Genomic DNA, 144,179 nt, shown 5'->3' on the forward strand with positions numbered 1-144,179 from the left:
AGAGGGATGTCTCTTGTTGGAATTGGTAAGCAATATTAAGGCCCCTAATTTTAAGTACATGAGAAGCAGAAATAAATTGTGAAACTTGCGGCTATGACAGATATGTTGACTTTACAGTGAAATTGAAGGTTACAAACGGGAGGTTATATAACATGAAATGTAGGTGGATAGGATATTATATGCCTATTTAGTATTTACTGGGTATGAGGACAATAGCAAGTTTATTGTCCCCCAAGACAGCAAATATTTAATGAGGCAAAGCCAAGGGAAATAGTAGCTGTTGAATGGGACAATAAACTTGCTATTGTCCGAATAGTCAGTTAATTGGTATTTCATTATACAGAAGAAAACTTTATTTGTCAGCGATGCAGAATTTCTTGATGATAAACAAATTAGAGTTAAATCAAACTTTGTATTTAATGCGGCGATCTTATTAGGTCAGAGGTGTTCCGAGTTTAAGGTGATATGGGACACTTCCATGTTGTGACGTATTGTTTATCGAAATAAACAATAAAATAAAGTGTAATTATATAAGTACATGTAGTTTCTTCTCAAAAATGGTCACCTAACTCCTTAGCACAGTGGGTTAGAGGGTTTACTAGGAACCTATAAGTCATGAGTTCGAATCCCGCTGGGGTTTTTACAATTTTTACCTTTTCAAATATTTTTAAAAGCTAATTTTTGGTTAAATATTGTAAAATTTGAAAATTCTAAACCGGTGAAAAGTTTTCAATTATATAGTACTTTAATCCACATTAATATCGACTGATGTCCCATACCACCTTAAAAAGGAGGGAAATCAAATTCTGCTAATGAATGGTTTTGATGACTATTCACCATGGGCAAATAGCATGGATACTATTTTAGATAAAAAGGCATGTTTATGCGGACGCCTTCTAGTGATCAATTTGTCGGTCTGTCCATCCGAGATGGCTTGACAGGAGCATAGCTTCTCTCCCCTTGGCCCAATCTGGCTCATACCTCATCCACAGGGTTCCTTTGGTTCAAGGATGTGCAGTGACCTTGAACCATGTTTTTAGGTATAAGGTTAAGGTCATAGCAGAATTATATATTTAAAATCCTTGTCTGGGGCATATCTTTTTTCCCTTTGGTCCAATCTGGCTAATACTCACAGAGTGTCTCTATGGTTAAACGATGTGCAGTGACCTTGCATGAAATTTCTAGGTAACGGGTGAAGATCATATCGGATCATGCAAAAATCCTTTTTTGAGAGCATATATAATTTCTACTAACCCCTATTTGGCTCAGACTTCACATAAGCAGAGCTTTTGAGTAAAGGGTGAAAGGGTGTGTAGTGACCTTGAACCTTTTTTCAGTGAAAAGAAAACGTGAAGGTCATATCAGAATTATATTTTTAAAAATCCTTGTCCGGAGTATATCTTCTCTCCCTTTGCTCCATTCAGCCTCATACTTTACCCACATGATGCCTTTGTTCAAAATATATGCAATGACCTCGAATGATATTTGTAGATGAAGAGTCAAGGTCATATCAGATCACACAAAAATCCATATTTTAAGAGCATAGATATACTCTCCTTTTAGCCCCTATTTGGCTAATATTTTACCTTTACAGAGTTTATTGGTTAATGGCGTGCAGTGACCTTGAACCAAGTTTGTCAATGTGAAGGTCATAGCAGATCTTTTTAAAATTAGTTTTAAATACTAGATTATTTTCCAAATATGCTTAATCTTGGTCAGATTGAACAAAAATGCATGTATGTTAAGGGGAATGAAATTGAATTAAAAGTTCTATGCCAGCTGGAAAAATTTCAAGTTATAGGTCAAGGTCAAAGCAGAATTCTCTGAAATAACATAAGCGGGGCCCTTTGAAATGTTCACCATTTCAATGTTGTCTGGTTCATAGTAATTTTACATAGAAAATATTCACAGAAGTACAGTAAAGTAAACTTAACATCGATAAGTTTCTGACAATTAATGACGCAACGAGCACACAGTATGAAAGGTCAACCTTTTGAAAAGCAGTGAAGAGGAAAAGTTGCTCAGAATTATGTTTTAAACAAAATTGATTTTTTACATAAATTTTAATTTTGCATTCTGGGTTAAGAAAAAAGATGTTAGTTCAAGGTAAAGTAAACTTGTACCTAAAATGAAGTCAAATTTGTTAATCGTACTTAAACACATTGGTTTTTTTGTTAAGTCGTTCTTGAAATGGTTAAGGGTTTTTGGTTAAGTCGTACTTAAAACATTCGGATCATGTTAAGTTGTACCAAGAATCATTCGATTTTTTTTTTATCTTTTTGTACTTAGGTTTCTTTGTTACTAGATTAAGAACTCTGCTTCTTAGACGTACTTCTAGCGTTGCTTTCGACATTAGCGGAAAACCCACTCGTTGCTTTGCAACGAGCTTTGCTCTAGTTTTTTTTCTTTTTCTTTTCTTTACAATTTTTGTGCAGAAGATTTCTCGGAGAAGGGTGGTCCAATTTTGGTCAAATTTTCAGCATCGATCTATTATTATATAAACTTGATACGCTTTTTTTTATTTTGTAAAAATCACTTCCGGTTCGGACTTATCCGCCATTTTGTCATTTTTTAAAAAGTTCTTGTCCAGGTATTTCCTCAAAAACGAGCAATGATGGAAAGCTGAAATTTTCAGGAATGATAGAGGACATGAACGTCTAGCCGCACGAGGAAAATCATTGTCCGGAAATTCCGAGTACGGAAGCTAGCTTGGGTCAAAATATAGGACACGTTTTTGACGAAAACGTCTTGTCCACGCATCTCCTCAAAAACGAGCAAAGATAGAAAGCTGAAATTTTCAGGAATAATAGAGGACATGAACGTCTAGCCGCACGAGGAAAATCATTGTCCGGAAATTCTGAGTACGGAAGCTAGCTGGGGTCAAAATATAGGACAAATTTTTGACGAAAACGTCTTGTCCACGCATCTCCTCAAAAACGTCCAAAGATAAATAGCTGACATTTTCAGGAATAATAGAAGACATGATCGTCTAGCCTCCCGAGGAAACTCATTGTCCGGAAATTCCGAGTATGGAAGCTAGCCGGGGTCAAGATATAGAACACACTTTCGATGAGTTTTCATTGTCCACACATCTATTTTAAAGCGAGAAAAGATAGATAGCTGAAAATTTCAGGAATGATAGAGGACATGATAGTCTAGCATCACGAGAAAAATCAATGTCTGGAAATTCCGAGTAGGGAAGCTAAATTTTAAAACTCATATTAAATGTGTTATACTGACCTCCGACTAATTTTAAAGCATAATATCTAAGTTGCACTTACAGTTCTGCGTCTGATGACATCTTTTTCGAATTGATTGGATAAATTATAAATTTTTTTAAAATTTTAAATTTAATTAAATCGTAATAAAATGACCTCAGACTAATCTTAAAACATAATATTTAAGTTGCGCTTACAATTTTGTGTCCAATGAAATTTTTCTCGAATTAATTGGATGAAATTTAATTTTTTTAAAAATTTAAAATTTAATTAAATCGTGTTAAAATGATCTCAGACTAATTTTAAAACATAATATCCAAGTTGCACTTACAGTTCTGCGTCTGATGACATCTTTTTCGAATTGATTGGATAAATTATAAATTTTTTAAAAATTTTAAATTTAATTAAATCTTAATAAATTGACGTGAGACTAATTTTAAAACAAAATATTTAAGTTGCGCTTACAATTTTGTGTCCAATGAAATTTTTCTCCAAGTAATTGGATGAAATTTAATTTTTTTAAAAATTTAAAATTTAATTAAATCGTGTTAAAATGATCTCAGACTAATTTTAAAACATAATATCCAAGTTGCACTTACAATTCTGCGTCTGATGACATCTTTTTCGAATTGATCGAATGAATTTTAAATTTTTTAAAAATTTTAAACTCATTTAAATCGCGTTAAAATGACCTCAGACTAATTTAAAAACATTTTATCTAAGTTGTGCTAAGAATTCTGCGTCTAATGACATCCTTCTAGAATTGATTGGAAGAATTTAAAAATTTTCAAAAATTTTAATTTTATTTAAATCGCGTTAAAATGACCTCAGACTAGTTTTGAAACATGATATCCAAGTTGCGCTTACAATTCTGCGTCTAATGACATCTTTGTTGAATTGATTGGATGGTTTTTAAATTTTTTGAAAATTTTAAATTTAATTAAATCGTATTTAAATTACCTCAGACTAATTTTTAAACATAATATCTAAGTTGCGCTTAGAATTCTGCGTCTAATGACATCTTTCTCAAATTAATTGAATGAATTTTTAATTTTATGAAAATTTAAAATTTAATTAAATCATGTTAAAATGATCTCAGACTAATTTCAAAACATAATATCCAAGTTGCACTTACAATTCTGCATCTGATGACATCTTTTTCGAATTGATCGAATGAATTTTAAATTTTTTTAAAATTTTAAGCTCTTTTAAATCGCGTTAAAATGACCTCAGACTAATTTTAAAACATGATATCTAAGTTGTGCTTAGAATTCTGCGTCTAATGACATCCTTCTCGAATTGATTGGATGAATTTAAAAATTTTCAAATATTTTAATTTTATTTAAATCGCGTTAAAATGACCTCAGACTAGTTTTGAAACATGATTACTAAGTTGCGCTTACAATTCTGCGTCTAATGACATCTTTGTTGAATTGATTGGATGGTTTTTAAATTTTTTGAAAATTTTAAATTTAATGAAATCGTGTTTAAATTACCTCAGAATAATCTTTAAACATAATATCTAAGTTGCGCTAAGAATTTTGCGTCAAATGACATCTTTCTCGAATTAATTGAATGAATTTTTAATTTTTTGAAAATTTAAAATTTAATTAAATCATGTTAAAATGAGCTGAGACTAATTTAAAAACATAATATTTAAGTTACGCTTACAATTCTGCGTCTGATGACATCTTTTTCGAATTGATCAAATGAATTTTAAATTTTTCAAAAAATTTACACTCATTTAAATCGCGTTAAAATGACCTAAGACTTATTTCAATACATGATATCTAAGTTGTGCTTACAATTCTGCGTCTGATGACATCTTTGTTGAATTGATTGGATGATTTTTAAATTTTTTTTAAAATTTTAAATTTAAGTAATTCGTGTTAAAATGACCTTAGACTGATTTCAAAATATAATATTCAGGTTACGCTTACAATTCTGCGTCCAATTACATCATTCTCGAATTGATTGGGTGAATTTTTTATTTTTTTTAAAATTTTAAACTCATTTAAATCGGGTTAAAATGACCTCACACTAATTTTAAAACATAATATCTAAGTTGGGCTTTAAATTCTGCGTCTAATAACAACTTTCTCGAAATGACCTGCGTATCTTTGATCTTTGACCTTTAGCCTTGAATTACAACCTAGTACCTTTTTTAAACACCGTACAACACACCAGACCAATTTATTCATTTTTATAGTTGTGAATGTGTTGGCATTTGAGTTACGATTGGCGTGCTTGACTTGCATGTAGAAAGAAAATATACTTCTCGAGCCGTTAACTCAATCCAAATGAAAATGTATGTAAATGTTCCTCGGACACTATTCTTATTGTTTGGTAAATATGGAGCCGATCGGACATTGTGAGAGAAAGTCCTCAAATCATAAGGCACGTATCACCTGTAATGGGATTTAAATTTCCCACAGTATACACGGGATGTAAGCAGCCATGTAATATTTCTGGTACATGTATATTTCTTGTTTTACGTTTAGTCTGTTTCTGAATTACTTCTAAGAAAATTTTTGTCATCGATTTACATGTTATATTCTGATTTTGGCATTTTTACATTAATCTGGATTTATTAATCGTGCAGAAATAAAACGTTATTTAAACAAATACAAATCATCACTGCAAAAAATTTTCAACGCTGGAATACATGTGTTAAACGAAATCGCTTTTCATCTAATTTTATAACATATTTAAATCTTGTTTAAATAACCCAAACTTCATTTTAAAATATGATATCCAAGTTGCACTTGATATTTTGCGTCTGCGATGTAAGAACATAATATTGTTAATTGGGATCGTTACAATGCCTTTGTAATATTACTTCGTCATCTTTTTGTGTAATATGAGTATAAAAAGTTTACTTTTTAACATGCACCTGTTTTTATTTAGGATGCTAACGAACAGTCATTGTGTGTACAACTGTCATAAATTCACCACATAAAGTTTATTGTTGTATACGAGATGTTTTAATGCATTTGGATAAGTTTCATAACAGTATGCATGCTTTTCTGAAAGTCTTTACGCGTTGACGATGTGATATTTCTGTTCAGTTCTGCAAGCAGTAACTGCGTTTCTGAACTCTGTGTATTTGCTATTAGCCTATTACGTAAGCGATCCCTCGTTCGCGGCCGTGGAAATCGATTCCCACGGTCGGTGTTGGACAAGGTTATCTGATAAACAATATTCGTGTAAACTTTGATTATTAATTAAATGTTTATATTCCCAATCTTAAGGATCGTCAGACAAAAGATTAATGGTGTATTAGTAATTCTAAATACTTATAAATGGAATTTAAAATAATGTTTGAGATCAAAACAGAAATTGATTAAATTTTTAAATTATGAACATGTCACGGTTTGAAATTCAATCATTCGGACTATTTTTAAAAACGTTCTAAATTTCACGCAGCCTTTATCCCACCTGAGGCACAGTCAGAGATGGACAGTTAATCTTTTAAATGACTTGTACGTTTATTGAAATTCTGTTATTAATCCTGTTGGTATTTCTGATGAAATGTCATGATTTATACGCATTTGATGTTTCATAAGTGATTTCATTACATTTCTGCATAATATGTTATTTAAACCTTGATTGTGTTATTATTAATTGCTTTATATATAATTCCGAATTGTAAATTATGGCCATTTGGAATTAGACTTTTGGTGCTGATGCATACCAAAGTCATGCAAAGTGTATAAGAAATCTGAAAGTTAAAGTGCATGTTGTCTTGTTGGAAGTTTTTTGAGGCTGGGTCCAACAATAACGGAATAATTTCAGGCTTGGATCAGTATTAGTCATATACGGAAGAGAGTGATCCGTAATATTTGGTTGGAGATTCCTACTCAAATCCTGAACGACTACAACAATTTAAATAGCGAGTTTCCATAGATTCAGAATTTACAGATGATGAAGACGATTTAATGTAGATTCTTTTGAATCGCAGTGAAGGCCAAGGAAGGTCAGCTTCACTTCATGTCAGCGTCCAGTGTGCGGAAGGTGCGGATCGGAAACGTGCATTCCAACGATTTGTTGGAAAATAAATCATTCGCGATTCTACAGCGAGTGCAAGGTGGGGTGGGGGGTCGGCTTCTTCTCCGTGGAAAATGAAAATTTATTAAAATTACATAGTAATATATCCGCACTTATGCCTCGATCCCTTTTTCCTGGTAAAAACATATATATTCTTTGGAACCACCCCCCCCCCTGGAAAAATGTTCTGGATCCGCGCATGTATATAAGTTATTACGCTATGGTTTTCATTGTAGGACTTCGAGGACCGTGAGAAAATATAATTATGTAAGGTGGTTGCAAATTATTAATTTTTGACATTTAGAAAAAAACGTCATAATCGTACGATTTCAATTAGTGAGGAGTTTCCCGAAAGTAAAGGAGTTAGGATAGTGACGGAGTTAGGGGGCTATACAAGATATATGCTATTACGTAAGCAATCCTCGAGTTCACACAAACGTTGTGTGAGGAAACGTGCATTCCAAACGTTTTGGAAAATTCATACGTGAATCTACAGCTTGGTCGCCTTCTTTTTTTGATCATTTCATTGTTTTATTAAATTTTTATATGATTCCCCTACCGTTCCCCTCCACCTTTTTCAAAAACGATGCTACATGCTGCAGTAAACATAATTTGTAAACAAAATTTAATATAATGCACCTGATTGATATACAATATAAAAATGTAAAAATACACCTAATTTACTATTAACAGATTCTTACTCTAAGAAATATTTGCAATAAGGTTCATCGGATTGCTTTTCGGATTTTAATCTTACCCTTAACAATTCACGTGGGTTACATGTGCAACTGGTTTCTCTTTTGATTTAATCATAATGGTATTAATTACCAACTGTGTTATTCGTATTTTTTGTTGTGATCGGCTACTGGAATTTATAATGACAACAATCGGATTATGATTTTAATGTGACAGAAATAACCTATAGGTACGTATATTATATTTATAGTAAATTAATTAATCATACAAAAATATACTTTCATTCCCTATCAGGCGTTTGAGTTGTTTCGAATAATTCAGAATTGGGCCTAAATAGCAAAGAAATAACGAAATAAAAATAAGTTAGAAAATCATTATGTTTAATATAAACAAATAGATTCATTTTGTGTTGTCATTTATGTATTTGATGTCGCTCTCAAATGTGTTGACCTACTTTCGCTTTGTAAGAACAACGATATATGGGTACAAGTAATAGCTTTCCAAAATGCTTGGCTTAATAAACAAAATTATACAATGGAAGGACGCATGTATCATATAGGTTATCTTATAAAAAATCATTTTTAATTTCCGCTGCTGATTATGAATTCATCATAACGAATTGTTCAGATTAAAGTACAAATGTTCTAGTGCATGTTGTGTACATAAAAAATAATTATATTTTATAAATCACATTGTGTTCAGAATTACACATGTAATAACTGCAGTTACACTTAAAAGCAATTGATAAAACAATTTTAAGATGCAAAATAAACTGAAAGGTATTTTTTATAAGTTCCATCCATAGAAAGTAAAGATATTCAAGCATGCATATACTGTTTTTTGAAAATGTATGGGGACAGTTTTATCCAAATCATCTTTACAAGCAATTAGAAAGGGCAAATTCTCCAAATCATAGAAAAATCCTATTTATATCCTTAATTCATTTCAATTAAAGTTTCATTTTCAATTTAAATTATTACATGATCCGACAAAAGTTAGATGATTGACTATAATGGCTATATGCAATTCATTATATTTCCATTTATTATATATGTAAAGTTAAAATAAGTGTCTGCTACTAAAGAAGTGGGGGCAGGCAGCCCATGCACTCCCACCCCAATGCTACGTGTCTGTGATGTGTTAACTCACATGCTGACATGCATAGTTTGATCTGGATTGAGTCGGTGCAAAAAACTATGGATGAGATATATTATGGTGCAGAATCGCGATCTTTCTTTATCATTCATGCAACAACTGATATGTTGATTCGATGGTTTGAATGAACTTATCCACTGGTATAAATTAAATGGGAATTTAATGGGTAAATCAATTTTTTTTTACATTAATTTTCTTTTTGAAAGTACTACACATCTTATACTTTGGATTGAATGATTTTGAAATAAATTAACACACACACTTGACAGGTAATTGTTTATAATCAGTAATGTACATTACTAAGAGAAACACGCAAGTTCTGTATCCTTTCCATGTTGAATGAAATAGTTTAATCAATCAAAAATTTGGGTCACACTTCGCTTCAACACGATTTATAGTTCTTCCAGTAAACATTGCACCTATATAAATATATGTATTCGATCCTCTAATCCAAACTGATACTTTTTTAGCAATAATAATAATCCTACACCAATAAGTATACCTACATTGCACCGTATTAGACAACATTTGAGAACTGGTTGTGATGCCCATCCCATTTCCCTCCAGCTAAAATATAGCTTATCTATTTTAAATCAGGAAAACTAACGTGCATCAGTTGTACATCCCATTTACTTGAAAATATCTGCTCACTGTGTTTTTATATTCCATATAACATTTTCATCAGTTGTGAATGTAATTAAACATGCATCCACATTATTTTAACTTTTCTTAAAAATCTTTATTTTGATTGCTCCTATTGATTGCACTGTTGAAGATGACATCTATAGAATGTTAGATATGTCTGACGTCCATGAATTGTTAGGCACTAAAATCGTGTTGGAAATTTCAACTGCAACAAATTTTTATTTCTGCAACCATATTGTATCAATTTCAAAAATTTTATCAACAACTTTCCAAAAGATTTGTACAGTTTTTTCCTCATATTTATATTGTAGATTATTTTTTCTCCTTTGCCTATAATTTATAATTGAGTTACACCATATTAAGCATTTGACATTTTTTATTTCACAGCATTGTTTAGAAATCAGAACAATTTCTGTATAAATAATACAATATTCCATTTACATCAGATATAGAAAACAATTTCACAAATGTATTTTTAGCATCTAGTACATATGATATGTACATGAAGTTAATTATCTTGAAATTTAATTTTTAATTTATGATGAAGCAATGACTCATATTTATAATGTAGAGACATCGTATAGTATAGCTCTCATAATGACTGTTTGCACATTTTATGGGAGGAGACTTACTGCACAGATAGATATAGAGCAGTATATAATTTTATTTACATTTATTAGAAATATAGATTCACAAGACCTACAGTTCTACAACACCTTCTGTTTTATTGTTTTTTTGTCTTTATACAGAGATAATCAATTTGATTGGGGAGGGAGAGGGGGAGGGGGAAGGGGGAGCAAGAAACAGGCATAACTATATGCAACTGCAGCAATCTTGTTTTGACACTTTAAATAATATGCTTGTGAAGATCAGCCTCTTAAAAAGTTGATTTTCAAAAAAACATGCTATTATTTTTGCTAGAAATAACCCATAAAAATATGAAAAAATATTCATGACTGAATTAGAAAAAAACATGAATTAATAGTTGTTGATGTTCATGTAGATTTAATGAGAATGCATTCCTGAATTTTGTGCAGGCGATTTCTCAGAGATGGCACACTCGATTTCTTTCAAATTTTCAGGACTTAAGCCTCGTTATCTGAAATTTATACCGCTGCAACAGATTTTGAAAATTCACTTCCGGTCGGAAGTTATCGTCGTTTTACGATTTTTAAAAGTCAATTTTGTCTGTCACGTTTCTCAAAAACGAGCAAAGATAGAGATCTGAAATTTTTAGAGATGATAGATCTAGCAATATCATCGTGTACCTCGGTCACGAGAATGTTGGCCGTCACTTCCGCTTGTCACCGGGAGCAAAATTAAAAAATGAAAATTTTCAACTTTTTATTTTTATATATTTTTTCCAATAAGAAGATAGTGACCCTTTTACTGATTCAGAATATGTAATTTGTTTCAAAATCGATCAAGGCGTTCTCGAGAAATTAAGCGTCAAAGTCCTGAAGCGAGAGTCCGAGTAGCTCAGTCGATAGAGTCGTGGACATGGCCCGGGCGACCCGGGTTCAAGCCCCGAGTGCCGCAAAAAATTTTTCTCTTTTTTTCGCTTAGATCTTCGGTTTCTTTTTCAATTCTATTATTATTATTATTCTTTTTTTCCTTACACATTTTGTGCAGGCGATTTCTCGGAAATGGCTGATTCGATTTCCTTCAAATTTTCACTGATGATGCCTCGCCATCTGAAGTTTGTACCACCGTGACATTTTTTCAAAATTCACTTCCGGTCGGAAGTTATCGCCGTTTTACAATTTTTGAAAGTCAATTTTGTCTCTTTGTTATTAGGGTCTTCCGTCTTCAGCGGAAGACCCTTCTATTATTGTAATGTTTCTTTTTCACTTTTCTTATTATTAGGGTCTTCCGTCTTCAGCGGAAGACCCTTCTATTATTCTATTGTTTCTTTTTCACTTTTCTTATTAGGGTCTTCCGTCTTCAGCGGAAGACCCTTCTATTATTGTAATGTTTCTTTTTCACTTTTCTTATTATTATTATTATTCTTTTTTTGTCTTACAAATTTTGTGCAGGCGATTTCTCGGAGATGACTCGTTCGATTTCCTTCAAATTTGCAGGGCTGATGACCAGTCATATGAATTTTATACCCCCGGAACGATTTTGAAAAATTCACTTCCGGTCGGAAGTTATGGTCGTTTTACAATTTTTAAAAGTCAATTTTGTCGGCGATGTTTCTCAAAAACGAGTAAAGATAGAGAACTGAAATTTTCAGAGATAATAGATCTAGCAATATCCTCGTGTACCTCGGTCACGAGAATGTTGGCCGTCACTTCCGGTCGTCACCGGAAGCAAAATTAAAAAATGAAAATTTTCAACTTTTTATTTTTATATATTTTTTCCAATAAGATGATAGTGACCCTTTTACTGATTCAGAATATGTAATTTGTTTCAAAATCAATCAAGGCGTTCTCGAGAAATTAAACATCAAAGTCCTGAAGCGAGAGTCCGAGTAGCTCAGTCGATATAGCCGTGGACATGGCCCAGGCGACCCGGGTTCAAGCCTGGAGTGCCGCAAATTTTTTTTTCATTTTTTTCGCTTAGATTTACGATTTTATCTTTGAATTGATAAGTTTAATCTTATCTATTCAAAAATTGGACGGAAGACCCACTCGTTGCTCGCAACGAGATCGAATCTAGTTGTTATTAGGGTCTTCCGTCTTCAGCGGAAGACCCTTCTATTATTCTATTGTTTCTTTTTCACTTTTCTTCTTATTATTCTTTTTTTTTCTTACCGATTTTGTGCAGACGATTTCTCGGAGATGGCTGGGTCGATTTCGCTCAAATTTTCAATATAAACGTGTTTTTATCTAAAGCTGATACATTTTTTTTCATTTTTGAAAAAACACTTCCGGTCAGAAGTTATCGTCCGTTTACGATTTTAAAAAGTCAATTTTGTCTGTCGGGTTTCTCAAAAACGAGTAAAGATAAAAGGCTGAAATTTTCAGAGATGATAGATCTACCGTTTTTCTAATGTACCTCGGTATAGAGAATGTTCGCCGTCACTTCCGGTCGTCATCGGAAGGAAATTTCAAAAATTGAATTTTTCGACTTTTTTATTTTTTAATATTTTTCTTTGAAATTTTTAAACCTTATAGTGACCCTTTTACTGATTAAGAATATGTAAATAGTTTTAAATTCGATCAAGGCATTCTCGAGAAATTAAGCGTCAAAGTTCTGAAGCTGAGTCCGAGTAGCTCAGTCGTTATAGTCGTGGACATGGCCCAGGCGACCCGGGTTCAAGCCTCGAGTGCCGCAAATTTTTTTTCTCTTTTTTTCGCTTAGATCTACGATTTTATCTTTGAATTGATAAGTTTAATCTTATCTTTTCAAAAATTGGACGGAAGACCCACTCGTTGCTCGCAACGAGATCGAATCTAGTTATTATTATTCTTCTTTTTTTTTCTTACCGATTTTGTGCAGACGATTTCTCGGAGATGGCTGGGTCGATTTCGCTCAAATTTGCAGTATAAAGGTGTTTTTATCTGAAGCTGATACATTTTTTTTCATTTTTGAAAAAACACTTCCGGTCAGAAGTTATCGTCCGTTTACGATTTTAAAAAGTCAATTTTGTCTGTCGGGTTTCTCAAAAACGAGTAAAGATAGAGAACTGAAATTTTTAGAGATGATACATCTACCGTTTTTCTGGTGCACCTCGGTCAAGAGAATGTCCGCCGTCACTTCCGGTCGTCACCGGAAGGAAATTTGAAAAATTGAATTTTTCGACTTTTTTATTTTTTAATATTTTTCTTTGAAATTTTTACACCTGATAGTGACCCTTTCACTGATTAAGAATATGTAATTAGTTTTAAAATCGATCAAGGCATTCTCGAGAAATTAAGCGTCAAAGTTCTGAAGCGGAGTCCGAGTAGCTCGGTCGATATAGTCGTGGACATGGCCCAGGCGACCCGGGTTCAAGCCTCGAGTGCCGCAAAATTTTTTTCTCTTTTTTTCGCTTAGATCTACGATTTTATCTTTGAATTGATAAGTTTAATCTTATCTATTCAAAAATCGGACGGAAGACCCACTCGTTGCTCGCAACGAGATCGAATCTAGTTATTAGGGTTTTCCGTTTTCAACGGAAAACCCTTTTGTTATTCTACGGTTTCTTTTTCTTTATTATTATACTTTTTTTTCTTTTTCTGACTTTTTTGGAGCGTTATTTCTCAGAAACTATTCAACCGATTTACACCAAATTTTTAGGAGTTATAAAGCATCACTGTCGCTACTGATTATTAAAATTTCAAATGATTACGTCACTTCCGGTTTCAGATATGGACGATATTGTAAATTTTTAAGGGTCATTTTGTCCACGCATCTCCTCTGAAACTAATCATGATAAAAGCTTGAAATTTGCAGGGATTGTAGATGAATGTCTGTAGATTTCCCTCCATGCTTCCAATTGCGAAAAATGCGCAAGGCCTAGAAGCTCGCCTGAACCTGAAAATTAGCACCATATTTTTTCACAAAGTTTTCGCACATTTTCCGTAATATCTTTTGACGTATAAATATTTTGTTAAAACATGTAATGTAAAAGCTGTTTCAATTTGCACGGGCTTTTATTTGATATCAAGAAAAAGGGGCTGGCCCCTCAAATTAGGGGCCAAGAGGGCTCTAAAGTCTATTTGCAATAACTTTTTAGTGAACAATAATTTGTTATCAATTATAGAAGCAAAAATGTTCATTGTACAGCTGTTTATCTATACAGTGCCATACCTAAGTCATATATTACGTAATAAGGGGTTTCAAGGGGCCAGAAGTTCAAAACTTTGATCGTTAATATCTGAAAAAGGAGAAATATTTTGAAAAGCAATGTAGAACAAAAGTTATTCAAAATAATGTTTTGTACAATATGCTACCTTAAATGTTTTTGTTTATGACCCCATTTAGGAGTTAAAGGGTCGGCCCCTAAAACCCATTTGTACAGATATCTCAAGAACGGTAAACATTTTGTGAACACTTGTAAAACAAAATATGTTTATATTTACAAGACCTTTCATTTGATGTCAAGAAAAAGGGGCTGGCTCCTCAAATTAGGGGTCAAGAGGGCTCTAATGTCTTCTTACAATAACTCATTACTGAACAATATTTTGTTATTAATTATAGAAGCAAAAATGTTCATTGTACAGCTTTTAATCTATACATTACCATACCTAAGTCATATATTACGTCATTAGGGGTTTCAAGGGGCCAGAACTCAAAACTCTGATCATTAATATCTGAAAAAGGAGAACTATTTTTAAAAGCAATGTAGAACAAAAGTTCTTCAAAATAATGTTCTTAACAATATGATACCAAAAATTTTGTTCTAAGTGGCCCCGGTAAGGGGTTAAAGGGTCGGCCCCTAAAATGCATTTGTACAGATATCTCGAGAACGGTTTACAATTCATGAACACTTGTAGAACAAAATATGTTTATATTAGCGAGACCTTTTATTTGATATCAAGAAAAAGGGGCTGACCCCTCAAATTAGGGGCCAGAAGGGCTACTAAGTCTTTTCATAATAACTCTTTTCTGACCAATAATTTGATAATAATCATCAAGCAGCAAAGAAGCTTTTAATAAGCTTAATTTAAAACCGAAACCCGTTTTAAAATCGGACGATGCATTACAGAGATATCGGGGTTTAAAAATTATTTTTTTCCGGAAATTTTGATTCCGCGTCCTTGGTTTAAAAAATAGCGTTATGTTTAAAGTAAAATTAACTCGTACCAAAAATAATTGTTAAGTCGTACTTCAACACATTCAGATTTTTTTTGTTAAATCGTTCTTGAAATCGGAAAGGTGTTTGTTAAGTCGTACTAAAAATCATTCGTATTTTGTTAAGTCGTACCAGGAATAATTCGATTTTTTTTCATCTTTTATATTTAAGTTACTCTTGTTATTGGTTTAAGAGCTCTGCTTCTTACAGGAACTTCCAGCTTTACTTCCGACATTAACGGAAGACCCTACTCGTTGCTTTGCAACGAGCTTTGCTCTAGTTATTATTATTCTTTTTCTTTATTTTTCTGACTTTTTTAAAGCTTAATATCTCAAAAAGTTTTCAACGGATTTACATGAAACTTTCAGGGATTATGAAACATCATCGTCCCTTAAAGATGTTAAATTTTTAACTACCACATCAATTCCGTTTTTACGTTACATCAATTTTTAAATTTAAAAAAAGTGATTTTGTCCAGGGCGTTTTTCAAAAACGCTTTAAGATAGACACTTGGAATTTTCTGTGTTGAAGCATTGATCGTTTTTATTTGGACATAAGGCTGGAATTTAGTTTCCGTCACTTCCGGTCTAAACCGGAAGTATTTTAAAATTTTCGAGTTTTCGAATTTTTCGTTTCAATTTCAAATGTTTATGAGTTTGTAGAGTTGGTCATGCTGAATACAAAACTGAAATCCGTTTGAAAATCGGACGATGCATTACAGAGATATCGGGGTTTAAAAATTGATTTTTCCGGAAATTTTGATTCCGCGTCCTTGGTTTGAAAAATAGCGTAATGTTCAAAGTAAAATTAACTCGTACCAAAAATAATTGTTAAGTCGTACCTGAACACATTCGGATTTTTTTTTGTTCAGTCGTTCTTAAAATCGGAAAGGTTTTTGTTAAGTCGTACTCAAAATCATTCGTATTTTGTCAAGTCGTACCAGGAATATTCGATTTTTTTCATCTTTTTTATTTTAGTTACTTTTGTTATTGTTTTAAGAGCTCTGCTTCTTACAGGAACTTCAAGCTTTACTTTCGACATTAACGGAAGACCCACTCGTTGCTTTGCAACGAGCTTTGCTCTAGTTATTATTATTATTCTTTTTCTTTATTTTTCTGACTTTTTTAAAGCTTAATATCTCAAAAAGTTTTCAACGGATTAACATGAAACTTTCAGGGATTATGTAACATCATCGTCCCTAAAAGATGTTAAATTTTCAACTACAACGTCACTTCCGTTTCAACGTTACGTCAATTTTTAAATTTTAAAAAAGTGATTTTGTCCAGGGCGTTTTTCAAAAATGCTTCAAGATAGAGACTTGGAATTTTCTGTGTTGAAGCATTGATCGTTTTTTTTTTTGGACATAAGGCTGGAATTTAGTTTCCGTCACTTCCGGTCTAAACCGGAAGTGTTTTAAAATTTTCGAATTTTCGAATTTTTCGTTTTAATTTTAAATGTTTACGAGGTTTGTAGAGTTGGTCATGCTGAATACGAAACTGAAATCCGTTTGAAAATCGGACGATGCATTACAGAGATATCGGGGTTTAAAAATTGATTTTTCCGGAAATTTTGTTTCCGCGTCCTTGGTTTAAAAAATAGCGTAATGTTAATAGTAAAATTAACTCGTACCAAAAATAATTGTTAAGTCTTACTTAGACACATTCGGATATTTTTTGTTAAGTTGTTCTTAAAATCAAGAAGGTTTTTGTTAAGTCGTACTTAAAATCATTCGGATTTTGTTAAGTCGTACCAGGAATTATTCGATTTTTTCATCTTTTTATTTTACTTTCTCTTGTTACTGGTTTAAGAGCTCTGCTTCTTACAGGAACTTTCAGCTTTACTTCCGACATTAACGGAAGACCCACTCGTTGCTTTGCAACGAGCTTTGCTCTAGTTTAAAATTATTGTTATTTTTTCATGACATAGATAAAAAAAAATTAAAAAAATAATTATTACGTGAGGGACCCTATCCGCTCCGTCGTCTAGGCGTTTGCCGTGATGGCATCGCTCTTGGTCTGTGGGTCACGGATCACAAGTCTGCTCAATAATGCTGGGTACTGCTCGACATTAATCTCTCCCATCCCCCTTTCCAGGGTGACGAAGTTGGCCATCGGATAATTACACGCTCGAATTCCCTCCAGTCCTGGCACTGCACCACTCCCTCAGACACCACCAGAATCACCAAGATTAACATATACATGGAACTCTTCAGCATTGGAGGTGTGAATAAGTGTGGAAATGAATTGAAAAATAAACAAGTTCATATTTTGTTGGATATAAATATTTTAACGGTAGGAAGCTAACATTTTATATTGATAGGGATTTAAAAGGATGTTAAAGGTAAAATGTTGAAGCGGGCAGTTGATTTAATTCAGCGTATTTCTATCGTAACAGTCGGCCGAAGTTGGGGCAAATTTTCCCGAATCACTTTGTGTGGCACTGGTCTGAGATTCGGAAGAGACGTTCGTCAAAACATTTTCAGTCTCGACGAATCTCGCAGAGATTACCCATGATATTCCCGACAAATAGAGTGGTGATGGATGTATAATGGTAAGGGTTTATATAAAAGATCTGTTTTTAATTTGTTATTACTCCAATGAACTCAAAACCTACCACAACTCATATAATACACGGGTGGTCATTTTGAGAAGATGTAAAACAAACTTCATTTTTAAAAAGACAACAATGCTATTGTTGTTTTTACAATTAAGCTGATAGTTTATTATAATCACATCTATAAAACTGTTTGTCAGATTTTATAGATTTATCTGAGAAAACTAAAGCTCAAAATGTATGCTGACCAGCTTGTGTTGTTTGTTCAAATCACTCAAACTACGTGTATTATCTACTGTAAATTAAGACAACAATAGACGGACTCTGCATTTACATGAGAATTAGGGGGCAATTGTTGGTAATCGTCCTGAACAACTATGTTTCACGTTCTGATTGATTTTAATTCGTCAAAACGATTAACCACGTTTGTTTTCATTAGTTCATGAATAATGAACATCTCGTTAGAATCTACACTCTAACTTTACTTGTACATTGAGATTCGGAAGAAATTGAAATAAACACACACAAATAGCATTTAAAAATATTTTATCTAAGCGCGGCATTAATAAAATCAGACAGCAGACAATCAGTTGCATGTGTATTAAAAACATTAAAGTCAACCATTGAGCGTCTTTGTAATATGAAATATATACAGTAATGTCCACACAGAGTAGAGGGCTCTGACTGGATTCTTGTATCGACATATTTATATCTCGGTCCGTTGAACATCAACATGTTCTGGAATCTCTTATGATCATATTCCGGGAAATTTTCGAGGGAATCAAAGAACTCTATAGGTCCTTTTGGAGGAAAACAAAATGCGACCCAATGCAGACCTCTTTCCCCCGCATGTGTCTGTATTCACGATCAACAATTGGCGCTTTTTTCAAAATGATGGATAGATCGTCGGCGCATACGACCTGAACGTCGTAAGATGATAAATAAAGTTTCGACTCGTAATTGTTCATTTGAAAATAATGATCAATGTGGAGCACTTGTGGAAATTTTCCGTATAATATTAAGGTTACACTCTCGGGGACAGGTTAAACAAATTTTAGTTCTAATCGACAATGTCCTTTCCGCTTCGTATTAGAGTCGATGTAGGGATTGATGTTCAATACGGCGCGTCAATCTCATCCCGGTATGACAATAGTATTTTCCCCTGCAGTAAAACATTCAAATGACATCGATTCTTTTTTAATATTAGCATTATCGCTTATATTCAAGTTGACAGCCAGAGCCCTATGATATATCCTTCTGGTATCAGGAAAGTATAACAACGCATAGTGCTAAATAGTTTTCAATGCTATTTTACTGCATAGATATGGAAGAGTGTATGAAATTTACAGATAAATGAATCTAATGTTAATTCTTTTTTTTTTACAAATGTATGTTTCTGTTGAATAAAAGATAAATTTTAATTTACCGGTGGAATGGGTGTCCAGACGGTAGCAGGAAGATTAAGCCCCACGATGTTTAGGGCTTTAATTGATAGGATTTTTAGACCCAAAGATGTTTAAGCACCCATTTAAGATGTTTGACCAACATACACTCTTCCTTAATTTTAACTTTACATTGTTTTCTATTATGAATAAATACAATCTGCAAATTATTAAAATGTCTATAATAATATGTAAATTATTCTATTGTCAAATTATTTTCTGATTTTGAACATATTTTTCAATAGAACCTAATTTAAAGCACCGTGTATTTATACATGTTTTATATTTTGTACATCTTGGGGCCTAAACATCTAATTAGCTTGGGCCTAAATGTCTGTAATTCGTCATGACGCAGTCTGTCTTGGAATCAGTCTGGCCATTCTACATGAAATCATCAGTGAATGAGACACTCTACTATTTCTTTGCTTTACCATGTCAGTGTCACAACCTAGAAGGCAAGTTTGTTTGAACATTACAGAAGTCGAACCTTATTCCTCCCGAGCTCTATTTTCACACAGTTAATAGGATTTTGACTTCACTTGTGTGTTGTTTTTAACAACTGGGTAGAAGACAATACAGATTTAGAGATAAGAATTGGTCAGAAAGTAATTGCTATCAGTGATAACAATCTTGACATCGTCGAGCAGCAAGCAGCAGGTGGTGATCCTTGACATGGAGGCGATGATGCAATGCCAGAGATCAATGACCAGGAATGTAGATATTTATTTTGCTATCCATGCGTGAAGTGGCTCGGTAATGGTGCACCACCACCACATACAAGGAATTCTGCTATTAAGAAAACAAAGTACAAATGGACTGTGATGTCTCGTAGATATGCATGTAACTATCCCAGATATCAAACGAAAAAAGCTGAACATTATAATCGTGATAAAGAAGTAGAAAGCACATATGGACACAGAGAAATAATGCAAGAATGTGTTTTATCTCTAGTGAGGGATTTATACATGTACTCTAACCCCCCTGGTAGACCTTACATGGGACACTAATGGGCTTGATTCCAGGATAAATTAAATGTGCAATAATTACAATTAAATATTTTTCACTTAACTTTCCATCATATATATATATATACAACTGTTAAGTGAAAAATTTTGTTTATGAACATATTGACCTATGATGCTTCCATTGCCCCTATGTTAAAGGCACTTGTGGATAAATCAGTAAAACCTTTACACATTGCAGTTATCCTATATGGGATTACTGCATATCATGAAAATAAAAACACACAGAAAAGGAACAAACCTTTATTTTGTTTTGAAAGAAGATTCATCTACAACTAGAACACATACAAAAAAAAAACAAAAACAAAAACATCTTTTGGAGTAAATAAACTCATTTGCCATCAGTGATGCAAGAGTTGAGGGCCTTACAGGGTAAGGTTGCAATTTGAGTAAGATTTGTTGCATGAACTTGATGAAGGAAGAGAAACATTTTCTTTGTTGAGAGAAGGAATGGGCACACTGTCGAATGAATGAGTAAATGTTGCAAAGTTAAATAAATTGCTATCGGTTTCAGTTTCAGTTTTCATTTTTTTCGATGGAGGATTTAAAATGTTGCTCACATCCTTCAGTTGCTCTTTGGACTCTCTCTTGTATTTACGGACTTAACTTATGCTTCGGTGACCCGTTCTGTGCATAATCATCTGCTCATCTTCTCCACTTTGATATAAACTAGTGGCACACGTGCGTTTTCCTGATTGGTTGGTAAAACTTCCTTCCAAAACTTATAATTATATTGAAAGATCAAATTTAACTATTGATTAAGGGAATAAATTTTGTTGAATTTTGAATTATTATCAAAAGTAATATTGTGTGAAAAAAACCCGGAGATGTAACAGATAATCAACTTGACAGCCATTTTTAATATGGCGGCCATATTAATATTCTTTTCATTTTGAATGTTAGAACGTCTATTAAAGCATCCACAACCTATCAATTGTGTACAATTTGAACTCATAGGATCAAAAAAGTTATTCTTTTGAACAAAGTTATTAAACGATAAGCTATATGGCGACCATCCTAAAAATGGCGGCCACATTGATTTTTGAGAGATGGTCCATTGTTAATAGTACACTGAAATATAAAAACCATGCAAAAGTTGGTGCTTTCTTTATTTAGTGAGCAATTTTGCACCAATCAGCCGGACTACTGTGGTTTCATTAATATTCAAGGGTATCAATTTTCGTGGATAAAGTGAGAATCACAGTTTCAAGGATGCGTAAATTCGTGGCCAATGGCCATTTCAATACAAAATGTTAATAGAAATTGCGTTTCAATGAACATTTTATTTCATGGATCAATTCAACATAAAATCCACGAAAATTGGTATTCAACGAATATTAATGAAACCACAGTATATATATGAATGAAATATCACTTGCGACTATGACACCTTTTAAGAAAGTGTCTTTGAAATAGACCTCATAGCTTTGAATCATGTAATAATGTGTATTAGCTTGATATTGTTAAGTTTTAATGCACATTGACTATTTTCCTAGGTTTGAACTCAGATTTTATAATAACAATAGAGTAGCCTCAACCTTTGCTATTTTACAAAATTCTTTATATAACCAACTGAAATCAGTTGATGCAACATTGTTTTAAATATATAATTGATTTTGTAATTGAGTTGGGTTTAAGACTCTTAAACAGTCTGATATTCACACATATCCAATATTTAGTTATTTTCGCGTGTAACAATATTTGCGAACATAGGTGAAATGTGTACTTTTTATTTGCATCAGTTTTTTAGTTCTTTTTTATGCTGATTTATTCTTTATACAATTTAAATTATCATGTTCAAAAGTGAATGAGATATAAGAAAAGGGGATTTTAACGGCATATCTGAGAATTGAATCAAGGTAATTATGATTCTTCCATACGGAAATGAAGTAAAATAATACATTCCTTATTCTTCAAAGAATAATGGATTAATGTTTCCAATTAAATGATAGAGTATGATGCTATGATATCGTCCGATAGTTCTATCTAGTATGGATATTTGCAAAGTCAAAAAGAAAATATATTGCAAAGTCAGTGTGACATTTTTTTCACACAGATTTACTTTAAAACTGAATGCCGCTCATAAATAGGCACCGGCACACAATGCCAAGTACCTTGTATATAAACCCTTCGATTTCGGAACACCCGATTGCACACCTGAAACTCGTGGCCGACGAGTGGTATTCTTTTCGTGGTCTTTGGATTTAATGCATTTATTTCTTATTAATGTGCATATTCTATTTGTAAATAATAAATTGACCGATTAATTTGATGTTAGTATTCTCCTGTGTGTAAAATTTGATAATTTCATTGCGACCGAGTAGCACAGCGAGGATGTACGTCCACACAGGTGAGACCTCTACAGCGAAGTACTTAGAACTGTTTAGCGGTCTGTGCCTAATATAGGGGTTGTAGGGACAGCAGTGATGAAAAAGAAATAAGGCGGACAGTGCCTGTTTACGAGCGATGTTCAGCTTTAAAAAGCTTCGGGTTAGCGACGGGTTGTACTGAATTCTAATTTGTTTATATTTTAGTTTACACAATTTTAAATGTTATATTTTCTGCACAGAGCAATCAAAATAAGTGTTGGTTTCAAATTGTCTTCAATTGTTTCAAATCTAAAAGACTCCATTAGAAAAAAGTTATATAATATATTTTGTTGTGTAAATAATTACCATTCCCTAATTAATGTTCTATTAAAAGAAAACAAAATATACCTTAAATGTAATTTATTGACACCACAGTAATTAAACAGAAATAAAACCAAAACGTACTGATCAAAATAATTCAAAATACGTTGAATTAAGTATAAAGGTAAATTAAAAAGCTTTACAGTTATATCCAATGTAAGAAGCATTATAAATAAAAGTCAGACATGTAACATTAAAAGCAAAAACATATTTAGGGATAAATAGGGCAACAGATATAGAATTTTAACTTGAAGCGATTTGTAAAGTCACATTAAATAAGACCAGATAATTATTTCCTCAAGATGCCAAAAAAAATATACATGTATCTGAAGTCGGGAAAATTTCAGCCTAGTCATCGGCTTTAATGAATATCAGACAGGGACGCCAAACACATCAACTTCACAAAGAATGAGTATCTTAGTTGTCTTTGAGATCTTAACGAATCTCCCCTGAGGTAATGTCGGACAGTCGATGACGACCAGCTGTGACGCAGTACCGGGACCAGCAAAGAAACCACAGGTAGTGTTGACGTCTGTTTCTTTCAGTCCTACAGTGACGGTAACATCATGCAGCCGGTCTGACAAACCTAAATAAAAGTCAAAGTACAGGTGTAAACTAGATGCTGTTATCTTTTGTCTTGTAGGCCTAATGATCATAGAAATATGCACAATATAATTATATATTAATATATCACAGAAAAAGCCTTGCCGAGGTGTTTCCCCTAATTACACTTCCCTGTACTTGTTTTAATTTTTATTGTTTTGCCTGATTAACCCATACAAAAAGGCTCATATTAAGCAAAATATGATTATTTTGTTTTTAACGTAAAAAGAAAAGGTTGAAATTTTCTGTGATAATTTTTCAAGAAAAATGTGATCAATAAGAATGATTTAAGTTGACGAGATCTTGCTTTGGCGATTCTAATATTGTTACGGGTCATAATTACAATGAATGTACCTAATATTGACAAATACATTTGTTGAAAGTTAATATATGTTAAGCAGCTTAATTGTAGGATGTGGCAGGAATAAGTATGCTAATTCATATTCTTTAGCGGGTTAAGTTTTTTTCTGCAATGATGGCTACCTTAAGAACCTGCATGAATCTCAAAAAAGATTTTATATTATGACACATACATATTTACATCTATCTTTTAACAAATTAATAAATTGATTGTAAAAAGTTGGTAAAATCCACTTAAGTGCTGTTAATGTACATTATGTACATCAGTACGTTATCTAAAAGTAACAGCCAGATCGTATCCCATTGGAATTTGAGTCGGACATCATCTTGATTGTTTTGTGCAGTCCGTGGTATTACGTAGGTTGCTGTACATGTAGGTTTCGACCAATCGATGAACATGTGCATGTAAATTTCAGTATTGTTGTTTCTATAGAGTTATGAATTTACTATTAGTTTTAATATAGGGAAAAATACTTGGTGGATGTAAATATATTATTATCGTTGTAAATCCTTGATATTACGTGCTACTTTCAACTATCTTGATGACTACGGAAAACTTTATAATGTCGTAGACTTTTGTTACTCTAAGCAGTCTAATTGAGGCCCCACTATGCATTTGCCCTATAGTAATCACTCTATCATATTCTATGCGGTGACTTTACGTCAAGTTTCTAGGTGAAAGCTCACTGCATAATCGTCGTCTTGACTTATTTTCTCCTCTTTAACTTAATTCCTGTATACTACACAAATAAATAATCCATGTTTATTACAAAGAAACGAAATGCATGAACTGGATTGCTTAAGTCAAGGGTTAAGGTCAAGGAGAAGTTCTCTTAAATGATTATTGATATTTTAGATATTATATGTAATGTTTTCTATGACAATTGTAGGAAACAACTTAGACGTAACGCTTTTATATTTCAATAATTTACAAAACCAAAGATCTGAATAGCTCACATTATTATAACTACTTTGTAATAACAGCCTTATAACCTATAACTAATAGCATATAATTGCACTGGATTTTATAAATTAAGATATCGTGCTAAACCTGATACTATTTCCACTTTATGTATCTAACTGTATGTTTGCTACAAACACCGCCATTTTAAAGTTCTTATATATTATGACAATGTGTTGAAATTCTACTGAGAAATTTTTACTTTTTTTACTTGCATTGCGTAGTAGCCAATAAATTTATCATCAGTAACTTTACACTAAGCAATCGCGCAAGAGTAATTTCTGTATACAAATGTGTAAACTGTCTGCAGAACAAACAGTTATGGATAACTCCCCTCCAAATATTGCCAAATAAAAAGGCTGTGGAACTGACTTGAATTTGATTTATGTTTATAACATTTATCAAAGCTCAGGGGCTTTATCCACCCCCTCTTTATCAATTATTTACAAATTATTGAAATGTCTTGTATATGGTTTAATCCTTATCCCTTAACCATAACATTTTTTGATATCCCTTACCCATATATATTCCCGTTGATCATGTCAAGACGCAATTCAGACATAGCCCCTACACCTGGGGTCATCACCTCACCCTTCACCCCACCCTCCAACAAACTCAAAAAGACTAAGTATCTTGAAAACATGCATTCTTCATCAATTATATTTTTTTCTGTTTTTATGTTTTATGTCATATCAAATACTATGTATATCATGATCCTGTGGATGGTGTTGACCCTCATGAAACGGAAAAAAGGCTGACTATCTTAAAAACTATTGAGATTCATCTTACCGCCTACACTGTAGCCATATATATTCATGTGTTTTTATGTCGGGGGCATCAAATGGTGTAATCCCGAGGAGTTGCCAAATAGAAAATGATAAAATATTTTAATGATTATGAAGATCCACATTTCTATTAATCCATTTTTACTCATATTTCAATATTGATTCTTCAGATTGACAATGATAAAAATGAATCCCACGACATGACATACCTAATCAAAGACTTAAAATTTCAAGCATTAAATTACGGGAAAAATGGAACATAAATGTGTTATAGACAGACAAACACAAATACATTCAAACACACAGACAGACGAGTATATGACGTATATTCCCAATCTCATTTGAAGCGGGGGTATGACAATACCAATCCTATTCCAAGAGATGGTTTTGCAACTGAAATATATTTTGTTTTTGAAGAAAAAAACCCTACAGTATTGATTATACCCAACCTAACACCAGAGTAAACACCATCTGAACCATGGGCTTACATTTGAGGTTTTTCTTGGATTTACTATAGGTTTACTTCTTAAGAATTTGTGTCCACTGTGGGTTTACTCGGGATTTGCGATTGGGGTCAACTAAACGGGGTGTTGCTAAAACGCGGAACGGAAAACGGAACGGAGAGCGGAACGGAACAGAAAACGGAAAATCTTATCTAATGTTATTTACTTTATAGATTTGTTTATCATGCTAAAACCGATATCCTTTGTCTAATATTTAATTTTTTTTAAAGATTATCAATCCGAGATTATTTATTCAAGACTAAATATTTCCCCAAAATCAACAGTACATGCATTGACCACCATACCCTGTCCTAAAATATCCTCGATTCACGTTTTGCTGAATAGCTCGATATTTTTATGTACCTCAGGGTTCAAGCGATGTTCTTTCAGAAGCATGAACATTTTTCATGATTTCTTCTTTAAAACGTCCTCTCTAGCTCATTAGGTTCAATACACAGCTAAAAATAAAGAAGTCTACAGGGTTTTGCATTTCAACTGACCCGGATGATAACGTTGAAAAATTGTGCGAGGTATTCTGAGTGACCTACGAATGGAGAAAAGATGTCAACATTTCCCATTATAAATCTCCGTAAGAAATCTGTTTTCGATCCTCTGAATTTTTCCGATTAAAAAAAATGATAATGTGTCAATGAAGTTTTCTTGGATATTTCCCGTTTCATCTGAATTAATTGCATCTTTCACAGGTATGTATATTTTGTTTTTAAAAATCGTCCAAATGTGTTGTATAACTATTTATTTTTTGGGATCAGCACACCATAGTCCCAATTTATAAACGGAAAATCAAACCAGGCAACGTCTAGATATCTATATTCAGATCTTATGTATATAGCTGCAGGAATGAACAACTGTCAAGTAATGCAAGCGTATTAAAAAATTGCACTGCTTAAAATACTAATTTCACTAAGTACCGGGTAATATTAACGGTACAAAATGTAGAAAACGAACGCCGATATTAGAGGAAAAATAAAACATAACATAAAATCCACAACGTTATTGGTCCAATTAAAAGATGCTACTTTTTGGTAAAATGATATTTACAATAGCGGGACATGTTTGCAAATAGAAGATGCAACAAGACTTCGTAAAGATGATCATGGATTTCGTCAGTGGTACTTGTATAAATAGGAAGATTTTATATAATACGAACAATTTAGATATCCATGTACTCTCTTGTAGTCCTACGCCAGAGTTTAATAGTCTCGTTCAACCAAAAGCTCGGCTGTCTCCGTAAATCTTCGACAAACAGAGAGGCTCTCTTGCTTGTCGGAGATTAACGGAGACAGCTAAGCGTATGGTTGAACGAGACTGGAGTTCAATATCAATATTGCTTTGATCCATACACTTTTTAGAATTGTTTCGATTGTTAATACATAGTTTGAAAATTACACAACATGATTCATATGGGGTTTCTCTTAATTCTTGTCTGAAAAGTCTAATTATAAAAAAAAGTGCGTAATTTAATTAAAAACTAGAAACTAATTGCCACGCAAGATAAGTTAATTTTAAAATAAATAATAATCGATAAAATCAACTCCTGTCAGTACTTTGATTTATCTTACTATCCTACTGCCTGTAATTCCGGCCCCTTGTACATGTATATTTTGAATACACATGTACCGTCTGCTTTCTGATCGGGGTTTACTTTTTGTGTCCACTATGGGTTTACTTTTGGTTTACTCTAGTAAACCCGGAGTAATCCCAGAAAGTAAACCCAGGGTTTAGTTGGGGTTTACCTTCTGTTTGGTTTGGTCTGATCGATACTGTAGGATGGGAATAAAGGTGTATTATTCTAACCGTATATAGTCAATAAATATAACTTGAGTATATGTTATTGATCCCCCCTTAAAAAAATTCTGGAACTCTAACAGACACCAACGATCCTATCTGGATAAATCGTTTATAAATTCTTTAAAGTTAGAAAATTTGATATTGTTTATATTTTTTTTAAAAGAAAAATTGTCATTTTTACCAGTTAATATTAAAACCACCATTTATATTTCATTAGAATTTTGACCATTATGTTAAATATGAATGTTCGGATTTTTTGTTGTTGTTTTTTTTTTTTGGTTTTTAGCTCACCTTAGCTGAAAGCTCAAGTGAGCTTTTCTAATCACCTTTTGTCCGTCGTCCGTCTGTCCGTCCGTCCGTCTTTTCACATTTTAAACTTCTTCTCTAAAACCACTTCGTCAATTATATCCAAAGTTGGCACAAAGCATCCCTTTAGAAAGGTGATTATAAATTGCAGAAATGAAAGACCGATCTTTATTTAAAACGGAGAAAACCTCGAAACTGTAGAAAAAGGGGGTGCATTTTAAAAAATCTTCTTCTCAAGAACTATTGAAGCAAATTCAACGTAATTTTGCAAAAATAATCCTTATGGAAAGGAAATCATAAATTGCAAAAAATTATTGGCGAACTCTGTTTCAATTTTGAGTAATTAACGAAAATAAAAATAAAGAGATAATCGCTGTCAATCAGTTTATAACTTCGGGTTCGGTATTCCATATCGAAAACGAAAGTTCATTGTGTAAGGCAGCCAAGTTTGAATGTTGACGCATGGTAAACGGGTCAAACTGACAAAGATGTATTTGCTTGTTGTGCAACAGTTTACATGCGAAGGAATACTTGAAACATGCTAAATATATTTGTGCCAATTTAGTGAAGTCAATTGAGATTCAATCTTTCGATGCGTTGACCATTTCATTCCTGACCGTGGTTTTACGTTGTTTTGAATTTCGTTTATGCTTTTTTAACTTGAGAGGAAATATTACCTGTATTTTGGGAGTTTATGTATTAAATCAAACATATTCACCTGCGCAAAATTAGCATAATTTGATGCACTAACAGCATATTATATTATAAATACTATACATTTTATTGGTAATTCGGTACGATCTCTACGTTATGGTTGATTATAATACAACGTGTTTTGTTAAGATGCTCTGCATTTTCAGTCTAAACGGAGATTGTTTTTGCTGCTAGAAATATATAGGTATATATATATTATGAAAAATAAATTGTGCTCTTTCTTTGTTTTAGTGCATGTTTCTTCTGTTTTAATTGTTTATTTACAATTTTCTCTTTACTAATCATTTTCAGCTGAGTCAAAGTTCGAATTATAAGCAAGACAGAGCTTTGCTCCCAGAACTGAGGTCATGCTTTTGTTCATTCTGAATAGGAAATACCAAGTTTAAAAATCTTAAGTTGAATGTAATTAACTCATGTGAACAAAAAATTGACTCAAACCAAGCAGAATTGTGAGTTCTGTATCTTGCTTATAATTCTACGATTGACGCTGAAATTTTGATTTATCACTAGAAATGTCTCACTAAACGTTAAATACTTGTACAGAAAAAATTAAAAGGATAATATGCTATAACAACTTTTTGGGGCCACCTTCTTATGCGATGAATCTACACCAACTTTGGTGGTTATTCAGACACAATTAAATTAAAACGATCTCTTTAAAACAGTTTAAAACATTTCTGTTACGGGGATAAATTTGATTGTGGTTATGTCTAACTTTGCAAAAAAAAGTGTGTGTGTGGGGGGGGGGGGGGGGGGGGGAGAGAACCCCTTACCCCTCCACCCAGTTCCGACGCCTATGCATTGATTATACATGTAATAGCTCTTTAACATATTACATGACAACATTTTTCATTGGAGTGTATTCATCGATCAAGTGAGTAAGGTTATAAAACATAGCACGAGTTCACGCCTTGTAAACAACAATCGTTTATAATGTGGAAGACCAATTAAATATTTGAATGTTTTTAATTGAGCACCTTGAGGTACACTTTTCATCTTTCACATATAGGAATCTTTTTTAATAAAATACAATAACTAGCAAGTACAATGTAGTTGAAGATGAATATGTACCTATGTGCCTATTCTCATATATAATTTGATCGTTTTATAAAGTGAGGGGGCAGAACTGAAATAAAGAGAATTGGAAGTTAAGAGTGTACCACTACCAAAATGTTGTTTTCTATCTTGCATAGGATCTTATTTTTGGTAAAAAAAAAGGGGGGTTTAATGTCGTAGAATAAGTGTAGGAAAACTAGACACGATCTCGTTGCGAGCAACGAGGAGGTCTTCCGTCCGATTTTCAGAAGGTGATATGACGTCAGCGACTTTAACTTTCGACAACAAAACATGATTTCGAAATAGGAGTTGAGTACTTATGCTTTTCTGTAATGTTTTTATAAGTTCTCTTACGTTGCTTTTTTAAATACTTGCATTTCTTCCAATAAAGATAGAAAAGATTAAACTTTTTTACCTCTGGCCCCTAAAACCCTTGTTAGGTAATGCATGAGAAAATCAGGATATATAAACGTATTATACTTAATTTTGCTTTTATATCCTATTACAAAACATCTCTCAGTAAACGACTATATAGATAAAAGACTTTAGGATCATCTTGATCCTTAATTTGAAGAGTCATTCCCTTTTTCTTGATATCAAATAAAAGGTCTTTAAATTTTAAACATATTTGGTTCAACAAGTCTTTGGAAATTCCTTACTGCTCATGAAATTTATGTGAAAAAATGTTTTAGGGGCTGATCCATTATCCCCTTATAGGGGCTGTTTAACGAAATGTTTCTTCTATACTGCATTTCAAAAGATTTTTACTTTCTGATACATGGGTGATTAATTTTACAGACATTTGACCTCTAAAAACACCTAATTAGTAACACACGATAAACTGACCCCTTACGTCGTAGCTAGTATGGTTGTATTACGACTTTGACATCTGTCATTTTCATATGATCTGTTATAACAAATAAATATGTAAAGTTCAAAACTATTTGTGTACAAATGTACACAGCTCTATTTTTGTTCTTTTAAATAGTCATGCAGCCGCGGGCAAGAGATCGGTTACGTAATTGTTCACATACACAGCTCGGTACCCAGCTAGATTTTAAATGCGACTCAAATGCATTGCACGGAAACAGTTCTTTTGTCCATAATGTCTATAACTTAATAACTAAATGTTTAAACACTTTCTGTATGTAATCTGGTACCCTCTATATCAGTTATATGCACAAATACCCCGTTTATTTGCCAAATAAAACACAAATACATGGTAACAAGTCTAGCTTTTTACACTAATATTACGCCATACCCGAACAAAATATTATTGTTACGACATTGATAAGATCATAATGAACAACTTTTGCAGCGACAGCCATATCGAAATCTTAACCGCTTTTGAGTTATAAAGTGAAAACTTTCAAGGGTTCTAGGTCCCTAGTTTGAGGGGCCAGCCTCTTTTTCTTGATTTCAAACAAAAGATCTTGTAACTTAAAATATTTTTTATTCTACATGTCTTCACAAAACATTTGCGAGAAAAGAGATAAACTAAGAAAACCAAGCAAAATTACAACGCTTTTTTATCTCAATTTTCGAGCCCTATCGAGCTCCGGCGTTTTTTGTGGTAGGCTAACATGAATGCTTTTGTGCATACAAACAATTTTTTGTCTATCATCCCTGAAATTTTGAAATCGATATCGTTTGTAGTTTATGAGAACACTCTTGGACAAACCAACACCCTAAAAATCATTAAAATAACAATATCTCAAGAACGGAAATGACGTCATCAACCAAAAACATTTCCGATAAGGTTCAGGACATAGGTAGTAAGATCTGAAAAATTCGTGCAAATCGGTCGAACCATTTCTGAGATATCGCGTGCACAAAAAGTGTTTAGAAACAAAAGAAGAAGAAAAAGAATCCGAAGAATAACAATAAGGTCTTCCGTTTGAAACGGAAGACCTTTATAAGTGTAAAATTTGGATACAGTTTATTTATGGTATTCTTTTTTTGTTTTTCTACCGAGGGGCCATATGGCACAATATCCTTTGAACACCTATATAAAGCCATTGTTACTCAGGTGAGCGATGTGGCCCCCATGGGCCTCTTGTTTTTATTTGTGTGTTGAAAAAGAAAATTTATCTTGGGGGAACTAATGTCATTTTAACTATTATTTATTTATCAATATGACAATTTTTCAAAAGGTTTTTGTGCATTTAACCGATATCCCATTTCATAATTCCAAAGAAAACTCAGTTCTAGGAGTTTTTGGAACCATTTCTTTTGTAAAAAAAAAAAAAGACCCACTTTTTTTACCCCAAGGTTTAAAATAAAATTTCAATGACCTTATACATCAACAGGACGCCTCCAATTATATGCCAGGAGTTGGTTTGGCCTATGCATAAACTAGTTAATTTATTTAAACTACATTTTTTTGAAAACAAAATAAACGTCACTTTTCAGCATTTAATTAACCCCTTGGCCGAAAATTAAATTTCCGAAACCTTATTGCACATCTATAGGACACCCTAATCATGATTAAGATAGATACTGTGTAAAATAAAAGAGGAATTTAAAGAGTTTTGGATATAACAAAATAATAAATCAATATTTTGGGGGCTTTATTCGGTCGAAGCTATGAACCAATTAACTAGAATTTAAACAACATTTTCCTCTACATTTTCTATACTTTGATTCTGTAATGTTGATGTTAGATACTCTTACCTGTGTTTACCTATCTATTTCTTTGTTAAGTATTCTGACAGTTGTGATGTTATACATATATAAAGTTTGGATATAAAAAGCAAAATCAAAACTTGCAATGTTGTTACTTTTTACAATTACCTCCATCATCTATGTTGAGTATTCTGACAGATGTGATGTTGTACACAGCCTGCAGATCCACCCTCCACCAGGGATTTCTGTCGCCAATACCTGTCTCTGCACACTTGTCTACAAAAATATCTGTTCCTCTGTTGCCATCCACTGCATACAAGGCGATATAGTCATTAAATGTTGTTGACTGTGTGGTAGGTTTACCTAATGCGATGTTCGGCAGAACTGTCAACGATATTACAATAAATAATCATATTTGCGTGATAAAGATATGAGGATATAATTAACTACAATAGAGAAATAGCTGTGATAGTTGTTATTAAGATATAAAACTAAACTGTAAATGTAATATTACTGCCGCAATGGGCCCATATATTAAATAGTAAGATGACGACTGTTCGGCAGGTTTAACTAATGCGAAGGTCGGCAGAACTATCGACAATAATAGATGTCTAATGATAACGTAACGAAAATACAATACAATTTAAATATGGAATGAAATAACAGCATTGACTTCAATGGTTGTTAATAAAAACTGAAGCTGATCTGCAAAATTTTCTTTCATTTCATTTCTTTGGAAATATTAAGCTATAGACTATAGAGTCTTTCTTAAATGACTTCATATTACTATTGACTTTAGACTTTATTAAAATACACATACAAAATTATTCTGCATCTGCATCCAAACTTTGTCAACATCTATTCCAAAATGTACAGGCATTAGAGTGAAACATTTATGAATCGGTCTTTTTTAATGGAGTGTAGTCGTGTTCTAATATCCAGACATGTAAACTTGTGAATCCAAATATCATGTTGGCGTGTGAGCCTGAGTATGAATGAGTGTAATTTTGATCGTGACACCTATTAAACAAAGGAATAAACACTTCAGAGTTGACCCCGCAGGCCTTCAATCGAATTTTTTCTACAGATGCTTAATTGCAGCTGTAAAATGCTGTCTGTTATTTACATGTAACCTGCCACTATAATACACACTTTCTATCTGTAGTCTCTGCATTTGTATATCAGTTTTTCGAAATAGCACGACTGACATGTTACAAATCAGCAAATGTAAAGTCTACAAGTTTGTCGAATATTGACATGACCATATTTGGAAAAAGTGACGTCAACGATAGAAAAGCTATCTGCAGGTAAAGGCATGCCGTAACCGCCGGAATGGGGACGGAATAAATAAAAAACATATATATTAGGTAGGCCTATAATGGTATTTTCTCGGGATAACAACCTTTCTTGGGAAGTATAATTTTTCGGAAAAATATCTTATGAGCTTGGTGTACATTTTAACAAGAGAATGTTTAAAAGATAGGAGTGAAGAATTCGATCGGCTTCAGATATCTTCTAAAAACAGGAAAAACAACTACATATAATGACTTTGTTTGAATATACATGTATATAGATATAAAAACATGCAACAAATTGTTAAAGTCTAGAGCTAGGTTGAATTAAGAATATATCTCCAAAAGCTTCTAATCGCTACCACAAAGTTGGGACAAGACCCCTACCCCGCGAAAAATTACACAGAGTCGGCCAGCACGTCAATTAAATAACTTAGTTGGAAAGTAATCGATAAGAAAAACAAAATATTTAAAGACATTGGTTTTGAGATTTTGATTAATATGAGAAATAAAAAGCAACCCCCCCCCCCCCCCTTTAAAAAAAGAAATAAAAATTCCAAAGTTAGGGTTAACTGTCGTGAATTTAAAATGTGTATGAATTATTTTTAAAAATGTTTCATTTTGCATTGTCGGCAATACATAAGGAAAAAAATTTCATGCTGGTGAAAATTGGCATTTTTTTTTATTTCAAGCAATTATTACGGGATAAGAGTACGACGTCCTGAATGTCGGTTCAATATAGACTCACCTAATGAAGTTGTTTAATAAAAATTTTCCGGAGAGCTATTATAATACAACTTTACAGCCACTTGTGAACGTGTACTGTTTACCATAAAGCAGCTACTTAATGTTGTAAAATATTGTCAATACAGTATATATCTTAACATATTTTATAATTAAAACACTCCCAGTTCATATACGATCAATTCATCTGACCCACCTCGTTCCATACTTTTAAAAAACCAATTTCCAAAGAAAAAAATCATTATTACAAAAAACCTAAATATGCTACTTTTCTTCAAAACCTTTCAATTTTTAACAAAACTTTGTGCTTTAATTAAATTGTGTGAACAGTATCCATAATCCATTTGACCATCCTGAATTGATACAAACTACCTATCCAGAAAAATGGGGTTCTCTATATGCAATGTTTTTGCCAAAAATGACCAAGTTCAACAGCTGATATTTTTTCATAATCCTAGCAATTTGCATTCCTCTGATATATGTTCAATTGATCTGCAAAAGAACAACTTCCTATCTTAAAAAACAACTGTACGAGGAGTTATCCTGTACGAGGAGTTATCCTGTACGAGGAGTTATCCTGTACGAGGAGTTATCCTGTACGAGGAGTTATACTGTACGAGGAGTTATCCTGTACTAGGGGTTATCCTGTACGACGGGTTATCCTGTACGAGGAGTTATCCTGTACTAGGGGTTGTCCTGTACGAGGAGTTATCCTGTACTAGGGGTTATCCTGTACGAGGGGTTATCCTGTACTAGGAGTTATCCTGTACTAGGGGTTATCCTGTACGAGGAGTTATCCTGTACGAGGAGTTATCCTGTACGAGGAGTTATCCTGTACTAGGGGTTATCCTGTACGAGGGGTTATCCTGTACTAGGAGTTATCCTGTACGAGGGGTTATCCTGTACGAGGAGTTATTCTGTACTAGGGGTTATCCTGTACGAGGAGTTATCCTGTACTAGGGGTTATCCTGTACGAGGGTTATCCTGTACGAGGAGTTATCCTGTACTAGGGGTTATCCTGTACGAGGGTTATCCTGTACGAGGAGCAGGTATCCTGTACTAGGGGTTATCGATACAATAAGGATACCTTTATGGCAGCCTCTCCCCCGCCCGCCGTTTTCACTTTTTTAATAACCGGAAAACCGAGTTAAAAATTTTCTCTCAAAATTCTTAGAACACAACAGAAGCAATCGAGGTACGATGGACCTCACGGCGGTCTCCGAACCCCATGCCGATAAAAATAATTCCCCCCCCCCCCTTATGAAACCTCTTGATCCGTCTCATTTCTAGAAAAGAGTACGCATTAACTTTTGTTATGAAATTGATTAAATTCCTAGCTTTCTGATTGGCTCATATCCAACTATGTCGAAAAAAAAACAGAACGTTAATTCATGTGCACGTAATCTAGGAGGCCAATATAACATTTGATTTTCTGTACATTGGACTAAATAAAGATAGTCCAATGAAACATCGCGTTTCTCAATTTGTTCGGCTATGGCTTTAAACTTAAACTTTGCTTGATAACAATCCATTATTATAAGTCTGTATCAATTCATCGATGAATTATATAAAAAATAATTATTGATGGTTTTTTTTCGATAAATACGATGATTTAGCTACCCGAGAAGTTTATAGAATATTACAGAAATCAGCGCAGTCGTTACATCAGAAACGAATGAACCTCTTCTTGTTTGGTTCAGTTTTGATTATACCTCAAATATTTTCTACAAATAATGCCGGTATTTTGAATAGAAAAAGTGTTTTTCATCAATAACTTAGTGCAACAGTTTAGCTGAATATCATATATATTTTTCGTCCATTCTGGCGATTACGGCATGCCTTTTCCCAGCAGCAAGGCAAATGCCATGTAAGGTCATGTCAAAATTCGACAAACTTGTAGACTTTACATTTGTCAACTTGTATCACGTCTGATGTGCTATTGCCAAGCATGAAGTTTCAAATGAAGAAACTACGGATTAAATGTGTGCAGAGTTGAAGGTTAAATTAACTAAAGAAAAAAATAAAGCTGCGAAATGTGCATCATACGAAGGAACCGAGTCATATCTTACATGTGTTTATGTCCGAGTTTTATAGGTTACACGATCAGAATTGCACACATTCATACTCAGGTTCACACAGCAACACGATTGCATATTCGGATTTACAAGTGTACATGTCTTAATTTTAAACACGATTACCCTCCATATTTTTTTAGCGAAGCCCTGGTTATAATAAAATGTGTTCAGTTTAAATACATGTGTACTTTTAATAAAAACCATGCCTGACTGTTAATTAAGGAAACAATTGAACATTATTGATATATAGTTTGAAGTTTAATATCAAATAATTTAAGAGCGAATAATCTCCGTTGAGGTCAAAGTGAGAGTCAAATTAGTCTCAAGTAATTCCAAGTAAATAAATTCAAGTGTTGACAAGATTTGTGTTAAAAACAATTAAAATGCCTTCTGTGTTGTTGATTACAGTGTGTTGTTGATTACGTTCCACTTTCCCAATTTTTTGTGCGTTTAGTGTGCGCTCACCATGCGTTCACTAGCGCTTCGCTCCGTTCGCGCTCATCGGTCACAAAACGCTCACCTTGCGCTTACTGTGCGTTCAATTATCGTTCAGTCCGTCTTCATTTATTCTCAATCGGAACTCCAAAATGATAGGATCGGTCTTTGCTAGTCACAGCAAATGAGACAAGAGGCCCATGGGCTACATCGCTCACCTGAGGAACAATAGGTATGATAAAATCAGCTTAATGGAGTCATAATACAAACTATCTGGACAATGTACAGATGTAGATCCTGTATAATAAAATCCATTTTTCCCCTGGATATTCTTTTGTTTATAATCATTAGTCCATAAAGTTCTAACAGGATGATTTTATAGTCATATCATATGTTGAGTATTGCAGTTCTCAAAAAATTCCTTAACAATAGTTTATATATGGGATATAAACCTACATCAAACTCTGAACCTTCTTGTGAGAATTGTCCTGGGGCCAAAGTCTTAACAATTATAAAGAATCATCTGGCTGATTAGTTTCTGAGAAGAAGATTTTTTAAGATTTACCCTATTTATTCCTTTGTTAAACTTCGACCCCCCATTGTGGCCCATCCCTACCCTCGGGGGTCATGATTTTCACAACTTTGAATCTACACTACCAGAGGATGCTTCCACACAAGTTTCAGCTTTCCTGGCTGATTAGTTTCTGAGATGTAGATTTTTAAAGATTTACTCTATATATTCCTATGTAAAACTTAAATCCCCCATTGTGGACCCACCCTACCCCCAGGGGTCATGATTTTAACAACTTTGAATTTACACTACCTGAGGATGCTTCCACACAAGTCACAGCTTTGCTGGCTGATTAGTTTCTGAGAAGAAGATTTTTAAAGATTTACTCTATATATTCCTATGTTAAACTTCGACCCCTTATTGTGGCCCCATCCTACCCGCGGGGGTCATAATTTTCACAACTTTGAATCTACACTACCTGATGATGCTTTCATACAAGTTTCAGTTTTGCTGGCTGATTAGTTTCTGAGAAGATTTTTAAAAATTTACTAAATATATTCCTATGTTAAACTTTGACCCCCTTTGTGGCCCCACCCTACCCCCGGGGTTCATGATTTTCACAACTTTGAATCAACACTACCTGAGGATGCTTTCACACAACTTTCAGCTTTCCTGGTCTTATGGTTCACGAGAAGAAGATTTCTGAAAATATCTGGAAAATTTTCATAAATTCCTAATTATCTCCCTTTGCCAAAGGGTGTGGTCTTTAATTTTCACAACTTTGACTCTCCTTAGGCTAAGAATGCTTTGTGCCAAGTTTGGTTGAAATTGGCCCAGTGGTTCTTGAGAAGATGTTGAAAATGTGAAAAGTTTACAGACAGACGGACGGACGGATGACAGACAAAATGTGATCAGAATAGCTCACTTGAGCTTTCAGCTCAGGTGAGCGAAAAAGAACCCGAGCGAAAAGGTGGAAACTTACAATAAACATAAAACATCATTTTAAGAAGAATTTAAAGTACAAATTTCTGAGCTGGCAACGTCCGTTTTTAGTTGTTATTTTTTATGACTTCAAGAATTAATACCGTTTTATGTTTTTATTATTCCTATGAAGAAGTCATTTAATATATGTTTGAAGAAATATGATGCGAATAAATGATAAAACAAGGCAGGAACGTTTTCTTGAATTAATACATTCCTTGATAAAGGTTTTCTCGGGGTGTCACCCTCCCTAACGGGCATTATTTTCATGATTTTTGTCGATTTGAAAATGGCGTAATTATGTAAGTAGGCAGTTACTGTGAAAATTTTAAGTTACACGATACATCGATAAATTACTACACAAATATATTTAATTATTTATTTAGAGACTTTAGTCGTTTAAAACAGAAGAATTTAATCAACGAACGATTCCATACATATATAGATAGACAAAATTATAAATAAGAAACGAGCGTTTGTGTACTTTTCACGATTCATATAATTCCTCCGATGTCCGAACACAAACGTATCCATTCTCGATAATAAACTGAACAGATCAACTTAACAAATGTAGCTTACCAAAGATGCGTGTAATTTTTACGGCGTCGAGCAAATGCTCGGCAGCCTTCTAGCGATCGTCTGGATTGGCAATCGTCCAAAAATTCATGCTCTGCACCGCCTTTTAAATGCGCATAAGAAATAAGATCATTAAAGTATTAAACATTTTTTTGCATTTATTCAACTTGATTGTGTACAAAAAAAACCCAACTTTGCCTCTCTGGTTATTGACAACTCATTGCATAAGTATAAATTTGCTTAATCAAGAAATGGCGGATGAATACAATAAGATGTAAACCATTAAATATTATTTTAGTTTCTTGCTTACATTTTAAGTGTAGACCGTGCCCGATAGAAATAAAATTTAATATGTAAATTTATTTGTTATCGGGCACGGTCTCCAAAATAAATATAAGCGATAAACGTATCTAATGAAATAAAAATAATGCAGTTGGTTTGGTCGAGTATTTTAGATAGCACGTGTTGTGGATTTGTTTGTAAACAACCATACTATAGGTAATCTTGTTTCAAAAGGGAACTGAAAAAAATAAAAGTATGTTTTATTTTTATATTTAGGGACACACTGTTAATGTATTCAAATTATGAACCTGTGAAAAATATTCAAAGACTGTTTTAAGCAGGAAGAAAATATATATTTTTTTAATTTCTTCAATTTTTGTAACCATGGTGAGTTATTGTATTACAAACAAATCACTACCTATTTTGTAAGGGAATATACTATTTTTTGTTTTTAAAGCAGCACAAAATATAATTCATTTACTTTTTTATTTGATATACGACTTTTAGTACAAAAATTTAAATTATTGATATCATTTTATAGAAAAGAAAATGTCAGCTCGACGCCTTTGTGGCCGTTCCGGCTATTGAATTAGAATAGTAAAAAATCCAAACAATTTATCTGTTAATGCAATGCGTTTACAAGGATTTATAAAGTAGTTATAATTTCCTCGAATCGTGTTTACATATTTCCCCGAACAACTCAGCCGATTACCGTTAAACTCATTTAATTACTATAAATTAGGGGAAAATGATGGAAATGTTTGTTTAAAAAATAAAGAAAAGTTCTTTAACTGCTTTATTTGTTATGATACATATATCTAATGTAATCGCTTATCTGTTCATTTACGTAATGGTTTACACTCCGCGTACGATTTAATATTCCCGATGCACAGATATTTAAGTTACCTCGTTCAAAAGAGTATTAAACATTTTTATTATTACATTACTCGATTATTTTTTGATAAAATTATTATTGTCTTAAATTTGGTTTCATTTAACTATTTCATTTCTAAACATAAATGGTTTCATGGTATAAGATATAGTAGGATAGACATTATTGTCTGACGTCAGGCATATCTAAGGTATGAGAGTTGCATTCTCCGAAACAGTGCAGACAATGGGAGCAAGCAAATATATCAAGATTTTTCATTAAAAAAAATAACCAATGCATGTTTAATGTGTCAACATTTACATTAGCAATCGATGAAAATGTTATATAAGATGTAATTGTCAACAGTGAGCAAGAATGTTCAAGTAAAAGGGCTGTACACCATGAACTTGTGTATATGGTGTTATCCTGATTTTAAAATAGATTGCCATATGGCAGGGGTGTCAACGGAACAAGTTGTTACACATTACCGTACATGTACAAAGCAAGTATAATTGATGTTGGATTAACATCACTAACAACGAATCATCAGTTTGAATTCAACAAATATGTATTCATGTAGCTGGAGTATTTACTGGAGGAACGAATTTGCCGAAGTGTGGTGTGACTCGATTTTCGATCAATCTCGCGAGTTCATTCATCTTTAAAAGGTGTACTAAATGCGCATTAAGCAATTACAACTCAAGTGTGTATAAATGTATGTATTAATTCAAAACATTTCTTCTGAACATTTGATGCAAAGTATGCTTAAATAATATAGTTGTAAAAAAAAAACTAGAGCAGCGCTCGTGGCAAAGACACGAGTAGGTCTTCCGTTGTTGCTGCGAGTTGAAAATATATGTGATATGGTGTCAAACGATTATAATGACTAAACTTTCAGTTCTTTTTTGTTATAAAAACGTGTTGTGATTGAATGCCTGTATATAAAACGTGTTTTGAAAAAGAAAGGAAGATCATTTTTTAGGAAAACTATTTGTCGAACACAGTTTATGTAATCGTAACAAACACTCTTTAAAAAATTAGATGTTTATTGGCGAGTTAAATTTTCAGAGGGTAGCAAGCGTTGTTAAAAACAGTATGTACAGTGTACTCATGATTCATTTCAGGAATTGTGATTTTTAAAAACCGAACCCGCCTACAAAACACGTAACCTTTTCTCTTAAATAACTTCTTTATCTAAATATTTCTAAATTTTTGAAGACTAAGTGCAATTTAGAATTGTTGCATGCTGACAAAATTTACAGACCCTGAAACGTACTACTACTGAGGTGTTTTACATTACTTAAAACTGTTTGTGATTGGTAAAACTCTTTTTGTAGGTATTTTCATGAAAAAAAAATGTAGAAGAAATGATATACAATGTACTTTTTACGATTGAATTAATTTTTAACAATCAGAAGAAAGGTATATGTATTACATAAAAAAGACGACTAGTTACAAAATACATGTATATATAACGTTTTTATACGATGTTTCAGTACTGGTACAATATTAAAATTCGCCATTTATATAAAATATTAAATGCAGTTAGCAAAACATGATGTCTATTGGAAAAAACCTTAATCAACTTTAACTTGCACGATCATGTTTTGATAAGCATGTAATTGCATGGACCCTCAGGTCCACGCAGAAAATATATAAGCGAGGTCAAGCCGGATGCTATGGGGAAAATTCAACCTGCGCATGAGCTTTCCTGGTTCCTGTGCGTAATATTTAGCTAAGGGAACCAGGCTAGCACACCTTTATCTGAATCTGGATGCACATATAAGTTCAAAGGCGCTATAATTGTAAAGTTGTCGGTAAACAGTACACATACAAAGTATTCCTTTAAAAGAAATGATCAGCATTTGATATAAACTGTCAGTATTATGAGATAAGGTAATGTTATGCCGAAACTACAACATGCATCAAATAGCATAATTTGCAATGTTTTGTTGTTTTCCGAATACACATGCAGCTTAATTTAACTTTTATAATAGGCCAGGCTAGAGTACTTCCCGATTAAAATTTTATTAAGCATTTAAGTATGATTGAATGATTACGGGACTGTATATAATAGATGATTGAATAATTATGTCACTGTAAAAAGTTAAAATCTCAAGAAAAATGCATCAAAATATGATATTAATTTACACAAAGCTTTAAACTGTAAACTTTAAAATCAGGAAAATAATTGTTGATCAAAATCGTGACCATGCCCCTTTAATATGCAGTCAGTTTCTACTTGGTGTCAGCAGAAGAAGAAAAAACATTAAATACGTGTGTGTATAAATTCATACTATATCAGCATTTTACCCTGACTTGGATTATTAACCCTAAACCCAGAGGTCATAAAATGTTAAAAATTATGTAAAAAAGTTTTGTTGTCTTTCTTAATACAGAGTCAGTTTCTACTCAGTGTCAGCACGTGAAAAGAAGATTTTTTAACATTATATGCAACGATACTAAACTAGCATTTTTGCATGGACCTAGAGGTGAAACCCATAAATTTGAACAAATGAAAGTTACAATTTTTGTAGAGATATGAATGCATTATTTTAAGTAGATTTTCTTAGATACGCAGAGAAAAAGTAAACTAGTAGACTAATTGTTCTCGAACAATTAGAGGTCTTTCCACCTCATTGTTTTTTATGTTTGAAATAAGATTGCTTCAATAGAATAAAGTATTTTTTCTGCGTTACTTCATAAAAAAAAATTGTCAAACGATTAAGTTTGCAATTTTTTATTGCTTGACCTTGACCTTTGACCTTTATGTCATTTTCATCTGACAAAGTAGATGCTTCAATACCAAGTGGTCCGATGTATCTATGATTATTGATTCAAAAATTATTTGTATTTTTTATTGAATGTTCGAAACTTTCAGGGGCAATAACTGCTAGAAAGGGACTTTGGACCCTGTCGGTATGCATGGATTGAAAAAACGTCTAAGTATACTGAATACATTAGTAAAACTTTCAAGTCTCTATCTCTAATGGTTAATGAGGAGTAGCGATAACAAGCATGTTGTTTAATAGGGGCAATAACTCTATAATTGTTACATGGTAAGGGTCAAAGGGTTTTATTTTGAAATGTCTTAAGATGCCCTACTACATCCATGAAAAAGTTTTTCTCTACCACTCTTAACAAAAGAGATGTAAAACTCATTAATTAACAGATTTTCAAATGACCTTGACCTTTGACCTCTATGTCATTATGCTTGGCCAACTTAGACGCGTCCATCCCAAGTGGTCCGAAGTCTCTATGATAAGTTATAAAAAAGTTGGAAGTGACTTTATGGAAATGTAAATACTTTCAGGGGCAATAACTGTTAGAAGGGGGCCTCAAATCCTTTCGGTATATATAGATTGAAGAATCCCCTAAATGGACTGAAGACATTGGTAAAAGTTCCAAGTTTCTATCTCTTATGGTTTCAGAGGAGTAGCGATAACAAGCATTTTGAACAATAGGGGCAATAACTCTATAATTGTTACAAGGTAAAGGTCAAAGGGCTACATTTCAAAATGTCTTAAGATGTCCTATTATATTCATGAAAAAGTTTTTCTGTACCACCCTAAACAAAAGAGTTCTAAAAACGCATTAACAGATTTCCAAATGACCTTGACCTTTGACCTTTATTGCATTTTGTTTGGCCAAAGTAGACGCTTCCATCCCAAGTGGTCCGAAGTCTCTATGATAGAGAGTAAAAAAGAAGTGATTTTATAGAAATTTAAATACTTTCAGGGGCAATAACTTTTAGAAGGGGGGCTCAGATCCTTACGGTATGAATAGATTGAAGAACCCTCTAAGTGTACTGAAGACATTGGTAAAAGTTCCAAGTTTCTATCTCTTATGGTTTCAGAGGAGTAGCGATAACAAGCTTTTCGTACATAAGGGCAATAACTTTGTAAGTTCTGGGAGTTATCAAGCAAAGGGTCAATTGGTACCATAACTTTTAATGGCCAGTAACATAAAGAAAAAATAAATTCAATATCTCTTGAAATAAAAAAGCTGTCCCTGGAAAAAAAGAGAAGAAAAAAATAATAAAAACCAAAGGAAATACAAAAGGTCTTTCATCTGAAAGGTGGAAAGACCTAAATAGTATAAATGGTCAAACTTAGCAAATTTGGTCCTGCCCATAGGCAATCGAAGCAAAGAGTCATAAAATGTACAATTTATGATGCATCATGCCACATTTTAATAGAAACGGCCAAAGTAATTTTTTTACGAAGTTATAAACAGGCAAATGTTAACGCACGACGAGCGTCGCATTAACACGGACGACGACGGTGAAATACTAATTCTAATAAGTAATCAGAGTGCCTCAAGTGACCTAAAATTGAAAATACCTGATGTACTCTACAACACTTCCTTCTGTTTGAATGTTTGAAAATAAGGTATAATTACAAATACGTCAAAATCAAATAAAGCTTATGAATTTGTAAACCTTTTAAAAATTAAATCTGACTTCTTCTTTACAGAGAATATAAACGTCAGGCATACCTGTATTGATATAAAAATGAAACTATATCCAACAAAAATAATCTACAAATAACAGTTTCTTTCTTTATACATATAGAAAAGATAAAGATGTAATAACATGTTGGTATTTAAAAGTACGAACACTGTAAAGATAAGTATCGATATAGAGAGATAATGACAAACAGAGAGGAAGGCAGATACACAGAAATAGCAATCAGAGTAGATAAACATCAACTTAAATTAAGAGAGTCGGAAAGAAACACAGAAAAAGAGGAGCAAGGCATACATATTGATATTGATAGAGGGAAAAGAGAAATATACATTTATATTGATAGAGGGAGGAAAAATAATATACATTTACCTTCATTACAGAGTGCCCCTGTGAATCCACCTGCGCATGTACACGTGAAAGATCCATCGCTGTTGCTGCATGTTTTTCCGTTTTGACAAGGATTGTCAAGACATTCATTGATATCTAAAAGTTACGATTTTTACCTGTTATCTCATCCATAATTTAAACTAGAAAAACAATATAGCTTACATCAAAACTTACAATAAAAAAATACAACATAACACCAATTAATACATTAAAATGCATGTAATAGTCCTCGTATTTAAAGCTGACATGAATTCATAAATACGCACTATTATCCCCTCCCGCAACTTGTTGCGAAGGGGATATAGCATCGCTACCGTGTGTGTGTGTGTTCGTATGTGTGTATGTATGTGTGTGTGTGCACTTCATTTCAATTTTCTAGTAAATTGATAAAAAACCTTCCAATAGAATTTCCTCGGCCTTTGCACAAATATGCCTCATTGTAAAAGATTTAAACAAATGCAATGTCATAATACATGTAATTGGTCAAATTTTTATGCAAAAACTTAGATAAAATTACACCATTGTAAAGGAGGGGGGTGGGGGCATACATTATGACAAAATTTTCAAAACTAAAATAAAAAATATTTATCATAAATTGCACACTTCTGTAAAATAACAAATAAAAAATGCATGTGCCTTTCCAAACCATTAATACTATTACAAATTATTATTTCATTAAATCAATGTCATAATCAATTTTGTATACGAGTTATCAATCGAAATTTGCTGTTGCTGCATGTTCCTCCGTTTTAACATGGATTGTCAAGACATTCATTGATATCTAAAAGTTATTATGATTTTAAGCTGTTATCTCAGCCATAACATAAACTAGAAAAAACAATATAAAATACAAACAAATACAAGAAAGCAACATCAATATTTTGCATATGCGCAAACCACACACTTTGGCAGATCGAGCAATGTCAATAACAGGATGGACTTTAGAAACTGACCTTTTGTAGAAACCGACGGAACGATGTTACGTGTTACTTTTATGGATTTACTATTATTTAGCTACTGAGTTGGATGTAGTTCGGCCAGTGTTTTCAAAAAGACGCAGACGTTATACACTCTGTATGAACGACACACGTATTCGATATGCATTCGATGTAAGGGAGCGCAATCTGTGCAAAATAATAATGATACCTTGAAATTTCTTGTAAAGAATAAAAAAAACTTGTATTTTTGTGGTTGCTGTTTCCTTTTTTCTTTATCACAAACATTTAACTGCAATGTGTAGTTTATGCATCAACAAGTCCGTGCAACCTACATGCCTCGATCGGAAAGCAACCGACGATAACTTTCTCAACTACTGTAGATACCCCAGTGGCAGTAGAGGAGCGATCGAAACGAATATGGCGATCAAATGCTTTATGCATTCATGTAAGCTTTAACATATATCAAGAATCAAAGGAGAATTTGGTTTTAAGATGGATTTCAAAAATTATCCTTATTTTAACGGAATGAACATTTTAACATTTGCAGCCTCCACAACTATAAACATGCTTATTTTATATTTGATTTTAAATAAAAGTGTATTGATAAAATAATGAAACTATATCCAACAAAATGAAGCTACAAATAACAGTTTAATTCTTTATGCAAATAGAATAGATAAAGTTGTAATAACATGTTGGTATTTAAAAGAACGAACACTGTAAAGATAAGTATTAGAGAGATAATGACAAACATGAGAGAGGAAGGCAGATACACAGAAATAACAAAGAAAGAGTTGATAAACATCAACTTAAATTAAGAGAGTCGGAAAGAAACACAGAAACAGAGTAGGAAGGAATACCTATTTATATTGATAGAAGGAAAAGAGAAATATACATTTATATTGATAGAGGGGGAAAGAATTATATACATTTACCTTCATTACAGAGTGCCCCTGTGAATCCACCTGCGCATGTACACGTGAAAGATCCATCGCTGTTGCTGCATGTTCCTCCGTTTTGACATGGATTGTCAAGACATTCATTGATATCTAAAAGTTATTATGATTTTAGTCTGTTATCTCAGCAATAACATAAACTAGAAAAAACAATATAAAATACAAACAAATACAAGAAAGCAACATCAATTAAGACATTAAAATGCATGTAATAGTCCACGTATTTAAAGCTGACATGAATTCATAAATACGCATTATTTCTCTTTTATCTCCGACTACCGCCATATTAGTTGTGGCTCATCGATACACACCCCCTATATACATGTATCTGCATTCAGGCATTTCATACACCCGAACCTTGGACGAAAAGACGTGTAGAAAAACGTGTTGAACAAAAATAATATGACAACAAGTAAACTGGCAAGGTATATCTCAGCGAACAACGAAGTAGACAGACTGAAACCAAGGCACAGATACTTAAAAAATCCTCGATAATTGTAGACCGCTTCCTGTGTTGTTTCTGTTTAAACATTGCATATGCGCAAACCACACACTTTGGCAGATCGAGCAATGTCAATAACAGGATGGACTTTAGAAACTGACCTTATGTAGAAACCGATGGAACGATGTTACGTGTTACTTTTATGGATTTACTTAAGAAATAAAGTACGAGTTTTCGTGAATGTTGCAGAATAACCTCCAAGATGGAGAAATGTTGTTTTGAAATATAAAAGCCGAGGCGTTAGCCGAGGTTTTTATATTTCAAACAACATTTCGAGACCGAGGAGGTTATCCTGTAACATTCACAAAAACAAGAACTTTATTTTCTATTCTACTAACAGCCCAGTATTTCTACAGATTGTTTCTCCTATATAGAGACGATATAGGTCATTGTGACGGCTGTTCCGTGTAACCCCAATGGTTTTGTCAGTAATGTTCACATGTGAATAGATCAAAGGAATCACATGCGGACGACAGACAAAATTTTTCTTTGGATTTTAATACTCTTTACTTATTTATTAAATATCTTTAAATCATGTTCCTTATATTTTAAGGGCAATGTAATACGATTATTCCTACTATACGTTATATTTTTTTATGTAAAAACACGCACTGAAAATGTGCTAGGGAGGTGCTAGGAACAGACGCATTGATCTCTTAAAAATAGAAATTTGAGGCAATACACATCGTTTTGACTGGAACAAACACGTGAAATTGACATGGTTTTAAAACTTTTTACGGTTGAAAGTTGTACCTTCATGGTCAGTGCGAGACAAATAGGTATTTCTGATTTGATAATTTACTGATGACGTTCGTGGTATATTGGAGAATAATGTCCGCGGCATCTCCTTGATCTCGGCAATAACTGTAGTAGAATATTATTTAACTACTGAGTTGGATGTAGTTCGGCCAGTGTTTTCAAAAAGACGCAAACGTTATACACTCTCTATGAACGACACACGTATTCGATATGCATTCGATGTAAGGGAGCGCAATCTGTGCAAAATAATAATGATACCTTGAAATTTCTTGTAAAGAATAAAAAAAAACTTGTTTTTTGTGATTGCTGTTTTCTTTTTTCTTTATCACAAACATATAACTGCAATGTGTAGTTTATGCATCAACAAGTCCGTGCAACCTACATGTCTCGATCGGAAAGCAACCGACGATAACTTTCTCAACTACTGTAGATACCCCAGTGGCAGTAGAGGAGCGAGCGAAACTAATATGGCGACCAAATGCTTTATGCATTCATGTAAGCTTTAACATATAACAAGAATGAAAGGAGAATTTGGTTTTAAGTTGGATTTCAAAAATTATCCTTATTTTAACGGAAGGAACATTTTAACATTTGCAGCCTCCACAACTATAAACATGCTTATTTTATATTTGATTTTAAAAAAAACTGTATTGTTAAAATAATGAAACTATATCCAACAAAATGAATCTACAAACTAGAGCAGAGCTCGTGGCAAAGCCACGAGTAGGTCTTCCGTTTGTCACTGCGGGTTGAAAATATATGTGATATAGTGGTCAAACGATTATAATGACTAAACTTTCAGTTCTGCTTTTGTTATAAAAACGTATTGTGATTGAGAGCCTGTATATAAAACGTGTTTTGAAAAAGAAAGGAAGAAAATGTTTTAGGAAAACTATTTTTCTAACACAGTTTGTGTAATCGTTTCAAAAATTCTTTAAAAAATGAGATGTTTAATAGCGAGTTAAATTTTCAAAGGGTAGGAAGCATTTTTATAAACAGTATGTACTCATGGTTCATATCAGGAATTTTTATTTAAACCGAACCCGCCTACAAAACACGTAACCTTTTCTATGGGATAACTTCTTTATTTAAATCTTTCTGAAATTTTTAAGACTATGTGTAAGTTTAGAATTATTACGTGCTGACAAAATTTAGTAATTAGTCAAAATTGATGGCTTCTCTGAACTTTTCTACAGGGAAATGTGTGTCGTCTGATATTATTTAATGATACGAGTAGACTTGGACATTCAAAATAATATATAATCAGCTAAAAAAAAGATCAGCGGGAGAATTTATGCAAAAGCGAGCATCTAAATATTACACCAGATGGTGCTGTTTAATACAGACACCGCTATGTAGCGTAAATTAAATAACCTTATTTACAGAAATGAATATAACTTCTCTCGACAATGTAATAATATGCAAAATCCTTATTTTTATGTCAGTGGGTTGACTAATTAAATTAAAAAAAAATTCAATTGCGCTTGCGTAAATTAGAATTCTGGGAAGGAATTGGACAGTTCGTGTTAGAGAAATTCGAAGAAGTTATGAAACTGGTCACTTTCTAGATCAATCTGCGCATTGATGTATTAAAGGTCTATCATGGGTATCGTCTGTACCCACAGTCCGGAAACCTTATGTGCAGTCATAAATTGTACATCAATACACCTTTACATCCCCACCTACAGCCATACAAATCAGGGTGCAACCTTCATATACACATGCATAGTATTATAGTTCTTGAAACTATTTATCTTGTATTTTAATATATTGGGTATTCATTGTTCAGCTAAAATTAGTATTCCATTGACTGTAGCTAACCTTGTAAGTAAATTAAGTTGCATTACAACCTCATAATACACAACTTCAATTAAAAGGGTTTTTTTTTATCAATTTTCATACAATTAGCAATTAATAAAACCCCCAATAACGCACATCTATCTCACTTAAGTGTAACTTCCAGAAGCGCATATATTATTATAGTCTGCAAGTCAATTGAATTATCATGGCCTTTCAAAGAAATAAGAAATCTGTCGACACTTGCAGTACTTTGATGATTTCTATGGCGATCGACTGCATTGCATAATTTAATTTGAGCTTTTGTGGCCCCACCCTACCCCCGGGGACCATGATTTGAACAAACTTGAATCTACACTACCTGAGGATGCTTCCATTTGAATTTGAGCTTTTCTGGCATACTAGTTTTTGAGAAGAAGATTTTTAAAGATTTTCTCAATATATTCCTATGTAAAACATGATCCCCGTATTGTGGCCCCACCATACCCCCGGGGACCATGATTTGAACAAACTTGAATCTACACTATCTGAGGAGGCTTCCACTCAAATTTGAGCTTTTTCTGGCCTAATAGGTTTTGAGAAGAAGATTTTTAAAGATTTTCTCTATATATTTCTATGTAAAACTTGAACCCCCCCCCCAATTGTGGCCCCACCCTACCCACGGGGACCATAAATTTGAACAAATTTGAATCTATACTACCTGAGGATGCTTCCACTCAAATTTGAGCTTTCCTGGCCTAATAGTTTTTTAGAAGATTTTTGAAGATTTTCTCTATATATTCCTATGTAAAACTTGATCCCCAAATTGTGGCCCCACCCTACTCCGGGGAACTTTGATTTGAACAAACTTGAATCTACACTACCTGAGGTTGCTTCCACTCGAATTTGAACTTTCATGGCCTAATAGTTTTTGAGAAGAAGATTTTTAAAGATGTTCTCTATATATTCCTATCTAAAACTTGATCCCCCAATTGTGGCCCCACCCTACCCCGGGGAACTATGATTTGAACAAACTTGAATCTACACTACCTGACGATGCTTCCACTCAAATTTGAACTTTCCTGGCCTAATAGTTTTTGAGAAGAAGATTTTTAAAGATTTTCTCTATATATTCCTATGTAAAACTTGATCCCCCAATTATGGCCCCACCCTACCCCCGGGGACCATGATTTGAACAAACTTGAATCTACACTACCTGAGAATGCTGCCATTTGAATTTGAGCTTTTCTGGCATAATAGTTTTTGAGAAGAAGATTTTTAAAGATTTTCTCTATATATTCCTATGTAAAACATGATCCCCCTATTCTGGCCCCACCCTACCCCCTGGGACCATGATTTGAACAAACTTGAATCTACACTACCTGAGGATGCTTCCATTTGAATTTGAGTTTTTCTGGCATAATTGTTTTTGAGAAGAAGATTTTTAAAGATTTTCTCTATATATTTCTATGTAAAACTTGATCCCCCAATTGTGGCCCCACCCTACCCCCGGGGACCATGATTTGAACAAACTTGAATCTACACTACCTGAGAATGCTTCCATTTGAATTTGAGCTTTTCTGGCATAATAATTTTTGAGAAGAATATTTTTAAAGATATACTCTATATATTCCTATGTAAAACATGATCCCCCTATTGTGGCCCCACCCTACCCCCTGGGACCATGATTTGAACAAACTTGAATCTACACTACCTGAGGATGCTTCCATTTGAATTTGAGCTTTTCTGGCATAATAGTTTTTGAGAAGAAGATTTTTAAAGATTTTCTCTATATATTCCTATGTAAAACTTGATCCCCCAATTGTGGCCCCACCCTACCCCCGGGGACCATGATTTGAACAAACTTGAATCTACACTACCTGAGAATGCTTCCATTTGAATTTGAGCTTTTCTGGCGTAATAATTTTTGAGAAGAAGATTTTTAAAGATATACTCTATATATTCCTATGTAAAACATGATCCCCCTATTGTGGCCCCACCCTACCCCCTGGGACCATGATTTGAACAAACTTGAATCTACACTACCTGAGGATGCCTCCATTTGAATTTGAGCTTTTCTGGCAGAATAGTTTTTGAGAAGAAGATTTTTAAAGATGTTCTTTATATATTCCTATGTAAAACATGATCCCCCTATTGTGGCTCCACCCTACCCCCGGGGACCATGATTTGAACAAACTTGAATCTACACTACCTGAGGATGCTTCCATTTGAATTTGAGCTTTTCTGGCATAATAATTTTTGAGAAGAAGATTTTTAAAGATATACTCTATATATTCCTATGTAAAACATGATCCCCCTATTGTGGCCCCACCCTACCCCCTGGGACCATGATTTGAACAAACTTGAATCTACACTACCTGAGGATGCCTCCATTTGAATTTGAGCTTTTCTGGCAGAATAGTTTTTGAGAAGAAGATTTTTAAAGATGTTCTTTATATATTCCTATGTAAAACATGATCCCCCTATTGTGGCTCCACCCTACCCCCGGGGACCATGATTTGAACAAACTTGAATCTACACTACCTGAGGATGCTTCCATTTGAATTTGAGCTTTTCTGGCATAATAGTTTTTGAGAAGAAGATTTTTAAAGATTTTCTCTATATATTCCTATGTAAAACATGATCCCCCTATTGTGGCCCCACCATACCCCCGGGGACCATGATTTGAACAAACTTGAATCTACACTATCTGAGGATGCTTCCACTCAAATTTGAGCTTTTTCTGGCCTAATAGGTTTTGAGAATAAGATTTTTAAAGATTTTCTCTATATATTCCTATGTAAAAAATGATCCCCCTATTGTGGCCCCACCCTACCCCCTGGGACCATGATTTGAACAAACTTGAATCTACACTACCTGAGGATGCCTCCACACAAGTTTAAGCTTTTCAGGCCGAATAGTTTTTGAGAAGAAGATTTTTGAAAAATACCAACAAATTTTCAAAAATTCTTAATTATCTCCCCTTTAAAGAGGGCGTGGCACTTCATTTGAACTAACTTGAATTCCCTTCACCTAGTGGTGCTTTGTGCCAAATTTGGTTGAAATCCGACCACTTGTTCTTGAGAAGAAGATGAACATGTGAAAAGTTAACGACGACGACGACAACGACAGACAACGGACAAATTGTGATCAGAAAAGCTCACTTGAGCCTTTGCGCGAGCACTTGTCAGCGGGGCTGGAGGAGGGGGGGGACGCAGCAATGAGTTCGCCTCCACACTGAAACGAACAACCATGTAGAAAAAAATACAGAGTGATTAAAATGTGGCCGATAGAACCTAATCTTAAGTTGTTTAAAACTCATGTGAATATTCTTTAAAATAATCATCAAATTCAGGACAATTCAGGACATTCTTTTATCGTGCTAGCACCTACCGCAAACATGTAACATGGAACTTTGATTATAATTTGATTTGATTTTTAAACTACCTTGTACGCTATCGTATAATTAAATCAATGCTTAATCAACTGTACATGTAAAATAAATTTATCTTTTCATCTTAAACCTATATAATAGTTGAAAACATTATAACTTATTAGGTTAGTTACTGACTCACTACGGAAATATATTGGGTTGATCAATCTCATAGATGGCGAGGCGAAGCCGAGTCTTCTATGAGATTGATCAACCCAATATATTTCCGTAGTGAGTCAGTAACTAACCTAATAAGTGTTTTGTTTTCTCGAGGACTATCAAGCGACATATCTATTCACAAATAGCGATGATCAACGCAAAGCCATGTACAAGATGCCTAACATCTCGTCCAATTTAACTCATTTAAACTTTTCAAAATTTTCAATCTCACCTTTCAAATATTCTTTCAAAATCTTTGCTTCACCCATGTTTACTTACAATGTTTTGTTGCTATTCAATTTTAAATGTTTTCTACCTTTCCTCTGCAGAGATTTGAGCAAATTTCGACGCTGCCATTTTGTTCTGCTCCAGACAAAATAATGTGACGTCAATATTCTTAGGGCAACTACTCTAATTTTAAAGAATTACAAAGGGCAACTACTCCAAATACTTTAAGAAGTTACGGCATGCAGTTTATGTATAAAATACTATGAAATGTATAATGACTAAAAATGAGTAAGCGAAGCGTCGACCAATGACGGCCATATTGCCTAATATTATTTCTCACAGAACAACTATAGAGATATATGAGGCAATCACGTGCTTTGGTTAAACCAATAAAATTGTGACATTTTAGTCCAAGGGAAAACAAAATAAAATATAGTTCTGTCCGTGCAAAATATGAAACATGAACGCGTGATCAGGTATATGTAGAAGACCACGAGCCGACCGCGGATCACTTGTCCACTCGCGCTGGATCTCCTCGGCCATGTGCAAGGGATGATCATCATTTAATATTTGGGGGAGGGGGGGGGAGGGGTTAAAATTTTTAAGATATACAAACCAACCATTAATTCATGTCTGACAAACTTTTATAACATAAATGTAAAACAGTTCTTGTATTTACGGCTATATAAACGCAAACACGTTCATATTCATCTAAGTGTGCGTCGCGGTGTGCGAAACTTGTGTATTATATAACCGCTTACCGCTAGGTAGTGCAGCCGTGGCTGATCTCCTCGGCCGTGGACGAAGGATAGATTACGTGATGGCACAACGCACAGACACGCACAGCTCAGAACCCAGGAAGATTTTAAAAGTTTGCAGTATAATGATCATATTCTATCAAATAGAAGTTCTTTCTTTTAAACTTGAAACCCACAATTGATCTATGTCTGATATTGCTTTAGATTGAGAATGATATTGCTTTTATTAATTAACTGAACGATTTCTTAATTGACACCTAATCGTTTAGTCCATAAACTTTTATGTGTAATCAAAACTAAAACAATTCTTGAATTTGCGGCTAAATAAACTCATATTTGGGAGACGCAATTCTTGTGTATTAGATAACCGCTGACCGCTCCCAGCCGCGACCATGGTGACCGATTTTCTCGGCCGCGGGCGAGGGAGAGTTTCGTTAACTTGGCCATATTGCCGCGAGAACTGGTCACGTATTACTTTTTACCCTCATATTATGCAATACCTGAACACAAAAACAGTTTTATGAGATCAATAAAATCACAAACAACATTTTTTGCAGCGACGCCCATATCGAAAAATTTACCGATTTAGAGTTATGAGGCAAAGATTTTTAAGGGATCTAGACCCCTCATTTTAGGGACTAGCCCCTTTTTTTATGGTATCAACTGAAAGCTCTTAATATTTTGCACAACTTTTGTTCTATGTGTGACTAGAAAAAATTTACAACTAAAAAGTTATTGAGCAAATATATAAGCAAAATTTAACATTTTTTGAAACATACATTTCGATGTAGTTTTTTAAGAAGTAAACGCGGGTAAATCAAACATGTAAAACAAGGAGGACAACGTTCAAGATGTCTACATTCAAGATTTGTAAACTATTCAAAGGGGAATAACTCAAAACCGGAAGTAGTGATTTCAGAATTTGTGCTATAGAAAGCTATTGTCATTTCCAATAAACCCTGAAAATTTGAATAAAATCTAATGACAAACAAGCGAGATATTACAGTTTAAAGAAACGTCTAGAAGAAAAAGAAGATGAAAAATAATAATGAAGAATCTCCAACAGAATCAGTACAAGGTCTTCCGTTGGAAACGGAAGACCTTAATAACAGTTTTATTCTTTATACAAATTGAATGGATAAAGTTGTAATAACATATTGGTATTTAAAAGTACGAACACTGTAAAGATAAGTATTAGAGAGATAATGACAAACATGAGAGAGGAAGGCAGATACACAGAAATAACAATGAAAGAGTTGATAAACATCAACTTAAATTGAGAGAGTCAGAAAGAAACACAGAAGCAGATGAGCAAGGCATACCTATTTATATTGATAGAGGGAAAAGAAAAATTAACATTAACATTGATAGAGGGGAGAAGAATTATATACATTTACCTTCATTACAGAGTGCCCCTGTGAATCCACCTGCGCATGTACACGTGAAAGATCCATCGCTGTTGCTGCATGTTCCTCCGTTTTGACATGGATTGTCAAGACATTCATTGATATCTAAAAGTTATTATGATTTTAAGCTGTTATCTCAGCCATAACATAAACTAGAAAAAACAATATAAAATACAAACAAATACAAGAAAGCAACATCAACTAGATGCTGTCATTAGACAGTAAAACCCGCACCATGTGTTTGCCCCTAAATAACACTGTTTTGTACCAGTTTAATTAAAAATGAAGGCTACATGCAAGCTCCGGTAATACAATTAAAATTTATAATTTTCATAACTGAAGGATGAGATCCCTTCCCATATGATAATACACATCGTGACATGAGCAGCTATTTACGTGAAATTTGGGGTAGAACTGTTTGCAGTGAATTTTCTGTTAATCAATAATCTTAACATTTTATGTCATAGAAAGTACAATGGTCTATATAATTATTACAAACAAAATTAAAAATTAAATTATGCACCCTCCCCGTGGCGGTTGCCAGTTTTAGATTTGCTTCTGTGTGCCTACATGAACATCATCGTATGCACAAATTTTGGAGAAGGGGTGGGAGTGAGGGATCCAGACCCCCCCCCTCTCCCCATGAACATTCATTTATATCAATTGTAAAATCACCAAAAATACACCTTGGACCCCAATGCTCTTACAGACATGTAAACGCTCTAACCCATTGCGCTTCAATGTTAGGTAACATTATTTGAGGGGGGGAGGGGGGGGGGTAAATATTTAATCAATATTTAATATACTCTATTGTTTATCTCAATAGGAAGTATACATCACAATATGCAGGTGTCCTGCACCACCTTAAAGCTGTTATTTACCTAATAAAATAGTGCAAGTGGATTTGAAGAAAATGTCATAAAAATACATGCATGTTACAAATGACTGATCTTTGTCTGAAGTTACGTACACAACACAGGTCTGCATGTCTCATTAGCGGGTACTAGTTTTACCCAGCTCTTCGATTAGATGGGTTCACGTGTATACATACATGGGTGTTGCTAAAACGCGGAACGGAAAACGGAACGGAAAGCGGAACGGAAGGGAAAACGGAAAATCTTATCTAATGTTATTTACATAATAGATTTCTTAATCATGCTAAAACGATATACTTTATGTACCTTTTTAATTTTTTTTTGAAAGATTAGCAATATTAGATTATTTATTCAAGAAAATTTATTTCCTCAAAATTAACAGTACATGCATTGACCACTATATTATGTCCCAAAATATCCTCGATTCACTTTTTGCTGTATATTTATATATACCTCAGGGTTCAAGCGATTCTCTTTTGGAAGCATTAAACATTCTCATTATTCTTTCTATTAAACGTCCTCTCTAGTTTATCAGCTGGTATAAATACACGGCTAAAAATAAAGAAGTCTACGGGGTTTTGCATTTCAACAAACCCGGATGATAGTATTGAAAAATTGTGCAAGGTCTTCTGAGTGACTTCCAAATGGAGAAAAGATGTCAACATTTTCCATTATAAATCGTCCAAATGTGCTGCATGAATATTTTGGGATCTACAGACTATAGTCCCAATATATAATCGGAAAATCAAACCAGGGAACGTCTAGAGCTCTCTATTCGGATCATATGTATTAAGCTACATGAATGAACAACTGCTTAGTAATGCAAACGTAAACAAAATTGCATTGCTAAAAATACTAGTTAAACAAATTACTAGTTTCACAAATTACCGGGTATTTAAATGTTCACTGTATTTCAATTTTTAATGTCGTCAGTCCTACCGTTTTTTTCTTCCATCTCTCAATGATACTGTATCGTCTGTATGATAAAAGATCCTCTAGAACACCGAAAATTCAATTTTGATGTAAGAATATACATGTACATCATATTTGAAATATAAAAATACTCAAAACACGCATTAAACGCTTTAACTAACTGCGTACGTTACGCTGATATGCATGCAATACCATATAAGAGAAATAAGTAAAAAGTTATAGCTAATTTGCTCGTTTAATCATGTTAATGTTTCACAATTCGTATACATTTGATTTTTCCGTTTCGTACTCAACTAAAGCCGAATGAATACAATGCTATAATTGATAGACATTCATATGAATATTAAAAAGATAGCAACATGTTGATAAGCATTCATTAGATATAAATAAAAGATACAAAGTAAATCGTTTCTGGCCAGTCATACCCTTTTGAAGCAATAAACGTGATGATACTTTCCATTCTGTTCCGCTTTCCGTTCCGCGTTTTAGCAACACCCATACATACATGTCTGTGTTTTCCGTATGCAGAAAAGGATTAGTTAAGATCAGCTAAAGGAATTCATTATTGTGTTTTAATTGGATAATCATTATGATGTTGACCAATTTAGGTAAGCATAATACATGAAGTAGCAGTAGCACAATATAATGAGATGCCAGCATACATATATATAAGTTTTACTTTCACTTTGTAAATGTGATCTCCCTTTGACAGCATACTGTATCATCATCTTTTAATATTTAAATACGCTTATCATCGTTACCTATCCTATCGCATTTGTAAAGTTTCTGTCATTTTAGTTGCAAAAGTTATTTTTTTTCATTTGTCAGACTGCACTATTGAGTTGACCCTGTATAAACAATTTCTTATTAAATTTGTGTATTACATGTAAGTTAGTGTATACACTTATCATTTTTATATGAGTTATAATAGGAAGGAATGAGTATTTCTTTCTTGATGTATCATAATGCATCAAATACAATGTAGGTCGTGACCATATGGAACTGCTCTGACCCCACGAAACAGGAAAATACAAAATATCTTCTAATGTCATTATGATGCATGAAATTGTGTAAAGTACATCAATGACCCCCAGGTGTTGTCTTTAACCCCCCCCCCCCCCCGCCTTAATGAAATAGGAAATGATATGATACACTGTATATATTGTTAAATTCTGAGATCTGAGATCCTCATCCCTAAACCATATAATTTATTTTTGCTCTTTGTGTCATTGCGCGTAAAATTGTATATAGATTATGCCCCATTAGAGACACCCTGAAATTTTAGAACTAGAAATAATAGTGTATTTTATTTTATTCATATGTTTTACAGTAGTGTTTGATCTATGTGGGTAATTCCTAGCCTAATGATGTCACTCCTTTGTTTTTGAGACTTTACAATTTGCCCCAAATAGGCAAATACACATGGCAGTGATGCATATAACATTTTGTTTATAAATCTTAAAAATTGAATTAAGCAATTTCCAAAATGTTAATGTGAATCACGAGAGAAAAAGCAATCAAGAAATGATTTAAAATTCTGAATCTTTATAACCAATTTAGATGGGGGGGGGGGTGAATGTGGAGTATAAACATTTATAAATTTGAATCATTTTATTTTATTGTTATTAATTTTAACTTGTCGATGAATACTACTTTTTGATCCCAAGGTAGGAATATGACCTCTGATCATATCTCAATAGATCATTTGTCAATTATGCAAGGTGAAATGTAATTTTCTTTTAAGAATAACATTTTTAACCAGTTTATAAAAGTTTTTAGACACCCAAATTATATTTTGATTTTAATAGATCATTTGACAAGGGAGGGGGGGGGGGGGAGAATAGTTTATATTTGAGTTTGTTTGGGGGTGGGGGTTCCAAGTCATATATTTGACCATTTTGTAATGTAATTACAAATAAGACTAAGCCATACTACAGTCATGAACATGAATAGTATAGAACAAAACACAAACTAATTCATGTACATGTAAATATACATAGGAAGTATTACAAAACAGATGATTGATATATATCTGGGTTCTTAAATTGAATCATATATCATGTACATATTATATTATTGTTTCTTTGTTCAAGGCATTTAAGATGGTATGTAGGCCATGATCCCAAGTGCTCTTCCTGAAATTATCAATTATCATAAAAACCATTGAGATCCCCACCTTAATCCAAAGATATTATTCCTCCTTAGGTCATGCAGGCGCATCAGATCATTATGGCATGTAAGTCATGACCCTAAGGGGTCATCCTGACCCCCTTAGAATCAGAAATTATCAATTATCTTTAAATTATTGATGTTTGATGATCCTATCTCTATTTAATCTTTATTATTTAGTCTCCCAAATGAAATTTGGAGACTTATTGTTTTTGTATGGTTCTTAATACATGCATTATTATTCTTCATCTTCTTTTTCTTCTTTCCCAATCTGAACTTGTTTCTCAGAGATGGCTGAACAGAATTGTACAAAACTCTAGGATATTATAGGCCTCCATATGTAGATGTGCACCCTGGTTTGATTTTTCTCATTTTAGGTTAGACAACCACTTTTCGGGGAGGGGGGGAGGGGGTGTCAAAAGGGTGTGGGGTCTAACATTGAACCTTGTAGGAAGAATCGTAGACTCTATTGTAAATGGTAACTTGAAAAGATAATTATATAGGGTTTTCATAATCATATATTGGCTGTTACTTGCAATATATAGGGTTTATTAGATCTGACCCCTGGGGTCATCCCCACCCCCAAGGATTTTGAAATTACCATATATATCAGAAACTGTTATAATCATGACCCCTAAACCATATATATTCATGTTTCTGATGTCAAGGCGCATCAAATGTTTTCTGGTTCATGGGCCCTGTGGGTGGTCCTGACCCTCTCAAACAGCAAGTCCCTTAATATCTTCAAAACAGTTGAGATCCCCACCCTTAAACCATATATATTCTTGTTCCTTGTGTCAAGGGGCATCAAACAGTATGTAGGTCATGGGCCACGGGGGTGGTCTTGACCCCCCTTGAACAGGAAGTGCACGAATATCTCGAAAACCGTTGAGATCCCCACCCGTTAACCATATATATTCTTGATCCTTAAAGGGCATCAAAAGGTATGTACCGGTAGGTAATGGGCCTCAGGGTTAAATTTAATTTTTCAAAACCGTAATGCACATCTATGGAACAGTTCCTATCATATCCCAAGATATGATTGTCTATCCATTAAATCATAAAAGGAGTTCTAGGATCTATGGGTTTTTTTAGTGATAAACGTCAATTTTCTGGTATTATTTGACTCCCTGGATGAAATATAAATTTTTAAAACCTTATTGCACATCTATAGGACAGCCCCAATTATATTTCAAGAGATGACGTAGCTACTCCAAAAGTTGTAAGAGGAGTTCTGGGAACCATATTTTTTGTTGCCCACTGATCCCCTTAATGAAAAAAAAAATTCTGGAACCTGATCACGCCTCAATATGACACCCCCAATCATATTCTAGAAGATCATTTGGTTACTGCCAAAAAAAGACTTTTTGAAACCAGTTTTTTTTGTAAAAAAAAAAAAAAAACAACGTCATTTTTCAGCCATTAAATGGCCCCCTAGGACAAAATTGAAAATTCCGAAACCTTATTGCGCATCTATAGGATACCCTAAAACATATTCCAAAAGATGATTTGTCTACTGTTGAAAATGTAGGAGGAGTTCGACGAAGAAGGTTTTTTGTGAAAAAAGCGTCATTTTTTTAACAATTATTTGACCCCCAGGACTAACAGAGAATTTTTGAAACCTTTTTACAAAACAACATGATACCCCAAATCAAACTCCAAGAGTTCAGTTTGCTGGTTTATAAGATGTAAGGGTAGTTTGAGAAAGTAAAACGTGACAGACGGACGGACGAAGGGACGGACGGACGGACGGAACAGGGTAACAACAATATACCCGAACTTTCTTTAGAAAGTGCGGGTATAATTAAGACATTAAAATGCATATAATAGTCCTCGTATTTAAAGCTGACATGAATTCATAAATACGCATCATTTCTCTTTTATCTCCGACTACCGCCCATATTAGTTGTGGCTCATCAATACACACCCCCTATATACATATATCTGCATTCAGGCATTTCATACACCCGAACCTTGGACGAAAAGACGTGTAGAAAAACGTGTTGAACAAAAATAATATGACAACAAGTAAACTGGCAAGGTATATCTAAGCGAACAACGAAGTAGACAGACTGAAACCAAGGCACAGATACTTAAAAAATCCTCGATAATTGTAGACCGCTTCTTGTGTTGTTTTTGTTTATACATTGCATATGCGCAAACCACACACTTTGGCAGATCGAGCAATGTCAATAACAGGATGGACTTTAGAAACTGACCTTTTGTAGAAACCGACGGAACGATGTTACGTGTTACTTTTATGGATTTACTATTATTTAGCTACTGAGTTGGATGTAGTTCGGCCAGTGTTTTTAAAAAGACGCAGACGTTATGCACTCTGTATGAACGACACACGTATTCGATATGCATTCGATGTAAGGGAGCGCAATCTGTGCAAAATAATAATGATACCTTGAAAATCCTTGTAAAGAATAAAAAAAACTTGTATTTTTGTGATTGCTGTTTCCTTATTTCTTTATCACAAACATTTTACTGCAATGTGTAGTTTATGCATTAACAAGTCCGTGCAACCTACATGCCTCGACCGGAAAGCAACCGACGATAGCTTTCTCAACTACTGTAGATACCCCAGGGGCAGTAGAGGAGCGATCGAAACTAATATGGCGACCAAATGCTTTATGCATTCATGTAAGCTTTAACATATAACAAGAATCAAAGGAGAATTTGGTTTTAAGTTGGATTTCAAAAATTATCCTTATTTTAACGGAAGGAACATTTTAACATTTGCAGCCTCCACAACTATAAACATGCTTATTTGATATTTGATTTTAAATAAAACTGTATTGATATAATAATGAAACTATATCCAACAAAATGAAGCTACAAATAACAGTTTAATTCTTTATACAAATAGAATGGATAAAGTTGATATAACATGTTGGTATTTAAAAGTACGAACACTGTAAAGATAAGTACTAGAGAGATAATGACAAACATGAGAGAGGAAGGTAGATACACAGAAATAACAATAAAAGAGTTGATAAACATCAACTTAAATTAAGAGAGTCGGAAAGAAACACAGAAACAGAGGAGCAAGGCATACCTATTTATATTGATAGAGGGAAAAGAAAAATATACATTAATATTGATAGAGGGGGAAGAATAATACACATTTACCTTCATTACAGAGTGCCCCTGTGAATCCACCTGCGCATGTACACGTGAAAGATCCATCGCTGTTGCTGCATGTTCCTCCGTTTTGACATGGATTGTCAAGACATTCATTGATATCTAAAAGTTATTATGACTTTAAGCTGTTATCTCAGCCATAATATAAACTAGAAAAAAAAACAATATAGAATACAAACAAATACAAGAAAGCAACATTAATTAAGACATGAAAATGCATGTAATAGTCCTCCTATTTAAAGCTGACATGAATTCATATATACGCATTATTTCTCTTTTATCTCCGACTACCGCCCATATTAGTTGTGGCTCATCAATACACACCCCCTATATACATGTATCTGTATTCAGGCATTTCATACACCCGAACCTTGGACGAAAAGACGTGTAGAAAAACTTGTTGAACAAAAATAATATGACAAGTAAACTGGCAAGGTATATCTAAGCGAAAAACGAAGTAGACAGACTGAAACCAAGGCACAGATACTTAAAAAATCCTCGATAATTGTAGACCGCTTCCTGTGTTGTTTCTGTTTATACATTGCATATGCGCAAACCACACACTTTGGCAGATCGAGCAATGTCAATAACAGGATGGACTTTAGAAACTGACCTTTTGTAGAAACCGATGGAACGATGTTACGTGTTACTTTTATGGATTTACTATTATTTAGCTACTGAGTTGGATGAAGTTCGGCCAGTGTTTTTAAAAAGACACAGACGTTATACACTCTCTATGAACGACACACGTACTCGATATGCATTCGATGTAAGGGAGCGCAATCTGTGCAAAATAATAATGATACCTTGAAAATTCTTGTAAAGACTAAAAAAAACTTGTATTTTTGTGATTCCTGTTTCCTTTTTTCTTTATCACAAACATTTAACTGCAATGTGTAGTTTATGCATCAACAAGTCCGTGCAACCTACATGCCTCGATTGGAAAGCAACCGACGATAACTTTCTCAACTACTGTAGATACCCCAGGGGCAGTAGAGGAGCGATCGAAACTAATATGGCGACCAAATGGCAGACCTACCTGGCATATCGAGCAATGTCAATAACAGGATGGACTTTAGAAACTGACTTTTTGTAGAAACCGATGGAACGATGTTATGTGTTACTTTTATGGATTTACTATTACATGTATTTAGCTACTGAGTTGGATGTAGTTCGGCCAATGTTTTCAAAAAGACACAGACGTTATACACTCTCTATGAACGACACAGGTATTCGATATGCATTCGATGTAAGGGAACGCAATCTGTGCAAAATAATAATGATATCTTGAAAATTCTTGTAAAGAATAAAAAAAACTTGTATTTTGGTGATTGCTGTTTCCTTATTTCTTTATCACAAACATTTTACTGCAATGTGTAGTTTATGCATTAACAAGTCCGTGCAACCTACATGCCTCGATCGGAAAGCAACCGACGATAACTTTCTCAGCTACTTTAGATACCCCAGTGGCAGTAGAGGAGCGATCGAAACTAATATGGCGACCAAATGCTTTATGCATTCATGTAAGCTTTAACGTATAACAAGAATCAAAGGAGAATTCTTCAGTTGGGTTTCAAAAATTATCCTTATTTTAACGGAAGGAACATTTTAACATTTGCAGCCTCCACAACTATAAACATGCTTATTTGATATTTGATTTTAAATAAAACTGTATTGATATAATAATGAAACTATATCCAACAAAATGAAGCTACAAATAACAGTTTAATTCTTTATACAAATAGAATGGATAAAGTTGATATAACATGTTGGTATTTAAAAGTACGAACACTGTAAAGATAAGTACTAGCACAGGGCGAAAAACCATCTTTAAGCAAGTCCTTAAAGGTGGCTTAAAGGTGACTTAAAGGAGCTTAAAGGCTATACAACCTTTAAGCAGCCTTTAAGTCACCTTTAAGCAAGTGCTTATAGGTCCTTAATGTCCAAACTTCTTTAAGCTACCTTTAAGCCACCTTTAAGCCACCTTTAAGCATCTTTAAGTGGCATTTACGCTCTCTTTACACTGCCTTTACACTGTCTTTAAGTGGCCTTTAAGTCAATATTGATCAAGCTGAACAATAAAAACATATATTAAATGCAAAAGCTCTTTTATAGAGATGGGAGGGGGTCATCCGAGTGATAATATAATTTCCAAGGAAGGGGGGGGGTTCCATGCGGTTTTAATCGTCGCTCCATTAAACACAGATCACTATAATCAGCACCGCTCCGATGGACACAGATTGCCGTTATAAAATTCTTTATAATTTTTGGGGGGTTTCAAAATTATTGTAGGGATGAGCGCAGTCTCTGTATCTTAATATGTGCATAAAACTAATTAAAGTATGTTTGTTTCCTATTATAAATTAATCGGTGAAAAAATATCTCTCTCTCTCTCTCTCTCTCTCTCTCTCTCTCTCTCTCTCTCTCTCTCTCTCTCTCTCAGTTCATCTGGTTATTAAACAAAATAAAGATAATGAACCAAAAATGCATGATTTAATTTGTTAATCGGTTTAAGGTTTGTATTTTTTTTTTCAATTTTCATTATTTCTAACTCTAGATCTGCTAGATACATGTTAAAGATGAAAAGACTCTCAACTGCCTTTGTTATATCGGGCAGGATATTACTGCTTTGTTTGTCTAGACATAGTTTTGTTCGTTTGTGTATATCTAATTAGAGTCTATTGTTTGTCCAACTTAAGAAAACCCCTGGAACTAACACAGAATATACAAGATATACACAACAGTTGTGTCGTGTGCCCAGGTGCACGTTTGTGTATATCTAATTAAAGTCTATTGTTTGTCCAACTTAAGAAAACCCCTGGAACTTACACAGAATATACAAGATATACACAACAGGTGTGTCGTGTGCCCAGGTGCACGTCAGGGTTTCTAAAGGCGTTGAATCTTAGTATGTACGAGTATACGATAAGTCTAGTGAATAAAAGTTAATTTACATTTGTAATTCATTTTCAAAGTATTATTTCCTAGCTCTGGGTTTCAAATATGTTACGTCTACAAATTAACGATACATGTATGTAAGAGTAAAATCTTGAGGCTAATTAATTAATGTACCGGTGATCATAAATAGGGGTTGATTATTTAAATATATGTATAAGGGTAAATATGTCAAATATACCCGGCCTGGCACATCATACAATTGTATGTACAAGTCATTTGCAATTGCCACATGCAGTAAATACGTCACCGGTAATTGGTAATTTTGTTTGTTATAGAATTGATAGTTTAAAAATCATGTACATACAATTACATGTAAATATTTAAACATATTGGAACGGCGCCGCGATCATGAAAACCGGGAAATTGCGGGAAATTGAACAAATACCTTAATAGTATCAATGCATTTAATAAAAGAAATGATTTCATTTTCTTTCTTACATTTTTATAGCTATAAATTAGATGAATTACGTATATCTACTCTGTTTAAATTTATTAACTAAGAAAGCCTACTATAGTGAACCTAACGGTTTCCATTTAGGTATAATATATTTTTGTTCACTGAAGACCAAGTTCCGTATTTCATTCTAAATACATGCATGCATGTAATTTATAAATTAGATATAATTGATTGTTACAAACTGAATGGTTTGTCAAAATCTTTTCAAGTAAACACATTCAATACAGTGATTCAATATCCACTGATATATAGGATATAAAAACGCTTATAAATATGTAAGTTGCCGTGGCGCAGAGGATGTGTGGTGATGCTAGTAAACTAAGGGTGCCGGGTTCAATTCTCACCGCGGTCGGTTTTTTTTTGGTGTTTTTTTTTCATTTTTCTTTATAGAACAAAAACCGTTTTAATACCTTTTCTTTCATAAAGTTAATACATTTTGTTGGAAATTAAGCACAATATTGAATAAAAAAATTTTTAATGGCTTTAAGGTGGCTTAAAGGTAGCTTAAAGGTGGCTTAAAGGTGGCTTAAAGAAGTTTGGACATTAAGGACCTATAAGTTGTCCTTAAAGGTGGCTTAAAGGTGGCTTAAAGATAGTCTTTAAGCTGCCTTTAAGCCATCTTTACGCTTTCTTTAAGCCACCTTTAAGCAATACATATAGCTTAAAGGTAGCTTAAAGGTGGCTTAAAGATCGTCTTTAAGCTACCTTTAAACACCTTTAAGCTATCTTTAAGGAGGACTTAAAGATGGTCATTCATCCTGTGTAGAGAGATAATGACAAACATGAGAGAGGAAGGTAGATACACAGAAATAACAATAAAAGAGTTGATAAACATCAACTTAAATTAAGAGAGTCGGAAAGAAACACAGAAACAGAGGAGCAAGGCATACCTATTTATATTGATAGAGGGAAAAAGAAAAATATACATTAATATTGATAGAGGGGGGAAGAATAATACACATTTACCTTCATTACAGAGTGCCCCTGTGAATCCACCTGCGCATGTACACGTGAAAGATCCATCGCTGTTGCTGCATGTTCCTCCGTTTTGACATGGATTGTCAAGACATTCATTGATATCTAAAAGTTATTATGACTTTAAGCTGTTATCTCAGCCATAATATAAACTAGAAAAAAAAAACAATATAGAATACAAACAAATACAAGAAAGCAACATCAATTAAGACATGAAAATGCATGTAATAGTCCTCCTATTTAAAGCTGACATGAATTCATATATACGCATTATTTCTCTTTTATCTCCGACTACCGCCCATATTAGTTGTGGCTCATCAATACACACCCCCTATATACATGTATCTGTATTCAGGCATTTCATACACCCGAACCTTGGACGAAAAGACGTGTAGAAAAACTTGTTGAACAAAAATAATATGACAAGTAAACTGGCAAGGTATATCTAAGCGAAAAACGAAGTAGACAGACTGAAACCAAGGCACAGATACTTAAAAAATCCTCGATAATTGTAGACCGCTTCCTGTGTTGTTTCTGTTTATACATTGCATATGCGCAAACCACACACTTTGGCAGATCGAGCAATGTCAATAACAGGATGGACTTTAGAAACTGACCTTTTGTAGAAACCGATGGAACGATGTTACGTGTTACTTTTATGGATTTACTATTATTTAGCTACTGAGTTGGATGAAGTTCGGCCAGTGTTTTTAAAAAGACACAGACGTTATACACTCTCTATGAACGACACACGTACTCGATATGCATTCGATGTAAGGGAGCGCAATCTGTGCAAAATAATAATGATACCTTGAAAATTCTTGTAAAGACTAAAAAAAACTTGTATTTTTGTGATTCCTGTTTCCTTTTTTCTTTATCACAAACATTTAACTGCAATGTGTAGTTTATGCATCAACAAGTCCGTGCAACCTACATGCCTCGATTGGAAAGCAACCGACGATAACTTTCTCAACTACTGTAGATACCCCAGTGGCAGTAGAGGAGCGATCGAAACTAATATGGCGACCAAATGGCAGACCTACCTGGCATATCGAGCAATGTCAATAACAGGATGGACTTTAGAAACTGACTTTTTGTAGAAACCGATGGAACGATGTTATGTGTTACTTTTATGGATTTACTATTACATGTATTTAGCTACTGAGTTGGATGTAGTTCGGCCAATGTTTTCAAAAAGACACAGACGTTATACACTCTCTATGAACGACACAGGTATTCGATATGCATTCGATGTAAGGGAACGCAATCTGTGCAAAATAATAATGATATCTTGAAAATTCTTGTAAAGAATAAAAAAAACTTGTATTTTTGTGATTGCTGTTTCCTTATTTCTTTATCACAAACATTTTACTGCAATGTGTAGTTTATGCATTAACAAGTCCGTGAAACCTACATGCCTCGATCGGAAAGCAACCGACGATAACTTTCTCAGCTACTTTAGATACCCCAGTGGCAGTAGAGGAGCGATCGAAACTAATATGGCGACCAAATGCTTTATGCATTCATGTAAGCTTTAACGTATAACAAGAATCAAAGGAGAATTCTTCAGTTGGGTTTCAAAAATTATCCTTATTTTAACGGAAGGAACATTTTAACATTTGCAGCCTCCACAACTATAAACATGCTTGTTTGATATTTGATTTTAAATAAAACTGTATTGATATAATTATGAAACTATATCCAACAAAATGAAGCTACAAATAACAGTTTAATTCTTTATACAAATAGAATGGATAAAGTTGTTATAACTTGTTGGTATTTAAAAGTACGAACACTGTAAAGATAAGTACTAGAGAGATAATGACAAACATGAGAGAGGAAGGCAGATACACAGAAATAACAATGAAAAAGTTGATAAACATCAACTTAAATTATGAGAGTCGGAAAGAAACACAGAAACAGAGGAGCAAAGCATACCTATTTATATTGATAGAGGGAAAAGAAAAGTATACATTAATATTGATAGAGGGGGGAAGAATAATACACATTTACCTTCATTACAGAGTGCCCCTGTGAATCCACCTGCGCATGTACACGTGAAAGATCCATCGCTGTTGCTGCATGTTCCTCCGTTTTGACATGGATTGTCAAGACATTCATTGATATCTAAAAGTTATTATGACTTTAAGCTGTTATCTCAGCCATAATATAAACTAGAAAAAAAAAACAATATAGAATACAAACAAATACAAGAAAGCAACATCAATTAAGACATGAAAATGCATGTAATAGTCCTCCTATTTAAAGCTGACATGAATTCATATATACGCATTATTTCTCTTTTATCTCCGACTACCGCCCATATTAGTTGTGGCTCATCAATACACACCCCCTATATACATGTATCTGTATTCAGGCATTTCATACACCCGAACCTTGGACGAAAAGACGTGTAGAAAAACTTGTTGAACAAAAATAATATGACAAGTAAACTGGCAAGGTATATCTAAGCGAAAAACGAAGTAGACAGACTGAAACCAAGGCACAGATACTTAAAAAATCCTCGATAATTGTAGACCGCTTCCTGTGTTGTTTCTGTTTATACATTGCATATGCGCAAACCACACACTTTGGCAGATCGAGCAATGTCAATAACAGGATGGACTTTAGAAACTGACCTTTTGTAGAAACCGATGGAACGATGTTACGTGTTACTTTTATGGATTTACTATTATTTAGCTACTGAGTTGGATGAAGTTCGGCCAGTGTTTTTAAAAAGACACAGACGTTATACACTCTCTATGAACGACACACGTACTCGATATGCATTCGATGTAAGGGAGCGCAATCTGTGCAAAATAATAATGATACCTTGAAAATTCTTGTAAAGACTAAAAAAAACTTGTATTTTTGTGATTCCTGTTTCCTTTTTTCTTTATCACAAACATTTAACTGCAATGTGTAGTTTATGCATCAACAAGTCCGTGCAACCTACATGCCTCGATTGGAAAGCAACCGACGATAACTTTCTCAACTACTGTAGATACCCCAGTGGCAGTAGAGGAGCGATCGAAACTAATATGGCGACCAAATGGCAGACCTACCTGGCATATCGAGCAATGTCAATAACAGGATGGACTTTAGAAACTGACTTTTTGTAGAAACCGATGGAACGATGTTATGTGTTACTTTTATGGATTTACTATTACATGTATTTAGCTACTGAGTTGGATGTAGTTCGGCCAATGTTTTCAAAAAGACACAGACGTTATACACTCTCTATGAACGACACAGGTATTCGATATGCATTCGATGTAAGGGAACGCAATCTGTGCAAAATAATAATGATATCTTGAAAATTCTTGTACAGAATAAAAAAAACTTGTATTTTTGTGATTCCTGTTTCCTTATTTCTTTATCACAAACATTTTACTGCAATGTGTAGTTTATGCATTAACAAGTCCGTGCAACCTACATGCCTCGATCGGAAAGCAACCGACGATAACTTTCTCAGCTACTTTAGATACCCCAGTGGCAGTAGAGGAGCGATCGAAACTGATATGGCGACCAAATGCTTTATGCATTCATGTAAGCTTTAACGTATAACAAGAATCAAAGGAGAATTCTTAAGTTGGGTTTCAAAAATTATCCTTATTTTAACGGAAGGAACATTTTAACATTTGCAGCCTCCACAACTATAAACATGCTTATTTGATATTTGATTTTAAATAAAACTGTATTGATATAATAATGAAACTATATCCAACAAAATGAAGCTACAAATAACAGTTTAATTCTTTATACAAATAGAATGGATAAAGTTGTTATAACTTGTTGGTATTTAAAAGTACGAACACTGTAAAGATAAGTACTAGAGAGATAATGACAAACATGAGAGAGGAAGGCAGATACACAGAAATAACAATAAAAGAGTTGATAAACATCAACTTAAATTAAGAGAGTCGGAAAGAAACACAGAAACAGAGGAGCAAGGTATACCTATTTATATTGATAGAGGGAAAAGAAAAATATACATTAATATTGATAGAGGGGGGAAGAATAATACACATTTACCTTCATTACAGAGTGCCCCTGTGAATCCACCTGCGCATGTACACGTGAAAGATCCATCGCTGTTGCTGCATGTTCCTCCGTTTTGACATGGATTGTCAAGACATTCATTGATATCTAAATTTTATTATGATTTTAAGCTGTTATCTCAGCCATAATATAAACTAGAAAAAAAAACAATATAGAATACAAACAAATACAAGAAAGCAACATCAATTAAGACATTAAAATGCATGTAATAGTCCTCGTATTTAAAGCTGACATGAATTCATAAATACGCATTATTTCTCTTTTATCTCCGACTACCGCCCATATTAGTTGTGGCTCATCAATACACACCCCCTATATACATTTGTTTTCCCTTGGACTGAAATTTCACATTTTCATTGGTTTAAACATAGCACGTGATTGCCTCATATATCTCTATATTTGTTCGGTGAGAATTAATATTAGGCAATATGGCCGTCATTGATCGACGCTTCGCTTACTCATCTCGACATTTCATGGTATTTAATACATAAACCGCATGCCGTAAGTTCTTAAAGTATTTGGAGTAGTTGCCCTTTGAAATTCTTTAAAATTAGAGTAGTTGCCCTTAGAATATTGACGTCACATTGTTTTGTCTGGAGCAGAACAAAATGGCAGCGTCGAAATTTGCTCAAATCTCTGCAGAGGAAAGGGAGGAAACATTTAAAATTGAATAGCAACAAAACATTGTAGGTAAACATGGGGAAGCAAAGATTTTAAAAGAGTATTTGAAAGGTGAGATGGAAAATTTTGAAGAGTTTAAATGAGTTAAATTGGACGAGATGTTAGGCATCTTGTACATGGCTGTGCCATGATCATCGCTATATGTGAATAAAATATGTCGCTTGATAGTCCTCGGGAAAACAAAACACTTATTAGGTTAGTTACTGACTCACTACGGAGATATATTGGGTTGATTAATCCCATAGATGGCTCGGCTTCGCCTCGCCATCTATGAGATTGATCAACCCAATATATCTCCGTAGTGAGTCAGTAACTAACCTAATAAGTAATAGTATCTGTATTCAGGCATTTCATACACCCGAACCTTGGACGAAAAGACGTGTAGAAAAACTTGTTGAACAAAACTAATATGACAAGTAAACTGGCAAGGTATATCTAAGCGAACAACGAAGTAGACAGACTGAAACCAAGGCACATATACTTAAAAAATCCTCGATAATTGTAGACCGCTTCCGGTGTTGTTTCTGTTTATACATTGCATATGCGCAAACCACACACTTTGGCAGATCAAGCAATGTCAATAACAGGATGGACTTTAGAAACTGACCTTTTGTAGAAACCGATGGAACGATGTTACGTGTAACTTTTATGGATTTACTATTATTTAGCTACTGAGTTGGATGTAGTTTGGCCAGTGTTTTTAAAAAGACACAGACGTTATACACTCTCTATGAACGACACACGTATTCGATATGCATTCGATGTAAGGGAGCGCAATCTGTGCAAAATAATAATGATACCTTGAAAATTCTTGTAAAGACTAAAAACATTGTATTTTTGTGATTCCTGTTTCCTTTTTTCTTTATCACAAACATTTAACTGCAATGTGTTGTTTATGCATCAACAAGTCCGTGCAACCCACATGCCTCGATCGGAAAGCAACCGACGATAACTTTCTCAACTACTGTAGATACCCCAGTGGCAGTAGAGGAGCGATCGAAACTAATATGGCGACCAAATGGCAGACCTACCTGGCATATCGAGCAATGTCAATAACAGGATGAACTTTAGAAACTGACTTTTTGTAGAAACCGATGGAACGATGTTATGTGTTACTTTTATGAATTTACTATTATTTAGCTACTGAGTTGGATGTAGTTCGGCCTATGTTTTCAAAAAGACACAGACGTTATACACTCTCTATGAACGACACAGGTATTCGATATGCATTCGATGTAAGGGAACGCAATCTGTGCAAAATAATAATGATATCTTGAAAATTCTTGTAAAGAATAACAAAAACTTGTATTTTTGTGATTGCTGTTTCCTTATTTCTTTATCACAAACATTTTACTTCAATGTGTAGTTTATGCATTAACAAGTCCGTGCAACATACATGCCTCGATCGGAAAGCAACCGACTATAACTTTCTCAACTACTGTAGATACCCCAGTGGCAGTAGAGGAGCGATCGAAACTAATACGGCGACCAAATGCTTTATGCATTCATGTAAGCTTTAACATATAACAAGAATCAAAGGAGAATTTGGTTTTAAGTTGGATTTCAAAAATTATCCTTATTTTAACGGAAGGAACATTTTAACATTTGCAGCCTCCACAACTATAAACATGCTTATTTGATATTTGATTTTAAATAAAACTGTATTGATATAATAATGAAACTATATCCAACAAAATGAAGCTACAAATAACAGTTAAATTCTTTATACAAATAGAATGGATAAAGTTGTAATAAAATGTTGGTATTTAAAAGTACGAACACTGTAAAGATAAGTACTAGAGAGATAATGACAAACATGAGAGAGGAAGGCAGATACACAGAAATAACAATGAAAGAGTTGATAAACATCAACTTAAATTAAGAGAATCGGAAAGAAACACAGAAACAGAGGAGCAAGGCATACCTATTTATATTGATAGAGGGAAAAGAAAAATATCCATTAATATTTATAGAGGGGGAAAGAATTATATACTTTTACCTTCATTACAGAGTGCCCCTGTGAATCCACCTGCGCATGTACACGTGAAAGATCCATCGCTGTTGCTGCATGTTCCTCCGTTTTGACATGGATTGTCAAGACATTCATTGATATCTAAAAGTTATTATGATTTTAAGCTGTTATCTCAGCCATAACATAAACTAGCACAGGATGAATGACCATCTTTAAGTCCTCCTTAAAGATAGCTTAAAGGTGTTTAAAGGTAGCTTAAAGACGATCTTTATGCCATCTTTAAGCTACCTTTAAGCTATATGTATTGCTTAAAGGTGGCTTAAAGAAAGCGTAAAGATGGCTTAAAGGCAGCTTAAAGACTATCTTTAAGCCACCTTTAAGCCACCTTTAAGGACAACTTATAGGTCCTTAATGTCCAAACTTCTTTAAGCCACCTTTAAGCCACCTTTAAGCCATTAAAAAAATTAATTCAATATTGTGCTTAATTTCCAACAAAATGTATTAACTTTATGAAAGAAAAGGTATTAAAATGGTTTTTGTTCTAGAAAGAAAAATGAAAATAAAAACACCAAAAAAAACGCCCACGGGGAGAATTGAACCCGGGACTCTTAGTTTACTAGCATCACCACACATCCTCTGCGCCACGGCAACATACACATATAAGAGCGTTTTTATATCCTATATATCAGTGGATATTGAATCACTGTATTGAATGTGTTTACTTGAAAAGATTTTGACAAACCATTCAGTTTGTAACAATCAATTATATCTAATTAATAAATTACATGCATGCATGTATTTAGAATGAAATACGGAACTTGGTCTTCAGTGAACAAAAATATATTATACCTAAATGGAAACCGTTAGGTTCACTATAGTAGGCTTTCTTACATGTAGTTAATAAATTTAAACCAAGTAGATATACGTTCATCTTATTTATAGCTATAAAAATGTAAGAAAGAAAATTAAAATAATTTCTTTTATTAAATGCATTGATACTATTAGGGTATTTGTTCAATTTCCCGCAATTTCCCGGTTTTCATGATCGCGGCGCCGTTCCAATATGTTTAAATATTTACATGTAATTGTATGTACATGATTTATAAACTATCAATTCTATAACAAACAAAATTACCAATTACCAGTGACGTATTTACTGCATGTGGCAATTGCAAATGACTTGTACATACAATTGTATGATGTGCCAGGCCGGGTATATTTGACATATTTACCCTTATACATATATTTAAATAATCAACCCTTATTTATGATCACCGGTACATTAATTAATGAGCCTCAAGATTTTACTCTTACATACATGTATCGTTAATTTGTAGACGTAACATCTTTGAAACCCAGAGCTAGGAAATAATACTTTGAAAATGAATTACAAATGTAAATTAACTTTTATTCACTAGACTTATCGTATACTCGTACATACTCAGATTCAACGCGTTTAGAAACCCTGACGTGCACCTGGGCACACGACACACCTGTTGTGTATATCTTGTATATTCTGTGTTAGTTCCAGGGGTTTTCTTAAGTTGGACAAACAATAGACTTTAATTAGATATACACAAACATGCACCTGGGCACACGACACAACTGTTGTGTATATCTTGTATATTCTGTGTTAGTTCCAGGGGTTTTCTTAAGTTGGACAAACAATAGACTCTAATTAGATATACACAAACGAACAAAACTATGTCTAGACAAACAAAGCAGTAATATCCTGCCCGATATAACAAAGGCAGTTGAGTGTCTTTTCATCTTTAACATGTATCTAGCAGATCTAGAGTTAGAAATAATGAAAATTGAAAAAAAAAATACAAACCTTAAACCGATTAACAAATTAAATCATGCATTTTTGGTTCATTATCTTTATTTTGTTTAATAACCGGATGAACTGAGAGAGAGAGAGAGAGAGAGAGAGAGAGAGAGAGAGAGAGAGAGAGAGAGAGAGATTTTCACCGATTAATTTATAATAGAAAACAAACATACTTTAATTAGTTTTATGCACATATTAAGATACAGAGACTGCGCTCATCCCTACAATAATTTTGAAACCCCCAAAAAATTATAAAGAATTTTATAACGGCAATCTGTGTCCATCGGAGCGGTGCTGATGATAGCGATCTGCGTTTAATGGAGCGATCACTCGGATGACCCCCTCCCATCTCTATAAAAGAGCTTTTGCATTTAATATATGTTTTAATTGTTCAGCTTGATCAATATTGACTTAAAGGCCACTTAAAGACAGTGTAAAGGCAGTGTAAAGAGAGCGTAAATGCCACTTAAAGATGCTTAAAGGTGGCTTAAAGAAGTTTGGACATTAAGGACCTATAAGCACTTGCTTAAAGGTGACTTAAAGGCGGCTTAAAGGTTGTATAGCCTTTAAGCTCCTTTAAGTCACCTTTAAGCCACCTTTAAGGACTTGCTTAAAGATGGTTTTTCGCCCTGTGTAGAAAAAACAATATAAAATACAAACAAATACAAGAAAGCAACATCAATTAAGACATTAAAATGCATGTAATAGTCCTCCTATTTAAAGCTGACATGCCATAAATACGCATTATTTCTCTTTTATCTCCGACTACCGCCATATTAGTTGTGGCTCATCGATACACATCCCCTATATACATGTATCTGCATTAAGGCATTTCATACACCCGAACCTTGAACGAAAAGACGTGTAGAAAAACGTGTTGAACATAAATAATATAACAACAAGTAAACTGGCAAGGTATATCTCAGCGAACAACGAAGTAGACAGACTGAAACCAAGGCACAGATACTTAAAAAATCCTCAATAATTGTAGACCGCTTCCTGTGTTGTTTCTGTTTAAACATTGTAAGGCCAATCACTATTTTTTGTGGAAATAACTAGTCAGATTTAGTGCATTTTTCACCATAGTGATTTCTCTGAGATTTCAACCCTTCTTAATATCCGCGTATTTTTCTTGATTGTTCAGCTTTTTAGACGACCCCCAGCTAATTCCCTGCAAAGGGTTTACTTTCCATACCGTGCACATGCTACAATATCACATGTCCGAAACTTACTGGTTAAAAGTCTACTATGTCCTATCCACCTTTTTTATGTAATTTAACGCCAATCTGTAACTTGCATTTCATTGTGTGAAGTCAACACAACAGTCATAGTCGCAAGTTTCGTATATTGCAAATTAATTTAACAACTATAATATTTCTGAGAGAGAAAAGGATGGGAGAGAAAAAAAAAGAGAGAATTAACCTTCAATACAGAGTGCCCCTGTGAACTCGAAAGATCCATCGTTGTTATTGCACGTTCCTCGGTTGTGACATGGATTATCCAGACATTCATTAATATTTTATGAAATTTTATGACTCAAAACATTTAAACCTTCAATTTCATAAGTCAGACATTGAAAGAAACATCGTATTAAAAAAGGAGAATGATTAATATTGTCTTACAAAGCGCGTCAAAATCATAATATAAGAAGAGTTTATAATGTTACTTTTTTTGTTTGATTATACCGGCATTTTAAACATGACCCAGATTTAATCAATACTAATAATGCTTTAATAAATATTTCGAACTAGTCTGTTAAGAAGCTGTTTGTATTTTGCATAATTCGTTAAATTTGTTGATGTATATACAGCAAAATGTGCCACATACGTTAAACATGTGTGATACGTATGTGACCTCACTTACGCGTGATTTAAGTAACACATGTGTATAACGTATGTTAATGAACATATGTGAAAAGTATGTGTTAGACATACGTGATACATTCCATACGTTTTACGTATGTGGATCCAACGTACGTTTTTCATATGAATTACATACGTATCACATGTAAATTGCTTTAAATTAAATTACTTGAATTTTTTTTTTATTTTTCAGTTCATTCTTGTTATACTTCATCTTGCTGCTTGATTCACTTCAGTTGATTACTCAGATACTTCAGTGGATCTTTGGAAGCATTGATTTTGCTTTTCCAGCTACTTGTAAATTTAATTTTGTAAAAGAGTATCTTCAGCTTAATATTTTGGCAAAAAAGCCCCCTTCACAACAGAATAAATAAAGATAACAACCGTAGATACACATGTACATGTACAAATTTCACAAATAAATCTGTTCCATTTTCCCCCTAAAGATTACCCTAGCGTCTTCTCAAAAAACAAGGAACATTAAAATGTACTAAACTTTGTTGACAATCTCGACAGTTTAAAACATATGTTTTCCACGTGTAAAATGTAGGGCGTAACACATTTTCTAGTTCCTTACCTTCATCACAAATTTTCCCGGTCCATCCGGCGTCACATGTACAGTTGAATGAGCCGGGTGTGTTTATACATGTGGCTCCATTGAGGCAAGGATCACTCTGGCATTCATCAACATCTTGAAATATTTAAATGATATTAAAATGATTACAATGACTTGATCAACTGCAAGTTTTCTTATTGGAAACGCGGACGTTTTTCTACATGCGTTGACAGGACAGCCGATGCCTAACTCTGCCGTTTAAGTATAACAAAACATACTAGAGCTGGACTATCGATTAATAGTCTTCTTTAATGATACATGTATTTCGTTACCCTAATAATATTTTGCATCTCACGTTTTAAAACTGATGGACAACAAATGATATCAATCTTAAAAACAACCACCAAAATAGAAGTAAGTCCAAACATTTAAAGCTTTGAATTCATTTTTTTTCATTTGATAATCATGTTAAACATTAAATACTTCAGTATCAAAGAAAGCAAAATCTTATTTGATGCTTGATACGTTGCCTTTAATTTGATACATACAATGTAATACAAACTGTATACAGGGAAATGTTTGGCCACGTTTTAATTTCGCTCCGTTTGCGCCGTCGTTGTCAGCGGGCAAATTCAAGACTGGACGAATTTCAATATTTGATATTATCTCGCTTTAATCACAACTGTGTCTGGGCGAATTCAAGACGGGGCGAAACCGTTTGCAAGTAAAAGGGGCGGAAATAACCCTGTATACAGTAAGAGTATTACTCAATGAACATAATTTACTAATACGATATAAATAAGTTTTTAGACTTATATGGCTAATAGATGTATAGGCGAAAACACAACGATAACAAATCAAAGAGAGAAGAGGGTACATATCAAATTTATTTTAACGAGCCAGAATTATAAGCAATTGAGAGAGAGAGAGAGAGAGAGAGAGAGAGAGAGAGAGAGAGAGATTACCTTCATTACAAAGTGTCCCTCTCCAACCATGTGCACACATACAAGTGAAAGATCCATTGTTGTTACTGCATGTTCCTCCATTCTGACATGGATTGTTCAGACATTCATCAATATCTTTTAAAATTTAGAATTTGAATAAATTATGACCAGTTTTGCTTCTTTTAACTAACATAATTAAAGATGCATGGGTTTATATTCGAATTTATATTCAACCATTGCGAATATGTTATCGTAAACATTGTATATGGAGAAACTCTAATTTCACATTTTGCTTAGAGATGTGCTTGCATTGTCACATATTAATGAAAATATAAAAATCATACGAGGTTAAAAAATATTCTCCATACAAAATCGATTAACTAAGTTAAGAAAAGTTCTTTTGCTAGCATATTATTAATGAAATGTCTGCGTATGTAAACCCGTTAGTAGTAAAATTTTCATCAGATAACAATTTTGCAACGACAAAAATTGAATAAAATAACAACATTAACAGCCCTCTCCCCCCTTTTTTTAACAGAATTTATCGACATTATTATGATATTCGGTCATATTTGATACACAGTTTAAATTTTGTTAAAAAAAACCCAAAAAACTCTGCCTTTTTTTCTTTTCCAAATCAATATATAGTAACATGTACACGTTTCATACTTTTTAAAGGAAAAAAAGTATTGATACATTAATTACAGAAGATATTCGTATTTTAAAAAGACGTAAAAGCAAGGTTCAGACATAGGCTTATCATCTTCCATCTTTATTAGAAAATATTAGGTACTTTCCATAATATGAATTGATAAAAGCCTACGACATTGGAAGAATCAATGTTAAAATTTATGTGTTCTAGATTCAAGTGCAGACCGGAGAAGGTTGTGCCTGATAATGATTTTAATGCAGACCAAGAATATACATTGCAAAAGGTACAGAAAACAAAAATGTTAAAATATTCAATACGTGTAGATATGAATGCATTGTTTTTTCCATGGTTTACGTATATCATTATTAAAAAGATTTGTCCTTTAAAAATGTCATACATACTTTAGTGCGAATTTTTTTGCGTAGTTGTACGTGTTTTATTTCATGTTTATTGGAACATTTCAATTGTCAATCAATTTATTTACTTATACAACTGTTTGCAAACATTAGGCATAATAACACTTTCACTGCGTTGTTCTAAACTGTTGGCATTGCTGGTGCCGTGAATGTGGCTCAGTACTCGTGATATCGAAAAACAATAGTAAACCCGTTTCATTTTCCATGTTGTGTTACTGGAACCAAAAAACTTAATTCCTTGGTTTCATTTACAAGATTTAAAATACCATTTTTCATTCAAAACTAAAGATTAATAATTTATTTCTTCACTTATCCGAATAGCATATTCACCTGTACAGACAATGTTGTATTTCCACTCTCCGTTTGACTGACAGTTCAGCCGTCCTGAACCAGACTGGGAGTATCCGTCAGAACACGAGGCGTGTATCCTCCTGCGTATACCAATGGCGTCCTCACGTCGTGTTGTATTCAAGTTTATTCCTTTTTGATCAGGTATTCCACAATCTTATGAATAAAGACACACAATTAACAATGTAATCTTTCACTGAAATTAATATGATTAATACCTATGATAAGAGGCTACATTTTACTTTTACAAAAAAGACACGACAGTGTTGTCAATTTTTCTAGTCTATTGTGATATTTTCTTCAACTGACAGTTTGTTTAATTAATATTTATATCTAACAATTTATACTCCTAGAAGTATTATAGTATATTGTGTTAAATTAAAACATAATACTTGTCGACAAACGGTCTTTTATATATTTCGTTTAGATTATTTATTTTGTTAAAAAAATAGCTCTCTTTGACACTTGAAATTTTTACAATATGCGTAAGGAAAACCAATTATGTACATGTAACACGTGTATATTTTTAATGGTATCTATTTGCATTAAAGAAAGGTACCGGATGATTTTACCTGACAAAACACATTCAAAAAAATTTTGCTCGGAATATCTCTTGTGTTTACATGTCTGGTTGATTTCACAGGTTGAGTTCGAACAAGCTCCAGCCAGCTCCTACCAAAGTAAAACAATAATGAACACGAGAGTTCACTGTAAATGTAACTTATTTAACCTATTCTTAAATGTTCATTGTTTATATAAATGTACAGTTTATATGTATATTTGCGTAATTATTTAAAAAATTGTATGCAACAGAGTTTTGAAGGTTTTAAAGTGGATCACTAAGATGACAAATTTTACAATATTGTTTTATTATAAACCATTTTTTATAACATTTTCTAAGAATATTTTAAAAGCCGATTCACATATTCTATTTCATTGTCAAATTGGTTGAGACTACCATTTAAAAATATCTCTTTTCCTTTTTTTTTGGCTATCAAACTGTTGATTTTGGATGCCAGAGGAAATAAATATATCTGGCTTGATTTTCAGGTTCGTGTGTATTTTCGATGTCAACAAACTGTCTTGCATAAAAGCGGTTTAAGTTTCATATCACGTAGCCAATCCACGATATGTATTGACTTTTGTTAAACTGGTCGACAAAATTTATTGATTTTAGTTAAACATGCTTTACTGCGTCTTTTTTTTTTTAAATCATCCAATTAATTTATGCATCAATCCTCTTGGTATCAATAAAATATAGAGACTACAAAGATGTTTTTTTTCTGATGCCAATGTAAATATTAGGGACTTAGCCAACAATTACTCTCCACATCGTACACATTTAAATGGGAAACTAAATAATTTATAATTCTAACGTAATGTTGACCTACATATGATAGTCAGGTAAAACGTAAAAGATTACACGGACAACTTGTGTCCTGACTCTCAACCTCTAATCTAAATCTTAAACTCTGGCTTTGACTAAAGAAAAAAAAAAGAAAAAAAAAATTGATTGGCGTGACTCTAAATATTTGAAATGTATAAATTATCCAACCAGATAATATTTCTTTAATCGCCCAGTTAAACGACTATCAATTCACCTACGTAAATCGGCTGACTGTTATGTTATTACATTAACTCTATTTGTGTCAAACACACATGTAAGATGAACACTATTGCCTTTCAATCCTCACGTTCTAACAAATATATGTTCCTAAAGCTATATTTGATTACTTTGATCGTCTATTTCTTTGTTACAGTTGAGACAAGCTCGATAAACATTTGGTTACATTCTAACACATCACAATCAGGAGGAATTTCCAACAAGCTTAAACTGTAGAAAATAACCGCAACATCCAAAATATACATTTTACATGGTAATAACAAACTCAGAAACGTTACACATGTCTAGAATTGTATCGTTTATTTATGTTTATAAATGATGCAAAACATGAAAAAAGCAGTGTATTTATTCATCAACAATTCATTTTAAATGCTTACTTTGCTAAAACTTTACAATTAAATTTAAGAATATCAAAAACGAACCCACTTAAAGTTAAATGAACTGTTTCCGCCACTTCCTTTTTCACCATGAGAACGGTAGTCTAAAAACGCATTTTAAAAAAAACCATTTACTTTTTAGTGACGATCTCTTTTTTCATTGCAGATATAATATTTGGTTGAATCTTAATAGTATTTTTAAGCAACTCAAAACGCTAGAATTGTTGATGCAGATTTAAAAAAGAAATTAAAACTACAATCTTGATCATAATAAATATAGGGAATATAGGGAGCTATCAGGAAAGAAAACCATATCACAATACGATGGTTGTTATTATGTGTACTCTTTAGGATGACGTATGTTTTAATATATGACTACCAATTGAAAACAAGTATGCCAAAAATCATATGATTTTGAAGTTGTTTTCAAAAGATACAGCGAATTTTATTTCGCATGAATTGGATTTACGGAACACCATTTCTCATTTCCACAACGTCAGGTGACGCCAAACTACTGATAGCCAATTTAAACCTGCCACTCTTTCTCAAAGTAAGCATCTTTTAGTCCACACACTTTTCATGCCATTAACCTATTTAAAAAATTCTCGTTCACATCATTATTTGTCAAATTTTTGTTCAATGTCTTTTGTGTCAAATCGTAGATTATGTAGGTCTGAGAATCTCTGTCCACGCAGTTTCGACTTTATTGATAAGGAAAATGACCAAAACTTATTGTGATCTCTTACATGTATTTGGTTTATTCTTATGCGGTTAAAATGTAAATTTTCTTAATAAGGAAAATGCGTACAAAGTGCTAAACAATAAAAATTGACATGCTCCGTGAAACATATCTTATCAAAATAATTAATCTGTGTATTTTTTAAGGTGCATTCAAAAATAAACTAATCTTTACATATTTCTTAGAAAATACGTCACGATTAAATATGAAAGGTTTTGTTGGTATCATGCGAACCTGTCCGCGAACTTTTCTAACAACCCTCGTAGTCGTAATATTCAAATAAATCATACTTGATTCGATAGCTGTGTCAGAGACGATATAAACAGGTTAGTTGATAGTAAATAACCATTTAAACATATTTACCTTAGGCCAGTGCCCCCTTTCACTGTATACCCATCCAGCACTGTCCATGTAGTTAGTCTCCGCTGTCGTCTTATTTTCGTAATTGATTTCACAGTAATTAGCCCCTTTGAAATAGTTGACTGATTTACACCGTGGTGTCACCATACATTCCGTCACACAGTCCAAGAAACTGACTTCTGTAAATGACTGGATCAGTTTCCTGTCCAATCTGTGTCCTCGCTGAAGTTGAGAGAAGCCCGGTTTTAGGCTGCCATAACACGGCACAAGGACGGTTATTAAAAGCCACGGACATCGGAAGATTTGGAACAACAACATTGTACTATATAAAGATATAGGTTTCCTCCCAATCTTGAACAGTGCGACTTACGCTTCAAAATAATAATAATTTGGACAACATGAGTTTGTTTTTCATATAGAGTTTGTGATGTACATTTTTGATTTATTGATTAATATGTAACCAATAGGCACCAAAATGTTGAGGTAAATAATTAATCGGTAATCAATCACTAAGGAAAATAAGCAATTTTGTAGTTTTTATTAATTTTAGTCAATCTACCTTTGCTAAGGTTACACTGAATCTTGAGGGACTATTATGTTCTTTTAATGTAGTATTCTGCACTTATTATCACATTTTATTTATTTTCTTTCTCTTTCTCCCCTTCTATGTCTTTACGCTATATTTCTCCTTCTTTATATATATGTTCTATAGTATGTTATTGTGACGGTGTGATTTTTATTGGGTACGAAATACTTTGCAATGTGATCAATTTTTGATATTTTTTAATACACCAAATATCTGCATAGTTCTTAGTTTTAGTTATATTCAGTACTTTTTCTATACATTAATATCATACGTGTTCATACTTAATGCACGTTTGATAAACAAGTCAAGATTTTTCACGTCTTTTATCAATCTCACATGTATCCATGTTTACGTATGTCAAATATTTTAAAATCTGGATTAATCCTTAACTCGTATTTTTTTTTATTGTTTTTATATATGTTAATATTCATTAACACGAGCAGTGTTCCATTGAAGCAAACGTCCCGAAAAACTATACCTTTTTCTACCTTGAACAACTTGAATTGAGCATTCTTAAATAATAACGTGGACGGTATTAGCTTGTTTTTTTTTAACTAGATTTTGTAATTCACATTATGGACGATGTTTACACAGGGGTTGAGTTATTATAAAGTTCAGTGTCATGAGTAAAATTTGTTCTTAACACTAAAAGTATTTATGAAATGAAATATTATTGACAAACCATTCGATATTTTACTTTATTATGGAATTAGGCTCAAACAAAGTTGGACAAAGTTAGCAAAACAAAGGAAATTCGGACTAAAATTTTTAGATTTTGTTTTTCACTGAATATTTCTGGTAGTACTGTAATATTCAAAGAAAAGATGTTATTTGTTAGTAAACTCAATATTGCATATTTTCTGTTGGTTTTATCTCACTTTTTTTAGATATTCGAATGGCTCACACTACAAATATATTTTTAAAAAAGATAAAAGACACCATATTTTAACATTTTGATCCTTGACCTCACATAAAGTTTATGCCTGCAAACCAAGGCGTTTCAGTGTAAAACTTACCAAATCATAAATAAAAAATTGTTAGCTTTATTAACCTAAGTACATAGATCGTAAAGGTTTTATGAATGACCCTCATGATAGCCCTGGCAAAATGCAGTAATTCAGATCAAGCTGTTTTAAAAAAAAATTTTTAAATGTAACGGTGGTCTGTTATTCTCCACTTTAATTTTCCCGGATTATCAAGAGATGCTAGTTCATACTCAATTAAGAACAGCAGCAACAACATCATTCTAATGAACTCCTTAACAGAGTCAGAAAATACAAAAATCGCAAAAATGGGTGAAATCAAAGAGTCACGATTAAAAATGAACCCCCTTTTTGTGTAATTATTAATCATGTTATCTTTACTCTCGGTTAAGAAGAAAACAATATCACCGTAAAAGGTTTTTTTTAGCTAATCTGAGCTGAAAGCTCCAGTGAATTTTTCTGATCACCTTTTTCCGCCGTCCATCGGTCTGTCCGGTTTTTTTGGGGTTTTTTTCTTTTACTTTTTTGACTTTTTCTACAGTCACTGAACCGATTTCAACCAAATTTAGCACAAAGCATCCTTAGGTAAATTGAATCCAAGTTGTTAAAACTAAGTCAACTTTTCTTTAAATGGTTTCCAGCTTTTAACATATCTTTTTAAGAAGGTAAGAATCAACAACCTTTTGAGAATTTTATTCATTTATTTCTGTATGCAGAAAACTACCTTTTAAATTTAATTCAGATTTTTTTCATGAAAGTCATCTGTATCCAGAAAAATGACCAAATGTCTATATTATTTGAAGCAGACTACGACCAAAGCAAAACCGAGATCAGCTTTTCGGTTCTGCGTTGGTGATACACGCAAGTCTTGTCTATTCGGTGCTGTAAAAGTCCGTGTAAATCAATCAAAAATGAATAAAAATAAGTAAATGGGGTTGCATTGAGTGAAGTTTTCTGAATTTTACGTAAACAAATATTATTTGTGTAAAATATTCATTTCATAATGCATCATTCCCGGAAAAAAAAAATTGGTGCAGAGGATTGCAATGAAATATTATCACTGGATTGTTAAGTTAATATTGTTGCATAAAATTATTTATTTCATGACGTATTATTCCAAGTATGAAATAAACACACAGTAAACCAATCTAAATAAATTATAAATTCTTCTTGGGACTGCATTTAGAGAATTCTCTGAATGATACTTGAACAAATATCATTGTGTAAAATATTCATTTTTATTGCACCATTTCCAGTATAAAATAAATATACAGTAAATCAATCTAATCAGATATTCAGGGGAGTGCAATTTCAGAATTCGCTGGATTAAAGTAAAATACTGTGTTCTCTGTATAAAAATCGTAAATCAATCGACAAAAAAAAACCCGCATATCGTGCCAATGACTGTAAATAAAGAAATATCGAAAGTTTAAAACCAATTGATATGCTCCCTTTTTGTAAAATATTACCACCTATAATTAAAAGAATTCTTTAGGTTAATATTTTGGATTTCTTTTCTTTTTTTTTAATTTGATGGTTCCTTATAAAATGAATAAAGGTAGAAAAATTATTAATAGCTTCGCGGTTTATAATGCGTAAACTGCCCAACCCAGTTTACTGATTCGTACTAGTATAAAAGAATTTTACAAATGTACCTGTAGTTATACGTAATTGAAATTTTTCAATTATGGAAGGTATATCGTTATTAGAACCATTTCATGGTGTTGAATTGTACTTTTTTTTTTTTTTAGTTTTTTTTAGCTCTAAACTTTATCATTATTTGTTAATGCAATTATTTACGAAAACGGTTATGAAAATGTTTACATATAATAATAGTAAAGGTTAAAATCATTGAAACTTTACTTACTTGATTCTGGTTGTAATGCGCTTTCCAACTAGCTAACAAAGTTATTTTATATCGTATAAATATAACCTGAAACAAAATGATGCTTTCTTCGTAATCACAGTTTTCTACTAAATTATTCAATGAATTTGTGATCCCCTTTAAGGAATTGTTATAGGGGGTAAAATTGAAAAAAAAAAAGGTCAATAATTACCTTTAGTCTGTTTATTGTGTTGTATTTTCAAATTCGTACAAATAATTTAAGTTCAATTTAGAGAACAATGTTGTATATCTCATGAAATAATTCACCTATACTAGTATATTTTGTGTTTCACTAGGTTTTACATATTACTAGTACATGCATGCAATAATTTGTGATTTGAAGTTTTAGGGTTTTTTTTTTTGCTTTAAATATCTTTAATATAAAAACTTCTCCAGAGAAAAGGAAGTCAATGTAATTAATACAAGAGGCCCATGGGGCCACATCGCTCACCTGAGCAACAATGGGCGTTCAAAAGATAGTGTGCCGTATGGTCCCTCGGTAGAATAACAAAAAATAAATATTGTAAAGTATTCGAATTTTACACTTATTTTTGCATACACGTAATCTTTGACATTGTACCTTCATGAAATATTATTTTTTACCAGAAAAAGAAAATCCTACGCAAGATATAGAACTAAACATTTGGTAGGAGTACACTGTTAAGTTGTTAACTTCCAATGCCCTATATTTTCGGTTTGCCCCCCCCCCCCCACTTTGTAAAGCGATCAAAATATATAAGAGCAAATATGAACATTTTTTTCCTCAACTACTTACTAGTTATTGCATTTTAAAAAAAATAATGTATTAGTTATTGTTTTTTTATTTTAAAAATCCCACATGTATAGATGTGAAAAAGAAATTTGTACCTATATGTGCTCAATTCCTCAAATTAAAAACATTCAAACATTTTATTTGTCTTCTCCATTATAATTAAATGACTGTTATTTACTTCGCGTACAAACCAGGATAATTTTCCGCTGTGATATTTTCTTAGGAATAGTGATAATTACTTAATCCCTGCAACAGAAATGTGTGAGAACTATGGAAACTGTTTTAAAGATGTCGTTTTTATTTACCCGTGTCTGAAAAACTATCAAAATTGATGTAGATTTCACATTATTTATTCTATAAAGAGGGGGCCCCAGAGAGTAGGTATATACAGAGTATCATTCTTTATTTTGTCTGTACAAGTATTTAACATACTCTAATTCATATAGAATTTCTAATGTTCAACCAAAATTTCAACATCAATCGTAGAATTATAAGCAAGATACAGAGCTCACAGTTCGCCTTGATTTGAGTCATATTCTGTTCACATGAGTTTATTACATTCAGCTTAACACATGTACAGAAGGAGAAATAATGACGAAAAAAGGTTAAGTTTACAATATAATAAGTTGTTAAAGTTGGTTTCTGGAAGAACAGACTTTGAAACTTTTCTTAATAAATATTGACAATTTTTTTACTTTTTTAATCTTTAGTTTTTAAGATCTGTGGACAAACATAGAATTGTGAGCGAATCTCTGTATCTTGCTTATAATTCGAAGCTTAACACTCAAATATGGTTAGTAAATAGAAATTGTAAACAATAAAACACAAGAAACATGCACTATAACAAATAAAGAACACAATTTATTTTTTCGAAATGAATCATATATATACATGTATATACCTACATATTTCCGACAGCGATATCAAACTCTATTTAAACTGCATAAACTCGAGAAAATGCCGAGCATCTCAACAGAACCTATTGCATTAATCTACCATTACGCAAAAGATAATGCCGAATTACCGATATAATGAATTGTATTTTAGTACTTTTTTGATACATCAGATTTTGCTTAATTTGCGCAGGTAAACAGTTAATTGTTTGATTTACCGAAGTCTCTGTTTGATTTGATACGTAAAGATCACGAAATACAGACGATAGTTCCCAGGTTATAAAACATAAATAATGAAAACGACACGAAAATCAGAACAAGCTAACACCAACGTCATGTGTGAAAACTGTCAACGCATTGAAATATTTAGCCCCAATTTACTTCACAAAATCGGCACCAATATATTTTGCATTTTTCAAAAATTTTCCTTCATTCGCGAACTGTTGCACAACAAGCAAATTCATCATAGTCAGATCGACCCTTTTTCGTATAATGTCATGCCTGCTTTAAACAAAGAACCTCGTTTTAGAAGTATGGACTACGAGTCTTGGTAAAATGGGTATGCAAACCCGGGCCGTGGCAAAATAAAAGCCGGGGCAGATCGGCAATCGTCAATTCCAAATACGCATTATTTTGCAGCAATATTTACAGCAAATACAAATATACTGGTCCATCAAATATCCTGATATTTTAATGAGATTGGCAGATTAATAACTGTCAATCTTTTGTTTTGCCCAGGCCAGGTCTTGTCTACCCATTTTACCGGATGCCGAGCTCGAAGCTATTAAACTTTTCCTTTATTATTATTTTCGTAATAACTCAGATTTGAAACAGAATTAGACCTTAATTTTTGCAATTTATATTTTCCTTCCCATAAGGATAATTTATGCTAAACTACGTTGAATTGGAATCGGTAGTTCTTGAGAAGATTTTTTAAAATGCACCCCCTTTTTCTACAGTTTCAAGGTTTTCTCCGCTTTGAATATAGATCGGACTTTTATTTCTGCAATTTATATTCGCCCTTCCATAAGGATGTTTTGTGCCAAATTTGGTTGAAATTGGATAGGCGGTTTTAGAGAAGAAGTTCAAAATGTAAAAAGTTTACAGACGGACGACGGACAAAATATCACTTGAGCTTTCAGCTCAGGTGAGCTAATAAAAAATGACATAAGGTAATAACTATAGTGGATGCTTGATTAAATAAATACATACACAAAGATGTATTGATTGCCTGACGTCTAAGGTTTTAAAGTTAAATTCTCCGAAACAGTGCAGACAATGGGATCAAGCAATATCATATTTAAGGTGTCAGCATTTACATTCACAATTGATGAAAACGTTATATTGGATGTAATATAACAACATCAAGCAAGAGTTTTCAAGGAAAAGGGATGTTCACCATGCAGTGCACGTGTGTAATCCTGATTTAAAAATAGAACGGTGATAAAGGGGGAGGGGGTCATCGTAACAAGTTGTGACATATTGCCTATTACGATTCAATGTAAGTAATACTTGGTGTTGGATTGTCATTATTACAAGTGTGTCATCAGTCTGGATTAAAACAAATATATATTTATACAGCAAGAATGTTTACTGCAGGAACTAATTAAATCACCAAAAGCGGGTTGTGACCCGATTTTCGTTCAGTTGGGCGATTTCATTAATCTTGAAAAGGGGTTATAACTCGCGGGTCTTACTAAATGTACATTACTACATTTAACAACTACAAATCAAGTGTGTTTAATCATTCGACATTTGTCTTCCAAAACATCCGATCGTTGTCGAAAGTATAATATACATGTATGTAGCTGTTACAAAACAAATGTCAAAAATTCATCTGACCCCCTCCCCATTGATCTCTGCCAATGGATGAGTTCATTAAGATATCAGCCGTTGCGTGAATGGTAAAGCAGGACTTCGCGCCATAATGTCTCATTCATAGTTTTTGCGCGCCGACTAATGACCAGTCCGTTTGGATCATGCGAATACCACAGAGCACACCGTGCTCTGTAAATATCACAGGCACGTAGCATCTGGGGTTGGGTTCGGAGTGGGGGACTGCTTTCCCCCTCCCCTCTTTTTTTGCAGCAGACACTTTTCTTAACTTTTATATAATAAATTGAAATACCATGGATATGCCACCCCATTCACTTTATTTTCACTGTATTAAATGAAACTGCAAATAAGGAATTGAAGTTACATGAATTTCATGAATTTGAGAATTCACCCTTTTTTAATTGCTTGTCAAGATGATTATGATGAAGTGCCCTACACACATTCAAAAAACGAAACGTGTTTGTATACCCTTTCATATTTTATATGGTTGGAAATTTTTTTAAACGCCTTTCAGTTGATTTTGCATCTTAATATATCAAATACAATTTTTTAAAAAATGACTATTTAATCTCCAGCTTTCAAGCTGCACTTATATTATATGTGTACATTCCTTAAAAAAATAATTAATAAAACAATTGAATTTCAAGCGATACTAGTATATATGTACATAATTGTACATGTTCTAGATCGAAAAAAGACTGACATTTCGTCTTAAATTTACACGTTCCGTTTATAAATTTATGATCAGCAGCAAAAATTTAAATTCATTACTGATAAGATAGCCTAATTGATACATGCATGCTTCCATTGAATAATTTTGTTTAATCAGGCAAGCTTTTTGGAAAGAGGTTGACAATTTTACGTTATTGATTTTTCCTATAATTATTATATCCGCTTGCGTCCAGTATACGTTATAAAGGACTAAATCCATGTTTAGCCAAAATCAAAAGCAATTAATATTGTATTAAAAATATTCTAAAACATTTTTTCATTCGTTATGTAACTTTTTTTTTGTGTTTAAGGATTCAGAAATTATATTTCTGATGTTTATTTTAAGACACTATAATAGCGACAAACGTGTGCTTTTTATAGCGTCAAGCATGACGTTACATCTTTAAAAGAGCCTTCAAGTAAATTACATATTAACTACATTGTTATCTATGAAATTGAATGTTTTTGTCATTAAATTGAAGTTAAAGATAAGTTCATTATCAGAATTTAATCGAGTTAGAAACGGACTTGAACTTTTTTTACCCGAATGGCACACCTTAGTTTCCGTAAAGTCGGCCATTGTGACACGATTTCGCACGGTGACAAACAGGATTGTACAGCGACGAATGCAAAGGATTTCATCGACGCATTTGTAAAGTAAGTGTTATAAAACATCTCGATATTTTCTCTGTAACGTAAGGAAATATAAAATAAGAAATATTTGAATTGAACATTGCATGGATAGTAAGAAAAAAAGTGAAAATGTACTTGAATTAGATGCATGACCTCTATTAAGTTAAAGTGTTCAGGTGATTTACTATTCAGGTTTGTTTAATTATTGTAAGTGTGACATTGTTAAAATTGCTATCATTGTAACAACAACAAATCTCCACCCCAACCTTGTAAATATTTCTGCCATTTTATTCACATTTTGAGGGAGCCGCATTTTTAAGTGATCAGTGTATATATATATATATCTTTTCATGGGATTGTGCATATGTAATTACATTGAAACTAATTGGAACATGTGTATATGGTTCAAATAATTCCTGAAAGGACTAAATCCAAAATCGGCCTAACGTCAAAAGCAATTAATATTGTATTAAAAATATTCTAAAACATTTTTTCATTCGTCGTGTAACTTTTTTTTCGTGTTTAAGAATTCAGAAATTCTATTTCTGATGTTTATTTTAAGACACTACAATAGCGAAAAATGAGGGGATTTTATAGCGTCAAGCATGACGTTACGTCTTTAAACATGTTAAAAGTCTTCAAGTAAACTACATATTAGATATATTTTTATCTATGAAATTGAATGTTTTTGTCATTAAATTGAAGTTAAAGATAAGTTCATTATCAGAATTTAATCGAGAAAGAAACGGACTTGAACTTTTTTTACCCGAATGGCACACCTTAGTTTCCGTAAAGTCGGCCATTGTGACACGATTTCGCACGGTGACAAACAGGATTGTACAGCGACGGATGCAAAGGATTTCATCGACGCATTTGTAAAGTAAGTGTTATAAAACATCTCGATATTCTCTCTGTAACGTAAGGAAATATAAAATAAGAAATATTTGAATTGTTTTATAGAAAAAGAGTTAGATCAACGATCGAGTCACATGTACTGTACAACACGCTGCATAGCCGCATGGTATGGTGTGTTGGCAGCGTTTCCATTTCATTGCGGGAAAAAGTTCACTTCACTATAGATTGGTTTATTATTGTTTAATTGCTATTTAAAGTATTATTTATTAACACATATCATGCATTTTTTCATCAGCTGATCTGAGACACTCACACATTTACCCAATTCCAAGAATGTACAAGGATATACATTAAATCCAACTTGAATGCAAAACAAAGAAGAGCTACATGTATTAAAAAAAACAACGACAGCAATAACTATACTCTATTTGTAACATATTTTAAGCTCTAGTGACTACATAGCAAATATGTAACTACCATTTTCAACCCAAACAATGACTCATATAATTCAAAAATATATAGAAGAATAATTACATGTAACATGTTTAACACAGAAATTAAAATAGCAAATAATGGGTAACAAATATGGAAATCATAAAGTAAAAGATTCTTTGTTATGGCACATTGTCAATTAGTTTAAAAATGAGATGACAAAATGATTCAATATTAAACGAACATGATAACAGAACACATCATGCAAAATGCACTGACATTAGTCTATAAAGAGGAGATACCCCTATCTAGTGCAAACAATGTTTTCAAGTTATACAAACATATATATACCAGTAATCAGGGTACAATTTATCTGCAGTGAAGATTTTGTAATTGACAAGAAAGTTGCATGATAAAAACTAGGTAGTGTGCTTCCATCATGATTTAGATAGATTGTATATACTTATCGACAACAATAAACATCTTATTTAAATTAATACACAAAGATATCTTTTGACACTGTATTAGAATTTTATACTAGTATATATGTAAGAAAAAAATATGATATAATTCTCGCTTAAGTCATAATATGTTACAATTGACAAATTGTTGATTACAAAACATTTGTGTGATAATAATGCAACCAGATCTGTATTGTGTTTAAATTAATCAGATAAATGAATATTTCATATTATAAATCAAAAATGTTCATATTTTCAGGATACCAACAGAGTCTGATTGATCACTAGAAGAAGAAAAATGAACTCAGTTACTCCTCTACCTCACTGTCATCACTGTCCTCAGATTCGTCAATGACAGCTGCATCAGTGACAAACTCGGACCAGTCTTGAATAGACGAAATAGCCTCCCTGTTGTGTCTCCCAACAGCGAGAAACCAGATAACGGCGGCGACATGGGAACATACTCCCACAACACGGGCACCCGCTCGACATCTGCAATACAATGCAGTGATCTCAGACTCAGAAAACTGGATCCAGAGCAGATACTGTCGGGAAGAAACATGACGACTCTGTAGCTTGACCCTGTAAGCCCATGGAACTCACTGTGAACCAAGATATCAACATCCCCCTCCAAATACTCCTGAATATAACTTGGACACAACTTCAGTTGATAAACTCCACAGGTCAGATTTCGAATGTCATCTTCGCTGATGTTGGGGAATTCCAAAGAATCAGTAGCCACTTCCCACTTTACAGACTTCTTATCCAGACAGTTTTCTTCAACAAATGTCTTTAAAGAGTTAACTTTTGTTGACAAATACCTCATTTTGCATGCAAGGGCCATGTCTTCATCTTCACTTCCTGTTGACAGAGGCTTGCAGTAACGGTTGGAGAGGGCACACACGATGCGCATATAGTCACCAATAAATGGCACTTGATTGGTCGGAAGAACATGAGCAAGGTACTTCCATCGCTTTATCCTTGCATTGGCTGCCTCAACGACCCAACGAATCTGAAAAGTTAAGAACAAGCACCACTCATAAAAAAGGTAAAAGTGCCTTATTTAAAATTAACAGTGGGTATATTTCTTTACTAAAAGAAAAAAAATTAAAATGATGAAAATCATAAAATCAATGATTTGGAACAGCATTTGTTTGTATTTCAGATGAAGACAGATGTAGAATTATTGTATAATGTAATTGTATTGAAGTTTTTCTGACATGATGATTGATGATTGAATTTATGTTGTAGGTCTGGTAATCAAAATATGAAAACAACTAACCTTGGTGACCAGACGAGAGGCATTGGCATCTAAGGTTGTCATCTGCTTCTGCCCTCTGCTCATCAGGCGAGGCATTTCGGCCCTTATTCCCAGCTCCTCGAGCATATCGACTGAATCTCGGAAGCCTCTGTCTACAACAAAAACATCATCTTCATGGAACCAGCCCTTCAGATCTTACTCGAAAATTCTCAAAAAATAGTTCGGCCCTGACAAATATTTTTGACCCCACTATTTATTTTGTTCTGAGCTTCTATACATCAATCGTAACTATTGTTTCCCAAAAAAATAATAAAAAATGACAGTAATCTAAACATTTTTAGTTCTGCTGCACGTATTTTAACATAATATGGGCTGGATTTTCAGATGAATTCACAATTTAATTTGTAGATATTTCACTCTGAAACACCATTGAATTTTAAAACACGTAACTTTAAAAAATTGCCACATTGTTGTAAATTACTTTGAGCAAATATGTACAAAGTCTTAACTAGACAGATTGAATATATATATATATATATATATATATATATATATATATATATATATATATATATATATATATATATATATATATATGAGTCAGCGGTCATTGCATGGCAAACAAATAAAGATTTCGTCATTTTCAAAGTAAAATGTATTTTAACTGAATATCCGTTTACGGAAGGCTTAAAGTATTCATAGCCATGGATCCAATTTTATTATGTTTGAAGAAAGTATATTCGTACTTTTTTGTTCCCCGCCGCAACGCGAAGCGGGGACATAGAAATGCCGGGCGTGTGTCCGTGCGTCCGTGTTTCCGTCCGTCACACTTTTTTGTAAGCGCTCTCATGTCTACAAATTTTGACGGATTTTCATTAAAGGACTATATATGGTATGGGCCTAAAATGGCCCCCTAAAAGTAATATCATTATTTTACTGTAATTCTTTGTTTTCTTTGTATAGATATATATGTGATGTTTTAACTTAATATTCCTTTTGATTCAAGTGCCCACAATTTAGAAATACGGCATTGTAAAGAAAACCTTTTCCCGTCAGTTTTCCATTTTAGCAGAAAAAAAACTTGTTTTCAAGAAGTTTTTCTTTCAGGAAACATAAAGCGCATGCTTGAACCAACAACAATTTTTAATCAGAGATGTATCTAGCCAAGACTAATAAGTGACAACAAATTTGTCCTGGTTCAAGCATGCGCTCTATATTTTCCATTCGTAAAAAGATGAATATTTTTGACTGCACATTTTTAAAAAATGTATAATACTTTCTAATGAATACAATAATTTACTCTATTTATCTTTGTTGTGCATGTAATTTATCTGCACATAATTTAAACATTATGTTATCATCATAATTATAAATTGTAACTCTAATACTATTAAATACAAAAATACATTTTTTAAACAAGTATATAAGGGAGTAAGAAGATTTTCCAAGATTTAATACATTTTTACTATAGGGCCATATTGGCTAAATCCTAGAGCAAGAACCCCTGACCCAGAGGTCATGAAGTTTACATTTTTTTTTTGAGGGGGGGGGGGGCATCCAAATAATTCCTTTCGTGAAAAGTCTGGGCGTGGAAGAATTTTAAAAAGTTGCAATATTGTATTAAGTTATACTGTAAAACAATGAACTGAAGCAAAAATGACATACTGTAAACCAACTTTTATTATACCCCCGCTCCGAAGGAGAGGGGGTATACTGTTTTACCCTTGTGTGTCTGTCTGTCTGTCCTTCTGTCTGTCCGTCCGTAACAAAAATTTCTGTCGCATTTATCTTAGCAACTATTTATCGCAGATGCTTGAAATTTTTACAGTGTTTGTTAAGGCATGCCATATCGTGGGATATATTTTTGTACCAATCGGACGTCAACTTCTTGTTTAATGACGACTTTACTTATTTTTAAACAAAATTTTCAAACAAATTTCCGTCAAACATTTCTCAGCAACTATTTATAGCAGATACCTGAAATTTTTGCACAATATTTGTATAGGCATGCCATATCGAGGGATGTATTTTTTGTACCAATCCGGTGTCAACATCCTGTTAAATGACGACTTTGTTTATTTTTAACCAAAATCTTCAAACAAATTTCCGTCAAAGATTTCTCAGCAACTATTTATCGCAGACGCTTGAAATTTTTACACAATATTTGTATAGGCATGCCATATTGTGGGCTGATTTTTTGTACCAATTGGGCGTCAACTTTTTGTTAAATGACGACTTTGTTTATTTTTAACCAAAATCTTCAAACAAATTTCCGTCAATGTTTTCTCAGCAGCTAATAATTGCAGATGCTTGAAATTTTAACACACTGTTTGTTTTGGCATGCCATATTGTGGGATGTATTTTTGTATCAATCAAACGTCAACTTCCTGTTAAAAAATGACTTTGCTTACTTTTAGCCAAAATTTTCAAACAAATTTTCGTCAAAGATTTCCCAGCAGTTATTTATCGCAGATGCTTGAAGTTTTTACACAGAGTTTGTTAAGGCGTGCCATATCGTGGGATATATTTTTGTACCAATCGGACGTCAACTTCCTGTTAAATGAGTACTTTGTTTATTTAAGCCAAAATTTTCAAACAAATTTTCCTTAAAGATTTCTCAGCAGCTATTTATCGCAGATGCTTGAAATTTTAAAACACTATTTGTTTAGGCATGCCATATTGTGGGATATATTTCTGTACCAATCGGATGCCAGCTTTCTGTTCAACGACGACTTTGCTTATTTTGCATATTCATATCAGAACAGGGTATCACTAGTGAGCATTGGCTCACAGATATCTTGTTCGCGATGATTTCATTATGCGAATTATCTGAGATTAGCTAGTTTGCGGCGACTAATTTTTGCGACCAAGCCCTATCCACACCTGTTTTTTCATTACAACTTTATGGTAAATACTGGTCCGCGGCGAGGAATATTCGCGAAAATGAAGCTCTTGCAAACATTGCGAAAATTTCTTGCACGCGAAAAAAAAAGGTTAACAGTATCACTTTCTGATCACCTACCTATGGAAAAAAACTACATTGTTAATTAACAGTTGTTAAAGAACATGTTATATCTTGTTTAATATACAATATTTAAATTGTATTTTGTTGCTGATCAGTTTTAAGTATTGTGGGGTTTTTTTAAACTTAAATTTTAATATCTGCATTTTTATAATATTGTCGACAGCCGTTTCCAACCTTGCGTTCCATAAGCCTGCAACACAATAATCAACGTTTACATGGCCTCCAGATAGACTGATCTTCTCTGCCGATCTGGCAGTTGATGGCAACAACGGTACAGACTTTGTCGTAGACTTGTGTACACACACAGCGGATGGAGACACAAATCCGTGGTGGTTGGTGGATCTACAGGCTGATTATTTCATCAAATCTGTCAGAATATTTAATAGAGGGATGGACAGTTATGGAATAGGTAAGCGCCCAAAGTCACGACATTTTAATTGAAATATAATAAAGAAAAATACTTTTAATTTTGTTTTATCGAATTACAGCTTTAAGTACAAATGTAAAGGATAAATGATAAAACAAATTCATATTTGCTGCTTTGTTAGCTTACAAAAATGAATTTTAAACAATCTTTAGACGGGATAAATTGTGGCTGTGAAGTAAATCACACCTTAATAAAAACGGGATGTTAGTTTAACTTATGTTAGTAACATATTAATTATCCATGGATAATTGATATGTTACTAACATAAGTTTAAAATTTCACATGAACATCTATTATTTGACTTATTTTAGACACATCAGACCGGCTTCGGAATGTTACCGTCACTGTAGGACTGACAGAATCCGATGTCAACACTCCGTGTGGTGTCTTTGCTGGTCCCGGTACTCTGTCACAGCTGGTAGTCGACGTCGACTGTTCATCTGTACCAAAGGGAAGGTTTGTCAAGATCGCTAAGACAACAGTAGCTCTCACACTCTGTGAAGTCGAAGTGTTTGGATACTCTGCCTAGTTAATATCATTGCTGATGTCTTTGCTTAATAACTATCTTTCCTACTAATTAGTTACGTATATGTTGAGGTGACATTTTGAAAAGCTTAATGTTCAACTTTAAACCGGAAACAAAAGTATCCATATTATGATGGCTGTATTTAGAATACTGCATGCACTTGATGTGAAAACTGTAACACTTTTTGCTCTGTTAAGTTAATTATAATGATGTGTTTACGCCTGTCGTCATGTGTCATGTGTTAACAATTGAATAATTTTCACTTCGAGCTGATAAAAAAAGTCAGTCATGTTGGAGAGTTTGATTCATAGATATATTATAAACTTTCACAGTGACCTGTACAATATGAACGAGAGTTAATATCAAGTATTCCGTCTTTAATTGATTTAATATTCAGCGAACCTAATTATAAAGGCATCCAAAGATTAAAACAACTAGATACGAGTAGGTCTTACCTTCAATTTTAAACGATACGATTAAAATTTAAATGAAATTTCAGAATTCCCCATCAAACACTCCCTTTCAGATAATGTATACGATTGTCAGTATCCTTTAAAATGCTTAACAAAGTGTTTTGCGTTTTCACGCATTGCAAAGAACTGCGAACGCTAACGCCCGTTTCCCGCCTACATTTTACATCCAAATATTTCGGCATTCCTGTCAGATATTTAAAAACTAAGTTTTCTACTAAATAGTATAATCAAATCCTAATCAATTTATGTCAAAATAAAATTTATAATCAAATTATTTATTTTTAAACAAAAGTTTTGCTAACACGGGGTCTCAAAAACATTCATTGAAATCGGTCTCTATGAGTGAGGAAAATATTATTTAGCGGCCAATATGTGCATAAAATTTAATAATAACATATTTAAGATATATATTGAAGTAAAATTTCATATTAATTCATATCTGTTAATTAGTTTTCAAAAATTTACAAAGCAAAATCCTTTTTTTGAAATGTATTGCGTTCTGTAGACATATGTTCCCCCCCCCCCCCCCCCCCCGTGAAACAACAAACCCTTTGGTAAATATATGCTAAATAATATTAATTAAAACCCCTCAAAAGGAATTTTTGTTTCAGGGGGGGGGAGATGTTTTAAAAAACATTTCCGTTTTCCGTTATTTTCTATGATGAAATGAGCTATTTTAACCCAAAATACAATGTTATCTCGCTTTGTTTGACCAAATCATTTATATTAAATGAAAAGATACATAAATATTTACATTATTACAAAAAATAAACTTTAATTAGACAACTTTCAAAAAATGACTTTTAGTTAGGCGGCTAGACAATGCTATCGTTCGCAGTCCTTTAAGATTTAAGAGTTTAGTCCCCTAAAATTCATAATTACGTTATCAATGGGTGTGGCAATGAGTTTTACAAACACATATTGTTTCGATCAACAACTTTGTTTCTGTAATGCATTACAAAATCTTGATTGTTTTTTAAGTATGTGAAAAAGACGTGAAAAAGACTTTACGAGTGTCTTGGCCTCTAATGTAAGGGGCCATCCCCTTTTTCTTCAGTTCATTCAAAGGGTCCCACAAATACGAACAATTTTTTAACTTACAGGTATTTAAAATTGTTGTTCACTTTTTTAATAAACAGATGATTGAATATTTTAGGGGCCAGTCCTCTAGATCCTTAATGGGGACAGACATTGGTGTTTTGATTGATGGAAACGATTAGAACTATCAATGCAAGCATTTTCTCTACTACAAAGCTTAACAAAACATGTCTCCTTCTCAAGATATATTGCGTCAAAGTTTAAGTACTTTGGCCCCTAAAAATCCCTTATTAGGTAATACATAAGCGTAGCAATATTTTTTTCGTCAGTCCGTCCGTCCGTCTGTCTGTAAACTTTTCACATTTTCAACATCTTCTCAAAACCACTAGGCCAATTTCAACCAAACTTGGCACAAAGCATCGAAGTTTTACATAGGAATATATAATGTAAACATTTAAAAATCTTTTTCTCAAAAACTAATCAGCCAGGAAAGCTGAAACTTGTCTGAAAGCATTATCAGGTAGTGTAGATTCAAAGTTGTGAAAATCATGACCCCCGCGGGTAAGGTGGGGACACAATGAGGGATCGAAGTTTTACATAGGAATATATAGAGTAAATCTTTCAAAAATCTTCTTCTCTAACTAATCAGCCAGGAAAGCTGACATTTGTGTGAAAGCACCCTCAGGTAGTGTAGATACAAAGTTGTGAAAATCGTTACCCCTGGGGGTAGGGTGGGGCCACAATATGGAGTCGAAGTTTAACATATGAATATTTAGAGTAAATCTTCTCAGAAACTAATCGGCCAGGAAAGCTGAAACTTGTATGAAAGCATCACCAGGTAGTGTAGATTCAAAGTTGTGAAAATCATGACCCGGGGGGTAGGGTGGGGCCACAATGGGGGGGGGGTCATGTTTAACCAAACTATGAACAAAGCATTTTAATATGAAGGTAATTACAGTTTCTTAAAGTAGAAATTTATACATGTCCTCTTTCAGAGGGAGTTAATAAAGAATTATTGGTTTTTCAGCTCATTGAGACAAAGTGTCGGGGGGGGGGGGGGATGAGCTTATGCCCTTTAACATTACTAATAAACTTGCATGGATGGTGCGTGTTATGATACTGATGCACCCGACAGGCTTGAGTGCTAAATCTGAGCTATAGGTTTCGGATGCTGGAGGAGGTTAAGTTTTTTGGAACAGGTCAAATGGTTTATAGATAATAGCTTTTTTAGCTCACCTGAGCTGAAAGCTCAAGTGAGCTTTTCTGATCACATTTTGTCTGTCGTCCGTCTGTTCGTAAACTTTTCACATTTTCAACATCTTCTCAAGAACTACTGGGCCAATTTCAACCAAACTTGGCACAAATCATCCTTAGGCAAAGGGGATTCAAAGTTGTGAAAATCTTTAAACATCTTCTTCTCAGAAACTTATCAGCCAGATCATTCTTTATAATTGTTAAGACTTTGGCTCCAGGACAATTCTTCGGCCTCACAAGGAGGTTCAGAGTTTGATGTAGTTTTATATCCCATATATATCAACAATTGTTAAGGATCTTTTTGATAACTGCAATACTCAACATGTGATATGACTATAAAATCATCCTGTTAGAAAAGGGACCAATGATTATAAACATAAGATTATCCAGGAGGGGGGGGGATGGATTTTATTTATACAGGATCTACATGTATTATTGTACATTGTCCAGATAGTTTGTATTATGACTCCATCAAGCTGATTTTATCATACCTATTGTTCCTCAGGTGAGCGATGTTGCCCGTGGGCCTCTTGTATAGCGTTTATAACTATAATATAAACAAATCGCAGTGGTAGTTTCAGATGCAGCGCCTGATCTCTAATGTTAAAAGTAAATATTTTGATGTATTTTGTGATATGATATTGTATCGTATACTATATTGTATCATATTTGCGGTTTTTAAAGCGTAAACTGCCCCAAGTTATGTTATATTGTAAGAATCAAAGGATGCAATATTGTATTTTATATTATTGTATTGATAAACATTGTATCTTATAATACTGTATGAAATAAACATATGATTATCATACCAGCTTTTAACATATGATATACGATATTGTGTCAAAAGAGTATCCAAGAAGGAAAACTATGATTTTCATATAATATGCATAAGATGGTGTCATAAAGGTGATGAATTTTTTTATAGGATAGAAGACAAAATGTTATTATATCTTCTTCTGACATATGAAACAGTGAAAGGGGCTTAATGTTTAACATACAAATTTGTGAAGAAATATTTGATCGGCTTTGTAAACAAGACCTAAACATGTAATTTTACGTTGAGTATTTTGTATTGGATCTCATAAAGCATACTTAAAGTAATAGCTATTTATATTGCACAGGTGAGCAATGTGGCACATGGGCCTCTTATTAATATTTACTATTCAAAATATATTATGCCACTCTAAGCTTTGGATGATAAGCTTCCTTTTTGAAAATAAGACATTTTTGTTCTTAATGATGTGTGCATTTCAAGTCACTGTCCACTGAAGAATGTTATATGATATGATTGTGATACATTGCACTTTTTAAATTTAGCAATACAAGTATTCAAGTTTATGCTATTATGATTTATTCACTGTAGTTTGTAATACCAGTAAGAATTATATGAAAGTTGTAATGAAAGAATAATTGTTTCATCTTTTATATATATTTGACAATGACATTATTTTAAGTTATTATTATTATAAGTTGAGATGATGCATTGTATTGCTTGTTTAATGTTTAAGTAGTTTAAGTAGTTTACATGTACATGTATTTGATTGAATGGCGGATATATGTGACTACATGTATATACGTAAATTGCTTTATCTGATTGTTTTCAACTCTATTAAATGTTATCATCAATGATTATTTTAGCACCAATTGTTGTATTTATTGGTAGTCAGTGAAATATCCTGACATTCATTAATTCATTATTATTATAATTATTCATTGATCAATTCACCATGTTAGTAATATGTATAAGGTACCGGTACATAAAGTAGTAAATTGTAAACTGTAATTTTATAATTAAAATTCTAAGATGTTGACTTTGCATAGAAACGTACTCATGAGAAGTATGTATCTCTCACGTGGTCCCTCACGGTGCGTCCTACAGCGTCTTCTGGAACCCTAACGTGGACGTCCACGGCCACATCAACTGCATTCGTCAAGTCTGAGTCTCTCATAATGTCCCTCCGTTGAATACCTATATTGTGGAGAATAGCACATGCTGTCACTATTCTGCACGCTCTTTCTGGCTTGGTCCGAAGGACACAGTGGAGGGCATGAAATATCTTTTTCAAAATTCCAAATGTTTGCTCAATCGTGACTCTGAAATGTTATTGAAGAACTTACATGCAGCAATAAATAAGATTTTTAAAGTGAAATGTAATATCGCTTTACTAACATATTCCACTATACATGATTGCACATTTAATACCACATGTATGTGCCTTATAGAGTTAGCAATAACTTAATGACATACTCAAGCATTGTGGTTGATTTTTAGAAAATAACAGGTGTGAAATTGATTTTTGTAAGTTTTCAATTTATTTACAAAGTTTGTTTCGTTTTGAGGCAGAAAACATTATGCAATAGGTAACCTTGTTCTACAATGTGCTGCATTATAGCGTCTGTTTCCAGGAGCATCTTCCGCTATATACGGGGTCAAGAGATATGGTTTCAGGCCGTATCCAGAATCTCCTAGTAGAAAGCCCGATAGATGCCCTGTTTATCAATATATTTAAAATAACTACTCATTGAAATTTCTGCTTGTACTTCGTGAAATATCTCACACACACTGTATCAAGAATTAAAAAATACAGGACATCTTGGTACAGAATTTCCAAATGCCTTCTTCCATAAGTGTGCATAAGTTGGATTCCCTGAAAATCCGAGCATCGTGCACACTTCCTGGCCACTTTGCAACGACATCCAACACTCTAAACTGAGGATCACATGTCATCTGAAAATGTTTATATATATATTTTAGAAGGGTATATCTAAAACATGGGGGAAAAAAAGATTTAAAAAATACATGGAACAACAGATGTATTATCTTTCAAAATTTTAATTGTTTATTTACCTGTACATTGAGCGCATAAAAGCCTTTACGGCATAAATAATCTGCTTCATTTTCTGACGGGGATACAATTTTTATCATTGTTCCATCTACACAACCAATAACACCCGGGAATCCTGTGATAAAATATTATTATTAAATTGCATGAACATGAACATGAATGCACGTGTTATTTTAAGATGGGGGGGGGGGGGGGGAGGGGGTCCTCAATTTTGTACTTTCTTTAGATCTTTCTATCTGCCCTTGTGATACCGATAATTTTAATTAAGAAACATTTGAGTTCATTAATTAAAAATTAAAAACACGAATACTTAAGAAACAAATGAAATGAAACACGGTAAATTTTGACAAGTCGTTTGATCCACCACTATTGTTCTTATACTACATGCGCGGATCCATAACTTCCCATTGGGGTCATAGGGATAAACTTGTTTACCATGGGGGTCAGAGGCTTATTTATGGTGTACTTCATGTTGTGAATTTAAGGTGGTATGGGGCATCTCTCGATATTAATGTAGATAAAACTCTAGATCCGCGCATGCATTGATAAAACCTTTATTTGCTTCAGCCATGCATATTATGTAATGATGTTGTATGTAGAGTTTTTTATTGAATATTTTTTTTTGTATGAGCAGTGTTATACAAATGTGTACTATAAGTAAAGAAGTACCGTTATATACCGGTAAAACATTTGCAAATTATGTAGGTCTATGTGTGATCGGGTTCAGGATTCATTATTTATTGGGTGAAGGTCAACAAAATGCAGACGCTATATTTACCTGCAAGTTTATGGAAGTTGCCAGAAATCTCATCTCTGCCAGGCAGACGAATAAATTCCTTGACATAATGACAGAGAAGGTCGGTCACCTGACGTACGGCTCTCCCTGCAGAACTCTTGGGTACTAATAGCGTGTCCCAAATGGTAATATAGAATGTCCCCGTAGCGAAATAGCGTAGCGCTACTTAAACTTGATGCAGAGGGGTAAGAGGGTTGTTACGATGGCTGTGGTATGTTAACCGGTCTTGCATTAAACTAACATTTTAACATTGAGGGTCTCTAGGGGATTGGAACGATCGTTGAAACGTCTCGGAACTCTATTGCGACGGCGACGTTGACGTTGCAGACGTCGTCTGACTGTCATTTTGGATGAGTAAATTCACGTGAGATTTTATTTGAGGTTACTATAAACCAATCTCAAGATTTTCTGAGAAATCTCAAATTTTTTTCTCATTTGAGTCAGAAAAAACATTGGTGGCACGCACGTTTGAGAAAAATCTCAAATTTGAGAAAAAACTCAAAGTCAAGTCTGAGTTTGAGAAAAAATTTATTTGGTGGCACAGTTTGGTGAGAAAAACTAAATTTTTTTTAGAAATATCAGATTTGAGAAAATCGCAGCGTTGGTGGCCCCGAAGCCAGAGGTACGCATATTGCTAGGATTTTGATTTCCGATAATTTATGAAACTAGAGCAAAGCTCGTGGCAAAGCCACGAGTAGGTCTTCCGTTGTTGCTGCGAGTTGAAAATATATGTGAAATGGTGTCAAACGATTATAATTACTAAACTTTCAGTTCTGCTTTTGTTATAAAAACGTGTTGTGATTGAAAGCCTGCATATAAAACGTGTTTTGAAAAAGAAAATAAGAAAATGTTTTAGGAAAACTATTTGTCGCACACAGTTTATGTAATCGTAACAATCATTATTTAAAAAATGAGATATTTAATGGCGAGTTAAATTTTCAGAGGGTAGCAAGCATTGTAATAAACAGTATGTACTCATGTGTCATGTCAGGAATTGTGGTTTTTTTTTAAAACCGAACCCGTTTACAAAACACGTAACCTTTTCTCTAAGATAACTTCTTTATTTAAATATTTGTAAATTTTTGAAGACAATGTGCAATTTAGAATTGTTGCGTGCTGACAAAATTTACAGACTCTGAAACGTACTACTACAACAAAAAAAGCGCGCGACTTACGTGCGAAAAACGTTTCGTATTAACCGTTTAGCGTTTCGTGTGAATCGTGAAGCGTTTCGTGTAAACCGTTTAGCGTTTTGGACAAAGCGTGCAGAATTTCGGACAATGCGTTTAAATCGTTTCGAGCAAAGCGTGCGAGAACCATGTGAAACGTTTATCAGATTTCATTCGGAACTCTCTGACAATTTGTTTCAAAATGGAGCCCGTGTTTTACATTACATGTACTTTAAACTGTTTGTGATTGGCAAAACTCTCTTGTAGGTATTTTCATGAAAAAAAAATCTAGAAGAAATGATATACTTATCTTTTGACAAAATTGAATTTATTTTTAACAAACAAAAGAAAGGTATATGTATTTAAAGACGACTTGTTACAGAGTACATGTATATATAACGTTTTTATACGATGTTTCAGTACTGGTACAGTTTTACCGGTAACGAATATTTGCCAGTATCGAATAATTTTTAGAAAAATTATTGGTGAAAGACAAAGTTGAGGTTTTAAAAAATTCTAGCTAGGTGATTATAACACAGAAATAAATATTATATCAGTGCGTGAAGTTGTTTGCCATTTGCACGATTATTTACCGAATTGTTTACAAATTAAAAATGTGCCCCAGATATGAGCTGCCGGATGTTCAAAGCAGAAAAAACGAAAGTGTGAAAACAATTAAGCCTAACTATGAAAATAAGTTTGTTATTGATCTCTATTTAGTGAATAATTAGTAAATATAATTCATTTAAAAAGATAATACATCATATCAAATAATAATGGAGCTTTGAATGAAATTACGACTTCAAATAGAACCACGTGTAGTTTTCCTAGTTACGGTTCATTGCGACGGAAGTATTATTTGGCTGCAAAAATTGATAGATATACGGGAAAAATAAAGGAAAATGGCAACTACTTATCATCAATTACTACTATAAAGTGTTTTTATGAAAATTCAATATTATAAAGTAACGGAAATGAAAACTGTTCAAGTCCACTTTCAATTTGACCGGAAAACGGTACGATAAAAATAACGATCATATAATTTGTTTAAATGACATATTCCCACAATTGTTTTTCCTTTACATTTATAAGTCCATTAACATGTACCTCTAGTATATTTCTGAAATTAATTCGCCTCAAAATATTCGGTCAGAAGTGATAAAGGGCGCTTAATTCGATACTGGGAAACGAATTCAAAACTAGGAAACTGGAGGGGGCGTTGAAATTACTGTCTCCGTAATTCATCCTTTATATTTTGGAAGTTTGATACAGTTTAGAAGGACAAAGAAACGCGATTTAAACAAAAAATAAAAACATTTGGAATTCCGATAATATTAGTTGCATGCACGAGAAACCGCATACTGATTCGTTACCGGTAAAATGACTGTACAATATTAAAATTCGCTATCCATAAAAAATATTAAATACAGTTAGCAAAACATGATTTCTGTTGGAACAAGCCTTAATCAACTTTAACTTACACGAGAATGTTTTGATAAGCATGTATCTTTTTTAATTTATTTACATCGATAACTCTTATTGAGACCACTCGCGGCACACATAACATCGGACATCGGGTGGGACCTGCACCTGGCTGAACCTGTCAATCAAACTCTGTATTTGTTTTCATTGGATGGTCAAGCGTCTCTTTTTTTGTCAATAGCCAATGGAAAAATTAATGACTTCAAGGTAATTGGAATCAGTATTTGATGAAGCACACAATTTAAATGATAGAAAATTTATTAATTATTTGAACAAAATTAAATGTAAACATAGAAAGAAAACATACTGATCATTTCTATGAATTGCGGGAAGTAAGTTCTTTGGAATCCCGATTATAGATATTTTTACAAGTAATTATTTTAATTACTTAAACCACTGTTAACGGAAAACAAGACGTAATTAACGCACAGGGATTTGCCTACAATGTACACAGTCATGCAATTAATTATTATGGGAATCTTTACGAATGGAACTTAATTCAAATAGATCATGATAATCTATATACACTGTACGCCGTTATACATGTAAGGAGCGCCGGTAATATATACGAAGATTGAGTCAAAAATTTAAATCATTTTTATTTCTTGTTCTTTTCAATACAATGTTAAATTACTTTGAAAAAAAATCCGAAATATTAATTACAACTTTCTTTTTTGTTTAATCATTTGAATTTTTTCTGAGGTACATGGATATGTACAGAACATATTTATTTACGCAAATGATACGACATAGGACAAAAATTATCGGATATTTGTATAACATTGTTTTCTAACGAATGTGACTAATTTAATTTGAAATATTTTTCAACATTATCAATGTAAATAATATCAGATTTATTTCCTGTTTGTATTTTTACATCGTATTCTCTGAAACCAATAAAAATACTAATGTTAGAAGAAAAATCAAATCCCGCCGAATACTGAAAAACCGATTTCAGTTTGTAATCATACGGATTTTTATTTTTGGTATTGACTATTGAGTTACGGTAACATTTTTTCTGGATGATTTTTTATTTATATTTGATGTAGTAAAAGCACCATTCAACTGTTACTCAATTACATAACAATTGATGACCCGGGGCTATATATGTTCTGAGCTGTATGCGCTGAAGCGACACACGATTCTCGGTCGCACGTGGCGATTGAATTAACACAGACTGACCGAATAAACAAACGGTTGGGGAAGTGAAACAAAATGTTACACATAAGAAGAAGCCACCAAAAATGATTTTCGACAGATCTTGATATCGTTTCGCCAAAAAAAAAAAAATACAGCGCGAGCTCCTGTCAGCGGGGCGGAAGGAGGGAGGGGGGGGGGCAGCAATGAGTTCGCTTCCACAATGAAACGAACATGTAGAAAAAACTACAGAAGTGATTAATATGTGACCGATAGAATCTAATCTAAAGTTGTTTAAAACTCATGTGAATATTCTTTTAAATAATCATCGAATGCCTCAACTCAGGACATTCTTTTATCGTGCTAGCACCTACCGCAAACATGTAACATAGAACTTTGATTATAATTTGATTTGATTTTTAAACTACCTTGTACGCTATCGTATACACCAATGCTTAATCAACTGTACAAGTAAAATAAATTTATCTCTTCATCTTTAACCAATATAATAGTTGAAAACATAATAAAATATAGTTGTGTCCGTGCAAAATATGAAACATAAACGCGTCATAAGGTACATGTAGAAGAACACGAACCGACGGCGGATCCTTTATCCACTCGCGCCGGATCTCCTCAGCCATGTGCGAGGGATGATCATCATTTAAAGGTTTAATATTTGAGGGGGGGGGGGTTGATTTAAAACATTAATTGTACAGTTTTTAAAGTACTTTACTTAAACAAACGAACCATTAGTTTATTCTAACGATTTTTCCGATTTGGAGTAATATCATTCATTAATATTCATTTACACTCAAATATTTAATTAAATATATATACAAGTAGGACAAACTTTTATAACATAAAATTAAAACAGTTCTTGTATATACGGCTATATTAACTCAAACACGTTCATATGCATGTAAGTGTAAGTCGCGGTGTGCGAATCTTGTGTATTAAATAACCGCTTACCGCTAGGTAATGCAGCCGTGGCTGATCTCCTCGGCCGTGGACGAAGGATAGATTACGTAAAGGTACAAAGCACAGAATCGCAAAGCTCAGAACCAAGGAAGATTTGAAAAGTTAGCAGTATAATGACTTTACTCTATCAAATAGAAGTTATATATTTTAAACTTAAACCCCACAATTGATCTGTGTCTATTATTGCTTTAGAGAATGACATTGCTTTTATTAATTAAATGAACTATTTCTTACTTGAAATCCAATCGTTTAATCCACAAAAGATTTTGTGTAATCAAAACTAAAACAGTTCTTGAGTTCGCGGCTAAATAAACTCATATATGAGAGACGCAACTCTCGTGTATTAGATAACCGCTGACCGCTAGGTAGTCCAACCGCGAGCATGGTAACCGATTTTCTCGGCCGCGGGCAAGGGAGAGCTTACGTAATGGTACACACACACACATGCAGCTCTGATTCAAGGTAGATTTTAAATGCATGGAGTTAATAACTAAAATGTATTGCATAGAGTTTTTTAATTCCATATTTTGTGGTTTACTAGAAAAGAAAAAGAATGTTTTGTTTTCCAATTGCCGTTTTTAATGATTGTGCACTATTAGAACTTAACAACAATGACTTTAACTCCTAAAGGAAAAGCTTATACTCCAACAACATCAAAAATTCTTATGAATTAATGCCTCCTGTATAAACCAGCATACTTTCTGCGGCAACTTTATGCCAGTTGTACGCACAAAGACTTTCGTTAACTTGTCAAATGAAAACAGGTACATTTCAACATGTAAAGCTTTTTACACTCATACTACATAAATCACATACAAAATAACATTGTAACGACCTTTATGATATCCCAACAAACAACTTTTCCAGCAACAGCCATATCAAAATCCTAACCGTTTTTGAGTTATTAAGCAAAATTTTTTAGGGGCCATTGGCCCTTAATTTAAGGGGCCAGCCCTTTTTTATTGGTGTCAAATGAAAGTACTCTATATTTTGCACAACTTTTATTCTACATGTCTTAGCAAAATATTTTTCGTTTAAAAGAAATAAAGGAAAATATGTCTAAATTTTCGCACCTTTTTTTAATCCTGTTTTTTGATCCCCTACCTTTTCCTAAATAAAAAACGTAATCTAAAAACAAAAACAGATGTGCACAACTACAATGTCTCTGTTATTCAAATTCGTTGGATTCCCATTCCCTGCTATCATAGTCTCGGAGCCTTTGTCTGGCAACAAAAGGCCCTAAAAATTTTTAAAAGGGGAATAACTCTTTAACGGAAAGGGAATTCTAAATTTTATGAATTGTTTAAGATAGTGTTTTGTAAAGTACATTAGCCCTGAAAATTTGAGCAAAAACCGTTCAGAAATAAGCAAGATATGAAGCCCAAAGTTCGCGTCTAGGAAGAAAAAAAAAAGAAAAAATCTTTCCCGCACAATAATAGAAAGGTCTTCCGTTGGAAACGGAAGACCTTAAAAAATACTAGCTTTTGAACTTAGTCATTTTTTGGTAAAATGTTGCATAAACATGTAGGGTACTCCATTTCACTGGATAAGGGTTGACATAGATTATGGATACAGTTTACATAAAAGAAAACCCGGTTTGCTGTCACATTGACTGCTTTTCACTTGTTTTAAACTTTAGTAAAACAAAAAGTGGCGTGTAATTACATAACACAACCATACAAATCAACGCATTGTTAAAGGAAGTGAACATGAAAAAAATATCAAGGGCTCAAATTTGTCTGTTTGATGTGTATAATGATATCTAAAAACCGTTTAGACAGAGCTTTCCTCAGTAAAAAGATATACCACTTAGAATAACTAATTCCTGCAATCCATGAGCGCCGCCATATTGTTAACATCATTACCTCCCTGCTGGGTTATCTCTAAGCATCTAAGAGAGGGCAGCACTGATGCTGCCGTCAGTGAGACACATTGAATGTTTACACACGTTTAGTAACAGAGATAAAATGCCATCATCAAAATGTGAATGGGAACTTGAAAGGAATGTAAAGAGTTGTCATTTTAAAAAGTGTTTATGAAGGAAGATTTTGGATCTCAGAATGATGCATTCCCACCAGCAGTTAATGTGACATGTAACTAGAATGGAATGTCCGTGGATCAGTGTTATTGTGACCTATTTTTCATGCACTGGGGAATTTCTTGTTTATGAGTTTGAACATTATGTGTGCTACATAAATGAGCACACGAGGTGCATTGCTCAGCATCCTGACTTTTAAAAAGTGTCTTAGTCCTGTTATTCTTCTGACAGCATAAACAGAACCAGCGTACATATCATCAAGATCTATGTATAAAAAAAAACAAATCAGAAAAATTTCCAGGGCATTTAAATAAAAAGTAACGGTAAGAAACCCCACAAAGAAAATGGAATTACAATTTTATATTAATTTAAATTGAAATCTGAAAACAGCATTTTATTTACGTAAACACTGACTGCCACATGCATCTCCGTACAAACATCTGGAATGTGATGGTCTTATATTTCACAAATTAATTTATCTATATTCATTTTTTGTACAAATCATAAATAGTTATCTGAGGTTCATTTATAGAAATGTACTAAATCCTTGTCTTCTCATGACAGTACACAAAATTTTTCTTCACATCAAGGCATATTTTTTCTTCTTAACTTTTATCAACTGTGTACATAAACACTGGCCTAGTTCCAACAATGACCCAGTCACCAGCAGCAATGTGGCTTATCTACGTCAGAGAACAGATGCATGCTGGGGAATAATGGATTACCTCCATAAACCTTTCACTGAGAGTGTTAAATTGATAAAATCTCTTGATAGAAATAAACAAAAAGGTAACAGACCTCATTTTTAAGTTTCAAAAGGCTTTTAAAATTTATTAAGCAACAATTATTTTTTTCATGTTCACTTCCTTTAAGTTTACAAAATAATTCAAATGTATACTTATTGTTAAACTCAGCCATACATATATACTTATTGTAAAGCCTACAAAAAAATAATTCAATGTATACTTATTGTTAAGTTAACAAAATAATTCAAATAATGTAGCAAAACTATCAAATCTTTTTAAATACTTCATAGAATAAATGTTAACATTCTGTATTTTGATGTTTTGACAGTACCTGCAGTAGCTTATCTTTACTTTTAGATAAAAAATTACCCCAACATTTCCAAAATAAAAAAAATTTGAGTCTGTAAACAAAATTTCCTAAAAAATACCCCCACCATCCCCAGAAAAAAATAAGTCTGTAAAAAAAGTTTCCAAAAACCACCCCCTTCCCAAAAAAACTGAGTTATAAAAATGATTTAATCTTTTTTCTTTTGTGCCATTGATCTAGTTACCTAGTGTTCTTCATAATAAGGCTTAGAAGAAGCTGCTGCAGGAACCGTTGAAACATCAAACAATGATATCTCTGAACTTGATGTACTGGTTGAAAACAATGAGGGTGTATGTAATGGCGTTGACATGTCAATACTTAAAGGTGGTGAAGGTGGGGTGTAGATAGGGGAAATTGGAAGTGGCGATGAAGTAGGTAATGGTGATGACAGTCTTCTTAACGTTGTGTGCTTTTTTTCTTCTTATGATGATGTAGATGGTTATGATGATAAGGAAGGTGATGCAGGTAATGGACGTGACTGAAAAAAAATAAAGTTTGGTTATTATAGTCTTGGTAATTGGTTCCAAATATAATTCATTTTCTGATACTGATGCAATAGATGCAATAGATGCATAATCATTACTAAAAGATGAATCAGAAAAATATTCATCCATGTCAATATTGTTTGATTCATAAGAGTTTAAAATGCAGGTTACTTTATAAACACCAGCCATATTTATGGCTTTTTGTCTAGTATCAAACTGCTTTTTTGAGAATAAATGATAAATCTATTAATGCTTATTGGAAGAAACAACACAAGTAAAAATAAAAAGTAAAGGTAATTTAAATTCATATGATAAGTATTTGATTGCAAGTTACCTAATATGAGTGTGGTAGAACTAGGCGAAACATCAGGTGGTGTTGAACCAGTAGAGGAGGGATGGGTAGAATTACCTATTCTACCTGTAGACCTCGCCCCCTCCTCTACTGGTGTCGTGGCCTCCTCCTCCCGGCCTGGGTAGTGGTGGCGGCCCCCTGGGGGCTGGAACTCCCTGTGGTGGTGGTGGTGGCCGTGCCACTACTGGGTGTGGGGGTCCTCTGGAGGCCGGTGTGGAAGTAGCGGCCCCCGGTGGCCGCCACGCTGGTCTTTGGGGCCTTGCTGGTCGCTGGGGCCTCGCTGGTGGCTGGGGCGTCGCTGGTGGCTGGGGCCTCGCTCCTCTCTGGGGGCTCGCTGGCAGTCTGAAGGGGGAGGGCGGTGGGGACAGGCTCACCGGAGGGGATGGGCTCCTCGGAGGGAGATGAACCACGATCATCCCCTCCGGTGGCGCTGGTCTCGCTGGCTGGCGTCTGATCATTGGTCTTACGATAGCTATTGGTCGGTTCTTCAAAACAAAAAAAATATATACATATTAAATATGCACTGCTGTAATATTTTGCTCTTTTAAGTGAAATTGTGTTTTTTAATCATAAAAAATCTAAATATTCTGACATAGTGTGTGAAAATCATGATGTGAATGTTTTTATCAAAATTTGACCCCCCACGTGCGTTATCATGTTACCAAATAATCGATGATGAAATTCGAATGGTAAATCTAGTTGAGAAAAAATATGTAGGTATTTTTATGACAAAACACAATGTATTCTCTTTATCTGTTAACTTTCTTCAGTTTATTCCTTTTCCCCCTTTTTTTGATGCAATGCATCAACTAAAAAAATGTGACCTCATGTTTCGTAAATTAAATCGCGGGGTATGACAATTTGACAGGTAACCGTCGTCTGCAATCCGATCTTTTAATGGGAAAATAAATGGATCGTAAGTTAAGTACATTTAACACCTTTCACAATCTAACAAGTATTTTCATTCCATCAAGCCCCCCATATTAAAATATAAAATTTTAAGTGTCGGGATGACAATCCACATGTCATCTACCTACCATTTTGCTTCAAAAAATGCGCGCTCAATGAAGTTCAATAGTTGAAGAGGGATGACGTTAAACCGGACATTTTTCCGAAATAGCCCCCTCACCCCTGAATTATTTTTTTCACTTATAAAATAGCATAGGTTTTTTTTATTTTATACTTAATTTTAACATCTCTTTTATTTCAGATTTTTATTTGAGTCTTTTTGTAAACAGTTACAAATTCATAATTCTCACCCCCTCCCCCCTTTTTTTTGTAACTATTTTTTTTACATAAAAAATATGATATCTTTGAATAAATGTTGTCAAAAACATACCTTGACATGGCATCCGTGTATAGACTGTGGAGCTCTGCTGGTGGACAATTATTTTCTCTGAAGCAAATATTCTGTGTGTAGCGCGGCCAAGTGTCCACAATCTTGTTGTCTGCCACCCCACACAGAGAAATACAGGAACATGGATCCCTCTTCAAGGCGCAATCAAACCCGCGAGCGGTTTCCCGACAACAACGGTTCACATTATTACATTGTTGGACCGACAGTCCAACAATTCCGAACAGGAGAAAAACAGCAAATTGCATTTTTACAATTCAACACGTAATAAATGATACTCGGTGTGAAATGAAGTCAAAGTGCGGTACTGATAAAATTTTACCTTTACTTATATAGTTTAATTGTGACCCTCATAACATTAGAGGGTCAAAAACGATAATGGAAAATCGGATGTAGGAATTGATCCTATAATTGAAGAACCCCCCTAAGTTTCAAAACTTGAAGAGAGCTGACCTATACATGATGACATAAAATGTGCCCTTTTTTAGCAACAGTTCATTGTATTAAGTGAAGTGTAGTAAATCTGTGTTAAAATAAATTGAACTAGCACAATTATTTGTCAACAGAAATCACTAATACAAAAATATTGAATAAAAGTAGAAATTAACTTGACCCATACGGTCAAAAAAGTTTCTAATCGAGCTGATTTTATTGTAAATGCAATTACTCTTATTGTAAATGCAATTACTTTTATTAGGTCAAACCTTTCCAAAAGAAGTGATAAAATACAAAGTCAGCAGCTTTGTGCCCTTTTACCAGAGTCAAAGCATATCACATCCATGGGGTGATTCATTCTTACAAATAATTGCAAAAAAAGGGGGGGGGGGGGTGAGGGGTGATTTGCACTTCTCATTCAATAAGGTCATCCTATTTGAAAAGTATTTCACTTATTCAGCACTTTCTTAAATATACGCAAAAAATATTTTAAAAACCCATTACCAATGTATCAAGTATTGTATTCAATTTTTGAAACCTATGCGCTTGTCTTTCAATTTTTGAAATCAATGTCATCTTAACAAAAAAAATTCTTTCTCGTCACGTTAAACAGCATAAGTACAATCTTATCAAACTTTGAAAGGGTTACGGTATCAATTTTATCTACACCTGTAGGATAATATACATATCATTAACCTGATTAAACAAACTGTACCAGCTGCAAAGAACTCATTTTCTGCATCCAATCAGAAAAAGTAAAATAGTTTTTGGAGGGAAATTTAACATTTACAAGGTATAACAAGACAGCGCTAATATCCAATCAGAAAATCTTACGCTGTTTTAATTGCAAAGAATTTGTTTTCTGCATCCAATGAGTAAGAGTAAAATAGTTTTTGGAGGGAAATTCAACATTCACAATATAAAACAAAACCAAACCAATATCCAATCAGAAAAAACTTAAACAGTACAAAAAATTGGAGGGAAAATGCAATTAAATTAAATTTTAAGAAAATCACCTTGCAATCTTAAATCCAATAGGACAAGTTCATTTTTTTCACCAGATCTGAACAATTCAATTCACCCTCCAAAGAAAATGGAAGTAATTATTATGTAAGTAGTTTTTTTATTACATCTATGCAGATTTTATTTTATTTATTTTTGTCTTTATTTATCCTTTTAATTTATTTTTTAATATTCATTTCTTCATTTTTTTAGAAATGACTTGACAGTTAATAACAGCATTACCATACAGTTTACAGAAAAGACCATGCATTTCACAGTCAGGTATGCGTTTTATTTAAAGCAAATGAAAAAAAGGATAATTTAATATAGAAAAAAAATATTAAAACTTTTTATATAAAACATTTTTTTCTACCGAATGTTTTTCTTTGTTTAATTTTCATTAATTTTAAACCCTAAATATAAACTTATGTAGCATTAACCCTCCTCTTTTTTATATAATTACAGTAACTCCAATCTCCCCTTAAAATCAACCAAAGAAGTAGGTACTTCTTGTGAAGGCCTAGAGCAATTCAGAAATAAAGAAACACAACATCAAGAAACAGAAGAAGACGAAGAAGAAGAAAAAGAAGAAGCAGAAGAAGAGCAAACGGCAGAACAAATGGAAATTGACATTGACGGTGTTATGTCGGAGAGGCTGGTTAATAGACAAGAAGAGTTAAAAGAAGAGAGAGAAGAAATTGAAAGACGCTTAACAGACTTACAGTCGAGAGTTGATAACATTGAAGAAGAACTTGAGGATATCATGTATTTAATGGATTAACGGAAAATTTCGCAGTGCATGTATAGTTTGTAGAGTTACCTCTCTTTTCTCATCATTAAGTAATTCCTCATGATTAAAAAACTTACCTTTTTCACTGATGTCTAGATGTGAAATGAAAAATGCCTATATTTCAAAAAAGAATTTTGCCTTATATATATATGTCTGTATTTATCATTTCTAAAAATATTCTTTGTAAAAAATACGTATAAGGCCATTATTATTTCATCACGTTTATGCAATACCATTCATTTATTTTTTTTTAGACATTATAACAAATGATAGCAATTATGTTCTATATATAAAACATATTCTTTTAATTATGTTTTTTTTTAAAAATGTTACATAAAAAATATTGAACATAATTTTAATTTGTTTTCTTCTTAAAAAACATATAATTTCCGTTATTTTTTCAATTTTCTTGCTACCTACAGTTATTTATCACAAACTTAACTGATTAAGCATATGAAAAAAATAACTAGGTTGTCAAGAAAAAATCTTTCATTATACAGTACATTCGGTGGAAAAACAAGAGGCCAACTGGCCTTAACGGTCACCTGAGTAGCATACATCCCATACACAAACTTGTCATGGAGTCTCATATATGCATCTAATTAATTAGGTTTTATACTGGAGTAGAAAAATTATAAACTTGTAATGACGACCACATTTCAAAAAGAACTGTGAAAGCTATGATTTTGGTGAAAAACTAAAAGATCTGGTCTACAAAATCATGACATCATGATTTCAGTTTTCCTTTCAGGTGTGTGGGAGTAAAGAAGATAAATTTTTAATGTTATATTCATTAACATCTATACATCCATTTTGGCCCTGCCCTAGAGTCAAAACCCATCCTTAAGGGGACATGAAAATTAAAATTTCAGTAGATGACTTCCTAGTAAACATAATTATTAGTCAGTTTTTTATACAGATGAGTGAGAATAGAGAAGAAGATTTTTAAACATTATATGCATTAATACTATATTGCCATATTGCCCCCCCCCCCCCCCCAACAACACTTAATAAAGGGGTCATGAATTTCACAATTTTGGTAGAGGACCTCATGGACATCATTGCCATGCATTTAGTTTTAAACAAATATATATGATAGTAGAGAAAAAGATTTTCTAAGATGTAATAAATTTTTACTATTTGGCCATATTGGCCCCACCCTAGAGCCAGAACCCCTGACCCAGGGGTCATGAATTTCACAATTTTGATAGAGGGCCTCATGGACATCATAATCATGCATTTAGTTTTTAACAAATATATATGGGAGTAGAGAAGAAGATTTTCTAAGATTTGATACATTTTCACTATTTGGCCATATTGGCCCAACCCTAGAGCCAGAACCCCTGACCTAGGGGTCATGAATTTCACAATTTAGGTAGAGGGCTTCATGGACATCATAATCATGCATTTAGATTTTTAACAAATATATATGGGAGTAGAGAAGACGATTTTCTAAGATTTAATACATTTTTACTATATGGCCATATTGGCCCCACCCTAGAGCCTGAACCCCTGACCCAGGGGTCATGAATTTCACAATTTTGGTTGAGGGCTTTATTGACGTCATTATCATACATTTAGTTTTTAACAAATATATATGATAGTAGAGAAGAAGATTTTCTAAGATTTAATACATTTTCACTATTTGGCCATATTGGCCCCACCCTAGAGCCTGAACCCTTGACCCAGGGGTCATGAATTTCACAATTTTGGTAGAGGGCTTCATGGACATCATAATCATGCATTTAGTTTTTAAAAATATATATGGTAGTAGAGAAGAAGATTTAATACATTTTTACTATATGGCCATATTTTTACTATATGGCCATATTGGCCCCACCCTAGAGCCAGAACCCCTGACCCAGGGGTCATGAATTTCACAATTTTGGTAGAGGGCTTCATGGACATCATAACCATGCAACCAGTTTTTTCCTCACATGCGTGGGAGTAGAGAAGAAGATTTTTGAAAATTTGGCTTTTTTTTGCATATTTTGCCCCGCCCGTGGCACCCCAGGGGTGGTAGAGCCATGAATTTCACAATTAAGATTTTTCTTACCATAAAGATGCTTCACACCAAAAATGGTAATGATTGGCCAGGTAGTTTTCAAGAAGAAGTTAAAAATGTAAAATTATTAACGCACGACGCACGACGACGGACGAAGACCAATTGCAATAGGTCACCTGAGTGACTCAGGTGACCTTAAAAAACGTTTTCACCTTCTGTACTCGAATAATACTTTTCCTGTAATGCACACGTTTCATTGTATTAGAGACATCTTTTCGGAAAATTTGGTGGCCGTTAAAACGACCGTTGAAATATTTGAGCTTCAAAGAAGCTACTGTTCTTTTCTCTTGTCTTCTTCCTTCTTCTCCTTTACTTCTTATTTCTCTTCTACTTTTTTTTCTTCTTCTTCTTCTTCTGCTGCTTCTTCTTTTTGGTCTTTTAGATTCTGTAAGTACTGTTCGTACTTATAATCAAACATATATACCAGTCTGCCATCAATGTCCCTTAACCTCCCAGAAGGATAGGGGTCCATTGCTATTTCCCAATCCCAGTCTTCATGCTCAGGGATTGGTAAAGCAGTATCCAGCCCGTTTACCGCAACCGAAGGAGTTAAATCGTTTGGTGTTAAAGGCATTTTGAAAAATGATAAAAAATTGTAACTACTTTTTTCAAATATACCCTAAACTTTTTTAATATACACCCTTTTTTAATGTTCAAGTGCGCATGCTACATCACCGCATTTTTTCATGTAATTTTTTTATTAAAATATCTCTCTCTGTGCACAAGTAAGTATACCTTATTTTCACTGTTTCCTAAAAATAGGTCATCCAAATCGACCTATTATTTCTAATAAAATTCACGTATTGCTTAATATCATCTATTTTACGTTATCGATACTACAGCGCATGCTCTCAAACCATAGAATCATCTTATGGTTTCGTCATAACCTAAAACCTCCTACTTTTTTTTACGCATGTTCACAAAATCTGTATATTCAACCTCCCTTTCTAAAAGCAACCAATGAGAACACGACCTGTATAAATTTACTGTTCTAAAAAGTCCCCCCCCCCTATAGGGCCTCAATAGTAATTACGTCACCACCTCTATATTCAATCCTCCAATGAAAACACGACCTCTATATTGCTACCTTTTCTAAAAATAGTGATGAAAAATCACCTATATAATACAACCTCTCTAAAACAGCCAATCAGAAACGACCTCTATAAATGCATAATTACGTCATCACCTATATCTCCACATCTATATCACTATATATGCTGTTCCCATACATTATAACGTATAATTATTGGTGTTACTTCTGCAAAAAAAAAAAAATTAAATAAAAATAACGTTATTATATCATTGTATTGAACACTTACAAATAATGCAACCATTATGTACCTGATGGACAGATTGGCTTGCCGTTGATGATTTTGCAAGTCATTGCGATCGCGAAATGAAATGTGAGATCACGAGTCACGCACACATTCCTTTGTAGCCAGCAGTATTTTGCAAGGTAGCGATTGGTTGAAAGTATGTACAACTGACAGGAGGCGGAGTTTTCCCTCAAGACGGTACTTCTTATGTTTAGTGAAAGACAGAAAAGATAGATAGAAAGGATGAATTTATGAGGCAATCCCCACCCCTTAAAAAAAATGGAAATTGAAAAATTATTAAAATCACATAGTAAAATTATCGCAAATATGCCCCCCCCCCGGCAAACACAATCATCCTTCGGACACCCCACCCCCCTCCCGGAAAAAATTATCGATCTGCGCATGTGACAGAATAATTTGTTAACAAAAGATTACCTGAACAGTGTAGGACGGGTGAATCTGTATCCAGCATCACAATTTCCCGTATGTTATTCTCCAAACAAAAGTGTACATAATTTGCAATGGAAGCACATGATCCCTGAATTAATAACTGTCCGATAGGTTCACTGGAAATAATTTTTTTCACATAACACTGTACAGTTACAACTTGAGTCTGTGTCGGACAAACAATTTCACCACTGCAAAGCGAACCTAAGGCACAAGGATGACAAAAATCACATACCGCTGATAAGTTTCCGATTACAAGAGCACAAATTATAAAACAATACATTTTGAAAGAAAAATACAAAAATTAGCGGTTTAAGTTGTTATCTGAATAGATTGAATGTAAATGATTTGTATGTGTATGATTTTACTTAAATATCACACAATATCTTTGTTTAACTGATTAGAGTTGACACCAATAATGAGAAAACTGGAACATTTCATTGTGTGACCAGCATAGCTATGTGATGTGATGTCAGGTTATCCTGATCACCTTTTAGAGTAATGATGTATCGCTAAAGGTCGTTACTCATTTTTGATGGATAATTTTAAATTTAATTGGAATACTCTCTTTTTGACGAAAAAGTAAATGCTTCATTCCATTTTGCGTTTAAAGATATATATACTATAAGGGAATCAAAGAGGGTACACGTAATGGAGGGTGGGGGATGTCCTTAATTTACCAATGATATACATCCAAAAAACCACATGTTTTCGGCGTATAAAAACGAGACAACACCCTAAATTTGTGTCTTTTACCTCCTAATATGGACAAGTATGTTTTACTTTAAGTGTTGATGTATTTTTATGTCAATATAGTACAGTCAAATGTATTTTTTTTTCTTTAAAGAAGGTGCGTCTGCGGTGAAATCAGACATATCATCCGGGATTTGTCCCGGCTAATATCCGTACTAGGGGATATTCCGTGCCCGTGACTGTTTGAATTGTTTATGGAATTTGGAAATTACCTAACACAGGTCCGATAGATATGATTTTAATTTATTCATTTTTTTTCTTAAAGAATGGAGGAGCTCTCTGAAAAGCGGAAAGCAAGGTATGTTTGGTTTTTTGTTTTTTGTTTTTGTTTTTTTTTCCCACTTGAAATAAGATTTTTATTTTACATTTCAGCACCCCTCTGACGCAAGTTAAACATCGCTTTAAAACTCATTTATGGCACTAGTACACACACGTGCGTAGAATCATGCTTTATATAGTGTATTCATAAATATATATGTTTAATTTTCAGTACACCAGATAAACGCCCCCGGGGTCTAGGGTTAGTAAATAGTTATGAAACTTATAAATACATTGAATTAAAAAACGAATATGTAATGTTAGAAAATTTATACTTAAATTTATTTTTTTTTACATTTCTTTTAGACTTCCACCAAATGCGCCAAGAAGGCTAATGTTAGTATCATAATATTTACATATAACATTTTTTTGTTTTTTACTCAAACATTACTAGAGTAAATTTTCAATGAGTTAAATTTATATGATTTATTTATTCACTTTCAAGTACCCACGAAGAGGTCATCACTATAAGTGATGAGTAAGTAAAGATCTTTGACATTTCTGTTCACAATTTTCTTTAACCCCCCCCCCCCACCCCTCCGATATCCCTTATATTTATGCATTGTATTAATTTTTCAAGTTCTACAACGTTGGATGTGGATGAGTTCGATTTAAGTAAAATGTTCGTATTTTTTTTTTTAACACGAATTACAATTTTTTCTTTATAAATTTTATGTACATTTTACTGTCATATAAATGAAATCCTTTGCTTTAAGAACACGAATTATATATTGGTATAAATACTGACATTATACATATATATTGCTGTAAACCTTTTTTGTAGCCTGACCTCCACATGTTTAATGTACGTGTTTTCTTTGTTTTCGTATAAAAATTTTATTTAAATTAAATATTTAACTAGACAAGTTTGTGATAATAACTATAGGAATCCAGACAATGGGATAGAAACCTGTGTTTCATAATTGTTTTTAATGAAAAAAAACCAACTAAATTTCTGGTTTTTATATTTTTAAGTATACTTGCGTGTACGCTGAGAAATATATATGAATAAAAAAATTACATTAAAAAAATGAGGTGATGTAGCATGCGCACTTGAACATTAAAAAAAGCGGGTATATTAAAAAAAGGTTGGGGTAAATTTTTAAAGATAAGCGACAATTTTTTTTTATCATTTTCAAAAATGTCTTCTACAACAAACGGTTTGACTCCTTTATCTGCAGTAAATGGATGGGTTACTGCTTTTCCAGTTCCTGAGTATGAATACTGGGATGGGGAAACAGCAATGGATCCCTATCCTTTTGGGAGGTTGAGGGACATTGATGGTAGACTTGTATACATGTTTGATTATCAGTACGAACAGTACTTGAAAAATCTAGAGAGGGAAGAAGAAAAAATAGAAAAAAGAAGAAGGAAGAAAAGTAGCTTCTTTGAAGCTGAATACTTTCACCAACGGCCGTACTAATGCCACCAAATTTTCAAAAAGATGTCTGTAACACTTGCAGTGTGCATTGGGGATAAATTCAAATACAGTAGGTGAGAAGTTTATTTTCACCTACTATATTTGAAATGAAAAGATGTTTATTTTTTTGACAACCTTTAGCATCTTAATATTGAAAAGGAATATGAAAAAAAGGTTGCGAAGTATTTAAAAGAACAACTTTATGGTTTTTTTTTATCATCGTCATAAATGTTTTTAACAACAAACGATTTAACTCATTCAGCTGCTGTAAATAGGTGGGATACTGCTTTACCAGGCACTTCGTATGAAGATTGGGATTTTGAAATGGCGATGGATTCCTCTGTCTGGGAGGTTGTGGGATATAGATGGACAATTAATATATATGTTCGATTATTAGTAAAAATTGTTAAAAGACTGGTTAAAACAGAAAACAAAATTATTTAAGATCTCTGAAATTTCTTCGATTTCGGTAACCATAATGCGTTATTGTATAAAACCGCTTCACTACCAATGTTATAAGGAAAGATACTGATTTTTGTATTTTAAAACAACACAAAACAACATCTATTTACTTTCTTATTTACTATTATTTGAGATACGACTATCAGTACAGAAATTCAAATTATTGATAACATTTTATATTTAAAAGAATATATATGGAAGAAAATGTCAGCTCGACGCCTTTGTTGCCTTTACGGCTTTTGATTGATAACTTTTAGTAACTTTGAAAAAAAAATAAGTATTTAAATAATACAATTTTGGTTACATCTGGAACAAACGTTATTTATATTTTATATTAATAAAGTACTGAAGAACTGACGGGAGTTGATTTCGTCGATGTTTATTTAATTTAAAATCAATGATATGTTATTTTGCATGACAAGTACCTGTAGTTTTTAATATTTGAATTACGCACATTTTTATAATGTAAATGTTCGGACCTTTTGACAAGAATATCGAGAAACTCTCAAATGAATCATGATAAATAATATTTAAAGATAAAATTAATTCAATCAAACTATGTATCAGTAATAGAAATATTTCTCGAAAATTGTATTGATCCAAGCAATATTGAACACTAGTCTCGTTCAACCAAACGCTCGGCTGACACCGTAAATCTCCAAAAGGATTTACGGGGACACCCAAGTGTCGAGTTGAACGATACTATATTGTCCTCTGGCGTAGGATTACATACGACTACAAAAAATATTTAAATTGTTCGTACCATTTAAAACCTGACTATTTTCAATGTATTAATAAATAAGTTTTCTTGAAAAACAATGATTAAGAATATACTACATTACATTTATCTATTATTTTCAAGAACTATATAAGTGTTGTCAGCGGTATTGATTTGTGCTGAGATCCATACACTGTTTCACTTTCGGTTTGTCTGAGTAACTGCATAGGAGAGTTGATTAAAATCAACTCCCAAAAAAACACTTTTCTGACGCTAAAATATGCTTTAGTTTATCCGACATCTCAAAAAGTGTGATGACATGTATGTTTTTTTTCTAACAGTTGATGAAATTTAAGTCTATTAAGTTGAAATCAGTTCGATTTTTTCAACTTTCATCATATAATTTTACGAGTATAGAGTTACAGTAAGTTTTGCAAGAATTCCAAAAGATGCCATAATCAAATGGATTTTTTGCAATGTTTAATTTGCAATCCAAACGAGTAAAATATTAAATTGTCAAAAAAACGTACATTCAGTGTGCTCAAAGCTCGTTTGTGTTCAGTGACATTTTTATGATAATATATGAAACAAAAAATCTTTCAAATTATATGTTTTTAAACAAGGTTTTAAAAAATTCTATAAAAAACTTGTTTTGTCATTATTGCTGGGTTTTCAGATCAATTAACATTAATTAGGCCAGGAAAACGCCAATACGGGCGCCATTACAAAAACTGGAAATTCGTCGCCTCCAACTGGAGGCAACGTTCTCTGATCGATTTTAAATATGTACGAGATGAATAAAATGTTTCACTCACACCCCCCTGCGAATGTGTTCGGAATGCTTTCATAATCGTTACTAAGTATGTAATAAATCCAGAGGTGCTCGAATGAAAGTTCACGAGACATCACCGAGATTTGTTCAGTTCCTGTGAAATTTCGAGCGGAAGTATAAGTGTTCGGATAATATACTCAAAATACGTAAGTACTGGTCGATTTTCATATCATATTATACTTTGATATATGTAAAAAACACCAACATCTTATAAGATGTATGTCTTATTTCACCATCTATCGGTTTTTTAAATTAAACGATGATATTCAGAACAGAGTTATCGTTCGTGTTCAACCACGTGCAGAGTTGTTGATAATATAAACATTGGGTTGCTTAATAAATCATAGCCATGTTTGATGCTTATGGTGTGCAATATCATGTTTTTTTTTAAATTAATGGGTGAATGTATTGCATAAAAGCTTAGTGTATCGAGCCATTTTCAAGGAACATTCTGCATAAAATAGTACAGTCTGTTTCACTTTTGATGTTATTATTAAGTCAGGCGCGGATCGAAAATTAATTCTTAGAGGGGATCACTACTACGCATGTTAAATTGTCCAACAGCAGAAAAAAAACTATTTTTGTATTGTCTTGTTTATTTCTAGAACACATTTTATCCACCAATTAATGAAGATAAAGTTTAAAATCAATAAACCTCTAGAATTTATATTTGACAACAAGTACCTAGATTCTCTAAAATAGACTATAAACACGAGGCACGATTTTTTACTGCGAAACAGAAAGGGTCAAATAAAACCACGTGGTCTAAAATTTAAATGACAATAACATTCGCAGGGGTGTCACAGCTAATTAATAAAAGGATGATTTAACTGCTCACTAATATCGCTTTAACGGGTTCCCTCATTCCATAAACAGACTATTGAAAACATTGTACGGATCTGTTGACATTTGTTATGAGTTTGTGCATTTTTTAAATCTCGCGAGAAAAAAGGCCAACAACACTTTTTTGATTATCAGTGTGTTTATCAAAATCTGCAGTGAAATTATATTTTAAGCTGTATTTTGAGTTTAAATATACATTTATCTATTTATAAATGTACCTTTATAAATGTTTCCTATGAATGACCGGTTTCATTTATAAAAATTAAGACTGTCTGATTATATAATTTTTGTTTTGAATTTCTCATTTGGCTTAATGATTTAAAATACTGTTCTTTATCACCACATTTCATTATCCCTTTTTCTTACTTGTGAATAATTACAATAAAAAAAAAATTTCAAATAATTGTTTTGTACTTTCACACTGTCTTTATTATTTATTTTATTTAGCAAAGATAACACTATAGAGTATGTTTAATTTTTTTTTTAGCGTCTGATTTATCCCAGCTCTATGGCGGTTGTCCAAGAGACATACATACACTTCGGGTGCACGGCTGGTAACAGGAATAATTTCCATTACGAAAAAAGTATTATGAGTTATAATCAAAACTGAGTTTAACATAGAAAAAAACCCATGGTATCTCCTGTTTATTCAGCTTAATTGTGCATAGGAGCAAACATTTACTTCAGAACTAATGACGAATTTTAAGTTTATAGATTTCAGCTCAACACTTCTTTACAAGTAAATCGTACAACTAACCGTTTGTAATTATGATTTAAGCATACTTTCTTTTCCATGTACAAAAAAAACTTTCCCGGAAGACAGTTATCCCAGGGTATGTAGTTAAAAGGTTCAATCTTTACTATAGTTTTACGATTTTTTTTCTACAAAATGGGTTTTCTTAACTTATAAAGAACCATGAACCCTTTTCTCTTTCGAATTGTGAAAGCCCTTATAAATATACACCCTGGTATTTGCTGTTAAACAAACATGCCAAGCAAGTGATTTCGAGACTTTAAAAACTGTTTCTTAATAACAAATTTAAATACCTTAATAGATAAATATCACAATACAGTTGTCAAGATTTATTCACCTGTGAAAGAGGCGCTAGAAGGATTACTCCACCTTAAATGAATCCTTCAAACATATTATAAGCATTTAGGGGTACTAATTTTAAACTTATTGATCAATATACATCATAAGCAATGAAGAAGAAAAAACATACACAATGAATTGATGACACCTAAAAATAATTCGGAAATAAAAACGTTGCAGAAGGTTCGAAGAGTAGTTAAACATACACTGATTATTAATTCTATCCTAATTAGGTCGCTTGTTTATCTTTCACTAATAATGAAAACTCGTCAATTTTTATCTTCATTGATTTAAGACAGTGTTTAAAATGTCAAATTACTTATATGAGTATCGGTCGTATGTGTTTGATTCATTTTGTAAACGTGAACAATGTTCTAGGTATGATTTAACATTTGGCGAAGCTCTGCAAATTTGTTAACCCGTACATAATATCATTTCTCTCTGTTTTGAATAAAAGATCTCACACCAATACATTTCCAAGTTTCACTTCAAATCATTGTATAGACAAAATATTCTTAATAATGCTTACATCTGTGTTTTTAATCTGATTTCGGCATAATACCGTTATCTGCACCGCGGTGCAGATAATTTCTGACGTTATTTGACGTTGTTGACGTTGAGTTAAAGTATATATCATACAACATACACCCCAATACATGTCGTTTAATTAACCGGAAATACACTAGTGTGCTTTCAGGATCATTGTGGTTTTTAGTCAGACCCTTCCTTTCTAACTTTAGAACGGGATTTCATTGGTTATCAATTTTGTCATCATCCAATAGAAAGAATTTAACAATTTATTCTGGGTAGGAAACTCAAACATCCGGCGTGATCGCTGATCGGTTGAAATGAGAAAACATCGGAGAGTGTGATTTATGATCATCGAGCAAGGGATGAAGGTAAATGTTTTCTCATTTGTTTTATTTTAATTTCAATTGCTTTTACTTCCATTTGAAGATACTTTTGTAGCTAAAGTAGTGTATTCTGTATGGTTGATGACCTAAATTAACGGAGAAACCATCTTTAATAAAACAGTTTTTAGGATTGCGCATTTGTTGTCCTGCTCTTTACCAAACATAAGTCATTCGCTTAAATTAGCAGCTTATTCCGTTTGTGCCAATTTTTGTGTTTCATTACGAAAACCATGGTTATTTAACTAATATTTCAGCTTATTCCGTGTATAACGATTTTGAGATGTTCTGTTCGAAGGAGTTGAAAGGCTTTTTTCACTAGTGCAGCGTATTCCCTGCACAACTATTAGGTGTAGTCTTTTAACGGAATAAACTGCTTTTTATTCTATTTAACAGCTTATTCCGTATTTGATTATTTGGTTTGGTTTATGAAACGTATTATCACGGAATAAACGGCTATAATCATTATGCCTTTATATTTAATATTCTTTTAAATGTCACAAATCTAAATGATGTAAATGGTAACAAATAATCAAGAACATATTTGAGTTTCATCTGTGCTGACGACACTGATGTATTTAATTAATGTATTTCATTTGATAAATTGATATATGTTATAACAATTATCATTTATCAATTGCACAGAAAGTCAGTAAGCCCATCACTGAAAATCATCATCAGACGATGACCAAACAAATGCTGTCTTTGAATACGGATTTGATGGCTTCTTCACTTTCTTTGTCTGTGGGTTCTTTTCAGCGAAGCCCTGGGGATGGCAGACTTTATCCGTTCGCATTCGCTTAGAAGAATCTGGAAAAAGGAACCATGAAAATTTGAGTTCATATACAAAAGTGAAAAAACAAGGTAATTAAATTTATGAGTTGATTGTTTCCTTAAAGAAATCAATGATAAACATTGTATACAAAAGTTGTTATACCTGATAAGATTACAAAATGATTTATTTTTAAAAGATTTTAAAATAACTATTACCTTTAGTGCATTTTCCCGTTGATTCTGCTTTGGAGCCGGATGGTTCATCTGTCTTACACTTGGATGCAGTTGCTGCTATATGAAAGTAAGAAAAATTTTATTATAAAAATAAAAACTTCAATTTGTTAAAAAATGCAATATTAAGCAAATAACAAAAACAGTGTCACTGTTCCATGTTTAGTACATAATATGTAGTGAATTTCAAATTATATTACCTTTCAACTTTTTAGATAATCCAGAGCCTGAGGATGTAGCGGTGGACGTGGTACAGGTACTGGTAGTGGTGCTTATTGACTTAGAAGCCATGGGTGGAGCTAATGTTATGGAAAAAATGGGTACATAAATTTATATTTTAAATATATTAATTCTGGAAGACAATTTAAGTTTCATGAAGTAATAATTTTAATTACCTGTTCTCTTTCTTCTTGTTGTTATCCAACTGCATGATGCGTCAATATTTTCAATTCCTGTTGAAAGTTGACATACGATATGAATGTTTGTGTATTTATTTTTTAAATGAATGAAATGCATAAATAGCTATTACAATTGAATAACTTGTATGTGTAAAATTTACCTTTACCCCTCTGTTTAGGTACTTCAGATGGACCTGTCTCACCTAAGTATTGGACATCACCTGAAACGAAGACAGAAAATTAGTAAGTATAAATAATTTTTCATATTTCTGAAGGTTGCATGCATCAATATTTCAATTTTCTTTGAACTTTGTAATGGTTTCTTAATTATTAAAATAAACTATATTTTATTTTTTATAATTTTACCAGTTTCCATGGATGGATTGGCACAGATGGTCTTGTCAGCATCTACTTCATCCTCACTGGAGACAAACATTTCCATCATATCAATGGCTCTCTCAACCGAACTCTATAATTGTCCCTTTCGCACTGCAACTTCACCACTAGAAAGTTGCCTGTTTGAAGGGATACTGATTGAGTCTGCCTCAGTTGCAGAAAAAAGAGATAAAGATCTTTCACCTTCTGCTTCCGAGTCTGTCTCCGCATCTGTATTGCCTAAAAAAGAAATTGCAAAAACAGAATTGGGTAAAATTATTCAAAGTGAAAACTTCATTATTAAAGATGTAAGAAAAAGTTTTACCAGGCTTAATTTCCCATTCCCCTAGTGGTACAGCTGAGTCCAGTCCAGACCATGTTGGGAAAATTGGTGTTGGATACGTGTAGACGGGTGGGCCACGTAATGTATAAATCGTGCTGAGGGACTGAAAGAAGCTCTGGTAGAGATTTGATTTGGTCTCTGCCCGCAACATAATTTCGCAAAGATGGCCCTCAAATTGAGAAATTTTCGTGCCGGACATCCGCCGAAAGTGGTCCTTGGCGTGCTTCCAGGCCCCTTCAATTCAATTGGTGTGGATCTCCACTTCCTCCCTCGTTTCCTGATGAATATATACTTTCTTGAAGGAGTATTTGTGGAGTACTGTAAAATGGTTGTACCCCAGCTCGTTCAGTCCACAATAGGCACTCCAGCCATCGCTGTATATAGTGGACCCTGTTTCTACGTGTCTCTCGATGATTGGTACGAGGGTTTCCTCCGACCTGTTCGAGACGGGATATATGATGAGGGTGTTAGTTTCCCGCTCACCATTCCAAAAATCCAAACCTAAGAAAAAAACTAGATTTTAAAGTATTTTATTCAGAATTATTTTTAGATATTATGATGTTTCGAAAAATGAAATTGTTTTGATAATAATACTTACTATTTAAACTAAATACTTAGAAAGGTAGGAAAAATAAAGTTAAAAAGCAAAAAAAATGAAATTTTAAAATTTGTTACCTTCATTCCACGGTTTGGATTGCCGCGGTGAAATTTCACCCGACGGCCAAATAGAGATTCGTCAATTTCAACGATTCCCCGCAATTTCCGATGGCGCAGATTTGTGTAAAAATGTTCTTTGAACACTTCACGGATGTAAGATGCCCAGTTTACTGCAGTTGTTGTGTAGGAGAACCCAGAGAACCTTGAACACTGGGCGAGGCTGTTCTTCTCGAGGTAGGACTTTATAAATAGCAGAATATCTTGGAGAAGTACGTTGCTCTTCTCGAAGAATGAATACACTCTTGACACTCTGGTGTGATTTCTGTTGCTCGAGCATCTGAAGACAACCCCACCATGTCCACGGGAGAGGGAGCGGAGGTCCATGTTTCCACTGCAGTCGTCAACTGGACAGGGAAAACTTGTTGCAAGAAGCCCATTCTGCCTGCACCATTCATGTACAACGCTATCGTCTTGTGAAAATAGATGGAAAAAATTCCAAGGATTGGCAAAGTCTCGAAAGGTTATTGATGATACGTCCAGTTTCCTCTCTCTAAAATTCCCGCCGCTTCTACGGCCCTCCCGATCCGAGGTATTTGACGAGGCTGACATCAAAGGGATATTCACTTACTTGCTCTTGAAAACGGCACACGACACAAATCTAACTCAAATTTCTACTTATATAGACGGAGATTCGAGGCCACATCATCAGAAAAACTGAATTGACCAATTGGATGCTTTTACCAAAACATGCCAACGTATGCAAAACACCCTTATTTGGTAATATTTACCCGCCATGGTATCATCGGCGATCGATTCGTCGTCGGAGAAATAAACAAAATCAAAGTCACCAATGCTGTTTCTAGAAAAAATGCAAACGTTTGCAAAACATCCCCCCTTTAACAATTATTTTCCCGCTAAATACTAATCGGCAATTGATTCGTTGGAGAGAGAAAAAAAACCTGTCAAAATCGACCAATAGTATTCTGGAAAAAAAATGCGCACGTGTGGAAAACGGCCATTCCGCCTCAATAGTTTTGCCGAGTACACTCTGCAAAAAATAAGGCACAGTCCTTCCAAAAACACAAAAACAAAGTACACGAATAGAGGAATATGTTTATATTTAAGTATTTAATCATATATCTTTTCATTTACAATATATATTAACTTCTTCTCAAATGTCTTGGGGTGTACAAGCGAACACTGCCATTTAGATATTCATATCGCCTGGTAGACACGTTCCACGCATAAAGACGGTAGTTCCTCCCGGACTCAAATAACCTGTAATGTTTATAATTTGTATTTGAATCTTCCTATAAGGATACATCTATTTTATTGAATATGATCATAAACACCTACCGAAACAGACAATGGAAGTGTCTCCATGCCGCCGCGTCCCGTGCCAAGTTCATGAGCTCTGCCCATTCGTAGAAAACTAACGGATTTAATCCATTCACAAAGCAAAATGTACATATCAAAGTTCTTTGAAAATGCGCCAAACCGCTTGTCCAAAACAAGCGGCGCACTTCATATGGCCATTGCGCGGCTGGGCCTATGATGTCCTGGATGTCCCTCCAGTTCATATAAATCATTTGACTTCGTGACGCCATTACGGACAGTGTAGAAACATGAGAGTATGTATTGTATGCATCAATGGTTTTGAAATTTTATTTTTAGCAACATAAAAGTTTGAAACATAGTGAGACTTCATTTTTATTCATACTAATTTTAAGACTTCTTACTGAATGCATTATATGTGCATTTCTTGTTTAAATTTACTTCATATTTCTTAATATATTGCATTACATTTCGATACGGAATAAACCGTATTCATATATATATATATATATATATATATATATATATATATATATATATATATATATATATATATATATATATATATATATATATATATATACTTCCCCTCCGGAGGCTTATTTGTCGTGATAAATGGAATGTCGTCTCTCTATATATACTCCTGTTATCTGCACCGCGGTGCAGATTAGTTTGAGCGTATTTCAGATGTCTCTGATTTCACCTTTAGAATGTTCCCCCAAAAGATTCTAAACCCCATTTTCTTATGTTTGTCCCCCAAAGAAAAACCTTTTCCCGGGAATACTTCCCTTCCGGAGGCTTATTTATCGTGATAAATGGAATGTCGTCTCTCTATATATACTCCTGTTATCTGCACCGCGGTGCAGATTAATTTTAGATATTTTTACAACTTTATAACAGTAATATTATTTCATATTTCTGATAGTTGTTTTTATTTATACATTTATTAGATCTTTAATATTGTTTTAAAGTTGTTGCTCTGAATAAACCTGAAACTAATAATATCTCACTAAGTGTTTAGATCCGTTCCCGTGAATTCATTTTATTTTCCCATGATGCTTTGTAAGAATAAAATCAACATGAAATACCTTGGATATACTTTATTCAACATTTTTACTGGTGGTTGACGTTACGTCAAATAACGTCAAAAATTATCTGCACCGCGGTGCAGATAACGGTATTATGCCCTGATTTCTTAGAGTAATGTTAGCTCTATAAAAATGTGGAACATTTATTTTTATTGTAATAGAAAATCACAATTTCAACATCAAGAAAAAAAATGTCGACATCAAAAACTAGTGTATCCTAAGTAAGACACTGTCAAAGTGACTCGGGTAATAAGTATTGGGTACATAGGAAAACTCGAGCACTTCAAGAGCATCACCCGTCAATATTATCATATGATGATTTTTTTTTTTGCTCCCTCTGTATTCAATCATATTCAATATCTGCACGAGCTATGTGCATTCCGCAATATACTTCACTTCCCTTTACCAGCCAAACCACGTAAGTCTCTCCCAATTCTTAACCCATTACTAAATAAACAACAATAAAACATTAATACATCATTTATTGAAATAACAAATATTAATCCATACAAACAATGCATAATACAATATAAGACACAGGGATCCCAATAACCATAACTAGTTCAAATGACTCCCCCAACCCTCTAATTAGACTCAAATGCTTGTGGAAGTCTAGAATAATCCCCAAATTTGTCAAAAATAACATTAGCGTCCCTATCTTTCAAAACTGACACCTTTGCTAACAAATCACCCACCCCAGATGTACCAACTATCCTATTGATCCTAGAATATCTGTTGAATGATTGCCGACTTCGCCAACCAACATGCTCCATAATTTCTTCTGAAGAAGTTGTATTATTTGCCATCAGGGTAATACCACAACCTGCCCTAAAACTGTGTGCTGTTTCCCCTTCATAAATATTCAAAGTAATAAGATATTTTTTTAACCTATCCGACATTGCTGAAGTTGTAACATGATTGTCTAACACTAAAGTCCTTGATGAGTCAAAAGACTGAAACAAATAACCTATCCTCAAATCAACACCCAAGTCCCTCGAGCCTTCTACATATTTCTTCAAACCTTCAACTGGACAAATAACTTGATTTTGAACCTTAGGTAGTACAAATTCATTTACATGCCCATTACCTAGGGTTTTCCCAACAGTATGGCTCAACAAATAACCCTTCTCATCTGACAGCTTCTTCACCTCCTGAGATAAACACAACGCCAAATCATTAGCACGATCACCAGAATAAAATAAAACTTTAAAGAAAGCTTGATCTTGCAAATAAACATATCTATTTCCAACAGTAAGATCCTTTTTTGACAATTGATCATTAAAATACAAACTCAACTTTTCCAATTTGTTCAGAAAAATTGGTTTGGCTTGTTTCGAAGACACATGCGACATTGCTTGTTCTAATTTTACTGCATCAACATACCTCCTTAAGAGAATACTATCTGCTGGATTACATCTTTCCAAATGTCTTGCATTATTACAAGGTTCAACTCTACCATCTCAATAAACATTGCTTTAAATTGCGCAATGTAAGAAGAGACTGTTCCAGCTGCTAGACGCACTGGACAAGAACATGAACTAGCACTTGCAACACCAAGAAAAGGACAAGATAAATCATGAACTTGAGTCTTACCCACTCTGTCCTTTCCCAGAAGAAATAATCTTAAATCTTCTGGAGTGGCTTTGAAAATTTTTTTTCCTATAACATTTTCAAAATCCAACTTTAACGCTAATTTTTTCTTACAGTATGCCTTAGAATCTAGTAAATTGTTCAGGTAAGCAATGCGCCTTTCTGCAGAATATTGCATCAAACATTTCTTCTTCACAACACCACTACACAAGGATTGAGAATCAACTTCACTGACCAGAACTACCTGAAAATACAATGACATTTTATTTACTTTGAAAGAACTAACCTGACAACAATTAAATAATACAATAACCCATGTTTTGCTTCAGAAAACCCGGATTTTGAAGGGAATAAAAGCACACCCCTTTCCCCTTTCTTACCAAGTACAAACCTATCCATTGCATACTGACTGACCAAAGGCCACCAAACTGGGATTGGCAATAATTTTGGAATAACCATTGTACAAGCCTCAACACCCTGGTTTTTAAGATAGACAATAAGCGGAAGAATAAGCCTAAATGGAGGAAATACATATCGTCGCTGCGCTTCCAAAACCTCGTAAGTCAAAAAATGCGCGGGATACTTTTTTTTCCATTTTAGAATTGATACCCCAGCCTCCGTATACTCTCAAAAAATCGTATCTATACGCCAATTAGAAGTCCTTAAATTATACATGTGACAAAACCTCGTAAAATAATTGGTCGTCTGGGCTTATTCCAAAACATCGTACGTCAAAAGAAAAAAACACACCGTGTGATAATGAAGCTGCAGATCACTGAAAATACAGGTAAACTGTCATTTCGTTTATTATTGTGTTTAATTAATAAATAAACATGCAAAGAATGCACTACTTTAGTACATGTTCATGCTGAATTAAATATTATAATGTCAAAGAGAGTAGAAATCATCTAATGAGCAGCTAATGAACGATTTTTTTCCCGTTTTTGGCTTCGCAAAGTGTAGGAAATATGTCTAATGTTATTTTGATATCAACGTTTATATTTTTAATGCTTGATTAAATCAATAAATACTTCTTTCAAACTTTTTTCTGGAGATACGATGATTTGCAATTTTAACTTGAATGAATGATACGTGACATACGACAATTTGAAAGAATCTTTGATTAAGTTGACATCTATTTTCAAATTAGATCAGTATGTAATTATAATGTGTTAGCATACTTTCGATCAATATACTAAAAATTGAAGTTGTATTTTACATTTGAAGGTGAACAATATTTTCTGTTAGTGTCTACCAAATTAAACGACATGCATGCATTTTTACTTTAGTAATTTTACAATCTAAATAATGAATTTTAGATGTCAGATTCTGAAGAGGACTGGCCTGAGTGGAATTGTTTTGAGTGTCATCGTGTTGCTGTGAACTCTGTTTGCCTTGATTTGCAGATGTTAACAAAAGAACATGTAATACTTGTTGATGTAAATGGAGAAAAATGGGTGCAATGCATGTGTAATAGACGATTTCATTTGAACTGTACAACAAATCTTCATAAAAACGTGGAGGAATCAGATTTTGCAGACATATATATCTGTAATTATTGTGGTTGGTTTATGAGTGGGGCGTACGATTCTGAAAATGCAACAGCCTTGTAAATGGGAAAGAAATGAGACAGATATCAACGCAAGAGTACATTCAATTCAACCTGTTGTATCACTTTTACAAAGTAGAGAACGTGGTGATTTCTCGAGAAAAGGCCAGCATTTTCAATTTATAGAAAATATCTATTATTCTTGGTTTCCAGAAACAACACCAAGAGCAATAATCATTGAAAGACGTGGTAACGATTACAAAAAACTAGAATTCAAATTTCATCCAAATTGTAAAAATGGCTGTTAATTTACCTCTCTCACGTGGACATCTTCTTTTGCAATTATCTTTAAATAAAAACAAGGAAATTAGTCATACAAACGAATTCAGAAATTTTCAAATCCAGGGATCCTTTGTTACAGAATCAGTAGACGAGAATGAAAAAAATCAATGTGATGGAAATGAAAACATTCAATTTGAAAATGATGTACATAATGAGTCTGATGATGAAATGCTGTACGATAGCTGTGATGATCCAGTCTGGAAACCCAAAAGAAAAGAAATGCTATTAAGCAGCTCAGACAGCGAAACAGATTGTAGCAATAAACGTAAAAGAAAGAGAAGAAAACCGTCTAAAAACAAGCAGATCAAGAAAAACAAAACTGTTAGTATCACGAACAAATCAGTCAATGAGACAAATGCAAAAATCAATGATATTGGTAAGGAAATCTTGAGATCTGCTGAAAATCGAGAGGCTCCAAGTAACATTTCAAAATATCACATTAACGAAGAACAGATTCCGTTTGCAAAAGAAGTGATTCTTGAGGAGCAGAGTCGATCAGAAACTGTACCTCCTGCACAACCGCACATTGACCAAAACAACGAGTTGGAACGCGAACAATCAGAAGCTGAAACTCAGACTATTGTTGATAGACAACAAATTCATTCAGAGAAGGCCAATGACATGGAAACCACACAGGAACCCAAGAAACCTAGAAAAAGAAACCCATCAGATTGGGAGAGAAATAAACAAAAAGCATTACGAATGCAAGGTAAAGAGTATAAAGGGATGACGAAAATTGACGGTCACTACAAATTTACAGTGGAGAGACCAGAAAGAGTGATGAAAGAAAGAAAGTGCTCAAGAAAATGCCAGAACTGTTCTTCGATAGGCGAGGAAGAAAGAAGAAGCATTTTTAACCAATCTGGAACAATATGGACTGGGATCAGAAAAAAGTCTACATCTTAACGTTGGTGGATGTGAAAGGTTGTAAACAGAGAAAGCAAGATGAAGATGTTAGCAGGCGTTCTAGATCTCTAGTTTACCATCTCAAACGAAACCATGAAAGGATTCCAGTTTGCAAATCCATGTTTCTGCTTACCTTTGGCATTGGCGAAAAGACTGTTTATACCTGGATTGATAATGCTAATATAGGAATTCCGAAGCCACCCACCAAACGACAGATACAAAGTCGAGCTCCAGAAAAGGTTACTTTTGCAAATGATTATTTGAAACAACTACCAAAGATGCCATCACATTATTGCAGATCGTCTACCTCGAAACAATATTTGGAACCAACTTTTAACTCCTTTTGTGAACTCTACAATGAATACGTTGAAAAGTCTAAACAATGTAACAAACCATTCCTGTCAAGGAAAACGTTTACGGAAGTGTTTGAAAGCCAGAATCTCTCTTTATTCAGTCCTAAGAAGGATCAGTGTGATATATGTTGTGGCTTTGAGACCAAAAATATATCAGAAGAGACCTACGCGAAACATTTAGAGATGAAGTTGGCAGCACGCACAGCAAAAGAAAAAGATAAAGAAAGGGCACTTGTAGAGGACAATCTGAAAGTAATTGTGTTTGATTTGCAGGCCCTGCTTCTTTCCCCTTTGTTGAAAGCAAGCTCTATGTATTACAAGACGAAATTGGGTTGTCACAATTTCACAGTATTTGATTTGTGTACAAAAGATGTGACATGCTACTTTTGGCATGAAGCGGAGGGCGATTTAACAGCAAATGCATTTGCCTCATGTGTAACTGATTATGTAGATAATCTTGATGAAAGAATCGAAGAAGTCATCATGTATAGTGATGGATGCACTTATCAAAATAGGAATGCTGTGCTAGCTAATGCCTTGTTAAAAGTATCACATGATAAAAAAATTCGCATTGTTCAGAAGATTTTGGAAAAAGGACACACGCAGATGGAGGTGGACAGTGTTCATAGTGTAATTTAGAGGAAACTCCGCAACAAACCGATCTATAGTCCACAAAATTATGTCGACATCATGAAGGCATGTAGACCATCTAAGCCATATACCGTGCGGTATTTGACACATGATTTCTTCAAAGATTTCACTTCCTTAAATTACTACCAGTCGATTCGCCCTGGAAGCAAAGCTGGCGATCCTACCGTTACCGATCTCAGGGTGTTGAGATACTTACCTGATGGTACAATTGGATACAAGTTGCATCATGACGGGGATGAGTTTTTGGAGTTTCCAAGACGGGCTAAGCTTCGTTCACCTGCAGATGATGATGCTGTTGGAAGTTTATATCAGCAACGGATTGAAATCAAAGCAGTAAAATATGCCCATCTTCAAGAGTTGAAAAGGGTTATTCCTGGCGATTATCACCCTTTTTATGACAGTTTGCCACACACATGAGTCTACCATACCTACCTGAACCTTGTGAATTCAACTGTTTTGACTTTTGATAATTAAGTTTTTTTCCCCTGCAGTAAAGCTATACTGTTTAGACGTTGTAAGTCTTGTTTCACTTTCATGAACCATGAAACTGAAAGCCTAAATCTTTTGTTAATTTCTTGTTCTACGTTGTTGTGTTGAAAGTAAATTTTTTGCAAACATGTAATGCGTTATTATTAATTAATGTTCAGAATCAAATTTTACACGGTGAATAAATTAAATTTTACACGGTGAATACTATAGATGATAACGTTTTCAATTCATAAAGGGGGTAAAAAGTAGAAAATGAACCACATAGGTCAATCTCATCTCTAGTGTGTATGGTTGAAAACGTTCATTATCAATTATTAAACTAGTTTGATTAATATTATGTAGAAACAGTGTTTGACAAAAGGTCGTAAGTACCAGAAAAATTACAAAAAATTGAGACAAATCATCGTATGTCCGGTATACTCTATACTGTGCACAGTAGTTTAGATTGCAAATCAGCATCTTCAAAACAATGGTAATGAATGATAATTGTGAAAGCAATGTTGATATGCCACTAAAAGAAAACGCATAAAACAGTTTTTTGCCTCTCCTGAAAATTATCAAATATTGTCGTACGAGGTTTTGGAAGCGCAGCGACGATATGGATTCTTCTCCAATGTTATATCCTGACAAAATACATTCACACCAGCAGACAATGGGGTCGGGTATGGTGTGAAATGCCTTAAAGGTTTCCCATTTACTTGGCTAATCATACAATTTGAATCAAGGGACATTAGATCAACTGAATGTGGACCAAACCTCTTTTCAATAGTCTCAAACTTCTCCCTAGTTAACATACAATCCAATGCTGACAATCTTCTAGAATGACAATCTGCTGGGTTATCTTCAGATTTCACATACAATAAATGCAAATCCATATTATTATCCACACTGAAATTCCACAAACTCTTCATAATTCTGTTCAAAGCAGGGTCTTTCCCACTCATGCTCTCCCAACCATAGACACAAGCCAAATTGTCTACATAAGCGTCTACCCTGTGTTTTTTTACCACATCTTTGACTGAAAATAGACCATTGAACAAAGCTTGAGCCTCTTTAACATGAATTGGCCTATCATCCTCATTCCTCCAGTAATCTGCACACACTATCTGTTGACCCTTAACATCTACTAGGGCCCCCCACTTAAACTTGGATGCATCTGAGGCTACTGTAATTTGTAAATGCTTTTCATTCCTCCAAGAAAAACAACCACTCCAATGATCTATAAATCTCCAATACAAAATTTCTTGTCTCAAATCATCTGTCATATCCACAAAACCACTTCTTTTAGCTGCTAAACCTATTGCTCTGTTTACTTCCTTTGTATACAACTTAGCCCCAGGAAACGCTAACATAAAAGATACACATTTGCCAGCAAACTTTTGTAAAGTAAGAACACTTGTCTTATCACAATCTAAGATACTTTCTCTTAAGCCGATAAACTTCTGAATTTTCTCATCTGGAATAATAAATGCTAATCTCTCAGAGTCAACTAACATCCCTAAAACTTTATACATTTCACTGGAACTAAGACTGACTTTTTAATATTGAGAAAATATCCAACTCTTATCATCACTTGACAGACAATATATAATGCCTTTTCTGCTACCTGACTGTCATCCAGGTGACTGTCATTTGGAGAAACTTCAAGGTCATGGAAAAGAGACTGCAAAAATCCCCCAATCCATCTATCATCAATGTATTGCAAACATGGTACACCTAAAGACCTACACCAACTAGTAGCCACCATACCTACACTTTGATGAATAAACGCACTTGCTTTAAATCCAAAAGGAAGAGTATTAAATATCATAAACCATCCTCCAAACTGCAATCCAAAATATTTTTTAGACTGCTCACTCAAATAAATATGATCATATCCCGACTTGTCATCCATACTAGACATAAACATGCCTCTCTGAACTAAGCGTGGAACATCTTTTAAAGTATCTAAAGAAAAAGGGCAATCCTTCACCCAAAGATTCAAAAACCTTTCATCATGGCACAAACGTGGTTTTGCAGGTTCCACTGTAAGAGGCAAAACCAAGTGAGGTGGCTCGCAAAAACCTACCTTCCCAATCAGTGTAAGAGAACCATTTTCCAACCTTTCATGCAATGTCTTAACAATATAATCTTTAAATTGTGCACAAGAGGTAGAATTTGGAAAATAAACTGAGGGTGGGACATCCGAACTGTAACTCTTACCCTTAAAGTTTCCTTTAAAAGGTTTAAAAAACTTTTTAACATCAACCCCCTCCTTTAGCCATTCAAGAACATTATCTGGGGCATCTATTTTTTTCCCACTCATGTAAAGATGAATGCAAATTCCCAGGTATAAAATTATTAGGATCCCTGAATCTTAGATTTTCCAAATCAAATTTAACATTTTTCTTAGCAACATCTTCAGCAGTCACACAAGGTGAGGGCTGAGCATTCTCACCCCTGTAATTAACCCATTTTTCATCCTTTACTCTCTGAACAATACATTCTGGATCAAAACCAGAGTTAAATTCCCAATCAGGTATAACAGGACAAAATTTTCTCTTCTTAACCAACACCTCATTCTGAAATCAAAATGAATAAAAGAACTAGAAAGGATGCAAAATAAGTTAATACAGAGGAGGATACTCAACCCTCAACTCATGTGAAAAATCACTAAGGGCATTAGAAACCCCCGAGTTGAAGGCCATGTACCCAAACATTATTCTTATTTTTTCATTTTTGGACAATCAGCTACAAAATGTCCCAAGTCTTTACAAAACAAACATCTTCCCCTACGAGGGCGAATACCCATACCTCTAACTGAAGGACGAGGGAACCCAAAACTCTGTGCAGGGTATCCAGAATATGGCACAGGATAAGGGGAAAAAGGGAAATGTGGTTGTCCCAACAATGGTACATAAGGATAAGAATTAGCTTGCATTCCCGTCAAATCTCCCAAACTTTTGTTACTATTTTGACCCACGTTCTCTTTATCCTCAACTACTCCAGACCCTTCATACTTTTTCCCCTTAAGCCAATCAGCTACCACATTTGCAATTTTTCTATCCTCAGCTGAACCAAATAGTTTCATAGTAAGCCCACATAAATCTTTACAATTTTCATATTTTTTACAATGTGTGAAAGATTTTGAATAGAAATCAGCATCTTTGTGAGAATTTCTAAATGCGACATCAACAAGTGTTTCTAAAGCAGCCAGGAGGACATGCGCCTGTGTAAGGTTAGGACGACCAGCCAATATCCTAACTTGTCTTAAACACTCCTCTACCTGATCCTCCCCCGATTTCTCTTTCATAGATTCCATCTTCCTCTCAATGTCTCTTAATCTTGTTTCCATATTCTTGTCACCTAAATATAACAAACAATTATTTATTATTAGGGTCTTCCGTTTTCAACGGAAGACCCTCTTGTTATTCTATTGTTTTTTTTAGGGTCTTCCGTTTTCAACGGAAGACCCTCTTGTTATTCTTCGGTTTCTTTTTATTATTATACTTTTTATTTTTTTTTC

At 33.5% G+C, this 144,179-nt stretch overlaps 2 protein-coding genes, 1 long non-coding RNA gene and 3 pseudogenes across 4 annotated transcripts in view; 1 reads left to right on the forward strand and 5 right to left on the reverse strand.

The window, feature by feature from the left end:
* Positions 1-23,333: 23,333 nt before the first annotated feature.
* On the reverse strand, positions 23,334-84,713 carry LOC128172644 (neurogenic locus notch homolog protein 1-like). The gene is made up of 12 exons (XM_052838419.1): positions 84,391-84,713; positions 81,860-81,959; positions 81,270-81,443; positions 79,893-80,006; positions 78,949-79,062; positions 74,709-74,822; positions 72,002-72,115; positions 69,980-70,093; positions 67,958-68,071; positions 63,565-63,678; positions 33,081-33,296; positions 23,334-23,776 (listed from the first exon to the last, which is right to left on the reverse strand). The coding sequence occupies exons 1-12, from the start codon at positions 84,703-84,705 to the stop codon at positions 23,562-23,564; spliced, it is 1,818 nt and encodes a 605-aa protein (XP_052694379.1). The 5' UTR covers positions 84,706-84,713; the 3' UTR covers positions 23,334-23,561.
* Positions 84,714-94,986: 10,273 nt separating this feature from the next.
* LOC128172754 (fucolectin-like) lies at positions 94,987-99,853 on the forward strand (annotated as a pseudogene).
* A 2,580-nt stretch (positions 99,854-102,433) lies between these two features.
* LOC128172842 (uncharacterized) lies at positions 102,434-105,419 on the reverse strand. Of its 2 annotated transcripts, XR_008242353.1 has the most exons (3): positions 105,287-105,419; positions 104,805-105,166; positions 102,434-104,532 (listed from the first exon to the last, which is right to left on the reverse strand). It is a non-coding gene; the product is annotated as an uncharacterized LOC128172842 (long non-coding RNA). The 2 variants fall into 2 exon arrangements; XR_008242352.1 differs by having other exon boundaries at positions 102,434-105,166.
* Positions 105,420-131,371: 25,952 nt separating this feature from the next.
* Positions 131,372-132,808, reverse strand: LOC128174729 (uncharacterized; annotated as a pseudogene).
* A 2,451-nt stretch (positions 132,809-135,259) lies between these two features.
* LOC128172655 (uncharacterized) lies at positions 135,260-136,910 on the reverse strand (annotated as a pseudogene).
* Positions 136,911-142,180: 5,270 nt separating this feature from the next.
* Positions 142,181-144,179, reverse strand: part of LOC128172669 (uncharacterized) — a 4,971-nt gene continuing 2,972 nt past the window's right edge. Inside the window, exon 4 of the mRNA XM_052838441.1 lies at positions 142,181-144,019. Coding sequence (XP_052694401.1) covers positions 143,379-144,019 — 641 coding nt within the window. The 3' untranslated portion in view covers positions 142,181-143,378. The remainder of the gene's footprint in view (positions 144,020-144,179) is intronic.

Source organism: Crassostrea angulata, chromosome 2 (assembly GCF_025612915.1).
Source record: "Crassostrea angulata isolate pt1a10 chromosome 2, ASM2561291v2, whole genome shotgun sequence".
Classification (NCBI taxonomy): Eukaryota; Metazoa; Mollusca; class Bivalvia; order Ostreida; family Ostreidae; genus Magallana; species Magallana angulata.

Coding starts and splice junctions, on each gene's coding strand:
- LOC128172644 (XM_052838419.1), bottom strand. CDS start 84,705: ATGTTGTTGTTCCAAATCTTCCGATGTCCGTGGCTTTTAATAACCGTC. Junction 81,960..84,390: donor AAAGGGGGCACTGGCCTAAG/GTAAATATGTTT, acceptor TTACTTTGGTAG/GAGCTGGCTGGAGCTTGTTC. Junction 72,116..74,708: donor AGGGGCACTCTGTAATGAAG/GTAAAAGTATAT, acceptor AATAAAATTTAG/ATATCAATGAATGTCTTGAC.